We start from the raw sequence: 120,687 nt of genomic DNA on the forward strand, positions 1-120,687 counted from the left end.
GGAATTCAAAAGATGAATATGTTGACAATCTTCAGATAACCGTCACTTTAGAAAGTGTGAAATTCAAATATCATTCTTCCATAATGAAAGCTATCACTCTAGAAAGAGATAAAACTGCCAACCATTAATTGCCGACCTGAGCATTATGCCAAATCTTTTCTTCTTGATACAGGGAAATTATAAAACTGTAACTAGTTCGCAACCAGTTATTGTAGATCTTAACTTTACTGTAATTTCCATGCACTAAAACAGAATTGGATCCGTTGTGTTCATCAAGCATTCAGATATAAATCTTATACATGACCAGTTACATAACTAAACCCGAGTCTGAGGCGAGCATGCACTAGAGAAATATTGAACTGTAGAATGGGGTATTGATTATATTTCGAAAACTTACCGTTTTAATGTCTGTTAATTCGTTTAGGGTTCTGTTAGATAATAGAGTGACGCCTCTTGACTCGTTTTTAGTTATCTTACTACAAATAAATGTGAACGGTTCATATATGAATACAGTGTCAATATACTTCTTGTTCCAATAAGAGTGATGTTGGAAACACTATATACGACTCACTATGACAAATCCAATGACTATTTATCTATAAGTATTCTGGCAACTTCAACAATAGATCGTGTTATTTTGGAAACAAAACTACTTTGTTTTTAATTGAGAGAATATATAATTATGTGAACATAGTGAGAATTGCGTATGAACTCTTTGCTTTCAACGATGATAATATGAAAGGGGTGGGATTTTGTACAAGAACGCCACGAAACAAACGACAGTTGAAAGCAACAAACGCAGCATTAAAAACCTTTCATACTAGATTTATATGTGAAATTAAGCATTATTTCGCGGTCCATAACCAATTTAATTGCATTTCACACCGAAATATTAATTATTCATTATTTGTTAAGTCCACTTAGATTTGATGGTATACACTACTGCCTAGAAGTTCATTCCCCTTACACGCATGGGCAACGCGTTACGCAACCAGTGTGCATCGGGTTGGTCACGCGTGTGAGACCCGTGTGCAACGCGTTGCACACGGGAGTGCACCCCGTCCGCCACTCGTGTGCAACGCGTGACACACTCATTAGAGGGGGAACAAACTTTTGACCAAAGGAGGGCCCGTGTTAAGCTGAACCTGGAGGTGGTAACAAGGAGAGAAAATTTTGTTATCCTGACGAAAAATGATAATACACATGTATTTCCTAATGTCTCCTTTCTGTATGTGATTTTGTGGGAATAACATGAATACTGTTGCGATTAAATAGATCTGTTTTGTTTTATACGACCATTGCTTCTAAATCCGATGGTGTTAAGAGAATACATGGTCCTGGAACATGTTATTGCAATTGAAATGCTTTTATTGTGATTTGACATTAACCGTCTGTAGTACGACTTTCAGTGATAATATGTATGAGGTTTGGCGGCGCATTGTTTTTATTGGACCCTAATTACTTTATGATGACTTGGACTCTTTATCACAGCTCCATAGCCGTGAGGCTGGAAAAGAGCAGCATGTAATTAATGAGGGTGGGTTATATCATTGAGGATACACTTGAGGGAGAGAATACTAATTACCGTACTACAGGAAGAGACCTGTAGACGTAAGCGCGGGGTTTTAGCTGGCCGTTTGATAATGGCCGCCAGGAGAAGTGAGCTTTGCCTGCGTCATCTAAAATAAATAATAAGATACAGCAGTGTTATTTTCACGGTCTGTTGAATAAACTCCCAGCGCAACGGTCAATGTATCTTCTACTTGATCCTTGATACATCATTTTGGCATTCACAATATATAGTATTTCAACGTACAAAGGAGCACTGATCTAAAGCAATTCCGCTTTAAAACATACATTGAGTTAGATAACAATGAACAACCAGTCAGTGTATTATCGGTTACCCTTTGAACAAAGTATGTTGTTTTTACATCTGTACTTCACGCCATGATATGAGTATTCCCTAGGTTTAGTAAACCTACCTTCACATGTAAACACTTACTTTTGACATATCCACTGTGCAAGATAACAGTAATTAATCAATCAACGTATTTCCTGTTGATCCTTTGATGTCTGGGAATGATCAGTTGATCTACAAAAAAAGTAAAGCAACTGATCATACATCACTTGCTGGGCTGCGACGTGCATAACTCACATTCCACCTCACTTCAAACCTGGATTTAGATTAAATAATTACCCCAGGTACAAGAAAGACCAAATTTGAACCTTTATCGGGTAACCTGAGTGGTGCTACAACTAAGTATACATGTTATAAATTCATTAACTGAGCAGCAAGTGAATTACGACAAATACAGAAGTGTAGGGTTATACCAGAAAATGTGGATGACAACAAGGGAGTAGTAATTGTATCATCCACGCAATCCGAAATCCGCAAATGCTTTCACTCAGGGATACTTTTTTATTATCAAACTGTAACAATCAGGGGTATTTCCAAATGACGACATCCGATGAGCTTTCGCCGTTATTTGTCTGTTTAGGCTGAAGAAATTAATTACCATGCGCCCTTTGTTGAAATCTTCATAGATCACGGGTAACCAATCAGTTTTCAAAAATGCGTAAGTTTATTTAGCTGTCCTTGCAGACTGGTAGCCCAGTCTCTTGTCACGCTCGGTTGCGTTAACGAGCAAATTGACTCACGGCAGCTAGTAAGCCCAAGCGGAAATCCAAAGGTCGTGTTACCTGAAGAACCAACCTTCATTTGCAAAACATCTACTGCTCTCAAAATCAATAGTTCTCCCAATACTAAAAGTCAGAACTTTCTAACCAAGGAGTACCAGTTGAAACTGGTCGATGGCTGAACATTCCCAGGGAAGACAACCAGTGTCCACTCTGTGATTCTATCGCTGTGGGAGATGAATTGCATTATATATTCCGATGTGAAGCTTTTCACCAACGGCGATATGAACTCTTAAATAAGCAATATCTTAAGTTTCCAAACATTTAAGAAAATTATGACCACTAACAGTGTAAGAAATCTAAAAGGCCTATCTAAATTCCTTAACAATGTGTACAATACAATTGGTAAATTGTATTAGTATCCACGTATCCTATTTTTATTAAATTGTACATAATAAAAATTGTAGATAATTGTATGTCATGTTATTCTAAGAATAAATGAGTTTGAGTCCGACACCCGAGAAGAAGCCAGAGATTAGTGCCCCTTTTTGAATAGTTTACAATCATGTGTTTTACGGTTAGCTGTGTTGGCTTAAACGTATTTATATTTCAAAAGAAATCTGGATCGGTAAACAAGCAAAACTTGCTTATGTAATACCTCTCCAGGTAACAACTTAACAACAGCTGGATATATATAAGAGAGTGATGAACATAAACATACAAAATGCACAAATGAAATACACGAAGCCATACACTGAAGCAAGTGGTGTCTGTAAAATAAGGTAATGCAGTTTTCCTTTACTACATGCATAAAATTAAGCTACTCAAACATTTTGCTTTTGACAATGATGTCATGAACTGATTTAAGAAGAGTCATGTTTGTAGAACTGCTTAACTACTGCCATATAATATCATTTTTAGACCATACCCATGTGTGTAGAAATACACAGTGTTTCTGATATTATCGTATTTTTTAACAGTTATAGAAAAAGTGAATTGCATCTTCAAGGTGATATCCACAAGTGCAGTCTGTTATGTCTGATACATGTCGTCTAAACTTATCAGCGTTTAAGTCACTGCAGCCGAGCCTAAGGCGACAGTGGACAATTTGGCATGATCTATGAAAATATTTGAAGTCAAAATTATTAATAATTGCATCAGAACGATTAATTAAGGATTTGATTTCTTTTAATGAGCGAGCATTAGTTACTTCATCGGATAGAGGGTTCCGCAGGTTGATCATATCTAGAAGAAATGATAATAAGCATAGGACTGTGTTCTACATTTGATTGTTTGTATGTTGAATCTTTTTCTAAGGTTATATTTGCTGTTATCAGAGAGTTGAATATACACTTTTCAAATATTTTGGCTAAGCAACTTGTGAGTGCTACAAGTCTATAATTTGAGCATTCATGTTCATCGCTGACACTGACACTGACACCGCATCAGCCCGGCAGTGGACTTGACACAATTATTTGCGCACCGATTATATAACTCCTACAGACAGGTGGGGTGGTTGTTCAAAGCGAAACGGACGACCCCGTCTGTTATCTAATAAATGCTGTGCGGCGCCTTTGATCTTGGGGGGTTGCACTTCTTTATTTAATCATTACGCTTTTTTACCCTAATAGTACAAGTGCTTCCCCGTGTGCGAGATAGGCTTAAGTCGGAAAGCGCACGTTAAATCTCCGAGGTACCTATCTACCAGAACTCTATTTGCTGTTCTGGCCATACATAAATATATGTAAGTTACGTACATGGGGAGGCTAGATTATTTACAGCTTACAGCAATATAGTGCAAATATTATGTTCAAAAAAAGAAAACGTTGATAGATCTATAACACACTTTTTGTACTATTAAACCAACTGTGGACTTTTAAGACATTTTCGCTTATTGTAATAACATCTAGCTAACCAATCATGTCTATCTCTGAAATCCACAAGCATAGTTGCTGTCAAACCTAAAAAACATATTCAGGGAGGTCAGTTTTGACTTGCCAAGCACCTTAAGGTGAGTTTATTTTTAAACTGTCAAAAGCGATTGTCCCTTCAATACTAGTATATGTCTGGAAGCTGTCTCTCGGACTGTTATGAGTTATGATGTATTTTATGATATAACTGGGGAATGTTCAAATTAGTTACTGTCATTTAATCCAACGTTCTAACTGTCAACTGTCTCAACAGGATCATAGGTTTGGTTATATATCTCCTCCCTGTCTCTATGTCTTAAGTTGTTAATCGGTAACTGCGGTCCAAATGTATCAACTTATTCATCTATTGTTGCAAACTTGACTGATTTAAACATATCTTATTGATCATGAACTACTCAGTCAGTCAAGCACCTGTATCAGAAATGTAAAACCAGCCATGTTTCATGTAGTCCCAATATCACTGAAAAATGCCGATGTAACGTGACAAATAAATTTACTCACAGACAATATATTTTTCGTGAGAGTGAAGCACAATTTTATTAAAGTTTTATTAACAATTTCATAAACTATAATAATATTAATATTAAAATTCATCATCACTTGCCAAGTTTATGAAAATGTCAAAGAAGGATTAAAATCCTAAAGATATCCTATCTACGTGGTATAGGTACTCACAACCTCTAATAATAAACTGTTACGTTTGGTATCCCCAGCAATACTCACTATGGTCATTGGGCAAATGTAAAAATCACAAACCCTAACGAGATTCTGTCTACATGGTCACACCCGGTGATTGTGAAGATCTCAAATTTTATCAACTGTCAGACAGCATGGCTGTTCATATTCATTTACAACATCCTCTTATAATTAGTATAAAAGTGTCCCACACAAAACCTTCTTTTATTTATTTTTCAAAATACAACACAGAAAGTGGGGTGTGGGGAAATGGGACATATTCCTACGTGAAATAATGAGACATTAGTAGTGGTGACGGCTATGTCATAATTGAACTGTCTAAAGCATAAATTTGGCGAACGAAAAATGTTATATTTGCAATCAAATGGAATGACTCGTGTGGGCAAATGAATATGTTCGCAATCCACAAACAATTATTTTATTAATGGCGAACATTTACCAACCCGCGACAATCGTGTCAACACGGGGGTTCCCTTAGATATAAACTCGCATCTAAATTCACTACTGTTCTACTGTCGGCTAGCCACAATGGCTAGACTGGACCCTAGTGGAATGGTTCATGCCATAAAAGTCTAGCAACCGAACACTAATTAAGATGGGCCGACCTTGTATTTACGGTCTGGTGAACACAGCTCAATGGCCGCTCATTAACTCAAATTTCACATCTCACTGTTTTGTTTTATCTCACTATTCATTTGATAAATTTGTCAACTTCAACTGGAACCCGGTCCCGTGTTACACGCGTGGCACACGCGTGTGCAACGGGTTGCACACGCGATTCACACCCGTTGCACACCCGTGTCCAACGGGTGCTCACCCCGTGTGCAACCCGTTGAGCACCCGTGGCACATGCGTGTTACACGCGTTCTCAACGCGTGTTGGGGGAATGAACTTTTAGGCAGTAGTGTAAATGTTCGAAGTATTTTACCGACTGATGTTATATTGATACTTTCGTACGAGACAACTTACACTCCTTTGATACCTCTGATTCAGTTTGACTGACCACATCAGAATCCAGAACAGGCTAACATCATGGTAGAACCAATATGATTAACCTAAAAGTGTATGGATTCACGTTTTTATTGTTATCGTATAAGGACGTGACGAAGCTATGGCTTGAGCATTACATCAATTTTTATTTAATGAATTATTGCTTTTTGAAAGGCTGTATAAGTTTATCATTATATAACTGGCACAGAAACTCGATCTCTGTAAACACTATCACCATGAATACGTATTTGGTCGCAAGTGTTTATTGTATGGAATGACATTAAGATGTGGCATGTGACTTTACTGCATTTAAACCAAACCTTTCGTCCAGTTCTTCGTCAGTAAATTGTACCTGCATATTCTGCTATAGAAATAGTAAACCATAGAAATAGTGCTTACTAGTTTTTAACATGTATATTTAAGACAGTGGCATCCTTACACTGCAAACACGAAAACGTCGGTTTTTTCCGTATATGGTCATTGGACGGAAAAACGACGTTATTTGGACGTTTTCAAACCATCGTTTTTCCGTCCAAATAACGTCGTTATTTGACATCGGAATTTACTGGGAGAGAACGATAGCGTTAAGCTCCTCCCTTTCTTGATTGACATTGTCAATCAAGCAACAGCGTCTACCGGTATTTCTACTTCTCAGATTTCATTGGTCAGTCTCCGCGTGTTAGATTACAGGCCCGCGTTTGACGCTGCACTCGAAGCGCTTAGCGGAAGTACTGAAATCAATCGTTCTGCGCATGCGGATTACTTAATGCCTTGACCAAATTTTCCGTTCTGTGCATGCGCGACTTCGCGTATTGTTTCCTAGATTTAATGTCACCACTATTTGACAATGGTTCATAAACTCAGTCACGTGAAGGTTCGGAATCGTAACGAGTAACTCCATTTAAATTAAAGAGGAGCCCCAGTGATATGGGAGATTCCAAGATGAAACTATTCTATGGCTATCTAGGCTGCCGCCCAAACCGATCTAAACGGGACCCGATAGCTTATTGTATGCTATATAGTCATATGGAAGTGGACAAGAACTATACATTTTATTCCGGCCGATTGTTCTTGCATTTACTTATAAGTCAGGAAAATGGACTTAAAAGGGGAGTTGTTGAATGTAATTATTTTAATTATTAAATGTTGCCTATACACTAATCTGGACGAACTTCTCATTGTTCTGTTTATGTCATCCTATATACTATTAGTATGTTACCGTTCTAAAGTCAACCTCTCACATAACATTATATTGTTCACAGTATCAAAGTTTAATCAACAATATCAAGAGCAGCGATTTAAACCACTGAAACACCCAAACACAAGGCTGTTATCAAGCGCTAGTGCAGACGTGATGCATCAGAAAAACTGTATCGTAATGTCTTCAGAAATTCAATTATACTACGAGATAGTACGGCTAACGCTGACTCACCGGTGGAACAAAGACAATATCGCTAATACAGATACATATATAACGTATTTGAATGTTAATACTAAAGAAAAACAATCATTATTTTTGCAGTGACGATATAACACGTATACACGTTTATTGTTAACTTTCATCAGTTTTGCTCTTCATTTTAATAACTTTGTTTTCACATATATATGTAGCAATACCCGACAAGCATGTCATACATAATTATGGGGCAGTTTTCAATCTTGTACTGACTTACTCTGGTGTTAATGAGCGCAGTTTATTGGCTAGTGTGTAAAACCCCGTTTTTCTGGTAATCCTATTATTACTTAGTTTATTTCTATCTAATGACACCCTGTTCTCTGGATCATGGCTCCGTGACTATCCATAACAATTAAGATGAACATTCAGTTCAAGTAAATGAATGAGTTTGTTTTGACGCTACAGTCAGTCAAAAAACCAATGCTGTGAGGTTTGATAACACTTCTACCAGGTCGAACATCGTGGATCCTCATTTTCGGCCTAAAGAGAATCATAGTTCATATGCTAATCCATCTGCGAATACCCCCCCACTCAAGATGACCTTACTTGTTGCTAAATCTATCATCTATCCCCCCAATATCACCCCCCACGCCCCCGCCCCCACCCCCCACACGCACGCACGCACGTCCACACGCACGCACGCACGCACGCACACACACACACACACACACACACACACACACACACAAACAACTGACCTAAATAACCTGGATAGGAAATACTGCTGATAGCCTCTGGTCAACTCAGCCGCGCCACCGCAGAATGTTCGTCCAACTCTGCAGGGGGCATTCTCAGTGGCTTCAAACCCGCTGAAATGTTTTCGCCTTGCATCCAAGATGGTGGACAAGTGAAATCGTATGAAATTTGGCTATTTTAGGTCCTATCTCTTTTTTGATTACACAATAAAGTCAATTCATAGTTACACGGTTGTGAAGAAGCTTACAACTTTATAAGACTTATTCATCTCATTCCAAAAAAGCTACTCGCGCTCACATAAAGTTGTAGTTATTATGTCACTGTTTTATTTCTTTAAAAATATATTACATGTTCAACAATATCAATTAAGATGAACATTCAATTTCCGATATAAGTAAATGGAAAGTGTGTTTTACGCCACAATCAGTCAAAGACCAACGTTGTCCGGTCTGATGACACACAATCTACCAGGTAGCACATTGAGTACAACCTATCCCCATTGAAGTCTCCACTGTGGGTATTCCTGAGGACGAAAAGGCCCCATGTACCTAGGAATTTCATCAATACATTCATGCGCGGCATTCTCTGCCTAAAGATCATATTGTTAACATGCTAATCCAACTCGAACTACCATCCCGCTCAAGATAAATGTTTTATGTAACATCCAACAGGCCCACATTTACGCACGCACGCACGCACGCACGCACACACACATATTTGGATTTACCAATCCCTGAATTGAGAAGACGTGCGTTACGAAGCTCCTCCAAGTCATCATCAATATCCGTATATGTCTGTGATATCATTACCCTTCCAAAGCCGAATATACATTTATTGTGTTTTCTTGACAACAAATGTTATAATTGGGATAACACTTTCTGAGTAAAGTACAGATTCTCGTACTTTCTTGGGTTGAGTCCCGTCCGGGATTTGAACCCACACTGTGAGTGAGGCACCCAATCGCCAGAACACAAAGTTGGCGATCTAACCCAGCCACCGAACCAAAAATGTTAGTCCAGATGACGTATACTTTGTGTACTCCTCTGACAAGAGAAAAATGGCACGGCTTCTATGACCGAAAGCTTTGAACCAAAATGCCTTTAAGAAAGTGATCAACAGTAACACACATTATATTTGGATACCACTTTCTCAGTAAACTACATATTTTTAGGGTGGAGATAATAGACGTTGATGGTTGATTATCAATGGACTAATTAAAGCCAAAACTTAACTTATGAATGATTGGTAATGGGAAATGGACAATGGGCAAACGGGAGGCGGGGTAATCAGCGCCATGCCAGTTATCTGTTGGCTTCCCTTGTTGCGTTCCCTTCTTTGCTATCGTTTTACTTTTGTTGTTCTTACAGGTACAAATATATGTTCTCTGCCTCATAGCATTTAATAATATGCACCTGATGAAGGAGAATGTATATATTCCGAAACGCAGTGTTCCTCCGTTGACATCCATAAATATATTTCCTTGTGTGTATCAGTTCTTAATGCCCTTAAAAGACTCAATCTAGCTTTGTTTTTAAATGTGGTGATATGTGCGTACAATATAATATGGTCATGCCTATATACATTTGGGTCTTTGTCTACATAAGCATTTAGACATACAATTTAGAGCTAAGGACATTGCAAATTCTGCAGTCATGAAGTACACGTCATAGCAAGCTGTGATCTTTATTCATACTTTAGATATTCGTAATGGAGATCTGTAACTGAAGTTTACCGTAATCTTCCGCAACTCTCACCTCCTGACCAGTTGAACGTCTTAGTGCATTCAGATGCCATTGTAAAATTCCAGGCTGCCCCTCTTTCTGTGATGTTTTGACGGATGAAATCTATTGCGTTATAATCTCTGTTTGCTGATATATAATATGTACATGTTGTAAAATATTTACTATATTTTAAACGTGTAATTCGATGCATATGCAATGCAATGTGAACATAAGTGCGGATGCACGAAGGCGGTTATAGTCATAGTTATACTGCGATGGATGTAGGGGAATGGTAGCGGGATGTATGTATGTATGAAAGCACGAATACCGATACATGAGGGCGGATATAGTTATAGTTCGATGGATGTTGGGGAATGGTGGGAGGATGGATTATGTATGAAAGCATGTGCATGGATCCATGTTGGCTGACGTAGACATAATGGTGGGGAAAGAAGAATGTGATGTGGGTGGGGGTGTGTGCGAGTGTGCGTGCGTGCATGCGTGCATGCGTTGTGATACGAGGGTTGGCGAAAATGTTGTCAGATGATTGTGTGAGTAAGTTAAGTGATTGAGGATGTGGCAGGTATGAGTATTGATACATGCAGACTTGGGGTTGTGGGACTGGGTGTGCCTGTACTGAGGTATTTCGTTTCACTCACTTATAGTGTTTTCTTTCACTCAAATACTGTTTTACGCATTTTAATGACTGAAACTGTAGTGACTCAAAGGTCATACTGGCCGGGCATTCAACATATCTACCCCAACTACATACGTAGCCATTTTTATGGTGTACAATTCTTCTTCTACCTCACACACACACACACACACACACACACACACACACACACACACACACACACACACACACACACACACACACACATACACACACACACACAAAATACTAAAAGTATATTTAACAAAACGGATATTCCGTCACTTTAGAAATAGTTATCAATAAACATTTATCTGTTCATTGACCTCTTTATGCTGTAGGCATATAGGTACTTCCCACATGAACGGATGATGTGTATGTTTATTAATGTAACAGGTTTAGATGTATTGTCTATCTTATGTACAAACTACTAATTTGTTACTATCTTTTTCAGGAATCATGGCTCCTTTATGAAGAGAAAACGCTGTGAAGACTGTGGAAACTCTTTTTCCTCTTCTTCTAATTACAAGCGACACAAAGGCACTTGTCCGAGTACAGAACCTGAACCTGCATCTCAAGACAGCTCTGACGATGATGAAGAGGTATACTTTGATGAAGATGAGATTGACGATCTGCTTCAGAGTTTTCAACCGAGAAAACCTCAGCAAGCTGAATCCTCTCAACCTGCCTCACCGGAAGTGAAACCATTTTTTAAGGCACTCATCTTATGGACATGTTTCTTCGTCTGCATTTGGCAGTCTGTATTTTATATTTCCTCAAATGCCATCGCATTCCTTCTGAAATACCTTCATGCCCTTCTCGCCGTTGCCGCTCAGCATTACAAGTTCCTTGCTGTTGTAGTACCGATGTTCCCAAGTACTATTTTCCTGCTCAAGAAATTACTCAGAATTGACGACAATAACTTTTTCCACTATGTTGTATGCCCAGCATGCTGTAGCATATATAGATATTCTGACTGTATTTCTGTTTTCGAAGGAGAAGAAGTCAGTATGACTTGTTCAAACGTCTCCCAACCTAATCACCCAATGAGACATTATCGCCAGCCTTGTGGTGCACAACTGTTACAAAGTATGACCCTTTCCTCTGGCAAGAAGAAGCTTGTACCACATAAGAACTATTATTTTAAATCTCTGAAAGATTCACTTTTAACTTTTTGTCAAGACCAGGTTTTGAGGAGAAATGTGAACAATGGCGTGACAGGGTCGTTAGTGATGGTACTTTGCATGACGTGTATGATGGTCGTATCTGGAAGAGCTTCAGTGGGACATATTTGAAGAAGAAGAGAAACTATGGCCTTATGCTTAATTTAGACTGGTTTCAGCCATTCAAACACGTCAAATACTCTGTAGGTGTAATGTATTTAGTCATCCTCAATCTACCTCGAGAAGAACGTTACAAACGTGAGAATGTTATCATTGTTGGTATTATACCGCACATGAAGAAAGAACCCCCTACAAACAGTTTTGTACAACCTTTAGTTGATGAGCTTCTTGAAGCATGGACAGTAGGTTTTTCATTCAACTCTAAGATATTTCGCTTGGCCTTAATGTGCATTGGATGTGATATCCCTGCTTGCCGAAAGTTATGTGGCTTTCTGGGACATGCAGCCGTCAAAGGGTGTTCTCGGTGCAAGAAGTCTTTTCCTGGTGAATTCGGCAAAAGAGACTACAGTGGTTTTGACAGAACTCAGTGGATACCTCGCACCCATGAAAAGCATATACGAGAAATTAGACACATCACAAGTGCCAGAACCAAGACAGATAGAGAAGCACTTGCGAGTTCGTATGGAACAAGATACTCCGTCTTGTCTGAGCTGCCATACCTTGATCTGATCAAAATGTCTGTTGTGGACCCTATGCACAATTTGTTTCTGGGGACATCAAAACATATGTTGCATGTATGGAGAGACACTGGTGTACTAACTGACAAGAACTTAGACACTATCCAAGCAAAGGTGGATGCAGTTAACTGTCCAAGTGACATTGGTCGCATCCCACATAAGATTTCCTCCGGTTTTGCAGGGTTTAGTGCAGACCAGTTTAAAAACTGGACGTTACTGTTTTCTGTGTATGCACTGAAGGATGTTATTTCTGATGATCATTTAGAATGTTGGCGAAATTTTGTATTGGCCTGTAGATATTTGTGTTGCCGAGTATTAACTGAAAATGACATAAAAATGGCAGATTTATTACTGATGCGCTTCTGTGAGAATTTTGAGCGATTATATGGCCGTGACAGAGTTACCCCTAACATGCACTTGCATGGTCATCTGATTGAGTGTGTTCAGGACTTTGGACCCATTTACTCGTTTTGGCTGTTCAGTTTTGAACGGTTTAATGGTATGCTGGGCGACTACACAACTAACAAGAAAAGCGTAGAACTGCAGCTGATGAGACGTTTCGTAAGCCATTCTCATCTCCTTGGATTGGTCTTAGATGACGAGTTTCACTTTGGAGACACCCTTGAGCCGATCATCGCCACTGTTACAGCTAACATTAAAGTGGGTACTCTTGGCAAGATTAATTCAAGTGAATGCTTGCAGCTCCGACAGATGTCATCCCGACTTCATCACATTGAAAACCTTCAGTGGACTGACATTGACAGGTTCATTTTTTCAAAATATAAAGTCCGTGGCCTCACTGAAAATGATGAACACTCCCTTCAAGAAATGTACAGAGCCCTCTATGGCGAAACAGTCGAGACTTTGCCGGCCGTTAGGGAAATAAAAACTCTATACCTTGGATCAGAAGTCTTTGGATCTGCCAAGTCTCAAAGTGTGAGATCTTCTTACATCACTGCCTACTGGACAGACGGGGACGGGAAAATTGGTTGGGGGGTTTCTCCGAGACCTGGAAAGGTATTGAGATACCTTCAGCACTCAGCAAGAGTTGACGGCATAGAGAAGAGACACATCCTTGCAGAAGTTCAATGGTATCGGGAACTTGAAGATAAACTAAAAAACCATTGTGGCCGACCAGTGGAAGCCTGGCACTCTTCCATGTATGTTGACTCTGGTCCATCTTCGTTTATGCCCATTCAACGAATTAAGGGTAAATTCGTCAAAATTGAGGGACAAATAGGTACCAGGACAGTTACATTTGTGTCACCAAGGGACAGATTTGTGTGTGTGTAATTTATTGGTTTATTGTTGTTGTAAAGTTTTGCTTTAAATAGAAATTTTAATTGTACATTCTATATTTTAGTTCTTGTATGTGTATTATTGTAGATATAATTGTATACATGTATGATCATTACCCAGTGATGTGCCCAAGTGTTATTTATTGTACATATACCTTGAACTATGACATGATATCCTGAATATAAATTCACGTTCATCCTGTGTTTTGTATTTTTGTTATTTCTGCATGGCTTGGTGAAATGTAAGATTTGGAATGAACACCTCGACAGCAGTTTAGTTATAATGCTATCAATTTATGGATTAGTTCTGAGAAACAGAGAGGGAAACAGCCATATATAACAGGGTACCAATCCGGTGTTCAATCGCATCGCCATGTCTGATAAAGGTATATTCGATTTGTAAAATAGCACTAGTAAAACCACGATGCCTCTCTTGTGGTGGTGTACATCCTGTGATAAATTTCAAATCATTTATGGTGCTAAGTTCATATTACAAAATATTTGAACAAAGCGCAACAACAAACTGAGAACCAGAAGAAGCACCAGTAGAAACATAATTCTTAATTTATTGAGGCTTACATCTTTTATGTGAGCTTGTTAAACAACCAAGAGAAATTCACTGTACTACGCTATATACAAATTAAATAAAAAATCTACCCTCAGTGACCTTTATTTTGCATCTTTGAAATAAAATCATGATGTGTTGCGATATCTAAATATTGCCAAAATATATGATGGCCATAAGTATGATACACTTATGTAACGTATTACAGATGAAATGTTTTCATCGACAAATGAGCTTGGTGACATAAAATCAAATATGTAGACATATAAGTCCACCATGTTCCGTTATACAAGCCTACGAACTGAAAGAAGCGGCAATAAAACCATGAAAAGTATCTAATGGGGTATTTTATGAAAGCATTCGTTTGAAGCTTTAAGCCAAAGATGCACTTGAAAGAGTGCATTACCGACGTAATAATAATCTCAAGTTGAAGAAGCGGCAGTAAATTCTTGATGTGTTGCATCGTCAAATACATTTATAAACAGTATTATGTATTCAACTAAAGCGTTGGGATAGAATATTGCAGCAAATCCACTTTGGAAACGATCTGAACAGCTTAACCAGCAGACAGAAGAAGCAGACATAAAATCACCTATGTATTCAAACATTTCCAAACAAATCCAAACAAATCCAAACATTTCCAAACATTTCCAAACATTTCCAAGCTTGGAAATATGACCTTTCCAAATTTTGGAATGGTCATATTTCCAATTGGAATGACGGTATTTCCAAGTTTTGGAAATGTTGGAATGGATGATATTTTGTCCAGTGTATGTACATGGAATGAGGTGATAATGAAGTGATGTATACATTTGAGGAGGAGACATAAAGGTTATATGTACATGGAATGAGGTGATAAAGAAGTAGTGTATACATTTTAGGAGGAGACATAAAGGTTACATATACATGTAATGAGGTGATAATGAAGTGGTGTATACATTTTAGGAGGAGACATCAATGTTATATGTACATGGTGATAATGAAATAATGTATCCGTTTTAGGCGGAGACATAAAGGTTACATATACATGGAATGAGGTGATATTGAAATAATGTATCCATTTTAGGCGGAGACATAAAAGTTATATGTACATGGAATGAGGTGATATTGAAATAATGTATCCATTTTATGCGGAGACATACAGGTTATATGTACATGGAATGAGGTGATATTGAAGTAATGTATATATTTTAGGAGGAGACATAAATGTTATATGTACATGGAATGAGGTGATATTGAAATAATGTATCCATTTTATGCGGAGACATACAGGTTATATGTACATGGAATGAGGTGATATTGAAGTAATGTATACATTTTAGGATGATACATAAGGGTTATATGTACATGGAATGAGGTGAAAATGAAGTGGTGTATACATTTGAGGGGGAGACATAAAGGTTATATGTACATGGAATGAGGTGATAATGAAGTGATGTATACATTTTAGGAGGAGACATAAATGTTATATGTACATGGAATGATGTGATAATGAAGTGATGTATACATTTGACGAGGAGACATAAAGGTTATATATATATGGAATGAGGTGATAATGAAGTGATGTATACATTTTACGAGGAGACATAAAGGTTATATATACTTGGAATGAGGTGGTATTGAAGTAATGTATCCATTTAAGGCGAAGACATAAAGGTTATAAGTACATGGAATGAGGTGATATTGAAGTGATGTATACATTTTAAGAGGAGACATGAAGGTTGCATATACATTGAATGAGGCGATATACAAGTGATGTTTTGATTTTAAGGTTTGACATAAAGGTTATATGCGCACCCTTAGTTAACACCAGAAATAACACTTATTACGTCAATTGTACCAAACAGTGTCATTTAATAGCTGCTGTTCATGTACCCTAAAAAAGGTTGTGAACTTTTCCGTTTGTACATTTGGAATAGAGGTTAACACCACATTTGTTTTGAACCATATGCACGATACATTTCATAACATATTATAAACACATCAATTTAGCCCTCGCGTTGAAGGACTCCAACTTGAAACATCATTGACTCTCCCGAATCCACTCATAGCAACATCGTCAGTGCTATGCATTTCCTGGATGTTGCTATGACTACATAATGTCAGCTAGCCAGCACTCCTCCTCCTCCGAGTCACACTCAGTATCAGATGACGTAACCTAGTGGTCACTCAGTAACTCACTCACTCACGCTCGATGTTTGTGTGTCCATTTTATTGATAAAAAAGTGCCGATGTATTTTGTTCTGACAGTTTTATTCAGGGTACCTGTTTAAGTCCATTGGACTGCGACATAAAGAACGCTAGCTACGCATTCCCAGTCTAGACTACAACCTCGTTTCGGTAAGGAGATGGCCCGAACTTGTCAGAGTGCATAATGAGCAGGGTCTTCAGGGCCGTCAGGGCTCGGTCAGGAGAAGACATCTGGGGAATCAGATGACGCCAAGAACGTACGTCTTCAAGAACTAGCAAGGCCATCTTGGGCTATCGGGGGTAACAACGGCCATCTGGGGCTAGCAAGGGACATCTGGGTCAAGCAAGGGTCTTGTGGAGCTAGCAAGGGACATCTGGGTCAAACAAGGGTCTTGTTGGGCTATCGGGGCTAGCAAGGCGAGCAAGGGCCATAGGGGCAAGCAAGGGCCAGCAGGTTCTATCGTTGGCTATCGGGGCTAGCAAGGGACATCTGGGTCAAACAAGGGTCTTGTTGGGCTGTCGGGGCTAGCAAGGCGAGCAAGGGCCATAGGGGCAAGCAAGGCCCATCAGGCGCTATCGTGGGCTATCGGGGCTAGCAAGGGACATCTGGGTCAAACAAGGGTCTTGTGGGGCTAGCAAGGGACATGTGGGTCAAACAAGGGTCTTCGTTGGGCTGTCGGGGCCACCAGGCGCTATCGCGGGCTATGGGGGCTAACAAGGGACATCGAGAGCTATCGGGGTCTAGCGAGGGACATCAGGAGCTATCGGGGGCTAGAAGGGAACATCGGGGGCTATCAGAGACTAAGCAAATGCCATCAGGGACTATGTGTCGAGGGACATGACATTAGGAGAGTCTAGGGGGCATGGGGATATCAGGACCATCCTGGGGACCACATGCCGCCGTGGAGAACTGGTTCAGCTGATGATGAACATTGTCTTGTTTGTGCAGGGACCATCATTTTACGGTACTGGTTAATCTTGAGTTTCAACTTAGCGACCACCTCGGGCTCGTGCAGGGCTATGTTTTTCCGCTCTGTGGGGTCCTCTGAAACAACAGCACGATTCAAGAGAGAGTCAGTTTTCAAACTTGAACCAAATGTGGAACACAGTAGCTGGGTAGGCGCTCCCGGTGCTGGTGAAGGACGTGACAATGTATACGTCTGTTCAGGGATAAAGGACTTTATGTTAAAATCTGTCTGAAAAGTGTAAATATTTAACGGCTTTTTTAAGAAAATACATGTGTTAGATCGTCTTTTAAGACGTCTTCATTTTAGTTTATTTCTTATTCGCTATCAACACTATTTAGGCACATCACATATATACACTACTGCCTAAAAGTTCATTCCTCTAACACGCGTTGAGAACGCGTGTAACACGCATATGACACGGGTGTGCAACGGATGTGCAGCGCGTATGCAACCCGTTGAGCACGCGTGAGTCACTCGTTGCGCATGCGTGTGCCATGCGTGTAACACGGAACCGGGTTTCAGTTGAAGTTGGAAAATATATCAAATGAATAGTGAGATAAATCAGAGACCATATGGTCTCTGGATAAATCAAAACAGTGAGATGTGAATCTTGAGTTAACGAGCCGCCATTGACCTGTGTTCACCAGACCATGAACACAAAGTCGGCCCGTCTTAATTAGTGTTCCGTTGTTGGACTTTTATATTCCAGAAGGGTCCAGTCTAGCCATTGTGGCTACCCGACAGTAGAACAGTAGTGAGTTTAGAAGTGACTTTATTGCTAGGGGAATCTCCGAGTTGACACCCTTGTCGCGGGTTGGTAAATGCTCGCCTTTAGTGAAGCGACTGTACACCCAGGATGTCAGTATACAACGTAGCTATATATAGTGACACATGTACACACAGGAAGTCAGTATGCAACGTAGCTATATATAGTGACACATGTACACCCAGAATGTCAGTATACAACGTAGCTATATATAGTGACACATGCAGACCTAGGATGTCATTATACACTGTAGTTATAAATAGTGACACATGTGCACACAGGATGTCAGTATACAACATAGCTATATATAATTACACATGTATACCTACGATGTCAGTAGGAACGTAGCTGTATGTAGCGGTATATGTACACACAGGATGTCAGTATACATCGTAGATATATATATAGTGATAAATGTACACCTATGATGTAAGTGTACAACGTAGCAATAAATAGTGACACATGTACACACAGGATATCAGTGTACAACGTAGCTATATATAGTGGCACACGTACACGCAGGATATCAGTGTACAACGTAGCTATATATAGTGGCACATGTACACACAGGATATCAGTGTACAACGTATATATACATATAACTAATGTTATATTTGGGATACATAGTGATACATGTACACACATGATGTCAGTATTCAACGTAGCTATATATAGTGACACATGTAGACCCAGGATGTCATTATACACTGTAGTTATAAATAGTGACACATGTGCACACAGGATGTGAATATGCAACGTAGCTATATATAGTGAGACATGTACACCCCGGAATTCAATACACAGTAAGGCTATATATAGTGGTACATGTACCCACAGGTTATCAGTGTACAACGTAGCTATATATAGTGGCACATGTACACGCAGGATGTCAGTGTACAACGTAGCTATACATAGTGACACATGTACACACATGATGTCATTATTCAACGTAGCTATACATAGTGACACATTTACACCCAGGATGTCAGTATACAACGTAGCTATATATAGTGACACATGTACACACAGGATGTCAGTGTACAACGTATAAATACATAGTGATACATGTACACCCAGGATGTCAGTATTCAACGTAGCTATATATAGTGACACATGTACACCCAGGATGTCAGTATACAACGTAGCTATATAAAGTGACACATGTAGACCCAGGATGTCAGTATACAACGTAGCTATATATAGTGACACATGTAGACCCAGGATGTGAATATGCAATGAAGCTATATATAGTGAGACATGTACACCCCGGAATTCAATACACAATAAGGCTATATATAGTGACACATGTACACACAGGATGTCAGTATACAACATAGCTATATATAATGACACATGTATACCTACGATGTCAGTAGGAACGTAGCTGTATGCAGTGGTATATGTACACACAGGATATCAGTGTACAACGTAGCTATATATAGTGGCACATGTACACCCTGGATGTCAGTGTACAACGTAGCTTTACATACTGATACATGTACATGCATGATGTCATTATTCAACGTAGCTATACATAGTGACACATGTACACCCAGGATGTCAGTATACAACGTAGCAATATATAGTGACACATGTACACACAGCATATCAGTGTACAACGTAGCTATATATAGCGGCACATGTACACCCTGGATGTCAGTGTACAACGGATATATACATAGTGATACATGTACACACATGATGTAATTATACAACATAGTTATGCATAGTGACACATCTACACCAAAGATGTCAGTATACAACGTAGCTATATATAGTGACACATGTACGCATAGGATTTCAACATACAATGCATCTATATAAGGTGACACATGTACACCAAAGATGTCAGTATACATCATAGCTATGTAAAGTGTCACATCTACACCCAGAATATCAGTATACAACGTACCTATATATAGTGACACATGTACACCCTGGATGTCAGTATATAACGGAGCTATATATAGTGACACATGTACACCCAGGATGTCAGTATACAACGTAGCTATATAAACTGCTGCATGTGCACAGCCCGGTTGTCAACACAGAACATTATGTTTCAGACAATATGTATAATCAGTCAGCGTGTTAATGGACAATGAACAGATTTGTCACTTAATTTGTAAAATGACTAAAATATTTAGACATTTTAGAAATTGCCTAAATGAATCAGATTTAACCCATTGAGTGCAACATGTATATTGGTACGTATTCACATTGGGTGTTAGTGTAGATCATAGCAGGATGCGCATGCGCCTGAATAGCATGTCGCTGAACATTCGTCACCACTCGTCCCTTTCCGTAACCTGCAAGAAGACTCGTCCCCCTATCGATGAATGTTTTGTGCGAAAATACGACAAACCAATCAGAATGCGCGTATGATTTCAAGTTCTTCGTCAAAGAATCCCTCAGAAATAATTTCTGTTTTTACATATGTCTTGCATCTAAAAATATACCCAAGACACAGTTAAATGTGTTCAATCATACTGTATAATTTCGCATGTCCTGATGTGCTTTTATTGCATCTGAAATATAAATGATATATGGGGAAATATATGTGAACCATTGCGCAACGAGTTGACAATTATTTTATGTATGCCCGTTTGCGCTAAGACGGAACCCTGTTGCAAAAATGGCCACGAGAGGGGCACGAGTCGCTATTTGGCTTGTCCCGGAATAACACGAGTTGGTCACGATCGGTCGCTGAAAAGAATGCTCCGTCACAATCGCGTTAATTATGAGATGATGTTGTGCAAAACTAATGTAATGTGACCTAGAAACAACCCGGAATGGGTATATGCGAGTGAATCATGAACATTATTGAGCGCTTTGCTTAAAATCAAGTGTCCAAAATGTAAACAAATGTGAAGGCGAATTTACACAAGTATTGTCACTGCTGACTGACCCAGCGTCCAGGCAATCAACAAACAATGGGCAGCCCGAGCAGAGTCATTGAAGCACTGACCAGTTCTCACAGCAGGGAAGATGGCCTACGATATCCAAAGTGTGGAGGATACACGCACTGACATTTTCAAAGCAATACACAGACGGCTTGGACAACGTGATGGAATTTATTTTGAAAATGAACTGTTTGAAACATACACTGATGATAAAGAAAACGGAACGAAGAGAGGAAGAGTAGACAAGAATAGTCGACGTGATTCCCCAAAATGGACGTCCACCAAAACGTGTTCACAGAGAGCATTCCAGGAAGTCGGTGATTGAGAAATGTGCGTCTCGTGTATATTGCCTATATGACTTTTTTACAAACACAACCCCCTCCCACATATTGGAAAAAAACAAGCACTCAGCAATTGCAAGCCCGAACCCCGCCCGACCCACCTGGAGACAGTTCAATGGACAAACAACGAGGTAAAGATTTTTCTACCCTTATCTATACCACGTCCAATTATTCATTCTTTAAAAATCTGTTGTCCAGAAACTCTTAGCATTGTGGCCGGTTTTACACAGTTGATCGTGTTGTTTCCACGGAGACATCCTAAGGTGTGAAAAGCGCAGCAATATGCTGTCGACAAACCACATGGTGACCATTTTTTCTTTGCACAAGGCTGATATTTTTTGCAGTCAAGACATATAACTCAACTGATGTCTAATATAATTCAACGTTTAGCGCCATGTTAACATTTGTCCCATGAACCAGCGCGTGTTCCTTCACTCAAAAATCATTTCTTTGTTTTGAAGAAACACAACCGTGTAAATATAAATATCACCAAACGTAAGTTATGCTTTTATTAAAAATAATATAATAGACACTGTGATTTCACAAAAAAATACATGTTGTAACACAACCTTGTGATAAAACCTGCTCCCTTGTCAACACCTACTGTTGGATATTTATGATCAGTCAGATGTGGTGATTGGTAAAAACAATGAGGGTAGGGGTGGGATACTTGTGTTAGGGGGGTCACCTCACCTGTTAGTGACAGCTTGGTGTGTCACTTGTAACAGGACAGGCTTTGGGCACATTTAGACACCTAATATTTTCATGACTTTGCGTTGTGATTCTTTTATCAAGGAGATATTGATGCCGAAAATACTAAACGGTCTACGGTCCCTCCGTCCGTCCTTTACGACCTCAGTTCCTTGGATGTAGGGAGGCGATTCACTACAAAATATGATCAATTTTCAACAGTTTATTACAGAAAAAAAACCACAACAAAATATAAAAATGTTTTTTACAAATTAGTCAATACTATTCCTAACTAAAATTTACATCATTAAGCCAAAAATCATACATACTTGTACCTTAAGAATAAAACCCAGAAGCAGCCTAAAGCAGACGAACAAACCCCCAACTGAGCCACTTTAATAAATAATCACTACAGCATCCTTAACACAGTCTACGAGGACAAAAAAACCACCCTTCCAAACCTCCTGACACAATCACATAGCTTACATTATTTCCTAATTAAACGTAACCTCTGGGTCAACACGTCTAAACGGTCCAACCACTGGCTAATCCAGTCTGTCACCAACCAATCGGGGCGCTCCTACCATACGACCCACGATTGAAAACACTAAATCGGCATGCAACCGACAAACGCACGTGCCCGCACGTGGGGCAAGATCTGAAACGTGCTGTCCCAAAGCGAACTACATATCGGTAAGGGGCTATTAACCACGTGAATGCAACCATATATCCTACATAATCAGAGGAAATTTCAATATTTCTAAACCAGAATAAGGGTAGGGAGTTCGGACATTACCGCAACACCAGATGCACTTTACAACATGCGCCGCAATGTAACATGTCTGCAGTTTCTAAATACGATGTCTCTACAAATATTGAATGTTTACTGATAAAAGAAGCTGTCATTTTACGATTTCGCGACAGAAACCCTGTAAATTTATTTACAAGTCATTGCTGCAGTTTGTCAACATTCTTTGTTACTGACTAGTATATCACATAGATGTTTCTTTGACGATATTCATCTTTACTCACGTGCTTCCAAAAGCTTTACATTCTCAAGTTCGACTACTTCAAACGTGTAAACCTAATTAAATTGCATTAAACATTATTTTGAAATGAAATGGCATAGTTTTCATATTTACAGCTGTTACTTCCGTGTGTTTACCGATAAGCATACAACGCTTACAGAAAAACATAGCGAAACAGATGGTCATGAGCGCCTTTTGAAAATCTTTATTAACAAAGTATGTACGTAATTAAAGTTTTAATGCCAGAGTAACTTATACGTAATTTAAAGTCTTAATGCTGGAGATAAAAAGGCCTTGCCGTGACCTCGTGAACAGAAAGTAATGAACTATTACTCTGTGAACTCTATGACATAATCTCTGGTGTTCTCACGAGTAGTGTCGGATATGGTCGACACATTTCACTCACTACCCCGAACATAACTCGGTGTCCGTTTGTTGCATAACATTGGACTGAGATGAGTTGACTGTCAAGCCAGTATTCCTCTTTTAAACAGCAAGATACTACTTTGTATACACCGGTCTAATGCTCATTTAAGTTATGGGAACATGGTAAAATGATACATATCATAAACATATCGCATATCACATGAAACAAGACACATCACGCATAAAAGGTTAATCACATATCACATAACACATTACAGAACATATATCACAGGATACATGATATATATGGCACATTACTTAATACATGACGCACTATACAGGACACATATAAACGAACCCATGACAAACGTCACATGAAATATATCTCCTGATATATATCGCAAGACACAGGACACATTGCATATAACATCGCATTACACATATCTCACCTCACATATAAAATGACAAATGATATATGAAATGAAATATAGCACATATGATATGACGCATATGGCACGCATACATGACATATATGGCACATCACAAATATCACATCACATCACATATTACAACAAAAAAACATTGCATGCTACAGATCACATGATACATGACACATATGGCACATGGCACATCACACATATCCAATTACTCACATAACACAAAATATACATGACACATATCACAGAATACATGACAGATATGGCACATGCCACATCACACATATACAATGACTCATATGACATATCACAAACAACATTGCATGACAGATCACATGATGCATGACATATATAACACATCACATATATACAGTTACAAACATTACATGTCACAAAAAACAACATTACATGACATATATCACAGGATACATGACGCATATGGCATATCACACATATACAATTACTCCTATCATATATCATAAGCAACATTCCATGACACAGATCACTGGGCCAAACGTTAGATTACGCCTGTTTTATTCCTCAACACTCCCTGGCAGCCAGAAATGTTTGTACCAATCTGGTTAAAATAAGGAAATAAGCCCTACTTTCTGCAAGCTGCATTCACTTTAAACTCTAGCCGTGAAATAATTGAAATAAAAAGAAATATTCAAAGTTAAAAACATGTAAAGAATCATATCTTTTTCCGAAAATATGGATATCAAAATCAAACTTTGCAGCAACGTTGGACCAACTTAGGATCGCCGATCAAAATAACGTTGGCCCAACGTAGGACCGCCGATCAAAATAACGTTGGCCCAGCGTTGATAACCAACGTTGGCCCAACGTTAGATTACGCCTGTTTTATTACTAAATACCTCCCAGGCACCCTGAAATGTTTGTACCAATCTAGTTAACACATCAGGTAACAAACACTTCATTCTGCAAGATGAATTCACTTTGAACCCTGACCATGAAAGAGTTGAAATAAAAAGAAATATTCGAAGTTAAAAACATGTAAAGAATCATATCTTTTTCCGAAAATATGGATATCAAAATCAAACTTTGCACCAACGTTGGACCAACTTAGGATCGCCGATCAAAATAACGTTGGCCCAACGTAGGACCGCCGATCAAAATAACGTTGGACCAACGTTGATAGCCAACGTTGGCCCAACGTTAGATTACGCCTGTTTTATTTCTCAATACCGCCCAGTCAGCTTGAAATGTTTGTACCAATCTATTTGAGACATGATGTAACAAGCACTACATTCTGCAAGATGAATTCACTTTGAACTCTATCCGTGAAAGAGTTGAAATAAAAAGAAATATTCAAAGTGAAAAACATGTAAAGAATCACATTTTTTTCCGAAAATATACACATCATAATCAAACATTGCACCAACGTTGGCCCAACGTAGGATCGCCGATCAAAAAAAACGTTGGCCCAACGTTGATAGCCAACGTTGGTCCACTGTAAGATTACGCCTGTTTTATTCCTAAATACCTCCCACGCAGCCTGAAATGTTTGAACCAATCTAGTTAACACATCAGGTAACAAGCACTTCATTCTGCAAGATGAATTCACTTTGAACCCTGACCATGTAAGAGTTGAAATAAAAAGAAATATTCGAAGTTAAAAACATGTAAAAAATCATATTTATTTCCGAACATATACATATCAAAATCAAACATTGCACCAACGTCGGCCCAACGTAGGACCGCCGATCAAAATAACGTTGGCCCAGCGTTGATAGCCAACGTTGGCCCAACGTTAGATTACGCCTGTTTTATTACTAAATACCTCCGAGGCACCCTGAAATGTTTGTACCAATCTAGTTAACACATCAGGTAACAAGCACTTCATTCTGCAAGATGAATTCACTTTGAACCCTGACCATGAAAGAGTTGAAATAAAAAGAAATATTCGAAGTTAAAAACATGTAAGAAATCATATTTTTCTCCGAAAATAATCATAATCAAACATTGCACCAACGTTGGCCCAACGTAGGACCGCCGATCAAAATAACGTTGGCCCAACGTTGATCGCTAACGTTGGCCTAACGTTAGATTACGCCTGTTTTATTCCTAAATACCTCCCAGGCAGCCTGAAATGTTTGTACTAATCTAGTTAACACATCAGGTAACAAGCACTTCATTCTGCAAGATGAATTCACTTTGAACCCTGACCATGAAAGAGTTGAAATAAAAAGAAATATTCGAAGTTAAAAACATGTAAAAAATCATATTTATTTCCAAAAATATACATATCAAAATCAAATATTGCACCAACGTTGGCCCAACGTAGGACCGCCGATCAAAATAACGTTGGACCAACGTTGATAGCCAACGTTGGCCCAACGAAGGACCGCCGATCAAAATAACGTTGGACCAACGTTGATAGCCAACGTTGGCCCAACGTTAGATTACGCCTGTTTTATTTCTCAATACCGCCCAGTCAGCTTGAAATGTTTGTACCAATCTATTTGAGACATGATGTAACAAGCACTACATTCTGCAAGATGAATTCACTTTGAACTCTATCCGTGAAAGAGTTGAAATAAAAAGAAATATTCAAAGTGAAAAACATGTAAAGAATCACATTTTTTCCGAAAATATACACATCATAATCAAACATTGCACCAACGTTGGCCCAACGTAGGATCGCCGATCAAAAAAAACGTTGGCCCAACGTTGATAGCCAACGTTGGTCCACTGTAAGATTACGCCTGTTTTATTCCTAAATACCTCCCACGCAGCCTGAAATGTTTGAACCAATCTAGTTAACACATCAGGTAACAAACACTTCATTCTGCAAGATGAATTCACTTTGAACCCTGACCATGAAAGAGTTGAAATAAAAAGAAATATTCGAAGTTAAAAACATGTAAAAAATCATATTTATTTCCGAAAATATACATATCAAAATCAAACATTGCACCAACGTCGGCCCAACGTAGGACCGCCGATCAAAATAACGTTGGCCCAGCGTTGATAGCCAACGTTGGCCCAACGTTAGATTACGCCTGTTTTATTTCTCAATACCGCCCAGTCAGCTTGAAATGTTTGTACCAATCTATTTGAGACATGATGTAACAAGCACTACATTCTGCAAGCTGAATTCACTTTGAACTCTATCCGTGAAAGAGTTGAAATAAAAAAAAGAAATATTCAAAGTGAAAAACATGTAAAGAATCACATTTTTTCCGAAAATATACACATCATAATCAAACTTTGCACTGCACTCCCAGAAAAAAAAGACTTTGGAAGGAAGGACAGACGGATATCCTTGGTATGACTTTATAAACCCGCCTTTTAAGAAAAAACATCTACACATCTAACATTTTCTGTTACTGAAGATGCAGGGCAAATCACACATTAATCACATCACATATCGCAAAAAAAACCCATTATATGACACAGATCACAGGATACATACCACATATGTCACATGGCACATCACGCATGTACAAATAATCACATCACATATCACCTAACAAAAACATTACATGACACAGATCAATGGATGCATGACACATTTGGTGCACGGCACATGACACATCGCAAATATAAAATTAATCACATCGCATAAAGAAAAAAAACAACATTCCATGACACATATCACAGGATACATGACACATATATCACATGGCACATCACGCATATACAAATCATGACATTATATATCACCAAAAAAAACACATTACACGACAAAGATCACTGGATACATGAAACATATGGTACATGGCACATGACACATCATACATATAAAAGTAATCACGTCGCATAAAAAAAAACATTCCATGAAGCATATCACAGGATACATGACACATAGAACTCAGACGTTGGGCCGCAAGTGAAACCAACGTTGACCCAACGTGAGATTACGCCTGTTGTAGTCCTCAATACCTCCCAGGCAGCTTGAAATGTTTGTACCAATCTTATTAAAATATCAGGTAACAAGCAGTAAATTTTGCATGCTGAATTCACTCTGAACTCTATCCATGGAAGAGCATGTTAATGTTATGCGCTGTCTTCTGCCAGGGTACCTCGGCATACATAGTTTCAAATACAGCCAAGACAAAATTCAAAATGTTTTTGATTGCGTGCACAATTTCGTGATATAATATTTACTTTCCCAAACAATGTTCAAGACTATGTGCAAATTGTTCACAAATGTTTCAATACTATTAAAAGATATTTGACTTTCCCACGAGTTTGCAAATTGAAAAAACCCATCAGACAATAAGCCCGGCAAAAACTGCAACATTTAATTTTCCTTGGCCTAACCCCATACATTCAGCATTGAGAGTAGCACTGAGACAGGCAAAACAGTCCATGCATCGGATGTCCTATGATCCGTTGCCTTGATCCATTAAAAACTATGATGACAGCAACAAAATGTCAATAGAATTCTGGTTTAGGTGACCTTTATTTATTTGTTAAATGACAAGTCAGAACTTGGGCTGAGTGGTTGAGGAGCTTTTTCAGTCCTCAAATGAAGCATCAGACGAACTGATCACAGGGATGATCTTCAACCTTATCCATGGTCACTCCTTTTGCCTTGGTAACTCAGTAAAACAATGACACAAATATAATAAAATATTACAAGGTAAGGGACATATTTTTGACATAAAAATAGTTGCCTTCCCCCAAATAATAATTTGATGTCTCAGCAGTGCTACCTCCACCCGTCCAAGTCATTAAACTGTTCAAAACTGCTAAAACTGGGAAGGTGGCATGGACAGTTGTACCATGATGCTCATACATTTGGAGAAAAGCTTTTCACACTAAAATGAACAAGGGTAACCTCGACCCATTCAGTTCAAAACATTCTATGTTCAAGACATGTACAAAATCATATTGTTTCATAAAATACACATATCAAAAACAACCTTTGCACTACACCACTCTATTTGTATAGAAAGTGTTCCTCACATTTGGAAAGAATCAACAAAGTAGTTCTTAAGTTAAAGGTCGCACAATGTTGAATTAAACAACAAAAACATTCTTACTTCAAAACATGTAAAAAAATCATACTGTTTCATAACATACACATATCAAAAGCAACATTTGCACTGCATCTCTCCAATTAATATAAAAAGTGTTCCTTAAATTTGCAGAGAACCCATGTAGCAGTTCACACGTTAAAGGTCGCACAATGTTGAATTAAAAAAACAACATTCAAAACTTTTTTATTAGAATAGAATGTGTTTCTTACACTTGGAAAGAATCAATGTTGCAGCTCTCAATTAAAAGGTAGCACAAACATGGAATAAAAAAAATAACATTCTTGTTTTAAAATGTGAAAAGGAAACCTACAGGCGATATATCTCCTTTTTACTATCCCATCACTCCACGAAATCCAGTTGAAATGTAGTGATTTTGTAGCCATAATTTCTGTTGACTGTATACCCTGAATAAGTTTGCATTAGTTTCAAAAATATACGTTAATATTAGTATTATACTTGTTAATTTACAATCATTTTCCTATCAAAACATTACAATCAACTAAGCTATAATCAATTTCACTGTCCTATCAGAACCAAACACCCAGTTTGAGTTTTGCCAATTTGATTGCCCTCACTCAAGGATCACAGTCAGTCATAATCATAGAGTCATATCATGAAATTGATGATATGTTTTTTTACATGTTCTTCTCTCATTTACTACTGTTTGCAATATACATGTAAAAAGAAATAAAATTATATAGATCGATTGTTATATATTCATGGGTACAAAATCACGGAGCATTTTGGGTAGAAAATATTTTTACGGTACATCACAAACATCACGTGTATCTTGTTTCATCCGTTTTGAGAGAGGCTGTGGGATAGCATAGTGGTTAAAGCGTTCGCTCGTCACGCCGAAGACCCGGGGTAGATTCACGACATGGGTACAATGTGTGGAGCCAATTTCTGGTGTTCTCCACTGTGATTTTGCTTTAATATTGAATAAAGCGGCGTAAAACCATACTCACTCACCCACGGGAGATTCTCAGAAAAAGTTTGTAAAGACATTCTTAGTTGTCCTTCTTGCAATGATAGACCAATAACACCATTATTTGGCTACAATTATGTCACATCAATATATTATATGTATCTCTCCCCGCCGCCCTGTTTCAGAAAATATTTCGAAAATCATCGAGCGTAGAATCCATGACTATTTCCGATTTCGGCTTCAAAACTTAGATTTCGATATGTACGATGCTGTATGTGCATCCGATTTCAGCAAGGAGTCATACAATTGCAAATAGTTTGATAATTTTACATAATCTGCATTATGTTGCTATTAAACCGTTTTGTTACTATGTAAATATAAGTTCAGATTATGAATAAACTCATTAAAGTTTTGATACTTAGAAAGCTACAGGCAGAAAAGTTTCAAGAGGATAACTCGAGCCATTGATAGCCAAGAATATATTTAGTAGCACTTCTCTGGCACGAAGACACCCTGGAGGCAGAAGAATTCTAAGAGGACATTTAGAAGCATTGATTGCCAAGAGTATACCGAGTGACACTTCTCTGCCACGAAGACACCGTACAAGAGGCATTTCAAGGCAATGATTGCTAAGAATATGTTCAATGACACTTAACTGTTATGAAGACACTGGAGGCAGAAGATTTCTGAGAGGACATGTCTAGGCGTTGATTGCTTAGAAGAAATTCAGTGGTAATTCACTTTCACGAAGACAAACTGAAGGCAGAAGTGTGCTAAGAGGACATTTCGAGGCATTGATTGCTGAAAAGATATTCAGTGACACTTCACTGTCACGAAGACACCCTGGAGGCAGAAGCGTTCCATTAATACTGTTACGAAGACACCCTGGATACAGTAGAATTCCATGAGGATATCTCGAGACATTGATTGCTAAGAATATATTTAGTGGTAATTCACTTTCACGAAGACAAACTGAAGGCAGAAGTGTGCTAAGAGGACATTTCGAGCCATTGATTGCTGCAAAGATATTCAGTGACACTTCACTGTCACGAAGACACCCTGGAGGCAGGACAGGACCAATAAGTCATCTATGAGTTATGATTGCTAAGAAGATTTTCAGTGAAAATTCACTTTCACGACGATGTCCTGTAGCTCATGAAGCAATTATTTCTGGGAGATATTGGGTGACAATTCATTGTCAAGAAGACATCCTAGAAGTCACCAATGATTGCCAAGAGATATTCAGTGGCACTTCACTGTCACGACGACATGATTGAGGCTGAAAAGTGCCTTGATTTCTTCTGGAAACATTGACGAAGAAACACTGGAAGCATTAGAGTGCCAACAAGACTTCTGGGGGCAGCAAATGAACAAGAAGACCTCTATAGGAATATGTCTGCCAATAAGACATCCTTGAGGCAAAAGGCATCACAAGGAGACTCTCGGGGACCAGGTGGTTTCCCACCTCCCATGGTCACTGGTACCCAAATAAGACCTCTGGAGACCTCGATCTAAGGGTCGGGTATGCTTCTGAGGCACATTAGGTTCAGAGACTTAACACTGCACTAACCTGCACTAACCCGCACTAACAACCTGCACGTAGGCGCATTACTTTATAGAAAGACACTTCCAAATTCTTTAGATTTAGGTTCAAAATCGGGGATTGTTTGGTTGTCAGAGGCAGTGTCAGCCTCTTTGTATCCGCCTGAAGCATGCCTGACCACTGGATATCGATGGTCACACACTGGAGGCAAAAGGGGGTCAAGAAGATTTATGAATGCAGTGATGCTGCTAAAGACATTCAAAGGAAATTGACTGTCACGAAGGCACTATGGAGGTAGAAGTGCACATTTCGAGGCATTGATTGCCAAGAATTATTAATAAGTGGCACTTCTCTGGCACGAAGACACCCTGGAGGGAAAACAGTGACATGAAGCATCTTGAGGCAATGAATGCCAAGAAGATTTTCAGTGACACATCACAGTCATGAAGACTCCCTGGAGGCAGAAGAATTCCATGAGGACGTCTCGAGGCCATGATTGTCAAGAATATATTGAGTGACATTTCTCTGTCACGAAGACTCCCTGGAGGCAAAAGAGTTCCAAGAGTACATTTCGAGGCATTGATTGCTAAGAATATTTCCAATGACATTTCACTGTCACGAAGACACCCTTGGGTGAAAGATTTCAAGACGACATTTCGAGGTATTGATTGCCAAGAATATTTCAAGTGACATTTCATTGTCACGAAGACACCCTGGAGGCGGAAGAAATGAAAGTGCACATTTCAAGTCATTGATTGAGAGGACTGTATTTAGTGGCACTTCTCAGTCACGAAGACACCCTGGAGGCAGAGGATTTCTGAAAAAAAAATCCCAAGGCATTTATTGCCGAGAATATATCAAGTGACACTTTGCTGTCACGAAGACAACCCGGAGAAAGGGAAGTTCCAAGAGGACATTTCGAGGAATTGGTTGCAAAGAATGTATTAAGTGACACTTTACTGTCACAAAGACTTTCTGGGTGAAGAAAAGATCAAAGTGCTCATTTCGAGAAATTGATTGCCAAGAATGTATTAAGTCGTACTTCTCCTTCACGAAGGGCTGAGTGGTTGAGGAGCCTTTTCAGTCCTCAAATGACGCATCAGACGAACTGATCACATGGTCACTTCTTTTGCCTTGGTAACTGAGTAAAACAATGAGACAAATATAATAAAATTACAAGTTGAGGGACATATTTTTTACATAAAAATAGTTGCCTTCCCCCAAATAAAAATTGATGTCTGTAAAAAATCTCAGCTGTGCTACCTCCACCCGTCCAAGTCATTAAACTGTTCAAAACTGCTAAAACTGGGAAGGTAGCATGGACAGAAATATGATGCTCTTGGAGATCAAACATAGGCAGAAAAACTTTAAGCACCGAAATGAACCAGGGTAACATCGACTCATTCAGTTTGCAAAGTTCAAACCATGAAAAAGCCTAATGTTCTTAGAAAAAACACTTATCAAAATCAAACTTGGCAATGGACTTCTCCTATCTGTATAGAAACTATTCCAAATTGGAAAATAATTCATGTATTTGTTTTCAAAACATGTTTGGAAGGACAGACACAGAGATATCCTTGGTATGGCTTTATCAACCCGCCCTTTTAGATTGGGGTTTTATTAAATAAAAAACATCTAATTTTATATTAACAATATAAAGATGTTTGTACATATTATTGCAGGACACATCACACATGTAAAATTAATCGCATTGCATGTATAAAAAAAACCATTCTATGACACATATCTCAGGATGCATGGCACATATGGCACATGGCACATCACACATCACAAATATGCAATTAATCACATCATATATCACAAAAGAAGTCAGACGATGTGCCGTCGGTCAAAACAACGTTGGCCCAACGTTGATAGACAACGTTGGTCCAACGCTAGATTACGCCTTTTTATTCCTCAATACCTCCCAGGTAGCTTGAAATGTTTGTACCAATCTTATTAAAATATCAGGTAACAAGCAGTAAATTCTGCATGCTGAATTCACTCTGAACTCTATCCATGAAAGAGCATGTCAGTGTACCTCGGCATACATAGTTTCAAATACGACAAAATTCAAAATGTTTTTGATTGCGTGCACAATTTCGTGATATAATATTTACTTTCCCAAACAATGTTCAAGACTATGTGCAAACTGTTCACAAGTTTTTCAACATTGTTAAAAGATATTTGACTTTCCAACGAGTTTGCAAATTAAAAAACTATCAGACAATAAGCCCAGCACATATTGAAACATTTAATATTCCTTGGCCTTACAAGGTTTGCAAAGTTCAAACTATGAAAAAGCATAATTTTCTCAGAAAATACACTTATCAAAATCAAACTTGGCACTGCACTTCTCCTATCTGTATAGACACTGCTCCAAATTGAAAAATAATCCATGTATTTGTTTTCAAGTTATAGGTCACACAAATGTTGAATTTAAATAATTCCAAGTTCAAAACATGAAACAAATAATATTTGTTCCGAAAATATACTTTTCAAAATCAACATTTGCACTGCACCTCTTCTATTAGAATAGAAAGCATTTCTCACACTTGGAAAGAATCCATGAAGCAGCTCTTAAGTGAAAGGTAGCACAAACATAGAATAAAAAACCCCAAAACCTTCTATGTTCAAAATATGCAAAAAATGCATATTGTTTTATAAAATAAAGATATCAAACTCAACCTTTGCACTACATCTCTCCAATTAATATTTCAGGTTAGAGGTCGCACAATGTTGAATTAAAAGAAAAAAAAAAACATTCAAAGGTCAAAACATGTAAAAAATCATATTGTTTAAAAAATTATACATATCATAAGCCACCTTTGCACTGCACCTCTCCTATTTGTATAAAAAGTGTTCCTCAAATTTGGAAAGAATCCATGAAGCAGCTCTTAAGTGAAAGGTAGCACAAACATAGAATAAAAAAAACCAAAACCTTCTATGTTCAAAATATGCAAAAAATGCATATTGTTTTATAAAATAAACATATCAAACTCAACCTTTGCACGACATCTCTCCAATTAATATCTCAAGTTAGAGGTCGCACAATGTTGAATTAAAAGAAAAAAAACATTCAAAGGTCAAAACATGTAAAAATCATATTGTTTAAAAAGATATACATACCATAAGCCACCTTTCCACTACACCTCTCCTATTTGTATAAAAAGTGTTCCTCAAATTTGGAAATATTTCATGGACTAGTTCTTAAGTTAAAGGACGTCGATGATGAATTAAAAAAATAACACTCTCAGTTCAAAACATGTAAAAAAAATCATATTGTCTCATAAAATATACATTTCAAAATCCACCTTTGCACTACACCACTGCTATTTGTATAAAAAGAGTTCCTTCAATTTGGAAATAATCCATGAAGCAGCTCTTAAGTGAAAGGTAGCACAAACATAGAATTAAAAAAAACAAAAACCTTCTATGTTCAAAATATGCAAAAAATGCATATTGTTTCATAAAATAAACATATCAAACTCAACCTTTGCACGACATCTCTCCAATTAATATCTCAAGTTAGAGGTCGCACAATGTTGAATTAAAAGAAAAAAAACATTCAAAGGTCAAAACATGTAAAAATCATATTGTTTAAAAAGATATACATACCATAAGCCACCTTTCCACTACACCTCTCCTATTTGTATAAAAAGTGTTCCTTCAATTTGGAAAGAATCCATCGAGTAGTTTTGCAGTTAAAGGTCGCCGATGTTGAATAAAAAAATAACACTCAGTTCAAAGCATGTATAAAATCATATTGTTTCATAAAATATACATATCAAAATCAACCTTTCTAGTGCACTCACACAAAAAATGTGTTTGGAAGGACGGACAGAGGGATATCCTTGGTATGGCTTTATCAACCCGCCCTTTTAGATTGGGGTTTTATTAAATAAGAAACATCTAATTTTATATTAATAAAGATGTTTGTTCATATTATTGCAGGACACATCACAAATTAACACTTTATCACATCACATATCGCAAAAAATAATTACATAACACAGATCAAAGGGTACATGCCACATATGGCACATCACAAATATACAATAAATCATATATCGCAAAACAAAATTACATGACACAGGTCACAAGATGCATGACACATATAGCACATGGCACATCATAAATGTATAATTAATCACATATCACGAAAAAAACATTTCATGACACATATGGCACATGGCACATCACACATCACACACATGCAATTAATCACTTCGCATATAAAAAAACAAAACATAACATGACACAGATCACAGGATACATGACACATATGACACATGGCACATCATGCATATACAAATAATCACATCACATATCACAAAAACATTACATGACACAGATCACTGGACACATCACACATCGCATTGCATGTATAAAAAAACATTCTATGACACATATCACAGGATACATGACACATATGGTACATGGCACATCACACATCACAAATATGCAATTAATTATATCATATATCACCAAAATATAGTACACGACACCGATCACAGGGTACATGACACATCCCAGAAAAAAGTCAGACGATGCGCCGTCGGTCAAAACAACGTTGATAGACAACGTTGGTCCAACGCTAGATTACGCCTTTTTATTCCTCAATACCTCCCAGGCAGCTTGAAATGTTTGTACCAATCTTATTAAAATATCAGGTAACAAGGATTTAATTCTGCATGCTGAATTCACTCTGAACTCTATCCATGGAAGAGCATGTTAATGTTATGCGCTGTCTTCTGCCAGGGTACCTCGGCATACATAGTTTCAAATACGGCCATGACAATATTCAAAATGTTATTGATTGCGTGCACAATTTCGTGATATAATATTTACTTTCCCAAACAATGTTCAAGACTATGTGCAAATTGTTCACAAATGTTTCAATACTATTAAAATATATTTGACTTTCCCACGAGTTTGCAAATTAAAAAACCCATCAGACAATAAGCCCGGCAAAAATTGCAACATTTAATTTTCCTTGGCCTTACCCCATACATTCAGCATTGAGAGTAGCACTGAGACAGGCAAAACAGTCCATGCATCGGATGTCCTATGATCCGTTGCCTTGATCCATTAAAAACTATGATGACAGCAACAAAATGACAATAGAATTCTGGTTTAGGTGACCTTTATTTATTTGTTAAATGACAAGTCAGAACTTGGGCTGAGTGGTTGAGGAGCTTTTTCCGTCCTCAAATGAAGCATCAGACGAACTGATCACAGGGATGATCTTCAACCTTATCCATGGTCACTCCTTTTGCCTTGGTAACTCAGTAAAACAATGAGACAAATATAATAAAATTACAAGGTAAGGGACATATTTTTGACATAAAAATAGTTGCCTTCCCCCAAATAATAATTTGATGTCTGAAAAAAATCTCAGCAGTGCTACCTCCACCCGTCCAAGTCATTAAACTGTTCAAAACTGCTAAAACTGGGAAGGTGGCATGGACAGTTATACCATGATGCTCATACATTTGGAGAAAAGCTTTTCACACTAAAATGAACAAGGGTAACCTCGACCCATTCAGTTTTCAAAGTTCAAAACATGTACAAAATCATATTATTTCATAAAATACACATATCAAAAACAACCTTTGCACTACACCACTCTATTTGTAGTGAAAGTGTTCCTCACATTTTGAAAGAATCAATGAAGTAGTTCTTAAGTTAAAGGTCGCACAATGTTGAATTAAAACAACAAAAACATTCTTACTTCAAAACATGTAAAAAATCACATTGTTTCATAACATACACATATCAAAAGCAACATTTGCACTGCATCTCTCCAATTAATATAAAAAGTGTTCCTTAAATTTGAAGAGAACCCATGTAGCAGTTCACACGTTAAAGGTCGCACAATGTTGGATTTAAAAAAAAACATTCAAAACTTTTTTTATTAGAATAGAATGTGTTTCTTACACTTGGAAAGAACCCATGTTGCAACTCTCAATTAAAAGGTAGCACAAACATGGAATTAAAAAAATAACATTCTTGTTTTCAAATGTGAAAAGGAAACCTACAGGCGATATATCTCCTTTTTACTATCCCATCACTCCACGAAATCCAGTTGAAATGTAGTGATTTGGTAGCCATAATTTCTGTTGACTGTATACCCTGAATAAGTTTGCATTAGTTTCAAAGATATACGTTAATATTAGTATTATACTTGTTAATTTACAATCATTTTCCTATCAAAACATTACAATCAACTAAGCTATTATCAATTTCACTGTCCTATCAGAACCAAACGCCCAGTTTGAGTTTTGCCAATTTGATTGCCCTCACTCAAGGATCACAGTCAGTCATAATCATAGAGTCATATCATGAAATTGATGATATGTTTTTTTACATGTTCTTCTCTCATTTACTACTGTTTGCAATATACATGTAAAAAGAAATATAATTATATAGATCGATTGTTATATATTCATGGGTACAAAATCACGGAGCATTTTGGGTAGAAAATATTTTTACGGTACATCACAAACATCACGTGTAATTTGTTTCATCCGTTTTGAGAGAGGTTGTGGAATAGCATAGTGGTTAAAGCGTTCGCTCGTCACGCCAAAGACCCGGGGTAGATTCCCGACATGGGTACAATGTGTGGAGCCAATTTCTGGTGTTCTCCACCGTGATATTGCTTTAATATTGAATAAAGCGGCGTAAAACCATACTCACTCACCCACCCATCCGTTCTGAGAACGGGAGATTCTCAGAAAAAGTTTGTAAAGACATTCTTAGTTGTCCTTCTTGCAATGATAGATGTCCTGCAGCTCATGGAGCAATTATTTCTGGGAGATATTGGGTGACAATTCACTGTCAAGAAGACATCCTAGAACTCTTCAACCAATGATTGCCAAGAGATATTCAGTGGCACTTCACTGTCACGACGACACGATTGAGGCTGAAAGGTGCCTTGATTTCTTCTGGAAACATTGATGTCCAAGAGGATAGTCTGTAACAAATCACAGAAGAGACACAGACGAGTTGCAAGGAGACGTCTGGAGGCAATGTTTGCCAAGAAGCTGTTTAGTGGCAATTGACTGTCACGAAGAAACGCTGAAAGCATTAGAGTGCCAACAAGACTTCTGGGGCAGCAAATGACCAAGAAGACCTATATTGGAAAATGTCTGCCAATAAGACATCCATGAGGCAAAAGGCATCACAAGGAGACTCTTCGGGACCAGGTGGTTTCCCACCTCCCATGGTCACTGGTACCCAAATAAGACCTCTGGAGACCTCGATCTAAGGGTCGGGTATGCTTCTGAGGCACGTTAGGTTCAGAGAATTAACACTGCACTAACCTGCACTAACCCGCACTAACAACCTGCACGTAGGCGCATCACTTTATAGAAAGACACTTCCAAATTGTTTAGATTTAGGTTCAAAATCGGGGATTGTTTGGTTGTCAGAGGCAGTGTCAGCCTCTTTGTATCCGCCTGAAGCATGCCTGACCACTGGATAACGACGGTCACACTCTGGAGGCAAAAGGGGGTGAAAAAGATTTATTAATGCAGTGATGCTGCTAAAGTCATTCAAAGGAAATTGGCTGTAACGAAGGCACTATTGAGGTAAAAGTGCACATTTCGAGGCATTGATTGCCAAGAATTATTATTAAGTGGTACTTCTCTGGCACGAAGATACCCTGGAGGGAAAACAGTGACATGAAGCATCTTGAGGCAATGAATGCCAAGAAGATTTTCAGTGACACATCACAGTCACAAAGACTCCCTGGAGGCAGAAGAATTCCATGAGGACGTCTCGAGGCAATGATTGCCAAGAATATATTGAGTGGCATTTCTCTGTCACGAAGACTCCCTGGAGGCAAAAGAGTTCCAAGAGGACATTTCGAGGCATTGATTGCTAAGAATATATTCAATGTCATTTCACTGTCACGAAGACACCCTTGGGTGAAAGATTTCAAGACGACATTTCGAGTTATTGATTGCCAAGAATATTTCAAGTGACATTTCACTGTCACGAAGACACCCTGGAGGCGGAAGAAATGAAAGTGCACATTTCAAGTCATTGATTGAGAGGACTGTATTTAGTGGCACTTCTCAGTCACTGGAGGCAGAGGATTTCTGAAAAAAACATCCCAAGGCATTTATTGCCGAGAATATATCAAGTGACACTTTGCTGTCACGAAGACAACTCGGAGAAAGGTAAGTTCCAAGAGGACATTTCGAGGAATTGGTTGCAAAGAATGTATTAAGTGACACTTCACTGTCACAAAGACTTTCTGGGTGAAGAAAAGATGAAAGTGCTCATTTTGAGGAATTGATTGCCAAGAATGTATTAAGTCGTACTTCTCCTTCACGAAGACACCCTGGAGGCAGAAGATTTGTGCCGTCGGTCAAAACAACGTTGGCCCAACGTTAGATTACGCCTGTTTTATTCCTCAATACATCCCAGGCGTCTTGAAATGTTTGTACCAATCTGGTTAAGATATCAGGTAACAAGCAGTAACTTCTGCAAGCTGAATTCACTCTGAACTCTATCCGAGGAAGAGCATGTTAATGTTATGCGCTGTCTTCTGGCAGGGTACCTCGGCATACATAGTTTCAAAAACGGCCAAGACAAAATTCAAAATGTTTTAATTACGTGCACAATTTCGTGATACAATATTTACTTTCCAAAACAACTTTCAAGACTATGCACAAAGTGTTCACAAATGTTTCAACACTATTAAAGATATAGGATTTTCCCACGAGTTTGCAAATTAAAAACCATCAGACAATAAGACTAGCACAAACTGAAACAATTAATTTTCCTTAGCCTTACCCCATACATTCAGCATTGAGAGCAACACTGAGACAGGCAAAATAGTCCATGCATCGGATGTCCTATGATCCGTTGCCTTGATCTATTCACAAATATGATGACAGCAACAAAATGACAGTAGAATTCTGGTTTAGGTGACCTTTACTTATTTGTTAAATGACAAGTCAGAACTTGGGCTGAGTGGTTGAGGAGCCTTTTGAGTCCTCAAATGACACATCAGACGAACTGATTACATGGTCACTTCTTTTGCCTTGGTAACTGAGTAAAACAATGAGACAAATATAATAAAATTACAATGTAAGGGAGATATTTTTTTACATAAAAATAGTTGCCTTCCCCCAAATAAAAAATTGATGTCTGAAAAAAATCTCAGCAATGCTACGTCCACCCGTCCAAGTCATTAATTAAACTTTTCAAAACTGCTAAAACTGGGAAGGTGGCATGGACAGTAATACCATGATGCTCTTGGATCATAAAATACACATATCAAAAACCACCTTTGCACTACACCACTCTATTTGTATAGAAAGTGTTCCTCACATTTGGAAAGAATCAACAAAGTAGTTCTTAAGTTAAAGGTCGCACAATGTTGAATTAAAACAACAAAAACATTCTCACTTCAAAACATGTAAAAAAATCATACTGTTTCATAAATTACACATATCAAAAGCAACATTTGCACTGCATCTCTCTAATTAATATAAAACAGTGATGAATATGATGCTCTTGGATCAAACATAGGCAGAAAAACATAAAGCACCGAAATGAACAAGGGTAACCTCGACTCATTCAGTTTGCAAAGTTCAAACCATGAAAAAGCATAATTTTCTCAGAAAATACACTTATCAAAATCAAACTTTGCACTGCACTTCTCCTATCTGTACAGAAACTACTCCAAATGGAAAATAATCCATGTATTTGTTTTCAAGTTATAGGTCACACAAATGTTGAAGAAAATAATTCCAAGTTCCAAAAATGAAACAAATAATATTTGTTCCGAAAATATACATTTCAAAATCAACATTTGCACTGCACCTCTTCTATTAGTAGAAAAAGTGTTTCTCACATTTGGAAAGAATTCATGAAGCAGCTCTTAAGTGAAAGGTAGCACAAACATAGAATAAAACAAAAAAAACTTCTATGTTCAAAATATGCAAAAAATGCATATTGTTTCATAAAATAAACATATCAAACTCAACCTTTGCACTACATCTCTCCAATCAATCTCTCAAGTTAGAGGTCGCACAATGTTGAATTAAAAGAAAAAAAACATTCAAAGTTCAAAACATGTAAAAAATCATATTGTTTAAAAAAATATACATACCATAAGCCACCTTTGCACTACACCTTTCCTATTTGTATAAAAAGTGTTCCTCAAATTTGGAAAGATTCCATAGAGTAGTTCTTAAGTTAAATTAAAACAAATAACACTCTAGTTCAAAACATGTAAAAAATCATATTGTTTCATAAAATATACATATCAAAATCAACCTTTCTACTGCACTCACACAAAAAATGTGTTTGGAAGGATGGACAGAGGGATATCCTGGGTATGGCTTTATCAACCCGCCCTTTTAGATGGAGGGTATCATTAAATAAGAAGCATCTAAATTTATATTATTAAATATGTTTGTATGTATGTTTGCAGGTCACATCACACATTAACACTTAATCACATCACATATCGCAAAAAAAAAATCATTACATAACACAGATCAAAGGGTACATGCCACATATGGCACATGGCACATCACAAATATACAATTAATCATATATCGCAAAAAACATTACATTCCACAGATCACAAGATGCATGACACATATGGCACATGGCACATCATAAATGTATAATTAATCACATATCACGAAAAACATATTTCATGACACATATGGCACATGGCACATCATGCATATACAAATAATCACATCACATATCACAAAAAAACATTACATGACACAGATCACTGGACACATGACACACATGGTACATGGCACATCACACATCACAAATATGCAATTAATCACATCATATATCACAAAAAATAGTACACGACACAGATCACAGGGTACATGACACATCCCAGTATTTGTATCATCTGTTTATGGTAGCTAGTGGAATAACACTTTCTGTTTTGAAGTTGTCTTCTTTCCAAACGGGAAATGATGTCATTTAACTGGAAGTGCCAACAACTTTCTTAGTAATGTTGGTGCAGAACTGTTTTTAGGTTGTGATGCATTGGGCTTATGTTATGTTTGACCTTTACTACAATTAAGTCAGTTTGTCTGTTATCAAACCAAGAGTGCTTACATTGACAGCTTGAGGCACAGGACTAATTTCTACTGCATTTGGAAACATGAGGTATCCGTGATGAATATAAAACATGTATTGATGAGGTCATCTGTCACTTGAGTAGATGGAAGTTAAAATGGGTCATGATACACGTTTGTTGTGGTAAAGTTTTCGCTATTCAAGAAAAATTATGATGGGACTAGTTCTGTGTTGCATGTAATTTAATATATTTATTCATATATGTTTGACATGTTTATCCTTGCATCTGTAGGTAGTTGTAGAATAGCATTACTGTTGTTAATATGTAAGCTTAGTGCCATAAGGCAGAAATGGATCCCATACACCTGGGAATATTGTAACAATTAAAACCTTTAAAATTATGGTCGCGGTTGTTTGATCAACATCCATGGCTTCGATGCTGTCAGTGACATTCAAATTGATTAGCAGAGACAGATAGCATTAATTATGAGAAACAAAACGCGCTGATGGCTGAAAATCAATGTTACGACAATACTAATTCTACATGTCACCAATTTGTAAGTGCTTACTTGTAACGTTGTCTTTCTTTTTCATTTAGTGTGAATCACTTGATCCACCAAGACTTGAACGAGCTGTGGAGGACAAGTAGTTGGTACCTGACAAAGGCCACTGTGATGGATATTACTTGGACCGGGTACCACCTGGAAAACTCGCAGTTGTGCCTCGAACGTGATGCAACACTTACAACTACTGTGGGACTAGGTGGTTTCAATATCATACTTGTGAGGCTGACTTTCATGAACTAAAGTGTCACGCCATTTTTCTGTATCAAACCATGTATAATAAAAGTATGAAAAATCCACTAATTGGTTTTCATTGTAGCTAATCGGGCATTTGAAGCCATGAGAGTATGAAATGATTTGTTGAAAATCATGACATGATCCCCAAGTCTATCAGGCCAAATGATTTTCTCTCACTGCAAAATATATTGATTGACCACAGAGCCTAATGTTTCAACACCAACGTGTTGTTTACTACAAAAATGACTGCTGAGCGATATTTTGAAGTACATAACACAAAGTGGTAAATAATAAATGTCTGGCAGAAATTTCTGGAGGTATAAAAATGATTCTTCCAGAAATATCTGCAGAACAAAACAAATCAGTCAGAATTTTCTTCAGAAATGCATTTGAGCTCCTTCATGTAAGTTATATCCCAGCGTGTTACATGTAGGTTCGTGGGGAGGAAACGTTTAAAGCGGTACAGAACGTAGGAGAACCCAAATGGCAGTTAAATGATAAAATATAAATCCTAGCAAATTCGAAAATTAGGCTACAAAAAATACAGTGCTCTCGCTTTAAAAACAACTCTCGCAATGCAATTTAATTTTGATTTTCTAACAAAAATGATCACACATATCTTCACACTACGATTAAGTTGTAATCAAGATGAAATATTCACGTGAAACGTGTGACGCACCATCTGAGAAGGGATGTATCAGGGTGTTTCTGTCAAATAATGTTTTCCCATCAGCTGACCTGACATAAAGGATCAAACGTGCTCCATTCATTCAATATTTGGCAAGAAATGACATATGTTCTCTTCTTTGGAAACTCATTGAAACACGAAGAAAGTTGTTCCTGCAGCTTCGTTTTATTGAAAATGTTCCACTGACGCGTACAGCAAAACTCAGCGTTCTAAATGAGCGAACACCACAACATGGACAGATCAGAATATTTTAGCGAAGTGACTTATTCTTTAAGGATGCATCAACAGCCACTTTTTTATTCGACTATTTAACGTTACAAAAACATCAGTTGAAAAAAAGAGGAAGTAAGAAACATAAGGAAACAAAAAGTGAAACATAAAAAGGAGCCAGTTCCTGGGACTACATATCACTAATTCTGAGTCACTCGGGTGAATGAGAGAGCTCAGCATTATTCCGGACGTAAAATGTTAAAATTGCAGAATAATGTAGTTTAACTATGTGCTGCTTATTGGTCAGTTCGGGAATCATGCGTCTACGGGTAATTGATGGGTGGTGACACCAGAAACCCTGGATCTGCCTATGCCTCTGCTTGCTACACAATTATATAAAATATAATTTCCGTCGATAGCTTGTCAGTTTTTGCCGGACTGCACGTTCCACTCTTGCCTGTGAATAAATTACATTACCACTTTCACATGGCTGTCCAAATCGCTAGACATTAAAGCCACAGAACATTTGGGCTAGCTAGGACCTAAAGCCTTCTTCAATCCATGCCGGGACGATGCGGATCAGTTTTGGAGTCACGTAGTGGTCTCAATAGCTACCGAGAACAAGGCCCATTTGAACTGACATCATCACTGCTTGAACTTATTTACAATTACTAACATTCTCACATTCAGGCCATCATTTTCATATGAGACGTTGACTTGCCTTTACACGTGTTCGCAATGTGTGGGGCAGAAAAATCGCACCTTTTCGCAAACATCTGATGTCATCACTACTTTTCACAGTTATTCATGAACACTTGATATGATCGCACTCGTAGAATGTACACGGATGTCACTTTTTTTTCTAAGTTCTAATTTTAGCGGTTACACTGTGTGTAACACTCACGCATATTAATTAATTCATCAGGGAATGGTGTTGGCGTTTGCTGTATATTACAAGATACATGTGGAATGGAACAATGCCTTTGATCCCGTTTGTGACATGTGGTATTATAACAGTGATTGATTATTAATGAACTGTTATAAAAATATCGAGCAATTAAATTTGGAGAATCGACATCTGATGTGGACATGGCAAACGTTGAATTACGAATTGTTGTATAAGAGCACCAATTGCTGCATTTTTAAGATATCACATAATCCCCAAATCATTAACGATACATCCAACAATGGGTATATTTCCAATCAACAACATTAGTAATCTATGTTAAAATAGAAAGTATGTAAGTCTCCTAAAAGCAAGGCTTGACCAACTTACTGATACATTAGCATCAAATAGGATATCAATATGTACGTGGGGACAAGTATAGTGGCTATTAAACTTTTACTTAGTAGAACACACATATGGAAATTCACTCCACGCAGATCGGTCAAACCTCGTATACTGAGTGTCAACGATCTACGCTCCCTCAGTATGAATGAGCTATGTGCCAAAAAGGATCTACCTGGCCCTTGTCGCAATGTTGATATGGGAACCCTACCTCCCTGTCGATCAACACATAAGAAGGGTCAATTATCAGGTTAGCATGTGGAAGATAGCACACATTGCCGATCCACATATTCCAGCTCCTGTTGATGGTCATGGTTGGTTGGTGATTGGAGGGAAACTCCAACCACTGTGGTGTGAAGGAGACAGGGGATACATGTTGATAGTTCAGATAGTGACTAAAAGGAACGTTTAGTCTGCCTACAACTGTTGGAAATTTTGTTAATTGTTTTATTGTCATGAATTTACATCAATGCTTGTTTCTTATTTGTCCTGATGCAATCATGTATAGATAAATATGTATTTTCCAGATATGACTAAAAATCTGAAATCAGAGATACATGTTGACATGAACACTAGAAAGGTAAATTTGTCCGTTGTCATTTTAATGGAAAACTATACTTATGATATGTAGAACATGCACTGTAATACCTAATTTGATATCTACTTATGTGGCCAAGGATCTTTTTGAAATTTCATTTGTTTGACCCAAATGTAATTCCAGATATTCTATATTGCCAAACAAAAGCTATTCTAAGTGAAAAGTAATCTATAATGTAAATGGTAATTCTATGGATTTTACCATGTATAGTTGAATTCTCATGTGTCCAATTATCATGTTTATTCAAATGATATTTTTTTCAAGATAAAGTTATAAATCACTAGATTATTGCCTGTATTTGTTTTTGTGATTACCTTGTATTTATTTTTCCATATAATATAAAATTATGGAAAGTTTGAGCGATCTGCATGGAGTGAATTGCCATATGTGTGTTCTACTAAGTAAAAGTTTCATAGCCACTATACTTGTCGTTATATTTATATGACAATAACATAATCGTAACCATAATAACTTCAGCTTTATTTTGATATAATTGATTCGTTAGCAAATCTAAAGCGAGAGCGACATACAAGTTGAGTCAAGTTGAGCTATTTTCACCCCAATGTCGCTCTGGCGTGCATAAACCCTGAAAACAAGGGGTGAACCGTTACACAGTAACTCGGGGTAACGGTTTTCTGTGCTATAGAATCATGTGTATGGAGTACATATATCTCGCGATGATGTGTCATTCCTTAACCAGTACGATGTATGGCATAAGTATATACACTTAAAAGTAGACACATGTTAACGATAATAATGACAGAGAGATAAATAAACGCAGATCGGGTAAGTATTATTACCTTGGTTAATTATAAGTTGCCATTTTTTAAACAGTTTTTCATAAGATGAAAGAAATGATGGTGCAGAAAAAAGACTAGCAATTAACATTATAACCGTGATGCAAATGCGTTACTTAATACAGTCCACAAAGAACAATATATAGGGCGCCTTTTTACTATTTATTCGTTATATGATATCAATAATTCATTTATGGATACTAAAGAATGAATTTATATCACACATTTGATTGTGTTTTATCATGAAATGTTTATTAATATGGAAAATCGGTTTTTAGATATCAATAACTGAATTCATTATCAAATGATGTCTCCGTGAACTTTATGCCCATTTTTTAATAATTCGTGAAGATAGGTACAGTTACGTAACATTTGCATATATAGTCATATTCAGGTGATGTCTCTACATATATGTAAGGGCAAGCTTCTTCCCTTTGTTTAGTCAGTATGTAGCTGTCCCCCTGGCTATGAATGTGGAACACAGGCTTTAGGGTTACATATGAATCTTATTATCATTGTTTTTTAATGCGATTTGAATATTATTATTTACTATCGTACTTACTTATTGTTTTAAATGAGACGTTTAAATTTAGATGTCACCACAAATTACAATTATTGCTTGTGCGTTCAACACAATTGACAAATACTCTAAAATATATGAAATATAGTAAACCATTAATGTACGTTGAAAAATATTATAATGTAAATGCCAAAATGATGTATCCAGGATCAAGTAGAAGATATATGAACAGCAGCGCTGGGAATTTATTCAACAGGCCCGTGAAAACAACACTGCTTTAGCTCAATGTTTACCGCTCCTGGCGGCCATTATGTGACGGCCATCTTACACACAACCCCGTGCTCACGTCTGCAGATCTCTTCCTGTGGTACGGTAATTAGTATAGCCCTTTCCCTCCAGTGTATCCTCCAGGATATATATATTCTACTCTCATTAATTAAATGCTGCCCTTTCCCAGCGTCACGGCTATGGAGCTGAGACGAAGAGGCCCAACCATCATAAAGTAATTAGGGTCCAATAAAAATAATGCTCCACCAAACCTCATAAACATGATCACTGAAAGTCGTACTACAGACGTTCAATGTCAAATCACAAAAAAGCATTTGAATAGGAATAACATGTAACAGGATCGTGTATTCTCTTAACACCATCGCAAGACACCATGTAATCACATCTAAAAATGAAACACCAGCAAGTACAATAAAATGTGTATTAACTTTTTTCGTCAGCAAATCAAAAGGTTATCTCCTTGTTACCACCTCCAGGTTCAGCTGGACATGCCCATGGGTCCTCCTTTGGTCAAAAGTTTGTTCCCCCTCTAATGAGTGTGGCACGCGTTGCACACGGGTATCACACGCGTGGCGTACGGGTTCCACACGAGTGACCAAGGGGGTGCACACGGGTTGCGTAACGCGTTGCCCATGCGTGTAAGGGGAATGAACTTCTAGGCAGTAGTGTAGGACCTACCGGGATATGTGTCGATCGTAAACACTGTACAATGACTGAACTAGATATACAATACCTTCTTACCTCTCAGGTTATACTGCTGCTCCGTGTCAAGCCTTCTTACCTCTCAGGTTATACAGCTGTTGTGTCAAGCCTTCTTACCCGTCAGGTTATACATCTGTTGTGTCAAGCCTTCTTACCCCTCAGGTTATACATCTGTTCTGTGTTAGGCCACAACAACCACCCCACTCGACCCAGTCAACTGACCCGTCATAGTCTTCCTCCACAACAACCACCCCACTCGACCCCATCAACAGACCCGTCATAGTCTACCTCCCCAACAATCACCCCCATACACCCCATCAACAGACCCGTCATAGTCTTCCTCCACAACAACCACCCCACTCGACCCCATCAACAGACCCGTCATAGTCTACCTCCACAACAATCACCCCCATACACCCCATCAACAGACCCGTCATAGTCTTCCTCCACAACAACCAACCCGCTACACCCCATCAACAGACCCGTCATAGTCTTCCTCCCTAACAACCACCCCGCTACACCCCATCAACAGACCAGTCATAGTCTACCTCCCCAACAACTACGCCGCTACACCCCATCAACAGACCCGTCATAGTCTTCCTCCACAACAACCACCCCGCTACACCCCATCAACAGACCCGTCATAGTCTTCCTCCCCAACAACCACCCCGCTACACCCCATCAACAGACCCGTCATAGTCTACCTCCCCAACAACCACCCCGCTTCACCCCATCAACAGACCCGTCATAGTCTTCCTCCCCAACAACCACCCCGCTACACCCCATCAACAGACCCGTCATAGTCTACCTCCCCAACAACCGTCCCGCTACACCCCATCAACAGACCCGTCATAGTCTTCCTCCCCAACAACCACCCCGCTACACCCCATCAACAGACCTGTCATAGTCTACCTGAACAACAACCACCCCACTCCACCCCATCAACAGACCCGTCATAGTCTTCCTCCCCAACAACCACCCCGCTACACCCCATCAACAGACTCGTCATAGTCTTCCTCCCCAACAACCACCCCGCTACACCCCATCAACAGACCTGTCATAGTCTACCTCCCCAACAACCACCCCGCTTCACCCCATCAACAGACCCGTCATAGTCTTCCTCCCCAACAACCACCCCGCTACAACCCATCAACAGACCCGTCATAGTCTACCTCCCCAACAACCACCCCGCTACACCCCATCAACAGACCTGTCATAGTCTACCTCCACAACAACCACCCCGCTACACCCCATCAACAGACCCGTCATAGTCTTTCTCCCCAACAACCACCCCGCTACACCCCATCAACAGACCTGTCATAATCTACCTCCACAACAACCACCACACTCCACCCCATCAACAGACCAGATTGAGAGCTTTTACTCCCCTCAGAGGAAAACTATTGCCATGGAAACGCATGTCAGGTCCATTCTGTAAAAGCAAACAACACCTCCCATTTCAATTATGGAAACCCAATACTCCAGAAACTCTACAGTCTTTACCCAGTCTCGGTCAAAGGTATTTACAAAATTAAACGTGCATTTTCATGGGAACATACCAAGGAAGTAAAAATGAACTTTACACTATGTCGCCCATGTGCCTGCCTTTCCCCAAAACCTGTGTTTCAGTGTCGCAAATACATAATGATGTTCTTAGAGGTTTCATGTCATATAATTTAACTCATTTAGACTTAATTCAACTTTTTTATAGCATTATTGAAATATTTCTCCTGTGGGCGAGAATATTTCCTTTTGCTCAAAACTCGTGATTTTGTTTCGCAAATACATAAAGGTGTTCTTAGAAGTTTCATGAAATATAATTTGACTCATTTTAACTTGATTCAACTATTTTACGGCGTTCAAAAGCCCTGTGTCGGAGTGTGTATCCCCTTAGAGCCATGTATCGGAGTGTGTATCCCCCTGGAGCCCTGTGTCGGAGTGTATATTCCTTCCTAGAGCCCTGTGTCGGAGTGTATATCCCTTCCTATAGCCCTGTGTCGGAGTGTGCATCCCCCTGGAGCCCTGTGTCGGAGTGTATATCCCTTCCTAGAGCCCTGTGACGGAGTGTGCATCACCCTGGAGCCCTGTGTCGGAGTGTATATCCCTTCCTATAGCCCTGTGTCAGAGTGTGTATCCCCTGGAGTCCTGTGTCCTATACTCTTCTTCACAGTTGACCCGTGAAGATCCGGGGTAGAATAGGCCTTCAGCAACCCATGCTTGCCGTAAAAGGCGACTATGCTTGTTGTAAAAGGCGAAAAACGGGATCGGGTGGTCAGGCTTGCTGACTTGGTTGATGCATGTCATCGGTCCCAATTGCGTGGATCGATGCTCATAATGTCAGTCACTGGATTGTCTGGTCAAGACTCGATTATTTACAGACCGCCGTCATAAAGCTGGAATATTGCTGCGTGCGGCGTTAAACAACAAACAAACAAAACATTGGATAGAAACAGTTGATAATCGTATTTGGATGGCTTAACATCCCTGATAGGATATACGCCTTGTGGTAATTCTCGCCATTTGATAATTTGATCTCGGTACATAAATACAGATTTTCAAGTTCTTCTTTTGTTGATTTGTAATCGTTCATTGTTTTGCACTTTTATGAACATTTATCTGAATGGTTGTATTGAAGGAAAATCAGTATTAATAAATAACGGATAAAATTTACGACAACCCACGATGATATTGAAAGGTAAAGGGGCAATACAAAAACTAGCTCCAGCAGCTAAAGTATCTGAAGATGTTGCTAAGGATTGGTTAAAGAAACAAGCAATATGGCAAATATACTGGACTAGCTATTAGTTTCCTAAATCTTTCTTCCTCATTAGATCTGACCAATTTTAAATCAACGCGCTTCCGTAGATTCTCCATAGTTTTACCAATACTCAGTTATTCATGAGGTTCATAGGTTCTTTTTAGAAAACACTCGGAGCCTTCTTTCTTAAATCTGACTTCAGCCTTATATTGGGTTCCATCCAAGGGATTGAACCAAACTTAAGAACTCTGTGTATTCTCTTTAGCTTCATTCCCAATGATAGATATACAACTGGAGATTTCTATAGTGGACTATATATTTCGTCTTATCAATCAAATTTGGTTCGAGACTTTCTACATTAGCTAAGCTTGTCTTTCCCATCAAGTTGTGTTGATATTCTGACATCCATCTCTGTTAACCATTATTCTTTCAGGAACTAGCAGTAGTGTTTATGTAACTTTTGGGGGTATGCTAAGTCAACTTCTGGTATGTACCCTCATCAGAATCTTTGGGAATATAATTCACATCGTCATTGTCGACCTACTCAAAACCACCTGTGGGTAGAGGCTGACTCAGAGCAAATCCATACAAATTGTTAATATATGTGTGTATCAGGTTTACTCGGACCATATCCTTCCACTTAGTCATTATAGGCCTTTGGATACCTTTACGCTCCTATTGATATACCACCACTTAATCCTTTCTCAACAAACCAGTGCATATCATAATGAGTGAGTAGTTTAAGTTCTACATTAGTCTTTTTCAACAATGCATCCCACGAGAGTCCGGGACTGGAATAGTCCCATGCTGGATCCAAGCCATATTGATTTAAACAGGTCTTTCTAAATATCTCAAATATGTCGGTGAGATATTGAACATCAGTTTTTAAGTGTAGATCATGATAAATTCTTATAGCGTTTTTTTACCCAAACATAAAGAACATGTTTATAATCAGCATCAGTTATTTTAGATTCTGTTAAGTCACTATGTATCGGATATAACACGCCTCCTCAGCTTTGGCTTTTTCCTCGTTCGCGGTTTATATGTTCAACCCAAACTGAGGAACCGTGTTTTATCCAACTTATGAACCATCAAATAGGAAAAAAATACCAGAAAAAATACGAAAACATCGACATACCTTATAGTGAAAAATCTTCCCGTTTTATTACAATATAGATCTTGATTATCGATCAGATCGTCTTGACTGTGCGCCGCCATTTTGTTGGAATCTGATTGGTCAATAGGACGGACATAGAAGGGACATAACTCGTAATAGCCACTGGTGGTGCTAAGATTGAGCATGGAAATTCCAGCCTGGTGCGGCAAGGGTGGGAACTAGACTTTTATAGCCAGTTAAGTCCCGTGCCTCGGGATCATGGTGAGTGCGTGAGTGATTTAAATGCCTATTTGCACAACTTGTAAGGGAAATCGAACTAAGGACTCTCTCGTGACGAGACTGGGTTACCGTGTTGACCATAATTACTTCGGGGAACACAAGTATTTGTAATACTCATGAAACAAATACTGTTATTTAAGAGGCGGTGGGGTAGCCTAGTGTTAAAGAGTTCGCTCGTCACGCCGAAGACCCGGGTTCGATTCCCCACATGGGTACAATGTGTGAAGCCCACTTCTGGTGTCCCTTCCTGGAATATTGCTAAAAGCGGCGTAAAACTATACTCACTCAATCACTCACTCACTCAATATTAAAGGAATAAGTAAAACCAACAAAAAATGTTTTGTCATTATACAAATGTATTAAAAAGAATTCCCTTCCAATCACAATGACAAAAATGTTGTCGATTAATGTCTAAGACATGGAGAATCTCACCCGAGTGTCTTTTGATATCACAGATATGAACGAGAATTGATATATTTGATATCAAAAGATACTCGGGTGAGATTTTATTTATCATCCAACATCATTTGTCCAATTTTAACAGTGTGTAGACTGTAATAAGTAAAAAGTGTAAAAAATACTGCTTACAGTTTCAGTGGCAGAGCCGTGAGTGTTGTCATTTGAATCTGACGTCATGGTAACCAATGACGTAACAATGGTCTCCAAAGCATCGTGATGCAATTTCATTGCAGCGATATCTACAATGTGGATATCGCTTGATGTCACCCAAGCGATGTCTCTTGTGGGAGCCAGTTTTTAATGATAAATTCACAAATACCCACAACCTTGCAACGTATTAATCCAATAAAATCTTGGCTAAAAGGCAACACGAGACTATAGTACAGAGGTTGCGGTAGGTTATCTACATCTCATGATCAGTTGATGAAGACAAGGGTTGTAATGACACTTCAGTACATAAAGCATACTTCATTCACCATACTGTCTAATTGACAACTAATCATACGCATATTCTTGTGTAATATCATCAACGCATCACATACACATCTGCAAGTCTGAATGCACTTTACAAAAACATGAGAAACTGTCTGGTACCATTACTCAGACGAACATGAACAGACAAGAATACGCACACTCACACTCACACGCACCCGCATGAGAGAAACTAGTTTTAATTTGAAAGCAACATATATTGAGTACATGAAATACTATTTTGACACGCAGCAGACATATTACAAATAGAAGTATTCCACTTAATAAAAGGGATGCTATCAATTTTGTATTAACAGTTTATATATTGAAATTGTAATCCAGTTATTAGTCTAGATACAGTCCTACCTGTTTGTTAGGTCCCTGCTTACAATGCCATGTATTTTTCCAAGAACGGATATCCGCAGTGCAAAATGCCCTGATTGTAATGGCACCAAGGTTAGAATGCCAGTGCAAATGGGTTTTTATTAACAAACGTTACATGTCCCTGGTTATATTGCCATTTTATTTTTTTGTGACCAAAAACTTTCAATTTAGTTAATCTTTTGGAGATAATTCCCTCCTCTAAATCAACAAACAAAGTGCATTGATCTCGGGCGTTTTCATAACTTGAATTAATTCAATGTCAGAATTAAGTCTGACTATACTTGCAGTCGAACAAAATATTTTAATTTATGCTGATCTTTAGCGCCAAAGGCAAACTTCGACAAACTTTCAAACTACCAATCAGACTGTATCACTCCCATATCAAATGCATTTTATGCAGCAGAAGAATGTTCATTCTAAAAACAAGAAACAAATTCGCTTACATTGTATTGATGATTCTTTAGCAATGAAACAAGTCAAACGTCGTCGGTTTGGTTTACGACAATAGGGAGAGATGTAGCGTTCGATTTTGGATAAGATTCTTGAATCGAAGCCTCAATCAGGTGTCACGTGTAATCTTCATTTAAGAAACAGTGTTAAGACCAGGGACAGGTAGATAGTAAGTAGAATGCCGTCGCGACCGCAGCAACCAGACGCCTTGTCGTAGTCGTTACCGTTGTCCCAACTATACTTCCGTCCAAACAGAGTCGCAGACAACAACGGGAGATCCAGGGGATTCTTTGTGACGAGACTTCCGTTCTTGAAACTCAACTGCGTCTGCGCTAAGGCGAGACTTCCGTTGTCTGACATTAGCACTTTCGGGAAGATGAAGGGTGTGCTGAATGTGCCCCGGATGTCAATGTTGGAGAAGATGGAGCTGGCATCAAATGTTGGTGTACCACAGCTTGAATAGGATGAATTGGCACATTTAAGCATTGTACATATTTGAAGGTAATATTGTCCCTCGTATGTGTGAAGACCATCAAATGCGCCGAGAGCATACATGTCACCTTCATTAAGGTCGGCCGTGTACGTAGCGTGACAACAGAGAGCGTTGTGGCAGACCTTGATTTCGTCAGCGTGAGGATCTCGGAGGGATACAAAGTTAAACAGATCATTGAAAAGGTAGGACTTAAACTCAAACTGATCCGCGCTGAGCATCTTCGAGTCTGGTTTGGGTTGGTCCTCGACACGACGACGTGCAGCTTTATCCATAATATCGATGTCTTCAATAAGGAGTTTACCGCCTCCAGTCCCGATGGTGTCATTGTAGTAGTATACCGCAGCGCCATCTGGCGTGTAAATACCACTGCCGTGAAACCTGTCCCCGGGCCGATGGATGTTTGCGGCCAGGAAGTTCACGCCCATCCCCATGGCGAATCCTGAGTGGAATTGCACCGCGGCCAGGAGGGGAAGGGCGTCCATCCACGCTGTAGGGAACACGATGTTGCCCACACTGAGGTCTTCAATGAGAGATATTGCTGGCTTCTCAAACATAATGTCAAAGCAGGTGAAGACGCCAAATCTGCCAAACGGCGTCTCAAACACGACGTTCTCTGCTTCAGTAGGTTCGTCAAACTGGTATTCAAAGAAGAGATGCTTTTTGTGGTATCTCGCGATGAGTGTACCGTTCGGGTCGAACACAATGTCCGTGTTGTATTGGTAGTGGCCATCGGGAGGGCAGTTTGGGTCGTTTCGGACAGAGCAGGGTTGTATATCACCGTAGTTGGCTACCAGGTAGAGCGCGTTGTGACGGGCCATGCAGCTCAGACGTCGTTGGACGTCGACGTTGGGTATGTCTGCGGGGGCGGTACACGGGTTCCACGTCACGTGCCTTGGGTCTGGGATTGTTTCCATATACGGTCTTATTGTTGTTCTTTTATACCGCATGCCGTATATTCCATCTTCGGGTGTGACCAGAATATCAACACTCTGAAAGGAATAGAATATGGAACAATTTCACATTTATAGCGAACACAATCAAATGTCATTATTAAATAGAATATTAACAGGTATGGTATTTTTTCAATTTATTTGATTGACTCCGTCGTGCTTTGTTAGAATAACAACAGGATTGATCGCCACGAAAAGATAACGCTGCATATTACAGATGTGTATATTATTATCAGTGTATAGCTTCACAGTGACATTATCACATGTTGGGAAAGCTCTAGTGGTAGAGCGACCGTCCGGAAGGTCCGGGGTTTGATCCCCGGCCGCGTCATACCAAAAGACGTTAAAAGATGGTACTTGATGTTACCTTGTCTGGCGCTCGGGATTAAGGGGCTAAAACAAGGACTGGTCGGCTCGGAGTCAGTATACTGTGTCTGAGTGGGGTATTCATGTTCAACTGCGGCATGGTATCTCAGTGAGCTAGCACTATAAATCGGCATCAGTCCGGACTAGTACAAGCAGCCACACAAACACACACACGTACATGCACGTCGCTATATAAGTGCATTAACTAAGACTCGGTTGATATTTCCCATATTAAAAAAACACTCGTGATGAATCCTCTATGCAATTGTTGTGTTGGTGAGGGTTATGTTTGGAGTGGACAATATGTTTCATCTCACTCTTTATTTAGTAGATCTTTTACCCAAAGACTCAAACATGTAGATATGCAAAGGTCCCAATCTTTACCTCAAAAATGTATCTACAGTAAACTACGGTTATAACGAACGATTGGCCACGAATTTTAGTTCGTAATAACCGTTGTTCGTTATAAGCATTTTTACAGCATATATACAACAAAAGGCCGGGTCTAAATATAGGTTTGTTATATCGATCAGTTCGTTATAAGCGTGTTCGTTATAAACGAAGTTTACTGTGGTACAAATGAGGAAATCTCTGCCTGTAAACAACACTGTTTGTTTTTTATTAATGTAATTTAATTTCAAACTGAATTATCGAGCGTACGTGGCATGAGCGATTGATTGCATCTGGTATATACGCAGGCATCCGCAGAGGAGAACGAATCTGTGAGAATTAAATCAGATTAAAGATGAGTACCATTTTCTTCTCGATTTTTTATTACCGCTTAATACCACACGGTGTTTTATTCTGCTTGTCTGGGAATTGGTGTTAAAAAAATGATGTTGTTTCTCGGTACCCAGTCAATTGGAGGTCTTACAGTCAAGATTTTATAGAACCACTCTGGTTCTTTCAGAGGAGTACAGCTTTCTGAATGTCAATTACCAAATGATCGTTGATGATATGCTTTACCCACAAAAAACAGGGGAACATATGATCTGAATGCAACTATAGTTGAGGTGAACATTTAAAATACCGTGACGTTGCATCTGAACGCATCATCTGATCACAATGAATTTTCACATCCTGTGTGAACCACACGTGGTGCACGTGCACCCAGGAGGCAAAGTTTGTGGCCTTGCGGAGAGCTCACAATCATTATATCAGTTAAGTTCATATCGTAGGCAGTTTGGCAGGGTATAGGTTTTAACAGGGAGTTTATATATGTCTTTTATATTCCCTGAGTTAAATAAGTTAAATATTTATAGATAATTATTCACAGCGCTGCCCAATACAAATTTTTACAGCAGCTGGGCTATTTTTACTATGGTCAACAGCACGGAGGCATGTGCAAGTCAATGGCTTCTTATCAGCGCTAGAGAATGGCCGGTCGGCCACTGAAGCTTGACATTGTGGATGAGGTGCGGGATACTGCAGGCTGACCAGAGTTGTATCGTATTCGATACGTGGCAGCTGGTCAGTGATTTGACTGGTTAAAATTAGAAGACTTTGGGTTAGTCGGGACTTGACCTTCGGACAGCGGCTAGGCAGGTTGGCTCTCTGACGCGGTTATGATTATTTCCGCGTGTACGTCTTTGAGATTAACATTACATATGTCAGGTGAGGAGTGAGCGAGTGAGTGAATATGGTTTTACGCCGCTTTTAGCAATATTCCAGCAATATCACGGCGGGGGACACCAGAAATGGGCATCACACATTGTACCCATGTCGGGAATCGAACCCGGGTCTTCGGCGTGACAAGCGAACGCTCTAATCACCAGGCTACCCGACCACCCCTGTCAGGTGAGGTGAAATAGAATTAGTCACTAATTATGAGCGCGGCTGTTTGTACTAGTCCGGACTAATACAGGTTTTATAGTGCCAGCCCACTGAGATACCATGCCCCACTTTAACATGAATACCCTACTCAGACACAGTTTACTGACTCCGAGCCGAGCAGTTCTTGTTTTGTCAATTAATGCCGAGCGCCAGGCAGGGTAACAACAAGTACCATCTTTTAACGTCTTTTGGTATGACGCGGCCGGGGATCCAACTCCTGACCTTTGGCTCTCGTGGCAGGCGCTCTATCCATTTTACTACGGAGACACAAATATCACCACCCATGCTGTACATATACGTCTACATTATAAAGGAAATATTTCATAACATGTCATAAATACATCAATTTAGCCGCGAAGTGTCTTACCTGTGAACGAGCGATTGCAGCTTGGCGTTCGAATTCGGCCAGATTAGGCTCAACATAAGCCAGTGCTTGTTGCCTGGATACGACTGAAGTTGTGTTGGGAAGGTGCAGTGCATGTTCAAGAACTGCAGCTCGAAACGTCCTTGACTCTCCCGACTCCACACACAGCAACATCGTCAGCGTGATGTATATCCAGGTCGAAGCCATGACTACAGGTTGTCAAATGGACGTACTAATAACCGATTCCGAAATAAATTCTTGAAAATGATTTTCGTTGATGTCCAACTGTTGCTGAAGAAGCAGTTGGGCGGCAACGTCTTATCTTCACGGGAGCGTGGTAAATGCTGACAAGGTCACGTGTTATTACCTGACATGCGCGTGACGACACGTATTTTCGAGAACGCAAATATCGGCGTCTCGTTAAGGGAGGCGTTTTTCCTGGGTCAACAAGGAGAGAGCGCTGTGACCTGTCCTAGATAAAGTTGTGGTGGGGGCTGTGTCAGCCGAGAAACAACAGATCATGGGAACAATAATAAGATATGTTTCTTTGAATCCCTGTATCATCGGTTGATTCTGCAGACGCTTTACATTGGTAACCAATCGCAAATGTTTATGTCAGTGTTTAGACGATCCCTTGGTCGTTATAGAATATATATATATATATATATATATATATATATATATATATATATATGTGTGTGTGTGTGTGTGTGTGTGTGTGTGTGTGTGTGTGTGTGTGTGTGTGTGTATGTCAGTGAGTTTGTGTGTCTGTGAGTGTGAGTGTGTATGTGTAATTGTTAATTGTTCAACGCCGCACTCAGCAATATTCCAGCGAAATGACCAGACACTCCAGTGACTGACATCCTGTGCATCGATCTACGTGTGCATGTGTAGTGTGAGCGTGTGTACGTGTGTACGTGTGTGTGTTTAAGTTAATATATATATGTGTGTGTGTGTGTGTGTGTGAGTTTGTGTGTGTGTGTGTGTGAGTGTGTGTGTGTGTGTGTGTGTGAGTGAGTGAGTGAGTGAGTGAGTGAGTGAGTGAGTGAGTGAGTGTGTGTGAGTGTGTGTGTGTGTGTGTGTGTGTGTGTGTGTGTGTGTGTGTGTGTGTGTGTGTGTGTGTGTGTGTGTGTGTGTGTGTGTGTGTGTGTGTGCGTGCGGTGTGATATAATAATAACAGGAGCGATATACCGGTAAGTAGGCATCGTGAGAGTGATATATACATTGTAGGCGGTGATATGGAAATATATTTTATCCCACTGATATAAAGGTGATATTTTATATATATTAGGTGCTGATATACAGGTGTTATTAACCTTGCAAGAGGTGATCATGATATAGAATATATATAAGCATGTTTGGAGGTGACATATACATTTCAGGAGGAGACATAAAGGTTATATATACATGGAATGAGGTGATAATGAAGAGATGTATACATATGAGGAGACATAAAGGTTATATAGACATGGAACGAGGTGATATTGAAGTGATGTGTATATTTTAGGAGGAGACATAAAGGTTACATGCACATGGAATGAGGTGATATTGAAGTAATGTATGCATTTTAGGAGGAGACTTAAAGGTTATATATACATGGAATCAGGTGATATTGAAAAGATGTTTACATTTTAGGAGGAGACATAAAGGTTATATGCACATGGAATTAGGTGATATTGAAGTGATGTTTACATTTTAGGAGGAGACATAAAGGTTATATAGACATGGAACGAGGACCGGAGATGTTGAAAAGATGTTTACATATTAGGAGGAGACATAAAGGTTATATGCACATGGAATTAGGTGATATTGAAGTGATGTTTACATTTTAGGAGGAGACATAAAGGTTATATATACATGGAATGAGGTGATATTGAAGTGATGTTTACATTTGAGGAGGAGACATAAAGGTTACATATACATGGAATGAGGTGATAATGAAGTGGCGTATACATTTTAGGAGGAGACATAAAGGTTACATATACATGGAATGAGGTGATAATGAAGTAATTTATACATTTTAGGAGGAGACATAAAGGTTATATATACATGGAATGAGGTGATAATGAAGTGATGCATAAATTTTAGGAGGAGACATAAAGGTTATATATACATGGAATGGGGTGATATTGAAGTGATGTATACATTTTAGGAGGAGACATAAAGGTTATATATACTTGGAATGAGGTGATAATGAAGTGATGTATACATTTTAGGAGGAGACATAAAGGTTATATATACATGGAATGAGGTGATAATTAAGTGATATATACACTTAAAGGAAACAGAAAGGTTATATTTCCATGGAATGAGGCGATAAAGAAGTGATGTTTTCATTTTAAGGTGTGTCATAAAGGTTATATGCGCATCCTTAGTTAACACCAGAAATAAAACTTATTACGTCAACAGTGTCATTTAATAGCTGCTGTAATGTACTCTGACAAAGGTTGTGAACTTTTCCGTATGTACATTTGGAATAGAGGTTAGCACCACATTTGTTTTGAACCATATGAACGATACATTTCATAACCTATTATAAACACATCAAATTAGCCCGCGCGTTGAAGGACTGCAGCTTGAAACATCGTTGACTCTCCCGAATCCACACATAGCAACATCGTCAGCGCTATGCATTTCCATGGTGTTGCCATGACTACATATTGTCAGCTAGCCCCCACTCCTCCTCCTCCGAGTCACACTCAGTATCAGATGACGTAACCTACTGGTCACGCAGTTACTCACTCACTCACTCACTCACGCTCTATGTTGGTGTATCCTTTTTATTGATAAAAAAGTGCCAATGTATTTTATTCAGGGTATCTGTTTAAGTCCATTGGACTGCGACATAAAGAACGCTAGCTACGCATTCCCAGTCTAGAAATACAACTTCGTCTCGGTAAACAGATGGCCCACACTTGTCAGAGGGCATAATGAGCAGCATCTTCGGGGCCGCCAGGAGAAGACATCTGGGAAATCAGATGACGCCAAGAACGTACGTCTTCAAAAACTAGCAAGGGCCACCTTGGGCTAACGGGGGTAGCAACGGCCATCTCGGGCTAGCAAGGGACATCTGGGTCAAACAAGGGTCTTGTGGGGCTAGCATGGGTGATCTGGGGCAAGCATGAACCATCTGGGGCTATCGGGGCTGGCAAGACGAGCAAGGACCATCAGGGGCAAGCAAGGGCCATCAGGCGCTATCGTGGGCAATCGGGGCTAGCAAGGGACATCGAGAGCTATCGGGGCTAGCAAAGGACATCAGGGACTATATGTATCGAGGGACAGGACATAAGAAGAGTCTAGGGGGCATGGGGATATTAGCACCACCCTGGGGACCACACACCGCCGTGGAGAACTGGTTCAGCTGATGGTGAACATTGTCTTGTTTGTGCAGGGACCATCATTTTTCGGTACTGATTAATCTTGAGTTTCAGCTTAGCGACCACCTCGGGCTCCTGCAGCGCTATGTTCCTCCGCTCTGTGGGGTCCTCTGAAACAACAGCACGATTCAAGAGAGAGTCAGGTTTCAGACTTGAAAGAAATGTGGTACACAGTAGCTGGGTACTAATCAGATAGGCGCTCCTGGCGCTGGTGAAGGGCGTGACAATGTAAAAGTCTGTTCAGGGATCAAGGACTTTATGTTAAAATCTGTGTGAAAAGTGTAAAATATTAGACGGTATTTTTCAGAAAATACATGTGGTAAATCTTCTTTTAAGACGTCTTCACTTTAGTTTATTTCTTATTCGCTGTCAACACTATTTAGGCACATCACCTGAAGGGATATATGTCGAGCGTAAACACTGTACAATAAGTGAAATGGATATGCAATACAAAGGTATCTGTCACAAAAACATCTAGAATTGTTTGCGAAAGACAAAACGTCCAGAGTCTAATGACCCTCATTTACATGTATAGCACGTCACCCATAGGTCTTAAGCTCTCTCAGTTTACCCCTTCAAGAGTGGTGTGTAAGGGTGCTTAAGCCTACCTACCCTCTAGCTTCTACAGCTGTTCTGTGTTAAGCCTTCTTACTTCTCAGGCTAAACAGCTGCTCTGTTTTAAGCCTTCCCACCTGTCAGGCTATACAGCTGTTGTGTGCCAAGCCTTCTTACCTCTCCCTCTCAAGTTATACAGCTGTTGTGTGTTAGGCCTTCTTACCTCTCAGGTAAAGCCGCTGTGTCAAGTCTTCTTTCCTGTCAGGTTAAACAGCTGTTGTGTCAAGCATTCTCACCTGTCAGGTTATACAGCTGCTGTGTTAAGCCTTCTTACCTCTCAGGTTATACAGCTCCTGTATTAAGACTTCTTACCTCTCAGGTAATACAACTGCTCTGTGTCAAGCTTTCTTGCCTCCCATGTTATGTAGCTGCTGTGTCAAGCCTTCTTACCTGTCAGGTAGACAGCTGTTGTGTTAAGCCTTCTTACCTGTCAGGTTATACAGCTCCTGTATTAAGACTTCTTACCTCTAAGGTAATACAACTGCTCTGTGTCAAGCCTTCTTGCCTCCCAGGTTATGTAGCTGCTGTGTCAAGCCTTCTTACCTGTCAGGTTATACAGCTGTTGTGTTAAGCCTTCTTATCACTCAGGTTATACAGATACTGTGTCAAACCTTCTCACCTGTCAGGTTATACAGCTGATCTGTGTCAAGCCTTCTCACCTCTCACGTTATACAATTGCTGTGTCAAGCCTTCTCACCTGTCAGGCTATACAGCTGTTGTGTGCCAAGCCTTCTTACCTCTCTCTCTCAAGTTATAAAGCTGCTGTGTGTTAGGCCTTCTTACCTCTTAGGGAAAGCCGCTGTGTCAAGTCTTCTTACCTGTCAGGTTAAACAGCTGTTGTGTCAAGCATTCTCACCTGTCAGGTTAAACAGCTGTTGTGTAAAGCATTCTCACCTGTCAGGTTATACAGCTCCTGTATTAAGACTTCTTACCTCTCAGGTAATACAACTGCTCTGTGTCAAGCCTTCTTGCCTCCCATGTTATGTAGCTGCTGTGTCAAGGCTTCTTACCTGTCAGGTTATACAGCTGTTGTGTTAAGCCTTCTTATCTCTCAGGTTATACAGATGCTGTGTCAAACCTTCTCACCTGTCAGGTTATACAGCTGCTCTGTGTCAAGCCTTCTTACCTCTCACGTTATACAACTGCTGTGTCAAGCCTTCTCACCCGTCAGGTTATACAGCTGTTCTATCAAGCATTCTCACCTTTCAGGTTATACAGCTGTTGTGTTAAGCCTTCTTATCTCTCAGGTTATACAGATGCTGTGTCAAACCTTCTTACCTCTCAGGTTATACAGCTGCTCTGTGTCAAGCCTTTTTACCTCTCAGGTTATACAGCTGCTCTGTGTTAAGTCTTCATACCTCAGAGAGTCTCATTTTAATCATCTGCTCCGTGTCAAGCCTTTTTACCTCTCAGATTATACAGCTGCTCTGTGTCAAGCCTTCTTACCTCTCAGATTATACAGCTGCTCTGTGTTAAGTCTTCATACCTCTCAGGTCATACATCTGGTCCGTGTCAAGCCTTCTTACCTCTCAGATTATACAGCTGCTCTGTGTTAAGTCTTCATACCTCTCAGGTCATACATCTGATCCGTGTCAAGCCTTCTTACCTCTCAGGTTATACAGCTGTTCTGGGTGGTCCCCCGCAATATAACATCCCAAATGCAGTGGTTCGTCTTCTGTGTTATTTTGAGGCGTGTACCAATCATTATATGACCCCGAATAACCGAGGATGAGTTTGTAGTCGCCATCTCTAAAACAACAGAGATTTGTACGTGGTAGTTCCCATGGAAACAAAGGCGAGTTATTGTATTTCATAATGAAAATAGATAATGGTGAAGAAATATACAGTTAGATGGATTGTCGCTTGGGCTGGTTCATTCGTTCAGACCACAGATTATCACCAAGGTATTTATGGTTCGCCAGCATTCTGTCCGAGCTCATGGTTCGCAACTCTGTATTTGTATTGACTCAGTGACTCTCAGATAAACTCCCCTCACCTCAACGCCGCGTTACCAACATTAAAAAAGTCGTCCTGAACATCGTCCAGATTGTAGACAAACTCTGTTCTCGGGGAAAGTGATCCAGTCCGAATGTTTTCCCAGAGGTTCATCCCATCGATATCAGCTTCTGTAACAATATTGTTGTCATGGTGACCAATCATAATAGAACAAACAATCAGAAATACAAAAGTTGTTTTCCATTCTTGGAACAATAATAAACTCTCAAAAGGGAATGTCAAGTGAAAGTGTTCTTGCTGGTACGAGCCTTGTACATCAAAGAAACGCTGTGATATGGGTCTCCGTTCCTTTACGAAGAACAAATAAGCGGTACATTTATGTCACCTGCCGTTTGTAAAGTGTGTGAGATTGTCATGCCCTACCAAATATCTCCCATGGAACATTATACAGTCGTGCAAGACATCGTATATCTGAATATCGTGTTGAGTCTCTGTGTATACACTCAGTCTGCCTCACCTGGCGCCACTTTACCTCCTCCCGCCGCCGCCATCAGAGTCGGCCGCCAGTCCACGACGTGCACCAACCTGCAACAGAGACGTCTCCAGTAACGACATCGACCTCCTTCAACAGATCTTACTCTACGACTATAGTAAGTAGATCTTAAAGTACGTGCACCAAGCTGCAATACTGACGTCTTCAGAAACGACCCCGCGCTCCTTCAAACTGACGTGTCATAGTCTACTTCCACAACAACCACCCCATTCCACCCCATCAACAGAGCCGTCATAGTCTCCCTCCACAACAACCAACCCACTCCACCCTATCAACAGACCCGTCATAGTCTTCCTCAACAACAACCAACCCACTCCACCCCACTCCACCCCATCAACAGAGCCGCCATAGTCTCCCTCCACAACAACCACCCCTCTCCACCCCATCAACAGAGCCGTCATAGTCTTTCTCTACAACAACCACCCCACTCCACCCCATCAACAGAGCCGTCATAGTCTCCCTCCACAACAACCACCCCACTCCACCCCATCAACAGAGCCGTCATAGTCTCCCTCCACAACAACCACCCCACTCCACCCCATCAACAGAGCCGTCATAGTCTCCCTCCACAACAACTACCCCACTCCACCCCATCAACAGAGCCGTCATAGTCTCCCTCCACAAAAACCACCCCTCTCCACCCCATCAACAGACCTGTCATAGTCTTTCTCTACAACAACCACCCCACTCCGCCCCATCAACAGACCCGTCATAGTCTTCCTCCACAACAAGCACCCCACTCCACCCCATTCCACCCCATCAACAGACCCGTCATAGTCTCCCTCCACAACAACTACCCCACTCCACCCCATCAACAGACCCGTCATAGTCTTCCTCCACAACAACCACCCCACTCCACCCCATCAACAGACCCGTCATAGTCTTCCTCCACAACAACCACCCCACTCCACCCCATCAACAGACCCGTCATAGTCTTCCTCCACAACAACCACCCCACTCCACCCCATCAACAGACCCGTCATAGTCTTCCTCCACAACAACCACCCCACTCCGCCCCATCAACAGACCCGTCATAGTCTTCCTCCACAACAACCACCCCACTCCACCCCTTCAACTGACCCGTCATAGTCTTCCTCCACAACAACCACCCCACTCCGCCCCATCAACAGACCCGTCATAGTCTTCCTCCACAACAACCACCCCACTCCACCCCTTCAACTGACCCGTCATATGTGACTCCCGTCTTCTGCAGCCCCGCGCCGTGCAGAAAACCGACCGATCGGTGACCACCCTCCCAGATTGAGAACTTTGCTCCCCTCAGAGGAAAACTATTGCCATGGAAACCCATGTCAGGTCCATTCTGTAAAAGCAAACGTAAAAATGAAAAGAAATTAACGACTGGTATTTTTGTATCTTTAAATCTCTGGAAAAAACAGGCAATTCCTCCAGATGTTCGTCCACATACACATATATCTTGTTACCCATCTCCAACTTACCCTCACAACCACCCTCGCCCAAAACTGTTATTATTTTCTCTGCATACTAATTCTATTCCGATTGTGCATTTTTGAGGCATTTCAATTTTTAAGTTGTTCGTTTTGTTAATTGCTGTCAGCACCATACCCGTGCTCGTGGGTTTCACCTAAGTGGTAAACGTCTGAGACCGGCATCACTTCGGGCTTTCCTCCCACATTAAGCTGACACGCCGTGATATAACTGGAATACTGTTAAAAGCGTTAAACCCAACTCACTCACTTACACGTTGTGTTGCAATCTGTCCTGGCGATCAGCAACGCCGTTCGTGAATTTGCAAAACCAAAAAAGACCGCGAGGTTTTGAAGACTTGGGGCGCTGTTTTGTTTTCATTAAGGATAACTGTCAATTTAAGTTGGAGTGGTTAGGAAATCGAGAAATAAAAATACGGTTGTAATTTGACGTTTTTATCATGTTTTAAACAGTGATGAATTTTTTTTTAAATGTTTTTGCTGGGAGATAATTAGAGTAGCATACACAAATATGTTCAAATCATGGGACCCATGAAAGTCTCCAACATCAAACTATCAATTTTTTATGCAATGCTACATCTTCAACCCAGCGTCTTCAACTTACATCAGATAAGAACAGTATGAGAGTGTTGTCCATCATGCCTCGCTCCTCCAACGCCGCCGTGACGTTCCCAATGCCTTCATCCAGCGCCGACACCATTCCTACACAAGGGAAATGTATCACTGTTGAGGAAATAGCCTTACTGTGTGTACCTAAGTGTTGTGTGTGTACACGTCCTACCACAATAGGTCCGTCTTCTAACGTTCACAACAGAATATCTGTGTTTGTGATGTGTATATACGTCCTACCACAATAGGTCCGTCTTGTCTCGTTCACTACAGTATATCCGTGTGTGTGGTGTGTATATACGTCCTACCACAATAGGTCCGTCTTGTCTCGTTCACTACAGTATATCCGTGTGTGTGGTGTGTATGTACGTCCTACCACAATAGGTCCGTCTTCTAACGTTCACTACAGTGTATCTGTGTGTGTGATGTGTGTACAGAATATCTGTGTGTGATGTGTATATACGTCCTACCACAATACGTCCGTCTACTCTCGTTAACTACAGTATATATGTGTGTGTGGTGTGTATATACGTCCTACCACAATACGTCCGTCTACTCTCGTTAACTACAGTATATCTGTGTGTGTGGTGTGTATATACGTCCTACCACAATACGTCCGTCTTCTCTCGTTCACAACAGTATATCTCTATATGGGTGGTGTGTATGCACGTCCTACCACAATATGTCCGTCTTCTCTCGTTCACAACAGTATATCTCTTTATGGGTGGTGTGTATGCACGTCCTACCACAATACGTCCGTCTTCTCTCGTTCACAACAGTATATCTCTATATGGGTGGTGTGTATGCACGTCATACCACAATATGTCCGTCTTCTCTCGTTCACAACAGTATATCTCTTTATGGGTGGTGTGTATGCACGTCCTACCACAATATGTCCGTCTTCTCTCGTTCACAACAGTATATCTCTTTGTGGGTGGTGTGTATGCACGTCCTACCACAATATGTCCGTCTTCTCTCGTTCACAACAGTATATCTCTTTATGGGTGGTGTGTATGCACGTCCTACCACAATATGTCCGTCTTCTCTCGTTCACAACAGTATATCTCTTTATGGGTGGTGTGTATGCACGTCCTACCACAATATGTCCGTCTTCTCTCGTTCACAACAGTATATCTGTGTGTGTGTGGTGTATATATACGTCCTACTACAATATGTTCGTCTTCTCTTGTTCACAACAGTATATCTGTTTGTGTGTGTGTGTGTGTGTGTGTGTGTGTGTGTGTGTGTGTGTGTGTGTGTGTGTGTGTGTGTGTGTGTGTGTGTGTGTGTGTGTTTGGGGTGTGTACGTCCTACCACAATAGGTCCGTCTTCTCTCGTTCACTACATCCGGGTACATATTCGTGTACTTCTCCGGCACCTGTACGGAAAATACAGAATCAAGTGAGTAAGTGATGTTTGTTAAACGCTGTTTTGAACAGCATAAAACATACACGCACACAAACACAAACACATACACACACTTGCACACACGCACAAACACACGCACAGACACATACCTTATCCACACACGCACTTGCACACAGACACACAAACACACACACAAACACTCACGCATATGCACACTTACTCACATGCACATACACACACTTGCACACACACAGACACAGACATGCATACACACACGCGCACACACACACACACACACACACACACACACACACACACACACACACACACACACACACACACACACACACACACACTCACTCACACACCAATCAGAATCAAGTTGCAAATGCACAGAACAAAGTGCACATGTGATGATATCAAGCTGACAGTGAAAATTGTAAATACAAGATTACTTCTGAACATACAATGGTGCACCTCCTAGGTGTATTCGCTGTTCGTATGATCTCTTGGCTTTTGTATACATGAACAGAAAACACATGAAGGGAAACGATCTGAATGTCTTTTCCGTATTTAGGGCTTCGTGTCCCATTACCATTGACCATTTTACATTTACAGTTCAACTGCATATTTCTAGGTGTGACACACTCCTACCTGCAGGGGGAAATGCGGGTTTTGAAGAGAGAGATACAGGAATAGAGGTGTTGAAGTATTGTGTTGATTAATCACATCAGTGGCCCGACCTGTGAACATGTGCTGAAAGAGAAGTTCAAATATGTGTCATCCTTTTAAATCTGAGTCAAGTCATTTTTAATAAGTGAATGCATTAGAACTGGTTTCCATCAAACATTAAATTAAACATTACATTCATTCGATTAATCAGCGAATATTTTCGAATAATTCAAATATTAAAATTAATTTAAACAACAGTGAAATATAATATAATCGGCCTTGTCGGATTAAAGTATCTAAAGAGTGCAGCTACTGTGGAGTAGGAGGTGTTATAGGAATACGTCCAGGCAGGGTAGATGTCGTCACGCAGATCCAGGTAGGGGTGCCCGGTGTAGTCGGATGCATCTGCAGCAAACACGTTTTGCATCATTTAAGAAACAATCCCCTTTTAAATTGGCGCGTCAAAATGATTCTTCAATAAAATATTTCCTTCTCAGTGGGCCAATCTGTTGTGTCGTAACAATCAGGCAGTAACTACACTTACGAATGTTAAATCTGTTGTGTCGTCACAATCAGGAAGTAACTACACTTACGAATGTTAAATCTGTTGTGTCGTCACAATCAGGCATTCACTACACTTACGAATGTTAAATCTGTTGTGTCGTCACAATCAGGCAGTAACTACACTTACGAATGTTAAATCTGTTGTGTCGTCACAATCAGGCAGTAACTACACTTACGAATGTTAAATCTGTTGTGTCGTCACAATCAGGCAGTAACTACACTTACGAATGTTAAATCTGTTGTGTCGTCACAATCAGGCAGGACACTGCACCTACGAATGTTAAAGCTGTTGTGTCGTCACAGTCAGGCAGTACACTGTACCAATACATGATAAATATGTTGTGTCGTCGCAATCAGGCAGTCAACTACACTTACGAATGATAAATCTGTTGTGTCGTCGCGATCAGGCAGTTAACTACACTTACGAATGATAAATCTGTTGTGTCGTCACAATCAGGCAGTTAACTTCACTTACAATGATAAATCACCTGTGTCGTCACAATCAGGCAGTTAACTACAATTACAATGATTAATCTGTTGTGTCGTCACAATCAGGCAGTTAACTTCACTTACGAATGATAAATCTGTTGTGTCGTCACAATCAAGCAGTTAACTTCACTTACAATGATAAATCTCCTGTGTCGTCACAATCAGGCAGTTAACTACACTTACAATGATAAATCTGTTGTGTCGTCACAATCAGGCAGTTAACTACACTTACGAATGTTAAATCTGTTGTGTCGTCACAATCAGGCATTCACTACACTTACGAAGGTTAAATATGTTATGTCGTCACAATCAGGCATTAACTACACTTACGAAGGTTAAATATGTTGTGTCGTCACAATCAGGCATTCACTACACTTACGAAGGTTAAATATGTTATGTCGTCACAATCAGGCATTAACTACACTTACGAAGGTTAAATATGTTGTGTCGTCACAATCAGGCATTCACTACACTTACGAAGGTTAAATATGTTGTGTCGTCACAGTCAGGCAGTACACTGTACCAATACATGATAAATCTGTTGTGTCGTCGCAATCAGGCAGTTAACTACACTTACGAATGTTAAATCTGTTGTGTCGTCACAGTCAGGCAGTACACTGTACCAATACATGATAAATCTGTTGTGTCGTCGCAATCAGGCAGTAACTACACTTACGAATGTTAAATCTGTTGTGTCGTCACAATCAGGAAGTAACTACACTTACGAATGTTAAATCTGTTGTGTCGTCACAATCAGGCAGGACACTGCACCTACGAATGTTAAAGCTGTTGTGTCGTCACAGTCAGGCAGTACACTGTACCAATAAATGATAAATCTGTTGTGTCGTCACAATCAGGCAGTTAACTAAAATTACAATGATTAATCTGTTGTGTCGACACAATCAGGCAGTTAACTTCACTTACAATGATTAATCTGTTGTGTCGTCACAATCAGGCAGTTAACTACACTTACAATGATAAATATGTTGTGTCGTCACAATCAGGCAGTTAACTTCACTTACGAATGATAAATCACCTGTGTCGTCACAATCAGGCAGTTAACTACACTTACGAATGATAAATCTGTTGTGTCGTCGCGATCAGGCAGTTAACTACACTTACGAATGATAAATCTGTTGTGTCGTCACAATCCGGCAGTTAACTTCACTTACGAATGATAAATCTGTTGTGTCGTCACAATCAGGCAGTTAACTACACTTACGAATGATAAATCTGTTGTGTCGTCACAATAAGGCAGTTAACTTCACTTACGAATGATAAATCTGCAACTCACATATAAGTCACATGGTGCAACTCACATATGAGTCTGATTGTGGAACTCACATACATGTATAACAACTCACATGGTGCAACTCGCATATAACTCACATAGAGCAACTCACATATAAGTCACATGGTGCAACTCACATATAAGTCACATGGTGCAACTCATACATAAGTCTGATTGTGGACTCACATACATATATAACAACTCACATGGTGCAACTCACATATAAGTCACATGATGCAACTCACATATAAGTCACATGGTGCAACTCACATATTACTCACATGGTGCAACTCACATATAAGTCACATTGTGGAACTCACATACATGCATAATAACTCACATGGTGCAACTCACATATAAGTCACATTGTTGAACTCACATACATGTATAAGAACTCACATGGTGGGACTCACATATAAGTCACATTGTGGAACTCACATACATGTATAATTACTGACATGATGCAACTCACATGTTTTGGTGTAGTAGTCGAGGGCCCCTGAGTAGTACCCGAAGAAGGTGTCAAACCCACGGTAGGTGGGAGTACACGCCCACTTGCAGAACCCCAGGTGCCATCTGAGGAAAGAGCGAGTTCCGTGATAGAGGACGAGCGTGCAGTAATCGTGTCAGACCTCAACATGTTGCGCCGAAACGAAACATTGCAAGACGAAACGAAAATTATTTTGAACATTTACGAAACTGACGAAACCTAGATTGTAGACCAGAAGGCTCTTTACTGCTCAGAGGTTCTTTGTGGAACTGATAAATAATGGCTTAGAATGGATTTTGATCAGATTACCAGTAAGGGGCACTTGTTAGTCACGTGTCTTACTTGCCGACCAGGTGAGTGGAGTAGCCATGGTGTCGGAGATCCTCGCTCAGCAGCTGGTGTTGTGTGGGGAGACAGGCATTGTCATTCGACAGCAGCACGCCGTGCTGCAAGACAGCATAATTTTACAGTAGTGAAACATACGGAGCTGTCATTAGTTTACAGTGGGGGAGCTGTCATTATTTTACAGTGATGAAATACAAGGGGCTGTCATCATTTTACAGTGGTGAAACACAAGGAGCTGTCATTACATTACAGTGGAGAAACACTGCGAGCTGTCATTATTTTGCAGTAGTGAAACACAGGGAGCTGACATCATTTTACATTGCGAAAGACAAGGAGCTGTCATTATTTAACATTGGTGAAACACGTCGAGCTGTCACTATTTTATACATTGGCGAAACACATGGAGCTGTCACTATTTTACAGTAGCGAAACACATGGAGCTGTCACTATTTTACAGTGGCGAAACACAGAGAGCTGTCAATATTTTACAGTGGGGAAACACAGGCAGCGGTCATTATTTTACAGTGACGAAACACAGGGAGATGTCCACGGTGAAACTCAGGGAGCTGTCATTACTTTGCAGTGGTGAAACACAGGCAGCTGTCATTATTTTACAGTGGTGATCAAGTAGTTATGATTAAGCTGTACATGGCAACGAACTACAGAGGTATAAATATCTTCAGTCTGCGATACAGAACCTGAAAGAAACATATCCAATACTAGCTCATGCAAATCTCTTGGCTTCCTTTTGTTTTTTAAGATAATTTAACAACTGTTTCTTTTCTGTAAAATATGTTGATTTCAGAAACTAGATGTTAGATATTATACGTTATAATTTTCCTGTTCCTCGAAATGATATTTTGTTTATAATAATCGTGTTTGTGAATAAAACTGACTATAAAATGTATCGTACTTGCATTCCCGTCTTAAAAGGGTATCTGCCTGTCATCAGAGCTGATCTTGTGCTGGAAACAGAGTATGTCTTGTAATCAGTGTCAGATCACCAGTTAATCAGAATTTTGAGACAAGTGATTCACAAACACATGCTCATGACTTAGCCAGCATCGTACAATCGACTCTTCTATTTACATAGATTTCTCAGAATATAAAACGGGATTTGTCGCTTTTACTTATTCTACGGTACGCTTTTTAACTCGGAGTTTGCTCACCCACAAATGAGAAGCATAATGTATTCATTAAAAAACATACATAGGGTTCTCCCCCTTATCGATCCACATTAAAATGAACAAACAATACACAGTTTTCACGTTGCTCGACACGTCGAGGACAAGGGTTCGAATCCACAAACCCACTGTGAACTTTGGTTACTTCTGGTTTTTCCACCGCTATGGTATGGCCTGAATAATGTTAAAAGTGGCGTTAAACCCAGATCACTATGTCACTGTACTCACGGTGTGCATATAGACTGTGTGTAGGACTGGTTCAACTTGATACCTTGCGCTGCCAGGCGGTCGATGTTGGGGGTCTTCATGTCGGGATTGTGGTAGCCAACGTCGTTCCAGCCTACAGGATATAATATAGTGGAAATATATTCAGTTGTGTGTCTGGCCTACAGGAGATAATATGGCTATAATATATTCACTTGTGTGTCGGCCTACATGAGATAATATAGTAGCAATATATTCAGTTGTGTGTCAGCCTACAGGAGATAATATAGTGGTAATATATTCACTTGTGTCAGCCTACAGGAGATAATATAGTGGTGATATATTCACTTGTGTGTCGGCCTACAGGAGATAATATAGTGGTAATATGTTCAGTTCTGTGTTAGCCTACAGGAGATAATATAGTGGTAATATATTCAGTTGTATGTTAGCCTACAGGAGAGAATATAGTGGTAATATATTCAGTTGTGTGTCAGCCTACATGAGATAATATAGTGGTAATATATTCAGTTGTGTGTCAGTCTACATGATATAATATAGTGGTAATATATTCAGTTGTGTGTTAGCCTACAGAGAATATAGTGGTAATATATTCAGTTGTGTGTTAGCCTACAGGAGAAAATATATTTTGTTGTGTGTCAGCCTACATGAGATACTATATTTAGTTGTGTGTCAGCCTACATGAGACAATATAGTGGTAACATATTCAGTTGTGTGTCAGCCTACATGAGATAATAGAGTGGTAATATATTCAGTTGTGCGTCAGCCTACATGAGATAATATAGTGGTAATATATTCAGCTGTGTTTCAGCCTACGGGAGATAATATAGTGGTAATATATTCAGTTGTGTTTCAGCCTACATGAAACAAAATAGTGGTAATATATTCAGCTGTGTTTCAGCCTACATGAGATAATATAATTGTGATATATTCACTTGTGTTTCAGCCTACATGAGACAATATAGTGGTAATATATTCAGTTGTGTGTCGGCCTACATGAGATAATATAGTGGTAATATATTCAGTTGTGTGTCAGCCTACAGGAGATAATATAGTGATAATATATTCACTTGTGTGTCAGCCTACAGGAGATAATATAGTTGTAATATATTCAGTTGTGTGTCAGCATACAGGAGATAATATAGTGGTAATATATTCAGTTGTGTGTCAGCCTACAGGAGATAACATAGTGATGATATATTCAGTTGTGTGTCGGCCTACATGAGATAATATAGTGGTAATATATTCAGTTGTGTGTCAGCCTACAGGAGATAATATAGTGATAATATATTCACTTGTGTGTCAGCCTACAGGAGATAATATAGTTGTAATATATTCAGTTGTGTGTCAGCATACAGGAGATAATATAGTGGTAATATATTCAGTTGTGTGTCAGCCTACATGAGATAATATAGTGGTGATGTATTCACTTGTGTGTCAGCCTACAGGAGATAATATGGTGATAATATATTCAGTTGCGTGTCGGCCTACAGGAGATAATATAGTGATAATATATTCAGTGTGTGTCGGCCTACAGGAGATAATATAGTGGTGATATTTTCAGTTGTGTGTCAGCCTACATGAGATAATATAGTGGCAATATATTCAGTTGTGTTTCAGCCTACAGGAGATAATATAGTGGTAATATATTCACGTATGTGTCAGCCTACATGAGACAATATAGTGGTAATATATTCAGTTGTGTGTCAGCCTACAGGAGATAATATAGTGGTAATGTATTCACTTGTGTGTCAGCCTACAGGAGATAACATAGTGATGATATATTCAGTTGTGTGTCGGCCTACATGAGATAATATAGTGGTAATATATTCAGTTGTGTGTCAGCCTACAGGAGATAATATAGTGATAATATATTCACTTGTGTGTCAGCCTACAGGAGATAATATAGTTGTAATATATTCAGTTGTGTGTCAGCCTACAGGAGATAATATAGTGGTAATATATTCAGTTGTGTGTCAGCCTACATGAGATAATATAGTGGTGATGTATTCACTTGCGTGTCAGCCTACAGGAGATAATATGGTGATAATATATTCAGTTGCGTGTCGGCCTACAGGAGATAATATAGTGATAATATATTCAGTGTGTGTCGGCCTACAGGAGATAATATAGTGGTGATATTTTCAGTTGTGTGTCAGCCTACATGAGATAATATAGTGGCAATATATTCAGTTGTGTTTCAGCCTACGGGAGATATTATAGTGGTAATGTATTCAGTTGTGTGTCAGCCTACATGAGACAAAATAGTGGTATGATATTCACTTGTGTTTCAGCCTACATGAGATAATATAGTGGTGATATATTCAGTTGTGTGTCAGCCTACATGAGATAATATAGTGGTAATATATTCAGTTGTGCGTCAGCCTAAAGGAGATAATATAGTGGTAATATTTTCAGTTGTGTGTCAGCCTACAGGAGTTAAAATAGTGGTAATATATTCAGTTGTGTGTCAGCCTACAGGACATAATATAGTGGTAATATATTTACTTGTGTGTCAGCCTACATGAGATAATATAGTGGTAATATATTCAGTTGTGTGTCAGCCTACATGAGATAATATATTTAGTTGTGTGTCAGCCTACATGAGATAATATAGTGGTTATATATTCAGTTGTGTGTCAGCCTACAAAAGATAATGTATTTATGCCATATCTGTAACCGTTCTTGTGTTGGCCGATTGCATTGTAGGCGTTATACGAGCCCAAATAATCACAAACAGCTGTCGGGGGTGAGGCTGATGACGTTTTATTATGAATTGTATTGACACATGTGTACGTCAGCCTGAAACAATAAAATAACAACATAAGCGAATATAACATAGAATTTAATCAATATAAACAATCTGTTACAGGTACTCTTTGAATATTTTAAATATACATATCACTTTTATTAAATGAATAGCTCTTACTTTACATCATCTAGTACTGAGCGTATCTGTACTACATCAATACAGATACAAAATATATTAATATAATAATATAGTGATAATGAACATGCTGTATGCAACTTTAGGAAGTATCACAAATCATGGAGGATAAAATATTTCTAAATTATCTAAGTTGACATTACATTACATACCAGATAGGTGAAATCTGTACTGGTAATAACTGTGAACAATGCGCACACGGCGAACATTGGCACTGACAAATATGCATAATAAGGAAATATATATGCAGAATACTATATATACAGAGATATCCTTTGGGGAAAAAAATGTAAATAAAAATATATGGTACAACAACCACTCATATCAGACATACAACACTCATACACCTGCACTTACCAAGATATATCAATCAGTCATACATACATACAGACATACATTTACGTTCCATTACTGTACAGAGGGGTTTAACATATATTACTTAGCTTATATATATTTAGGTTTTGAATTTAATATGTTTTTATACAGATAATAATGACTTATTGAACTGTGAGTTCATCAAGAACTATAAATATTTTCAAGATGCATTATGTTTCTAATCAAATCAAGAAAGCATCCCACAATATATATTATTTCTAATTGCAATAATTAGAAATCATCCATATATACAACGTCATAAAATAAAAGATCAACCAACCTTAGTGTGAATAAATGTCTTCACGTCCAAATCCAAAACCGCGGTGGAAATAGTTTTCTGTTTATTCAATTTTAGTTTTTGACATTTTCGCTTTTGTTTTTGACATTTTCGTGGGTTTTTTTTATATTTTCATTTTAGTTTTTGACCTTTTCGTTTTTGTTTTTGACATTTTCATTGTAGTTTGTGACATTTTCGCTTCACTTTTCAGCGATTCTATAGCTACTTGAAAGTACATTTTCCATGTTTTCGGTTGTTTTTATACATGATTTATCACATATTTGTATGACAAATTGTGTTAATCTGCAAAAGGTTACCATAAAAGTAAGTGAAATATCAAAATATTGAAAAACAGACCCCATGTCCCTTATGGGCCACCGTAGAGAATAAATTTTGTTTTTCCTTGTGAGGTGAAAGTAGCAACTGATGTATAAAATGTAATATATAAACGTTGAGGTTGTAACTTTGGTCAGCTTGGCCTATAAACGGGACAATAGACTGGGCCAGGGCGCGCTAGAGCAAGGAGTGCTGTCAGTCAAAAGCATGCAGTGTGACAATAAGCGGAGGTTAAACTGAGAGAAAGCAAACTTAATGTTACAGACCTATGGTGAGTGAGTGGGTATGTTTTTACGCCGCTTTTAGCAATATTCCAGCAATATCACGGCGGGGGACACAAGAAATGGGCTTCACACATGTCGGGAATCGAACCCGGGTCTTGGGGGTGACGAGCGAACGTTTTAAACCACTAGGCTACCCGACCGCCCCTTCAGACCTACGGAATGAATTGTTAAGGTGTAAAACACTAAAGTATAAAGCATTAATAATATTCCAACATATAATATATTATGTAAATATCGTAATAAGCGAATTAGTTAAAATCGCAACAAGGTCATATAACCTTTCTACTAACTAATAAATCTTAACTAAAGAATGGGTCTTCAGCAACTCATACTTGACGTAAAAGGCGACTATGCTTGTCGAAAGGCGACTAATGGAAAAGGGTGGTCAGGCTCGCTGACTTGGTTGATGCATGTCATCGATCCAAATTGCGTGGATCGATGCTCATGATGTCAATCACTGGATTGTCTGGTCCAGACTCGATTATTTTACAGACCGCCGTCATATTGCTGGAATATTGCTGAGTGCAGCGCTAAACAACAAACAAAACAAATTCAACTAAAAGTTACGGACATATGTATATTGACTTGAGCCTGCCACTAATTCAATTGTATCTACAGGAGACAGTGTATTGATAACATCGTCAAATGTGTTTGTTGTTTGCATAATGCCAACACAATGGGTCTCGTGGGCTAGTTACCTATACACATGCAGTCACTTGAGCATGTTTCCTAAACACGAGGTAACGTGGGCATGTTACCTGCACACAGGTCACGTGGGCGTGCTACCAACACACGGGGTCACGTGGCCATGTTACCTAATCACGCGGTCACGTTTCCATTTTACCTACACACGGGTCACGCGGGCGTGTTACCAACACACGGGGTCACGTGGCCATGTTACCTAATCACGCGGTCACGTTTGCATTTTACCTACACACGGGTCACGCAGGCGTGTTACCAACACACGGGTTCATGTGGCCATGTTACCTGATCACGCGGTGACATTTGCATTTTAACTACACACGGGTCACGAAGGCGTGTTACCAACACACGGGGTCATGTGGACATGTTACCTGATCACGTTTGCATTTTAACTACACACGGGTCACGCGGGCGTGTTACCAACACACGGGGTCACATGGCCATGTTACCTGATCAAGCAGTCACGTTTGCATGTTACCCACACGCGGTGTCACGTGAGCACATTGTCTGCACACGAGGTAACGTGGACATAGTACTCAGACACGGGGTTAACGTCGGTAGACACATACTCACCTAAATCATCAGCAAGAATGAGGACAATGTTGGGTCTGCCGTTATTCTCTCTCCCAGCTGCAGCTGATAGTGACACCTGGCTGAACACCCACATACAGGTGTAGATCTCACTTAGCCACATCGCCATGTCCGCCAGACAAACCCTTCACACACACTGGCTCTTCCTGGCACTGTCGATGCGGTGATTGTGAACACGCTGATGACACGTTGCCACAGGCACACTGTTAACAAGGTGAAGCTCTCTCAGATACACTGTTGAGAAGATGAAACTATCACAGACACTGTTAACAAGACGAAACTGTCGCAGACACTGTTGAGACCGTAAAACTAACACAGGCGCACTGTTCAGGCAGTGAATATCACTATTGACAAGAACTAGCAGTGTCAAACACAACAGTCTACACGATAAAGTACAGTACGTATATACCTCAATGTACGCAGGCTTCGTTGATCATATCCAACAAATGATAGTTGCACCACCTGTGACTTTCATTATTAGTCCGTGTAAAATTAAATGTCATGCGCTGTAGATCTACACAGAGCGTAATGCTATTCATGCATCTTCCTTTTGTGAATATCAGTGAGGTTTTTTTTTATGAATTACAATAAATATTGCCATTTCTCTTGAAAACCACAATGGTGAAACATGCAGAGTGAACGCATCTGAATATCGGTGATCACAAATTTTGAGGTTCAATCGACCTAAGAAGATCCCAAAGAGCGCCATGCGACTCTCGCTCAAAGGTTGTTCGATCAAGGCTACACAACGCATGTGAAGCTTTCAAAATGTTAAATTGTAGACATAAAATATTTTCTGAGATTACAAATTTCAAGCAAATCCTTGCATTTTTTTAGAATCCATGTGGTATTAATTCTGCTTGTCTCAAGTTCTTTCTGTGAATATTAGCTTGAGAAAGTCATTCCTTGATTGCACTAGGGATTGTGGTTAGTCTTTATGATAGGGATTTGGTGGTACATTTGCTGGAATCAATAAAATATCCCCCTTTGTATGGAATGTATGGAGCTTTGGAATCGAGTACAAAAGAGGAATGAACATGTTTTCATGAGTCAAGTCGATAGCACTGACACATCGTTCTTCCCCAGTTACCATTCAGACCTTGTACATGTACGTAGCATTATTTGAAATGTCACATATACCAAGTTCATTGAGCAAACAATTAATGACGTGATACTTACAGATAATGGTTATGTCTTTTGGCACCTTGTCAGTGGGAACAATTACACATCTTGGCCACAGGCACACTGTTAACAAGGTGAAGCTCTCTCAGATACACTGTTGAGAAGATGAAACTATCACAGACACTGTTAACAAGACGAAACTGTCGCAGACACTGTTGAGACCGTGAAACTAACACAGGCGCACTGTTCAGGCAGTGAATATCACTATTGACAATAACTAGCAGTGTCAAACACAACAGTCTACACGATAAAGTACAGTACGTATATACCTCAATGTACGCAGGCTTCGCTGATCATATCCAACAAATGATAGTTGCACCACCTGTGACTTTCATTATTAGTCCGTGTAAAATTAAATGTCATGCGCTGTAGATCTACACAGAGCGTAATGCTATTCATGCATCTTCCCTTTGTGAATATCGGTAATATATTTTATGAATTTCCATAAATGTTGCCATTTCTCTTGAAAACCACAATGGTGAAACATGCAGAGTGAACGCATAGAGATCTCTGGACTTTCACCAGTTTGGTTTGTTTGTCTGTTGTTTGACGCCGCATTCAGCAACATTCCAGCTGTATGTGGTTTATTCCGTGTCACTCAAAGAACTGGCGGGTGGTTGTTGTTGCTACCTTTCACTTCCATGAGTACCTTCAGTACCCAACAATGCATGTTTCACATTAAAAACGTGCATGTTGATCTAAGCACGTCCTCAGAAAGACCCTTTCTGTCCATTTTGTCTCATGCATATGAACAGTCTCTGTGTTCCAACCTAAACACGATGTATGGCACGTTTCTAGACATGTTATTCCAGCACTGGGTGTCTCTTTTCGTGCAAATAGACCAACGTTTTGGGATATCAATGAGCTTGGAAGTAACAAAATGAGAAGTGCCTTTCTTTTGGGACGCATGAAACCAACTACTTTCACTTTCTTTTCTTTTCTTTTTATTATTTATTTATTTTTATTATAATTTTTTTTTTTTTTTTTTTTGGGTGGGGGATGGGTGGGGGTGGGGGGTGGTGGTTAAGTACAGGCACTGGACCCATCGGTACAGATTCTTCCCCAATTGAAGGCAGCTCTGGGAATGGAGGGATGAGACGAAGGCTTAAAGCTGTCATCCAGGTACGTGGCGGGGTAAAATTGTTGATGACATGTGTCATGAATGTCATATTTGGACTGTAAATGACATTCCTCACTCATGATGTGGAATTGTATGAATTGTAACAAATGCAGTGCCTGTAAGTAATTGTTAGAATCGTGAATAACATTTTTATACATGATAAAGTTTTTATGTTTTTTTCGAAGGACGAGTCATTGTGAAAGACACAGGGGATGTCTGACCCTATAAGTGTGTGTGTGTGTGTGTGTGTGTGTGTGTGTGTGTGTGTGTGTGTGTGTGTGTGTGTGTGTGTGTGTGTGTGTGTGTGTGTGTGTGTGTGTGTTGTCTCCCCTTTCTTTATGCATATGAGTCGGAAATTGTGCTCGAATTGGCAAAATCAAAACAAGGAAATTTGGCCAAGAAGTTTAAGATTCAGGTATATAGTTCATCTGATATCCTTCAATCCTGGGGTAAAAAGCGACTATGCTTGTCGTAAGAGGCGACGAACCGGATCGGGTGGTCAGGCTTGCTGATTTGGTTGATGCATGTAATCGTATCCCAATTGCGTGGATCAATGCTCATGATGTCAATCACTGGATTGTCATGTCCAGACTCGATTATTTACATACCACCGTCATACAGCTGGAATATTTCTGAGTGCGGCGTTAAACAACAAACACACAAACAATGACCATCAAATAGTCAACTTCCTGATATACCCACCTGAATTGGAAATAGAGGAAACAGTGAGATCCCTTTGTCCGTTTCATCTATATATGTATGCACAACCATTCACAGTGATAAAACACTTTCCACAAAACTGTATGAGGGATGACTTCAAGTTTCCAATAGTCAACTTTCTTTTTATGTCGAGTAATATTTCAACAACGTCAGCCTTTGGTGTTACATTTCACAAATTTTGAGGTTCAATCGACCTGAGAAGATCCCAAAGAGCGCCATGCGACTCTCGCTCAAATGTTGTTCGATCAAGGCTACACAACGCATGTGAAGCTTTCAAAATGTTAAATTGTAGACATAAAATATTTTCTGAGATTACAAATTTCAAGCAAATCCTTGCATTTTTTTAGAATCCATGTGGTATTAATTCTGCTTGTCTCAAGTTCTTTCTGTGAATATTAGCTTGAGAAAGTCATTCCTTGATTGCACTAGGGATTGTGGTTAGTCTTTATGATAGGGATTTGGTGGTACATTTGCTGGAATCAATAAAATATCCCCCTTTGTATGGAATGTATGGAGCTTTGGAATCGAGTACAAAAGAGGAATGAACATGTTTTCATGAGTCAAGTCGATAGCACTGACACATCGTTCTTCCCCAGTTACCATTCAGACCTTGTACATGTACGTAGCATTATTTGAAATGTCACATATACCAAGTTCATTGAGCAAACAATTAATGACGTGATACTTACAGATAATGGTTATGTCTTTTGGCACCTTGTCGGTGGGAACAACTACACATCTTTCATGTAGGACAGCCAGACAGCTAAGGGTGACAGACAACCTGGACGGAATGGGTTTACAACAATTCTGTTTGCTCTTGTTCAGCTTGTGCATTCTACCAGTGACATAACGCACGGACTTAAACCCTTTGAAAGACATTCAACAGGTTCATCTTCTCTTTCTGGCCAATTTTTTGGCAAATGCTTTCACAGCATCCATCATTATTTATAGCTTGCGATCGCATTTGGTAGGCGACTGCTCACGATATTTTGGTTACATTTGAATAACTGACGACAATTGTCAATAATACAATAGACACCTGTGATTGTGGGGCCTACAGGTCGGTAGCAGAATTATGAGTCTTGGCATCCACAAGTGGTGGAATTTACATCATGAGCTGCCAAGTCCACGTTCTCTAACACGTTCCCATAATTGAACAATCAAGATGAAATAGAGTTCGTATAGGAAAATAACATTGCTGGTGGTGCCTGAAAATTGAAACATTGTGGGACATTCTGGGAGACTGATTTTTGTTTGAGAAAGGTGCTTACATTTAAGGCTTCAATTCTCTTGTTTGCAAATTTCAAATTCAAGAACTTGCGGTCTATGTCTGATTTAATGGAGTCTGTTTCCGGCACCTCATTTCTGGCGATACTGTGGTCAGCTCACGGTCGCCATGTAGTGGATAGTGGTGTAAAGACCACAAATCGCTGTAAAACATGTTGTGGTTCTTTTTGTGATTCCGGAAAAGAACTGCTGTCAGAAAGATGACTATCAAATTTCTTGATCCTGGTATCATCAATGCGTCTGAAATGACTCTTGGCTTCTATTGGTATGTATCATTAATAGTCTACCATTTAATTTGTTTGAGCTCGGGTACTGACACAACAATATATCTCTCTTTGTACGACTTTTCATAAAGCTATGCAAGTACATATAACCATAATATAAAAAAGACTAAAAACAGTCAAAGTAGGTCTTATTCTTCATCTTAAAGTGATTTAAGTGTGGTTAATAATCTATATGAAATGGATATATTTCAGGCTAAGTTGAATGTCGGGATAAAGTGGGTGTATGTCAAGATGATTTATCCTTTCATACAGTAGGCGACATGGTTGTCTGTCTATATATTCCCTCGGTTAAGCCCGACATACCAGTTTTACCCATGAAGTACTTGGGGAAACAAATATGGGAACTCTCACTATTCAGTATATATTTCAATAAAAGTAAAATTGACCGTACAGTAATGCAGTGATATGATGTCTAGTGGTTGGAACACTGCAGAGGTAAGGTGAGCAGGCATGCAATTGAAACCCCATAGGAATCCATATTGGTTGCGTTTTGGCGACAATCAAAATGACAGAAGACGTGTCCATTGTCACGTGATGGTGTATGCCACCCAAATCAAACCATCCACGTGCGCTACATGATTCTCGTGCAGTCACTGCACACACAAGTTTAAAAGTTGAGGAAGCAGAAATTTGTCAATGTTAAGTTATGGAGACATCATGTTACGAAGTCGCCTCAGTGCTGTTGAATTTGGGCGGACGGTTGCATGGTTTCAGGATGGTGCAGCCATGAGAGAGGTCGAAAGACGCCGTCAGAGGTCACCATCAGTGATTCATCGTCTATGGGAACGTTTTTTGGGCGACAGGACGAGTACAGGACCGACCACGTTGAGGCAGACCCACATGGAATTCAAGGGCTGATGATCGTGACATCGTTGTGACAGCCTGACATCAGAGAGTCATCACCGCCAATGATGCGACGGTCCGTAAATGTAATAGGTTTAGCGGAAGGTCAGTCATTGTGTGTGTGTGTGGGGAGGGGGGGGGGGGGGGGGGGACATCAGTTTTCATCACAATAGTCATGGCAATCTGACGGGTATCAGATACAGGAACTGGGTGTAATGGCATGGGTGTAATGGCATGTGACTTTTCAAAGAGGCCCATCCCATTTTCCATTCAACAAACGGTTATTATTTGATTTATTTACTGGTGGCAATCAGATTCACCAATTAAATGCCACAGTATCTGAAATTACCCAATGTGTTCTGGTTGTCTTTGTAGTCATTGAGATATGATGCAAATTGTCGGTGTTCCCAATCTTGTATGACGTACATTACATATGGGCTGAAGCGTGATTATATATAGACAGACAAATATATTACATAGCACACATAATCAAATAGGGTGTTAATAATATATATACTCTGCAAAACATTGGGGATACTCGGAAATAACTTAAACTTATAGGTGATATTAGTTTCTAGTAATAATTGTATGAAAATAATGAACGAATTGGGAATATATTACAACCGGTCGACCGCCAGGACGACAGGGGTAAGATGAGAAATTTCAAAGTTGACGTTTTTGGATCATTAGTGCATTACTACCGCCATGATTTATCAAACATTCATTCGCTCGACGAGGCATAATCCGTGTGTATCCCAATGGCGATATTTAGGGATGTCTGTCCCACTCCTCTTGCATCCATCCCCTGGCCAACTTCAGCCAACGTGGTCGGCGGCCTATAAAGCCTCTCACTAGCTGGACGTTTTCAATTGAGAAAATGTCTGCGCCATTGCTGACCTTGGCATTCAATGGATGTTGTGCTGCTGGAGGTGAGAATTGACGACTCGTGCACGGTGAGCACGAGTGTTGGTATCCCGAAAGACAAAACGTCGACCCACACGCCTTGCAAACGGGACAACAAAGGGTGTCAGTATGTTGTCACGATAGTACTGTCCAGTGACCCTTCCTTGCACAATATGGAGTGGGGTTCGGTCGGCCATAGTGATGCCACCCTACACCATAACCGATCCACCGCCAAATCATGAGGTTTCAGGTTCATTTCAGACCGCCTCCGTGGTCTAGTGGTAGAGCGTCCGCCCGGAGAGCGGAAGGTCCGGGGTTCGATCACCGGCCGCGTCATACCAAAATACGTTAAAAGATGGTACTTGTTGTTACCCTGTCTGGCGCTCGGCATTAAAGGGCTAAAAGGACTGGTCGGCTCGGAGTCAGTATACTGTGTCTGAGTGGGGTATTCATGTTAAACTGCGGCACGGTATCTAAGTGGGCTAGCACTATAAATCGGCATCAGTCCGGACTAGTACAAGCAGCCACACAAACACACACACGTACATGCACGTCGCTATATAAGTGCAATAATCTCGGACGCGACGTTAAACCCAATTAAACCTCACCTCAGGTTCATTTCAACGTTGCGAGACATGACCACGCCTATCAAGGAAGTGCAAAGTGAATCGGAACTCGTCTGAAAACATGACCCGTGACTAGCGACCATTAACCCAGTGTCGACGTTGCGTACACAATTGACGTCTGTTGGTACTGTGACGATTAGTAAGGGGCGGCACAACACGTGGCCGTCGAGCATGGTGATGAGCTGCATGAAGAGATGATTTCTAATCGTCTGATCCGTGACTCGTACTCCAGTATCCTGAATAAAGTTTGCAGCAGTTTGATTCGCTGTTTGAGCTCGATTTCGTGGAGCCTGGTTTCGGATTTATCCTGTGCTCTTGTCGTTGAACTTGGAGGCCCTTCATGGGGTCGATCGTCAATATTTTGGATTTGTTGGTACCAACACTCGACACTCTGCTAATCGATAGTTCATACACACACATCGAATGAAATCAAGTAAATTACACCTCAATGATCTGATGAACAGAATCTATAAGATTGACAGAAATAATGATCAACAGAGATGAAAGTGTCAAAATCAGGAATGACACCCAGCGCATGTATTGCGCCTCTGCGTGAGACACGTGCAAACTATCATATGTATTCTGGTCTTAGGTTTTACAGACATAAACGTTCTCGCATAGGATGTTTATCGTCAGCACTTATCTTTTTTCTAATACTTGGTAGTAACATTTTTATTTCATGATCCCCTATTTTTTTACAAGATATAATGCCCTGTGTTCATGATATTCCTTGGACAAGAAACCTCATACTTTATACCTCGTATTAATAGCATGCATAGCTGTTGTACCATGCACATAGTCATAGGTATAAATGCAATTAGTTCATGTATGTGTCTATTGTTGGGAAATCCAGCTTATAATAAAATATAGGAACATTACCTTCTCAGTTATTCTTCCCCGCCCTTGTAGCGGGGAAGTGTTTGGTCAGTTTGTTTTTCACTGATGGGTAGCGCCATTTTGGTTTGTCTAAAACGTGGAGTGTGTAAAATGAAGTGGGAGTGATTTCATCTGGATGCCTTTAAACAAAGTGTCTGTCACGTTATGGGAGTGACGCATGTTCCATTATAAGATTTAGACATGTTTCGTAATGCCATTTCATTTTTAAATGATTTCATATTTTGAAGTTTACACTGTTTCTTTCATGCTGATTGGCGGAAGGGGTAGTCACGTCATCTGATATTTGTGAACGGACAAAAAACAGTTCACACGATGTGAACAATGTTTTGTGAAATTGATCGTGTGAACTTTTGCCGGAATTACTTTCCGGGGTTTCCCCAAACTCTCGATCGGTGTTTACGATTAACTCGTTTTTCTATTTCCTTTTTAATACCTGCATTTATCAGCAATATAATTAATTTAGTATTTTTGCCTGGTCTTGTAACATTTCATCTGACTTATAAATAAATAAATGCTTTGGTTCTGGTGATTGATGTCGTCTAGCTGCTACATGATCATGAAACAAAATGGATTGTCCTTGTGGTGATTTGGATATGGAATGGCTATCTTTCAATACTAATAACGCATGTGAAGAAAATTAATTCTGTAAAATAACTGAGGTGAACGAAATTGATTTATTGAGCGATATTGACCTTGATGCCTTGTTTTCGGAAATGAGAGGAATCTAGCCACAATGAAAACAACGTGGTACCCTGCTCAGATGTGGCCGCTGACACAGAGCACTGATCAATCCCAAACTAAAACCCGATTTACTATCGTATCGGGAAAAAAATCTAAGATTTTGAGAAACCATAACACATAAAAAGATAAGGAAAGAAACTTAAATTTTTTAAAAACACACCAACAACTTGCTTACCTGTTTTATCGATTGGTCATCGGAGACGATAAAAAATATCCGCGTAGACGGAATTAGAAATCTACTATTCCGGTTTCTGAGTTGGCCGACTTTCTCTGTGCATTCTAGGCCGAGAAGCAGCAAGCTCGGAGGTTCACACAGTTTAACCAGCGCTTTTAAATCGTTCACACTTCAATGAACCCATCCAAACTGACGTTCAATTCTTAAACATTCAAATGTTATTGGGAAATATATCTGCTTTCGTTAAATTTACTGGGTCATATTTTGTATGAATTAAGTATTGGGCATCGACAGATTATCTCCATTAGCTACGTCTCTATACCTTTATAACGTTGGGCCTTGCAAGGCTGTGCGTCGTGTCTTATTCAAGCTGTAAGGTACCACGAGTAAATGATTATTTCCCTTCCTCAAATAGCTCTTAATTGTGCACTGACTTTGCAATGCATCGTATGTTATTCAGGCAGTCAGCGGCGTATTTAGGTCAAGCCTGCGACTCGCACAAAGACCCCGTGTGCGACATACGCTCGCAGTCGGAAAGCGCACGTACAATACCCAACCTCAGTCAGTCGCCCTGAAGTGAGGTGAGGTGAAATGGGGTTTAACGTCGCGTCCATGTATGTGTGTGTTTGTGTGGCTGCTTGTACTAGTCCGGACTGATGCCGATTAATAGTGCTAGCTCACTGAGATACCATGCCGCAGTTTAACATGAATACCCCACTCAGACACAGTATACTGACTCCGAGCCGACCAGTCCTTGTTTTAGCCCCTCAATACCGAGCGCCAGACAGGGTAACAACAATCGTTTAACGTCTTTTGGTATGAGCGCCGGGGATCGAACCCCGGACCTTCCGCTCTCCGGGCGGACGCTCTACCACTAGACCACGGAGGCGGTCATTGAAGGCAGGAAGTGTGAGGGTTTGTTTGTTTTTGATTGAAGAACAGCGCCATTTTGGTTTCACTATACTCGTTATGTAGCTAATCCATGCCATTTGTTCATGTTCTTTAAGGGGAAATATATCTCCTTTCGCTGATGTTAACCGGTCTATATTTTTTGTAAGAATATGAGCGATTATCTCCTTTAGCTAGAGGCGTAGTAACAAATGTTATATTTGGGATAACACTTTCTTAGTAAAGTACCGATTCTCGTACTTTTTGGGGTTGAGTCCCACCCGGGATTCGAACCCACACTGCCAGAGTGAGCCACCTGGCCAGCACACAAAGTCAACGATCTAAGTTCATCTGACCCACCCAGCCACCAAGGCTTCAATAAAAAATGGAAGTCCGACAACTGGTAGTCAAGACAACGTACTTCCTATATTCCTCCGACAAGTGTAGATGGCCAGCTACAGGGTCACAGCGAATATGCAGAACTACAAAATAGTGGGAAATAAATATAAAATTTCATTTGGTTGCACAAAAGATAAGTAAAGAGTGTTGATGTAATTAATTAAACTAAGTTTTGATGGTTTGTAAATTTTAAAAGCGTTATTAAATAAAATATATATTTTAAGATTATAGTGTGTGAGTGAGTATGGTTTTACGCCGCTATTAGCAGTATTCCAGCAATATCACGGCGGTTAAGATTATAGAAGTTCAAACGTATACAAAGCTGGCACGCGCACAATGTTGGCCCAGGATCAGCGTGTTGGCTGGGTTGCATGTGCTAATGTGTGCAAACAAACTGAGCCAATGCACTGGCAGAGGTATTAATACCAAGAACATTGGTTCCTTGTCGGGCTGGGACGGGTAACTCGGGTCCCCTGGTCTGGTGTGTGCCGAGAAAGACCCGGGTACCCACAGAACAAACCGGACCCGTGGTAGGTTATGTGATATCTTGTCTAATGACAAAAATGATCTTGAACTATATGGTTGCACTACAAGTCACTGAAGTTAGCGTTTCTTTCTGACTGTGCACCCAGTGAGTGAGTGAGTATGGTTTTACACTGCTTTTAGCAATATTCTAGCAATATCATGGCGGGGGACACTAGAAAAGGGCTTCACACATTGTACCCATGTCAGGAATCGAACCCAGGTCTTCGGCGTGACGAGCGAACGCTTTAACCACTGGGCTACCCGACCGCCCCGACTGTGCACCCAGATATGTTTGAATAAAGATAAAACTTCAGTCAACGTCAGTGTATGCATGACCAGATCGATTTATACGTGTATCTAAATACATTTTGTCCAGGGCTACAGTCAAACTATTCCCAATCGGACATTTTGTACCTCTTTCTTGAGACCAACAGTGGGTACCAGGGTAGGGTCGGATGATAGGTGGGTGGGTACCCGGGTAGTAAATTTGGACTCGTCCCAGCCCATGTTCATTGCTTTTGTTTTATGATCAGCCTAAGATGAAACTATGCCAATGATAATGCAATATGAAGGCGTGTCCTCCGAGCCCAACATGGGGTCTTCCTTAACCACTGGGATCGGGCGGTCAGACTCGCTGACGTGGTTGATGCATGTCATCAATCCCTATTGCGTGGATTGATGCTCATGATATTAATCACTGGATTGTCTCGTCCATACTCGATTATTTACAAACTGCCGTCATATAGCTTGAATATTGCTGAGTGCGGCGTTAAACAACCAACCAACCAACCAACCTTCAACACTCTGTCAACAGTGACAACATGCAATGGTCAACGTGTGTCTTTATATTTTGTTTTATTCCTGTTTAAGCTTCAAAAGTTCGCTCGCAATGTCTGCGCGCCTTTCCTTCCTGCACGCTTTAACAAGTTTGTCTAGGATGGGTTGGTCGGCATTGTTTCTATAAGCCCGCAACATCTGATGTGCCTTCTCCCTCTGTCCCTTGTGATCACTGTCTATGTTATCCAGTTCATCGTCTGTCATTCCAAGGCGTCTTCCCAAATTTTTCCATTTATTTGAAATTCTGCTCACGATAATTTCAACTGCAGCATCTGGATGAGAAAACAGACATTGCAGGTTGTGAATAACTCATAAAGATTGACTGAAAACAATATCTCATGACCCCTGGGCAACTTAAACTTGTATTTGGAATAGTTGACGTGACGATTTCAGCTTCCGTCCTGTAGCCTGGTTTGATAGTATGTCAGGTCTGCATCGTTTACCACCTGTTCTGCGTTACTGCTAGGGGCAACAGTTACGTAACTATAATTCTAACTATAGTGAACCTATGTCTTCCATAACCAAACACGAACTTGTTTGTTACCTAAAGTGAAATTTGTGGGGTTTACGTTTTCGATTTAGAATCCTTATTCAAAATTCACTATCGTGGAAATAAGGTCAGTTGTTGAATAAACGTCCAAACATTTGATGAGACACGAACATGCACTAATGTACTATACTAAATAGGTAATAGATTGTATGGATGCATATTGATCATGATGTTAATCTCTCAGACAACTGACAGTATTACCATCGGAGAGGGGCGGTCCAACTGGCTCGTCTGGTGGCCGATTGTCTGTGCCCAGCGGCCCCCTGTCTGTGTCCAGTGGCCTACTGTCTGTGTCCAGTGGCCTACTGTCTGTGTCCAGTGGCCTACTGTCTGTGGCCAGTGGCCCACTGTCTGTGTTTAGGGAGGTTTGTTGTCTCCCTCGCTGCCGGGGACCCCAGATTTTATTCCCTGAAAGAAAAAGTATAGATTCACTACCTCTACGTTAGTTGGTGAGTGAAATTAGTTTAACACTGCTTTGTATTTTTGGTACGTTTTAGGCATGTCATCTTTGGGCTATAGAGGCTTTGATTTTGATTTTTATCTCTTGTTTACTAAAGGGAATAGGCTGTATCTCCGCATTGTCTAGGGCTAGGCATGAAGGAAGTTCAGACGCAATAAAATTATCGAACCAACAAGTTCACTGATTGGTGTGCGGAGAAGGTGTCAACAAGCAGAGATAACTATCACCGGATGCCCATTGTATAATTCCTGTTCTTTGAATGACATTGTTATATACTTGTTACAACTGCTGCTCAAAAACCGTGTTTGTGTTTATATTCTAGTTGGTATTTCCGCCATCCAATGTGTCCTGTCTGGCCCTCTTATTGTTCATAGTATTTTGGAGACATAAATGCGAAGTCAGTTAATACGAGCAAAGACCAAACGCATTAAATTCACGCTTGCGCTAATTTCAAGATTTACAGTATACATTTTGTAATGTGACGTTTACACGACATTCAGCTTTTCTATTGGACGAGAGGTCAGTCACAAACTCAGAAACTGATAGTCATAAGCGTATAAACGACACAATTTGATGTTCTTACATTTTTCACGATACTGTATTCTTAAAATGACGTAAACACTGACTGACTATTTCCACATTCTGGGGTAAAGCACTGGGAATACCCTTGCACGAATAAATACAGAAGTGTTGTTGCTGGTCATTTAGACCCTTTAATCTTGAACTCAGCGTTTTAGCATACATGAGAAAAGTCAGAGAGTTAGACTGCATGATCGTTTACATATATCCTCGCTACGACCCATCCTAACGAAGAAAAACACATCCATACTATCGTTGTATCGACTCGATCCCTATCTAGGCTGAGAATGCAGTCTATAACACAGGAAATACTGTCATGCATAGAGATGTGTATCACAGATATGTCTCGTCAAAGGATAGACTCCCATGCATACGGGTGTATCCAAGCAAGGTATACTCACAGATATCCTCGACAGCTTTGGATACTGTGTAATAATCTGAAAGAGAGCAAAACGTGAGGAAAAAAGAAGACAGCATCAGGAACATCAGACAGATAGGAAGATGTGTAGACATCAGTCAAGTGCCTTGTCCAGGCATTTGTAACATCAGGACTTGACTATTGTAATAGTCTTCTGTATGGTATCCAGCAACATCATCTGGATAGACTACAGCGTGTGCAAAACACTGCTGCCAGACTCATCACACGGAAGTCAATGCGTGAACACATTACACCCGTCCTGAAAGAGCTGCACTGGCTACCTGTGAGACTCTGGATCGTGTTCAAGCTGATCATGTTTGTCTACAAATCAATCCATGGGTTATCCCCAGTATACCTCCAGGAACTCACTGCCCTTTACCAACCTGGACAAACACTGAGATCTGCAAACCAACTACAGCTTGCTTTTCCACCAACCAGCAGAACAACATATGACGACAGAACCTTCCGAAAAGCAGGTGCAACTCTATGGAATGCACTGTCCATTGATGTCAGGGGATCTGAAGATGGCAACACCTTCAGATCAAACCCAAGACCACCCTCTTCAAAAAAAACATACGACTGAGCGCTCTTGAGCAGGCAGTATATCTGGATAAGTAGCGTTATATACATGCTTAATTTGAATTGAATTTGAATGTCTTACTGCTGCAAAATGGTTGACACTGCATGGGCGTCAAACATGACCTTAATCAATGGTCATCAGTTAACAAAATACACAAAGGCAATGTTATTTGTACAGCATATCGTCGCTATATGGCTGAAATAATGCTGATGCGAGGTTAAAATTTATCTCACTCACTGTAATAGCATATCATTCAACGTAGCTTTAAACAATTTACACATTAGAAACCTACCTTTGAGGCGAGCCACAAGAGACGGATAATACCATCCTGGAAAAGAACAAAACAAAAGGAAATGAGAAGACAGTTTGTTTGATTGCTGTCTCGTGGCGAGCGCTTCATTGGTTTCAAACGTAGCCTTAATCAATGGTCAGTCATCAGTTCAAATTTAATACACGTTTTACAAAACACACGAAGGCAGTGTTATCTGTAATTTTATATACTTCCATATAGTTTTTACAAGCGTTTACAATATTACTGTAGAAACCTACCTGCCAAGAATATGCAGATTACCGGTACAAGCCCCACTGTCAAGGGCAGAATAAAGAGGCAGAGGGCAGCAATCCATTCAAACAACTTCATAGCACGTTGGAGATAATGGTGGGTTACTAGGAGACGAATACGGCACGGGCGCTGAAACAGAGTGGGGTTGCCTGTCATCGGATCCAGTCATGTAATTCATCGGATTCAGTTATTTTATTCATCAGGTTCGGTTATTTGATTCATTGTATTCACTCATTGGAATCTTCGGATTCAGTCCTTTGCTTCATCTGATTCAATCTTTTGATTCATCGGGTCGATTAATTCTGAATGAGTATGTGTTTTGTTTTCGCCGCTTTCAGATATATTCTAGTAACATCACGCGTTGGTGGGGAAAAAAGAACTGGCTTTCCACATTTTACACATTTGGGGAATCGAACCCGGATTTTCCGAGTGACGAGCGAACAACTTTGCCTTGCTTCTAAATATAATACCTTTTATTTTATTTGTTCTGAAATTTTCTTCTTATTTGTTGTTTAAGTTTATTGTTTCAGCATCGTGTGCGATATATTTTGTTTCAAGATCATTTACATCTCTTTCCAGTTCTTTTTCTTTCTTTCTTTTTTCCTTCTTTTCATTTAAAAAAGCTAAATGGTCATTAATTGAGGATTCCATCCTAGCTAACTCGTTCCTATCGCCGGATTGACTAAATCTTTTCATGTTTGTAATCAAGGTGCCTACGTGATTTGATGAACTTTGCGATGTATTACTCGTTTTATCACAATATAGATCTTGTTTATCGATCAGATCGTCCTGACAGGGCGCCGCCATTTTGTTTGAAGCAAATGCAAGTGATACGAGAGGTGGAATTAGATTGGTCCATAGGAGAGGCTTGTAAGGGATATAACTCGTAATAACCACTGGTGGCGCTACGATCGAGCCCAGGAATTCCAGTCTAGTTCGGCCAGGGATGGAAACTGGACTTATAGTCAGTTAACTCCCTTGCCTCGGGAAAGTGCTCAATAGGCTGCAGTGACAACTCAAGTGATATATATGAATTATCAGATTTATAAGTAATACCTCTTGATGAGGATTGAACCAATGACGTTATATCTTCTGTTGTCAACGAGATGTTCTGCCGGGATAGGGAGAAACGTACTTGCTACGACTGTGTACAGTTGTAACATAGCTGACCCTATTGTTTTAGTCATGGTAGCTCCCAGTCTAGACTCGTAACGCGCGTACAGTTTTTTAATTTCTTCGTCGGTCATGTTATCAATTTTTTCGATGGTATAATTTTCCCCAAAATATTCGGAACATTTTCCACCGGCTGCCAAAGCGACGAGTCTTTCTCTATGTTTATCTAAAGATTTATCTGTCATATGTTCTGGCTCATCTTTGAGCATTTGTTCGATGAGTTCATCGCATTCCATAATGTTATACCTAAGGAGATATTTAAGTCTAACATAATAAAATAGGGCATATCCAATACAGCCCGTAATAATAAACTGTTGCAAAAGAATGATGATTTCAAGCCACATTATTACATCATAATAACCGCTAATGTTCAATTTATCGTATTTTTGCTGTATTTGCTATCTTTTTGCTCTATATTTGCTATTTTTTTACATATTTTTGCTATAACTTTGCTATCTTTTTGCTATATTTGACATAATTTGAGTTTACAGTGCTTCATTGAAGCTAACAGTTTTCTGACTTTATCTCGTTCGGACTTGGTATAAATAACATCATTTTCGTGTAAACATTCCTCGAATGAATGGCGGTCTTTGCGATGAAACAGGGCTACCCATTTGGTCTGCTCTCTGAGATCTTTCAGGACAGAGTTGTATTTTTGAGTAAGTACCCAAATGCTATGTTGAGTATGCCGTTCGGAGAATGCTAAATACGAAAGCATATCTTTCTTTTTGGTTAGTTCTTTACTCCCGCTGCAGTCGTCTATTATAAAAAGGGTTGATTCTCCTTTGTATTTTTCGTGACATACTCGTAAACATTCTTGTAAACGATCGCCCGGATCAACTCTGTACACCCCATCGTCATTCATTACCCAATCTCTCGATAGGTATGTTTTATTAACGCTTATAGTCGGGCACAGAATAATAACATGATCGAAAACGTCCCGATAATGACTTTGTAAAATATCTAGAATAAAAGCTGTTTTTCCACAACCCGTTTGCCCGCAGATGATAGCGCAGTGGGTTCTTTACGTAAAAGATTATTAATAGATTGCTTGCACGAATCTTCCATTCTGTATTTTAAGTTGCGCATCCATAATCACATACAAATATATGTTTAATTTACCAGCCGATTCCTGGAACTTCGTTATCTGTATAGTGACACCCTCGCTGGCATTTTCTATTCTCTTCCCACTGCCGTGTAGTTGGTCATCGTCCGTGGTTCGCATGTCGAGCCATAGCGCATACTTCATGGTGTATTCACCCATCGATACATCCCCGAGAGACAGATCTTTCACGACCGCGTTAACTTCTGGGCTTCGTTTTATAGAAGGAAGTTTTTTTAATCTCATCTCACTGTTGATACGCTAGCATTCCTTGACTATATAGTTGATTAGGAACGCCCTCAATGGTCAATTCTTCTTTTGTAATCTTGGGATTGTAGAACTTCTCGGTATTTCTTTTATATGCATCGGAGGGGTCCTCGAACAACATTAAAATACCCTTAAATGGTCTCGTGGGGACTTTTAGATTGATATTCCACGTCGTATCTTTTTTGTTCCTCGTGATCTTTCGGTGTCGAAGAACGCGATCGTACAAAATAGCTAAACTTCCGGTATACTGGTTACGAATTTGTCTGGCAAATTCGGGATCTGTTATCATATCATACTCCATCGAGATATTTTCAATGGAATAGCTAGCATCTTCAGCAGCTCTGATTACTCTACCGTAGTCATTAAAGGTGAGTTCGTATTCTAACCTATCGCCTAGGGATGCTTGATAAAAGGGCATTTGGGAATCTAGTAATTCAAAGTCTAGCGGAATATAGAATCGGTTACCTAATGCGTCGGCAACAGCGAGATCTTTTACGACGGTATTATCACCATTTTCAGCACCCACACGCAGTCTCAATGAGTTCCGATTACAAATACCTTGGTATTGTAAGTTTTCCCTCTCTTTATCCGTTCTCCAGAGATCCATGTAACAATAGTATACATCGCTATCATCGATACTCAAAACCTCATTACCGCTAATTTTAATCGCGATTTTCTTAACGATAGCACGACCTATGTTCTGAACAGGCTCCCTGTTAACGTCGGTAGAAGTCAAACTAATCGTAAATGCTAGTCGGACAGTTCCCGAAACTAACACATCGTGTGCGCCGAGATTAGGAAAGCGAACCAGAAGCGTTTGATTCTGATCAATGGTACTCGGGTTATTAGTTATAGTTACAGACTGACGAATTGCTTTGACCCCTAATGGATCTCGAAGTCTACGTTGTCGGTTTAACTTGCGTCCGTACTGCGAAGACATTGTTATATTGAAATTATGTAACCTTATGTTTAATATAAAAATGGATGATTTTAATTTAGATGATTTCGATAACCCTAGTACAATCGAAGAGGGTCTGATGAAACCAGCTTTACGAATCTTAACGATGAACTTTTACAATCAACCGTGAATGATAATTACGATACCTTTAAAGAAACCCCAATTGGTCGTGACTATTCAAAGTTTGACATAGATAGTAAAGGAATATTGCGACTGCGTGGCTCTCCGGATATTGACCTTCTGCATTATCGTACTCGTAAGCCCCTAGCCTTGTCTACGATAGCCGCTAAACATGGCATCAACTTTGTTCGTAATGAATTAGGTTTTCTAGACTACTCACGACGAGAAAAACTTTCCGCGAAGACTACTAAGGTTCTTCGGACTGTGCGTGATGAACTCGGTAACATAGATAATTTGGAAGAAGCTCGAAGCTTGCCTCGGACGGGCTCGGAGAAATCTTGGATACCTATTACAGGCAATGCAAACAATGCGGGGTGTTACGACGTAAATTGTAATAAAAAGGTAAATTGTAATAATATTTGACGTAAATTGTAATACGCAAATTTTAATAAAAATTGACGTAAATTGTAATAATCTCTACTTGCGGTAAAATGTAATAAATTCTTACGTAAATTGTAATAACCTTACTACCGTAGTGTCCAAGACGCCAATTGACTAGAAATGATCTTTGTCAGTTGAGCTTTTGTTTCACATGTACAATTCGAGTGTATGATGACAAACGTATAAAACTGTAAAGTTAGGGATGGTTGGTATAGGCTTTATCGTACAATCGTCATTAAAGGGTGGTATCAAAATAGTGAAAGACATTTATTGGAAGTGATGTGATGTTTGTGGCATGCTATCATCTACGTAGAAGATACTACCATCTGCGTAGAAAATACTATCATCTACGTAGAAGATACTACCATCTGCGTAGAAAATACTATCATCTACGTAGAAGATACTATCATCTAAGTAGAAGATACTCTCATCTACGTAGAAGATACTTTCATCTACGTATATGATAGTATCTTCTACGTAGATGATAGTATGCCATCTAGATACTATCGTCCACTTACATACTTTCATCCACGTACCTGATACTGTCATCTAGAGTATGTAGAAGTGCAGTAATATATGTGATACCAATGACATAGAGCTCACATCTACTGTCATTACATACACACCTACATGCGCGCATACACATACATACATACATACATACATACATACATACATACGTACATACACACATATAGTGTTTGTGTGGGGGTGTTTTTTTATGGGTATGTAGTGTGTGCAACACGTGTTTGTGTCTGTATCTCTGTGTGTGTGTGTGAATGTATGTGTGTGCGTGTGCGTGCGTGCGTGCGTGCGTGCGTGTGTGTGTGTGTGTGTGTGCTGATGAGGCCCAATCTGAGGTTTCTTAGATAGTTACTAGTCTTTTCATCAGCATTTTAACAAAGTAGGTTGTAATTTCATTACAGTGCTTGTTGTTTGTTGGAATTACTTTAACCCTCTTAAACCCCTAGAGGAGGTTATGCTTTTAGGGTTTATTGTCCGTCTCAAATTAGTGATAAAAAATGAAAAAGGTATTATCTACGAAGAATATACTTATGTCTTCGTTGGACATACTTTTATCTACGTAGAAGATACGTTTATCTAATGTATTTGCTACATTCTAATTCATATATCTACAGGTTTGTGTTTCTATTTTATCTTTTAAAATATCTTACTTTGTTCATTTGTTACATTTTGCATAACCTTTAATTGCTCATATCAGCATTTTTGTGGGACCTCTCACAAAGTGGTGTCACTCATCTTTCACTTGGAACTGTATGTAGAAGTGCAGTCCTAGATCTGATACCAATGAAATATAGAGGTCGTATTTACTGGCATACATACATACATACATACATACATACATACATACATACATACATACATACATACATACATACATACATACATACATACATACATACATAAACACATAAACACATACACAAACACACACATACATACATACCTATGTGTGTATGTGTGTGTGTGTGTGTGTGTGTGTGTGTGTGTGTGTGTGTGTGTGTGTGTGTGTGTGTGTGTGTACTGATGAGGGCATAGTATCGGAGATAAATATAATTTGGTTTCTTAGTTAGTCACTATTCTTTTCATTGGAATGTTAAGATGGTATGCTATAATTTCAATATTTTATTACAGTGCTTGATGTTAGCTGGAATTATTTTAATCCTCTTAAACCCCCAGAAAAGATAATCCTCTGAGGTAATTTTTGTCCGTATATATGTCACAAATTAGTGATAACTTATGAAAAACGTAATTATCTGTTTCGAAAATTATGTACCGCATTATACGTGAGGTACCAAATTTGGTATCAAGGTTGCTTGGCGCAATCAATCAACGATTGTCGAGTTTAAGGATCTTAGAATACTCTTCGTATAAGGTCAAAGAGAATATTTACGTTAGTGACAAAACCCTTTTCATTATAGATTTTCCATCCTTTCAATTTTGATCAAAACAGATATATTTCAGCAATAATTGATTGCAACAAATTTATTATACATTCTGTCAACAAGACATGCCCGAAGATACCGGATATTATTTGTGTATGCTTTGAATTATGATTTCGTGCCGTTATCATGATGGATTCTGTTTTTGTTGTTGGGACAAGGAGTTATTATCCCAGCAAAAGTTGTCAGTAAGTTGTTGTTAGTTCTTCATGACATATGAAAGGAATCCAGACAGTAACATTTATTAAATATACTTCTTGTTATGAAAGGAAATATTTTATGTTATATTAATTATCCATATGTTAATCATACATTGCTACAAATATTGCATAAGTTAACATGGTTTGCATTTATTTATTATTATTTCTTTATCTGTGAGAAGTTCACAGAGATCGAGAATGCACAATATCTAATAGTTAAGCAATGTAGGTAAAAAATATCCACGCCCCTCTTTTGATATGAATAAAAACATTGTATATAATGTTATGTATTAAGTATTCTCCTTTCCCATGCATGGGAAATCTATGCTGCATTTGCTGACGACTGTTTTTTTTAATTGACATTGCACAAGAGATTTGTCACTCATTTGATGTATTTGAATTCTTCGTCAAAATATAATACAAAACACACAGAGTATTTCTCAAATAAATAAGAAAACTAAGTTCATTCTAGTAATTAATCCTCTTCTGGACAACCATAGAAATGAAATTCCAATGCGTTTATATATACATATAATTATACAACAATGCACGATAACGACCTCAATCCTCCCCCACACCCATACTTTAATGACAATAGTACGATAAACCCTGTACCAACCCTGACAAGGATAGGTTCTAGTCATTTAACGCCTTTGACACTAAACTTATAAGGTTATTAAAATTTACGTAAAAAGTTATTACATTTTACCGCAAGTTAAGATTATTACAATTTACGTCAATTTTTATTACAATTTGCGTATTACAATTTACGTCAAATTTTATTTCAAGTTACGTTGTTATTACAATAACGAAGATCGGTAGCTTACCGGAAGTGGTCTCAGATCACGTGTATTTGTGATAACATTATGTCTCATAAAGTGACTGCTGATTAAAAATTGAATATCTGCTTGTTGCCTTTTTGTTGTCCTTCAGAATTATTTTATGGAAATGTTGTGCACATTATTCGATATCTGATTCAATAACACCATATCAGATTGTTGTTGATAATCTGACAAGTAAACAACGATTAAACTCAATGTTCGTACATTCAAGAAACTCCATACTGAATTAGACCTTTGTAATGAAGAAACAGACGTAAATGTTTGGGTGGCTCTATCATTCTCGTCAGATTCGCCTTCAGGAACGGTTTTCTAGTCTGACAAATACATACGTTTGTTGCGACTGAAAGACACTTTTGTCGTGGGGGGAGTGGACCTGGTGCATATCACTGCTACACGTTGGGCGTCCTGAACATGTGTAATGTGAGCTCCATTTGTTGCGCGATCAATGACACGGCAGATACTAGCCTCCTCCGTGTTCACTGGTGCAGAACAAATGGCAGGTAGACACGAAATAAGTCATAGTTCTGTAGATAACATTTTGTCTCTTAAAGTGTGACTGCTGTGAGGAAGTATTTTCAACACTAATGGAATCACTGACACATTATTATTAACATTAAAGTGCGATAATCCGCGTGACTTGCTACTTACCTCTCACTTCCAATGTAGCGACCGCAGTTATCGCTAGGGGGCGCTTCTGTAGCAATGTTTAGAACACTTTAGGTTTTGCTTCACAATTAGTACATTCGTTACCACTCGCCCCTTTCCGTAACCTGCAAGAACGCTATTCGGCTTGTCCGGGAAAAACACGAGTTGGTCACGAATGCAATTAGTAGTGACGTTCGAGGGCAATTTACGCTAATTGTGATGACTTTGCGCGTCTTCTTGGTTGTTATGACAACAACACACTTCCTGGTCACTGTATCCCGCGCTTCAGGAGTTCAGAGAGAAGGAAAAAGCATTTTTTCAGGTAAGTAAAAGTTAAATGTATTCTATTTTACCTAAAAACTGGTAATTTCATCGTTATATGGATGTATTTATATAGCTGCATGATAAAACTATTTAAAAACTATTTTTCTGTATTTTTCAAACATCGACAAAGTATTTTAATTTGACCAACAAATAATTTCAGGGGAGGTAAGTGCGATTATCCGCCTGCCCTTGAAGGGAAGATAATTAGTTTCATAATATGTTTTACATTTTGTACGTTGTCAAGAAAAGGCTTCTTAACAGTTTTGATGAGGATATGGTTGGTGACACTTGTCCTGTTCAGCCAGCTGATACGTGGCCATTACGATGGCTAGTTCTGTATACATGTCTTCCAGTCAATAGACTGGATAGTTGAAGCATACCCCCCATTGGCTCATTCGCTCATGATGCTTGACTGTAAATACTAGGAGCATGAAAACTCACATGACTGTATTAAGATTATTCATGACAGACATTTGGATGTGATTGTTATATATGAAGTTTACAATGACTTTTCCCATTTTCATGGATATTTATTTTGCTATTATTTATTTTAGACTTAAGCATCTTTCTTGTTTGGTGAGTGCAACGTATTTTCAAAAGTGTAAATATGTTTTGCTGGGACAGTTTGAGCATAACAAACTTCTGAACTATTGTCTTGAGCTATTATAGTTTTTTTCCAGTTCATGTTCCTTCAAGTGATGTCTATGAATATCCTTTAGAACTGTGTTTAATATTCAAAAGACCAAAGATGTAGTTGTGTATTTTAGTTAAAAATGGTGTAAAACTAAGTTAGAGGTAATAAAATACAATATGTATTACCACAGAATTTCCAAAAGATATCATTGTGCATTATATTTGTATATTTAGTTTGGCCTTCTACATCATTTTGCAAAGAAATGTTTTAAGTCATTAAATAAAAATAAAGGATCTTGATACTGATAAACAGACATATCATCATAATGATGATAAGAGCATTTTAAAGTATTAAAAATGTTGTTTCACTAACTTTAACCACATGTCACTTAAAAGCGGTTTTCTTTACATAATTTTGGACATAAATATTCAGATAGAAACTAGTTTAAAAATCTTTCTGAACTTCATGCTGTGGATTTTAGCTCACATGTATCTTATATTTTGAAATACTTTCGATAACTGAGATTTTACACATTCACATATCATATTGGGATATAAAAGTTAATGATCTTCATTTTTTTCGAATTAGCCTAGATATGCATTATTGCATATCTTGAAAAAACATTAATCTGCCTTAAGATACTGTGCATAAATAATATCCCTGAATTAAAAAATACCTAGTTCTGTGTGTGTTTTTGTCGTTTTTGAGCTGGGTCAGACCCACCCCAGGCATGTTTGAGTTGCAAGTAGTTGTAGTAAACATTCATATTTTTCTTCAAACTTTTAGAAGTGCAACATGAATAATGTATCTAAATATCTCTAAAGATTAAATGTAAATTATTTTTTAAATTCTGGACTTTTTGGCACAAGTGGGCGAAAACGGCACTTAGAATATCCATTGCTGACAAATGGGAGTGCTGAAGTATGGTGCTGGTGTGACCTTATTTTGCTTCAGATGGATAACCCATTCATGTTCCATCAATCAGAACAACCATCTGAATAAATCTAAAGGCAAAAAGAATTTTTAAAATTTATAATAACATAATAAGACTTGACAGTTTACACTTTGCATAATGAAACAGGACAGTTTACATCTGACATAATGAGACTGAAGAGTTTAGACCTGACATAATGAGACTGAAAGTTTACACCTGACATAATGAGACTGGAAGTTTACACCTGACATATTAATGCTATGGATCAATATTTCTAATTTTAAGAGATTTTTGACTATATTATTACTCATGTCCCCTCGACCAGAAATGGGATAACGCCTATAAACTCGACAAATAATGGAATCTTAAGATTTTGTTTTGGCTACTGATAGTAAATCCCATTTCTAACTTGTGAGCAGAATTAGTTAGTCACATGATATATTGTTTAATAACAAAATTTATCTAGAACTCTATGGTTACACTACAAGTCACTAATGTTCGAATTTCTTTTCACATGGTTGAATAAAGATATATAACTTAAGTCAGCTTCAGTGTATGCATGACCAGATTGTTTAATTCATGTTTCTAAATACGTTTTGCAAGTACTGTGGTAAAAGAAATCCCAATCGACATTTTGTCTGAGTTCTGCTCATGATAGTAGATCATGAAGACTGCACCAACTCTATGCATGGGAAGCGTGGGAAACTGTTGCTTTCTGCCACAACTCAGAAAGTTGTTGATGTGTAATTGTTATATATGCACCGAATGTCTGATGTGTGACATTATGCATGCACAATGTCTGATGTGTGACATTATGCTGTACATTTTCATATTGTTATGTGTCAGTTTAGTTGCCTAAAAGTAACCCTCATCATCAGTTGGTGTGTCTGTGAGCTGTAATAATAATGTCTCACATTTTTACATATTTTGTTTCTTTGGACCATTTTCTGAAACAATTACTTACTGGTAAATAACATGGACACTTAATACGAACATGGAAGGTAATACACGTGGTTGTATGAAAGTAACTATTAAACTATTACACAAAGATTAATTACTTGGGGGATTATTCTTCACAGGATTTTTTCAAAATGTTCCTGGGGAGTTGTTTTGGTAAAATGTCCATGTCGCAAGACAAACACATTTGTGGTTACGCTTTCCAAGTAGGGGGTATTCATGCATTTATCAAAATTGTATATGCCTTCTTTAATATGGGTACTTGCCATAAAAAGTATCAAAAATATATGATCATGTAGTATGCATATGTTGTTGTTAGCTAACAATTTCTTATATGTTTGTTTGTTTGTTTCTTATGTGCCTCAGATTTGTCATCAATAATATACATAGGTTGTTTTGTATTTTTGTAATAAAACATCTTCAATGAACTTCATTTCTTTTGTCATGTGAAGTGAATACACCAACAACTAACCCCAGGAGGTGATGGATGTCTACAATCTGACTTCTCACACAATGTCCACCTTGACAAATGTACCTTGAACAGCTTATCTATGTTCAGCTACATACACTTCTTTCATGTATTAAGTTATCATTGCATGAATGTCCAATCGTGTGTCACAAACTAAAAGCCAATGTGAAGCTTACATCATCTCTAATTACACAAACATTATTTAGTTCCTACATAGGAGTATCCTCTTCTTTCTTCAGATTTGAACACACAATTCAACCTCAGACAAAATACATGTATAATTTGATGTAAAGAACGTGTTCTATTCAAGGTAATACATTTGCTTCACATCCTATGTATAGATGTGAGTGTAAAACTAATAATATACACAGATGTAGGGCACAGGTCCTGCTGACTGGTACTAGCATTTGCACGTGACACCACCCCACCCACATGCAAATATGTACACTTGGTGCCATCTACAATGATGTGACTGGCATTATGCTTATAGCAGCACTAAAACCAACTACCTCACTGCTGCCACACTTTAATTTATTTATGTTTTCACGGGATGTCCCAAACACTTACATATACTAATGATGTCTTATAAACCAACTGAGACATTTGTACTGTTTAATTTGCCTAACCTGTAAAATGGGTAGCCTGTTAGATTTGCACAAGTCTCGAAGGCAAAACTTATTAGTTTTTAATAAAAAATTCTAGATTATGTAAAGAGTAAGAATATTTTGACGTTGGATTCATCTAGAATTGCCCACAATGAGTATAGAATTACAAGGAGCCATACTAGTAGCCTGTATACAATATTTCTAATGCATACCAAAAATGCAAAACTAAATTCCAGTTTATTGATTAATTTTTTTTATACTTTATCTGACCCTAACATGAACACCAAAATAAATACCAGTTCCAACTGGTAAGACCTGCAAACAAAACAAAAACGAATTCAATATACTTTTTATGGATATACAATACTGATATTGATCAATCTTCTTGTGTGGGGGTGACACATCACTTTCTCGTCCTCTTTCAAACTATCTGATGGGGAATGAAAACCACTGACATTTAAACATATTTAATGTAATGAATATGAACATTACTAGCCTGGATTAGAATTTGAATTTTGAATTTAATGTTATACTGGATATTTGGAAAGTTATCGTGTCCATATTTAGCCCATCAAAAGACACCTCAACTGAAAACACTGAAGGAAACAGGGAGTGCACGAGAAGTAGTTGGTATGGAACTTGATATATACGTTGCTATACGGGAGTTATGACACACTGCTAACGAGAAGGAATATTTCCTATTTTAATGCCCAATTCCCAGTGTTTTTTTTCCATGAGACAATGGCAAATTGGAAGCTAGGTGATACAGAGAATAAAATTCCTTAAAATACCACACTTGCTGACAAAATACACGAACGTTTTACAAACATTTTGATTTATTTCCTCTTAGCTTTGCATAAAATAATGATAGTTTACAGATTGATAAAGAAGGAAAGTTTCTTCAGGTTATGCTGTACCGCAAACAATGCAGTCTCACTGCACGCTGTGTGCTGTCACAACACGGCAGAAGTACGATGCACTTCCGGGTTCAGTTGAGAAGCAGTGCGTACGAAATAAGTGTCACGTGCATACACAAGCCACGGCCACTCATAAATATTGTAGACTTAAGACCATTGTAGGTTTAAGGGCACAACATACGTTTGTTGCGACTGAAAGACACTTTTGTCGTGGGGAGAGTGGACCTGGTGCATTTCACTGCTACACGTTGGGCGTCCTGAACATGTGTAATGTGAGCTCCATTTGTTGCGCGATCAATGACAAGGCAGATACTAGCCTCCTCCGTGTTCACTGTTGCAGAACAAATGGCAGGTAGACACGAACTAAGTCATAGTTCTGTAGATAACATTTTGTCTCTTAAAGTGTGACTGCTGTGAGGAAGTATTTTCAACACTAATGGAATCACTGACACATTATTATTAACATTAAAGTGCGATAATCCACGTGACTTGCTACTTACCCCTCACTTCCACAGTAGCGACCGCAGTTATTGCTAGGGGGCGCTTCTGTAGCAATGTTTAGAACACTTTAGGTTTTGCTTCACAATTAGTACATTCGTCACCACTCGCCCCTTTCCGTAACCTCCAAGAACACTATTTGGCTTGTCCGGGAATAACATGAGTTGGTCACGAATGCAATTAGCAGTGACGTTCGAGGGCAATTTACGCTAATTGTGATGACGATTTTGCGCGTCTTCTTGGTTGTTATGACAACAACACACTTCCTGGTCACTGTATCCCGCGCTTCAGGAGTTCAGAGAGAAGGAAAAAGCATTTTTTCAGGTAAGTAAAAGTTAAATGTATTCTATTTTACCTAAAAACTGGTAATTTCATCGTTATATGGATGTATTTATATAGCTGCATGATAAAACTATTTAAAAACTATTTTTCTGTATTTTTCAAACATCGACAAAGTATTTTGATTTGACCTACAAATAATTTCAGGGGAGGTAAGTGCGATTCTCCGCCTGCCCTTGAAGGGGAGACAATTAGTTTCATAATATGTTTTACATTTGTACGTTGTCGAAAAAAGGCTTCTTAACAGTTTTGATGAGGATATGGTTGGTGACACTTGTCCTGTTCAGCCAGCTGATACGTGGCCATTACGATGGCTAGTTCTGTATACATGTCTTCCAGTCAATAGACTGGATAGTTGAAGCATACCCCCCATTGGCTCATTCGCTCATGATGCTTGACTGTAAATACTAGGAGCATGAAAACTCACATGACTGTATTAAGATTATTCATGACAGACATTTGGATGTGATTGTTATATATAAAGTTTACAATGACTTTTCCCATTTTCATGGATATTTATTTTGCTATTATTTATTTTAGACTTATGCATCTTTCTTGTTTGGTGAGTGCAACGTATTTTTAAAAGTGTAAATATGTTTTGCTGGGACAGTTTGAGCATAACAAACTTCTGAACTATTGTCTTGAGCTATTATAGTTTTTTCCAGTTCATGTTCCTTCAAGTGATGTCTATGAATATCCTTTAGAACTGTGTTTAATATTCAAAAGACCAAAGATGTAGTTGTGTATTTTAGTTAAAAATGGTGTAAAACTCACTTAGAGGTAGTAAAATACAATATGTATTACCACAGAATTTCCAAAAAATAACATTGTGCATTATATTTGTATAATTAGTTTGGCCTTCTACATCATTTTGCAAAGACATTTTTAAGTCATTAAATTAACATAAAGGATGTTGATACTGATAAACAGACATATCATCATAATGATGATAAAAGCATTTTAAAGTATTAAAAATGTTGTTTCACTAACTTTAACCACATGTCACTTAAAAGCGGTTTTCTTTACATAATTTTGGACATAAATATTCAGATAGAAACTAGTTTAAAAATCTTTCTGAACTTCATGCAGTAGTTTTTAGCCCACATGTATCTTATATTTTGAAATACTTTCGATAATTGAGATTTTACACATTCACATATCATGTTGGGATATAAAAGTTAATGGTTTTCATTTTTTTCGAATTAGCCTAGATATGCATTATTGCACATTAATCTGCCTTAAGATACTGTGCATAAATAATATCCCTGAATTAAAACATACCTAGTTCTGTGTGTGTTTTTGTCGTTTTTGAGCTGGGTCAGACCCACCCCAGGCATGTATGAGTTGCAAGTAGTTGTAGTAAACATTCATATTTTTCTTCAAACTTTTAGAAGTGCAACATGAATAATGTATCTAAATATCTCTAAAGATTAAATGTAAATTATTTTTTAAATTCTGGACTTTTTGGCACAAGTGGGCGAAAACGGCACTTAGAATATCCATTGCTGACAAATGGGAGTGCTGAAGTATGGTGCTGGTGTGACCTTATTTTGCTTCAGATGGATAACCCATTCATGTTCCATCAATCAGAACAACCATCTGAATAAATCTAAAGGAAAAAGGAAATTTTTCAATTTATAATAACATAATAAGACTTGACGGTTTACACTTTGCATAATGAAACAGGACAGTTTACACCTGGCATAATGAAACAGAATAGTTTACATCTGACATAATGAGACTGAAGAGTTTATACCTGACATAATAAGACTGAAAGTTTACACCTGACATAATGAGACTGGAAGTTTACACCTGACATAAAGAGACTGGACGTTTACACCTGACATAATGAGACTGGAAGTTTACACCTGCCATAATGAGACAGGACCGTTTACACCTGACATAATGAAACAGGAGAGTTTACACCTGACATAATGAGACTGGACAGTTTACACCTGACATAATGAGTCTGGAGAGTTTACTCCTGACATAATGAGATTGGACAGTTTACACCTGACATAATGAGACTGGACAGTTTACACCTGACATAATGAGACTGGACAGTTAACACCTGACATAATGAAACAGGAGAGTTTACACCTGACATAATGAGACTGGAAGTTTACACCTGCCATAATGAGACAGGACAGTTTACACCTGACATAATGAAACAGGACAGTTTACACCTGACATAATGAGACTGGACAGTTTACTCCGGACATAATGAGACTGTAAGTCTACACCGGACATAATGAAACAGGACAGTTTACACCTGACATAATGAGACAGGACAGTTTACACCTGACATAATGAGACTGGACAGTTTACACCTGACATAATGAGACTGGACAGTTTACACCTGACATAATGAAACAGGAGAGTTTACACCTGACATAATGAGACAGGACAGTTTACAACTGACATAATGAGACTGGACAGTTTACACCTGACATAATGAGACTGGACAGTTTACACCTGGCATAATGAAACAGGACAGTTTACACCTGACATAATGAAACAGGAGAGTTTACACCTGACATAATGAGACAGGACAGTTTACACCTGACATAATGAGACTGGACAGTTTACACCTGACATAATGAGACAGGACAGTTTACACCTGACATAATGAGACTGGACAGTTTACACCTGACATAATTAGACCGGATGCTTTACACCTGACATAATGAGACTTGAAGTTTCCACCTGGCATAATTAGACAGGACAGTTTACACCTGACATAATGAGACTGGACAGTTTACACCTGACATAATTAGACAGAATAGTTTACACCTGGCATAATGAGACTGGAAGTTTACACCTGACATAATGAGACTGGACAGTTTACACCTGACATAATAAGACTGTACAGTTTACACCTCACATAATGAGACTTGAATGTTACACCTGACATAATGCAACCGGAGAGTTTACATCTGACATAATGGGGCTGGAGAGTTTACATCTGACATAATGGGACTGGAGAGTTTACATCTGACATAATGAGACTGGAAGTTTACACCTGACATAATGAGACTGGAAGTTTACATCTGACATAATGGGACTGGAAGTTTAAACCTGCCATAATGAAACAAGATAGTTTACACCTGACATAATGGTACTGTGAGTCTACATCGTACATAATGAAACAGAAGAGTTTACACCTGACATAATAAGAATGGACGTTACACCTGACATAATGAGACTGGAAGTTTACACCTGACATAATGAGACTGGAATTTTACACCTGACATAATGCAACCGGAGAGTTTACACCTGACATAATGAGACAGGAGAGTTTACACCTGACATAATGAGACTGGACAGTTTACACCTGACATAATGAGACTGGAAGTTTACACCTGACATTATGAAAGTGGACAGTTTACACCTGACATAATGAGACAGGACAGTTGTCATCTGACATAATGAGACTGGACAGTTTACACCTGACATTATGAGACAGGACAGTTTACACCTGACATAATGAAACAGAAGAGTTTACACCTGACATAATAAGAATGGACGTTTACACCTGACATAATGAGACAGGACAGTTTACACCTGACATAATGAAACAGGAGAGTTTACACCTGACATAATTAGACTGTAAGTCTACACCGGACATAATAAAACAGAAGAGTTTACACCTGACATAATGAGACTGGAAGTTTACACCTGGCATCATGAGACAGGACAGTTTACACCTGACATAATGAGACTGTACAGTTTACACCTGACATAATGAGACTGGACAGTTTACACCTGACATAATGAGACAGGACAGTTTACACCTGACATAATGAGACTGGAAGTTTACACCTGGCATAATGAGACAGGACAGTTTACACCTCACATAATGAGACAGGAAAGTTTCCACCTGACATAATAAGAATGGACGTTTACACCTGACATAATGAGACAGGACAGTTTACACCTGACAACTTGAAACAGGAGAGTTTTTCACCTAACATAATGAGACTCGAAGTTTACACCTGACATAATGAGACTCGACGTTTACACCTGGCATAATGAAACAGGAGAGTTTACACCTGACATAATGAGACTGGACAGTTTACACGTGACATAATGAGACTGGAGAGTTTACACCTGACATAATGAGACAGGACAGTTTACACCTGACATAATGAAACAGAAGAGTTTACACCTGACATAATAAGAATGGACGTTTACACCTGACATAATGAGACAGGACAGTTTACACCTGACATAATGAAACAGGAGAGTTTACACCTGACATAATTAGACTGTAAGTCTACACCGGACATAATAAAACAGAAGAGTTTACACCTGACATAATGAGACTGGAAGTTTACACCTGGCATCATGAGACAGGACAGTTTACACCTGACATAATGAGACTGTACAGTTTACACCTGACATAATGAGACTGGACAGTTTACACCTGACATAATGAGACAGGACAGTTTACACCTGACATAATGAGACTGGAAGTTTACACCTGGCATAATGAGACAGGACAGTTTACACCTCACATAATGAGACAGGAAAGTTTCCACCTGACATAATAAGAATGGACGTTTACACCTGACATAATGAGACAGGACAGTTTACACCTGACAACTTGAAACAGGAGAGTTTTTCACCTAACATAATGAGACTCGAAGTTTACACCTGACATAATGAGACTCGACGTTTACACCTGGCATAATGAAACAGGAGAGTTTACACCTGACATAATGAGACTGGACAGTTTACACGTGACATAATGAGACTGGAGAGTTTACACCTGACATAATGAGACTGGACAGTTTACACCTGACATAATGAAACAGGAGAGTTTACACCTGACATAATGCAACAGGTGAGTTTACACCTGACATAATGAGACAGCACAGTTTACAACTGACATAATGAGACAAGACACTTTACACCTGACATAATGAGACTGGACAGTTTACACCTGACATAATGAGACTGGACAGTTTACACCTGGCATCATGAGACAGGACAGTTTACACCTGACATAATGAGACTGTACAGTTTACACCTGACATAATGAGACTGGACAGTTTACACCTGACATAATGAGACAGGACAGTTTACACCTGACATAATGAGACTGGAAGTTTACACCTGGCATAATGAGACAGGACAGTTTACACCTCACATAATGAGACAGGAAAGTTTCCACCTGACATAATAAGAATGGACGTTTACACCTGACATAATGAGACAGGACAGTTTACACCTGACAACTTGAAACAGGAGAGTTTTTCACCTAACATAATGAGACTCGAAGTTTACACCTGACATAATGAGACTCGACGTTTACACCTGGCATAATGAAACAGGAGAGTTTACACCTGACATAATGAGACTGGACAGTTTACACGTGACATAATGAGACTGGAGAGTTTACACCTGACATAATGAGACTGGACAGTTTACACCTGACATAATGAAACAGGAGAGTTTACACCTGACATAATGCAACAGGTGAGTTTACACCTGACATAATGAGACAGCACAGTTTACAACTGACATAATGAGACAAGACACTTTACACCTGACATAATGAGACTGGACAGTTTACACCTGACATAATGAGACTGGACAGTTTACACCTGGCATAATGATACTGGACAGTTTACACCTGACATAATGAAACAGGAGAGTTTACACCTGACATAATGAGACAGGACAGTTTACACCTGACATAATGAGACTGGACAGTTTACACCTGACATAATGAGACAGGAAAGTTTACACCTGACATAATGAGACTGGACAGTTTACACCTGACATAATTAGACCGGTTGGTTTACACCTGACATAATGAGACTTGATGTTTACACCTGGCATAATAAGACAGGACAGTTTACACCTGACATAATGAGACTGGACAGTTTACACCTGACATAATTAGACAGAATAGTTTACACCTGGCATAATGAGACTGGACAGTTTACACCTGACATAATAAGACTGTACAGTTTACACCTCACATAATAAGACTGGAATGTTACACCTGACATAATGCAACCGGAGAGTTTACATCTGACATAATGGGACTGGAGAGTTTACATCTGACATAATGAGACTGGAAGTTTACACCTGACATAATGAGACTGGAAGTTTACACCTGACATAATGGTACTGTGAGTATACATCGTACATAATAAAACAGAAGAGTTTACACCTGACATAATAAGAATGGACGTTACACCTGACATAATGAGACTGGAAGTTTACACCTGACATAATGAGACTGGAATTTTACACCTGACATAATGCAACCGGAGAGTTTACACCTGACATAATGAGACAGGACAGTTTACACCTGACATAATGAGACTGGACAGTTTACACCTGACATAATGAGACTGGAAGTTTACACCTGACATTATGAGACAGGACAGTTTACACCTGACATAATGAGACAGGACAGTTTTCATCTGACATAATGAGACTGGACAGTTTACACCTGACATTATGAGACAGGACAGTTTACACCTGACATAATGAAACAGAAGAGTTTACACCTGACATAATAAGAATGGACGTTTACACCTGACATAATGAGACAGGACAGTTTACACCTGACATAATGAAACAGGAGAGTTTACACCTGACATAATGACACTATAAGTCTACACCGGACAAATTGAAACAGAAGAGTTTACACCTGACATATTGAGACTTTCCAGTTTACACCTGACATAATGAGACTGGACAGTTTACACCTGACATAATTAGACAGAATAGTTTACACCTGGCATAATGAGACTGGAAGTTTACACCTGACATAATGAGACTGGACAGTTTACACCTGACATAATAAGACTGTACAGTTTACACCTCACATAATCAGACTGGAATGTTACACCTGACATAATGCAACCGGAGAGTTTACATCTGACATAATGGGACTGGAGAGTTTACATCTGACATAATGGGACTGGAGAGTTTACATCTGACATAATGAGACTGGAAGTTTACACCTTGCATGAGACAGGACAGTTTACACCTGACATAATGAGACTGTACAGTTTACACCTGACATAATGAGACTGGACAGTTTACACTTCACATAATGAGACAGGACAGTTTACACCTGACATTATAAGAATGGACGTTTACACCTGACATAATGAGACAGGACAGTTTACACCTGACAACTTGAAACAGGAGAGTTTTTCACCTAACATAATGAGACTCGAAGTTTACACCTGACATAATGAGACTGGACAGTTTACTCCTGACATAATGAAACAGTAGAGTTTACGCCTGACATAATGAGACTGGAAGTTTACACCTGACATAATGAGACTGGAATTTTACACCTGACATAATGCAACCGGAGAGTTTACACCTGACATAATGAGACAGGAGAGTTTACACCTGACATAATGAGACTGGACAGTTTACACCTGACATAATGAGACTGGAAGTTTACACCTGACATTATGAGACAGGACAGTTTACACCTGACATAATGAGACAGGACAGTTTTCATCTGACATAATGAGACTGGACAGTTTACACCTGACATTATGAGACAGGACAGTTTACACCTGACATAATGAAACAGAAGAGTTTACACCTGACATAATAAGAATGGACGTTTACACCTGACATAATGAGACAGGACAGTTTACACCTGACATAATGAAACAGGAGAGTTTACACCTGACATAATGACACTATAAGTCTTCACCGGACAAAATGAAACAGAAGAGTTTACATCTGACATATTGAGACTTTCCAGTTTACACCTGACATAATGAGACTGGACAGTTTACACCTGACATAATTAGACAGAATAGTTTACACCTGGCATAATGAGACTGGAAGTTTACACCTGACATAATGAGACTGGACAGTTTACACCTGACATAATAAGACTGTACAGTTTACACCTCACATAATAAGACTGGAATGTTACACCTGACATAATGCAACCGGAGAGTTTACATCTGACATAATGGGACTGGAGAGTTTACATCTGACATAATGGGACTGGAGAGTTTACATCTGACATAATGAGACTGGAAGTTTACACCTTGCGTAATGAGACAGGACAGTTTACACCTGACATAATGAGACTGTACAGTTTACACCTGACATAATGAGACTGGACAGTTTACACTTCACATAATGAGACAGGACAGTTTACACCTGACATAATAAGAATGGACGTTTACACCTGACATAATGAGACAGGACAGTTTACACCTGACATAATGAAACAGGAGAGTTTTTCACCTGACATATTGAGACTTTCCAGTTTACACCTGACATAATGAGACTGGACAGTTTACACCTGACATAATTAGACAGAATAGTTTACACCTGGCATAATGAGACTGGAAGTTTACACCTGACATAATGAGACTGGACAGTTTACACCTGACATAATAAGACTGTACAGTTTACACCTCACATAATCAGACTGGAATGTTACACCTGACATAATGCAACCGGAGAGTTTACATCTGACATAATGGGACTGGAGAGTTTACATCTGACATAATGGGACTGGAGAGTTTACATCTGACATAATGAGACTGGAAGTTTACACCTTGCATGAGACAGGACAGTTTACACCTGACATAATGAGACTGTACAGTTTACACCTGACATAATGAGACTGGACAGTTTACACTTCACATAATGAGACAGGACAGTTTACACCTGACATTATAAGAATGGACGTTTACACCTGACATAATGAGACAGGACAGTTTACACCTGACAACTTGAAACAGGAGAGTTTTTCACCTAACATAATGAGACTCGAAGTTTACACCTGACATAATGAGACTGGACAGTTTACTCCTGACATAATGAAACAGTAGAGTTTACGCCTGACATAATGAGACTGGAAGTTTACACCTGACATAATGAGACTGGAATTTTACACCTGACATAATGCAACCGGAGAGTTTACACCTGACATAATGAGACAGGAGAGTTTACACCTGACATAATGAGACTGGACAGTTTACACCTGACATAATGAGACTGGAAGTTTACACCTGACATTATGAGACAGGACAGTTTACACCTGACATAATGAGACAGGACAGTTTTCATCTGACATAATGAGACTGGACAGTTTACACCTGACATTATGAGACAGGACAGTTTACACCTGACATAATGAAACAGAAGAGTTTACACCTGACATAATAAGAATGGACGTTTACACCTGACATAATGAGACAGGACAGTTTACACCTGACATAATGAAACAGGAGAGTTTACACCTGACATAATGACACTATAAGTCTTCACCGGACAAAATGAAACAGAAGAGTTTACATCTGACATATTGAGACTTTCCAGTTTACACCTGACATAATGAGACTGGACAGTTTACACCTGACATAATTAGACAGAATAGTTTACACCTGGCATAATGAGACTGGAAGTTTACACCTGACATAATGAGACTGGACAGTTTACACCTGACATAATAAGACTGTACAGTTTACACCTCACATAATAAGACTGGAATGTTACACCTGACATAATGCAACCGGAGAGTTTACATCTGACATAATGGGACTGGAGAGTTTACATCTGACATAATGGGACTGGAGAGTTTACATCTGACATAATGAGACTGGAAGTTTACACCTTGCGTAATGAGACAGGACAGTTTACACCTGACATAATGAGACTGTACAGTTTACACCTGACATAATGAGACTGGACAGTTTACACTTCACATAATGAGACAGGACAGTTTACACCTGACATAATAAGAATGGACGTTTACACCTGACATAATGAGACAGGACAGTTTACACCTGACAACTTGAAACAGGAGAGTTTTTCACCTAACATAATGAGACTCGAAGTTTACACCTGACATAATGAGACTGGACGTTTACACCTGGCATAATTAGACAGGACAGTTTACACCTGACATAATGAAACAGGAGAGTTTACACCTGACATAATGAGACTGGACAGTTTACACCTGACATAATAAGACTGGAGAGTTTACACCTGACATAATGAAACAGGACAGTTTACACCTGACATAATGAGACTGGACAGTTTACTCCTGACATTATGAAAGAGGACAGTTTACACCTGACATAATGAGACTGGAAGTTTACACCTGACATAATGAGACTGGAAGTTTACACCTGACATAATGAGACTGGAAGTTTACACCTGACATAATGAGACTGGAATTTCACACCTGACATAATGCAACCGGAGAGTTTACACCTGACATAATGGAACAGGACAGTTTACACCTGACATCATCAGACTTGAAGTTTACACCTGACATAATGAGACTGGAATTTTACATAATGCAACATGAGAGTTTACACCTGACATAATGAGACTGGAAGTTTACACCTGACATAATGAGACTGGACAGTTTACTCCTGACAATATGAAAGAGGAGAGTTTACACCTGACATAATGAAATAGGACAGTTTACACCTGACATAATGAGACTGGACAGTTTACTCCTGACATTACGAAAGAGGACAGTTTACACCTGACATAATGAAACAGGAGAGTTTACACCTGACATAATGAGACTGGAAGTTTACACCTGACATAATGAGACTGGAATTTTACACCTGACATAATGCAACCGGAGAGCTTACACCTGACATAATGAGACTGGAAGTTTACACCTGACATAATGAGACTGGACAGTTTACTCCTGACATTATGAAAGAGGACAGTTTACACCTGACATAATGAAACAGGAGAGTTTACACCTGACATAATGAGACTGGAAGTTTACACCTGACATAATGAGACTGGAAGTTTACACCTGACATAATGAGACTGGAAGTTTACACCTGACATAATGAGACTGGAATTTCACACCTGACATAATGCAACCGGAGAGTTGACACCTGACATAATGGAACAGGACAGTTTACACCTGACATCATCAGACTTGAAGTTTACACCTGACATAATGAGACTGGAATTTTACATAATGCAACATGAGAGTTTACACCTGACATAATGAGACTGGAAGTTTACACCTGACATAATGAGACTGGACAGTTTACTCCTGACAATATGAAAGAGGAGAGTTTACACCTGACATAATGAAATAGGACAGTTTACACCTGACATAATGAGACTGGACAGTTTACTCCTGACATTACGAAAGAGGACAGTTTACACCTGACATAATGAAACAGGAGAGTTTACACCTGACATAATGAGACTGGAAGTTTACACCTGACATAATGAGACTGGAATTTTACACCTGACATAATGCAACCGGAGAGCTTACACCTGACATAATGAGACTGGAAGTTTACACCTGACATAATGAGACTGGACAGTTTACTCCTGACATTATGAAAGAGGACAGTTTACACCTGACATAATGAAACAGGAGAGTTTACACCTGACATAATGAGACTGGAAGTTTACACCTGACATAATGAGACTGGAATTTTACACCTAAAATAATCCGACCGGAGAGTTTACATCTGACATAATGGGACTGGAGAGTTTACATCTGATATAAAGGGACTGCAGAGTTTACATCTGACATAATGAGACTGTAAGTTTACATCGACATAATGAGACTGGAATTTACATCTGACATAATGGGACTGGAAGTTTACACCTGGCATAATGAAACAGGAGAGTTTACACCTGACATAATCAGACTGGAAGTTTACACCTGACATAATGAGACTGGAATTTTACACCTGACATAATTCAACCGGAGAGTTTACATCTGACATAATGGAACTGGAAGGCTTACACCTGACATAATGAGACTGGACAGTTTACACCTGACATAATGAGACTGGACAGTTTACACCTGGCATAATGAGACAGGACAGTTTACACCTGACATAATGAGACTGTGAGTCTACACCGGACATAATGAAACAGAAGAGTTTACACCTGACATAATAAGAATGGACGTTTACACCTGACATAATGAGACAGGACAGTTTACACCTGACATAATGAAACATGAGACTTTACACCTGACATAATGAGACTGGAAGTTTACACCTGGCATAATGAGACAGGACAGTTTGCACCTGACAAAATGAAACAGGAGAGTTTTTCACCTGACATAATGAGACTGGAAGTTTACACCTGACATAATGAGACAGGACAGTTTACACCTGACATAATGAGACAGGACAGTTTACACCTGACATAATGAGACTGGACAGTTTACACCTGGCATAATGAGACAGGACAGTTTACACCTGACATAATGAAACCGGAGAGTTTTTCACCTGACATAATGAGACTGGAAGTTTACACCTGGCATAATGAGACAGGACAGTTTGCACCTGACATAATGAAACAGGAGAGTTTTTCACCTGACATAATGAGACTGGAAGTTTACACCTGACATAATGAAACAGGAGAGTTTACACCTGACATAATGAGACTGGACAGTTTACACCTGACATAATGAGACTGGACGTTTACACCTGCCATAATGAGACAGGACAGTTTACACCTGACATAATTAGACAGGATGGTTTACACCTGACATAATTAGACAGGATGGTTTACACCTGACATAATGAGACTGGAAGTTTACACCTGGCATAATTAGACAGGACAGTTTACACCTGACATAATGAGACTGGAAGTTTACACCTGACATAATGAGACAGGACAGTTTACACCTGACATAATGAGACTGGAGAGTTTACACCTGACATAATGAGACAGGACAGTGTACACCTGACATAATGAGACAGGAAAGTTTACGCCTGACATAATGAAACAGCATAGTTTAGACCTGGCATAATGAGACTGGATGTTTAAATCGGTGATAATAAGACTGGAAGTTTACACCTGGCATAATGAGTCAGGATGGTTTACACCTGACATAATGAGACAGGATGGTTTACACCTGACATAATGAGACAGGATGGTTTACACCTGACATAATGAGACTGGAAGTTTACACCTGACATAATAAGACTGGAAGTTTACACCTGGCGTAATGAGTCTGGATGGTTTACACCTGGCATAATTAGACTGGAAGTTTACACCTGGCATAAGTAGACAGGACAGTTTACACCTGGTATAATGAGACAGGATGGTTTACACCTGACATAATGAGACAGGATGGTTTACACCTGGCATAATTAGACTGGATGTTTACACCTGGCATAATTAGGCAGGACAGTTTACACCTGGCATAATAAGACTGGACAGTTTACACCTGACAGAATGAGACAGGACAGTTTACACCTGACATTATGAGACAGGACAGTTTACACCTGGCATAATGAGACTGTACAGTTTACACCTGGCATAATTAGACAGTACAGTTAACACCTGACATAATGAGACTGTACAGTTTACACCTGGCATTATTAGACAGGACAGTTTACACCTGACATAATGAGACTGGAAGTTTACACCTGACATAATGACACTGTCCAGTTTACACCTGACATAATGAAACAGAAT

The 120,687-nt window shown here is 39.2% G+C and overlaps 3 protein-coding genes across 11 annotated transcripts; all 3 read right to left on the reverse strand.

Annotated features, from left to right (window-relative positions):
- Positions 1-53,139: 53,139 nt before the first annotated feature.
- LOC124116396 (pantetheinase-like) lies at positions 53,140-58,904 on the reverse strand. Its single transcript, XM_046477716.2, has 2 exons — positions 58,567-58,904; positions 53,140-56,039 (listed from the first exon to the last, which is right to left on the reverse strand). The coding sequence occupies exons 1-2, from the start codon at positions 58,768-58,770 to the stop codon at positions 54,687-54,689; spliced, it is 1,557 nt and encodes a 518-aa protein (XP_046333672.2). The 5' UTR covers positions 58,771-58,904; the 3' UTR covers positions 53,140-54,686.
- Positions 58,905-61,278: 2,374 nt separating this feature from the next.
- LOC124116385 (arylsulfatase J-like) lies at positions 61,279-88,238 on the reverse strand. Of its 7 annotated transcripts, none has more exons than XM_048394233.1 (16): positions 88,055-88,238; positions 80,456-80,552; positions 79,259-79,479; positions 73,771-73,882; positions 73,272-73,323; positions 72,356-72,459; positions 71,996-72,099; positions 69,493-69,584; positions 69,162-69,263; positions 68,454-68,517; positions 67,135-67,232; positions 66,249-66,385; positions 65,029-65,096; positions 64,552-64,681; positions 64,162-64,304; positions 61,279-62,050 (listed from the first exon to the last, which is right to left on the reverse strand). In XM_048394233.1, exons 3-16 carry the CDS (start codon positions 79,383-79,385, stop codon positions 61,878-61,880), a joined length of 1,506 nt encoding a protein of 501 aa, XP_048250190.1. In that variant the 5' UTR covers positions 79,386-79,479; positions 80,456-80,552; positions 88,055-88,238; the 3' UTR covers positions 61,279-61,877. The 7 variants fall into 7 exon arrangements, with proteins under 7 accessions (XP_048250190.1, XP_048250186.1, XP_048250187.1 ...); XM_048394229.1 differs by having other exon boundaries at positions 79,259-79,510; XM_048394230.1 differs by lacking the exon at positions 88,055-88,238 and adding an exon at positions 87,121-87,208 and having other exon boundaries at positions 79,259-79,510.
- A 2,464-nt stretch (positions 88,239-90,702) lies between these two features.
- Positions 90,703-107,268, reverse strand: LOC124126533. Of its 3 annotated transcripts, none has more exons than XM_046489992.2 (6): positions 106,905-107,268; positions 93,840-93,981; positions 93,583-93,618; positions 92,694-92,729; positions 91,455-91,661; positions 90,703-90,975 (listed from the first exon to the last, which is right to left on the reverse strand). In XM_046489992.2, exons 2-6 carry the CDS (start codon positions 93,928-93,930, stop codon positions 90,722-90,724), a joined length of 624 nt encoding a protein of 207 aa, XP_046345948.2. In that variant the 5' UTR covers positions 93,931-93,981; positions 106,905-107,268; the 3' UTR covers positions 90,703-90,721. The 3 variants fall into 3 exon arrangements, with proteins under 3 accessions (XP_046345948.2, XP_046345947.2, XP_046345949.2); XM_046489991.2 differs by lacking the exon at positions 106,905-107,268 and adding an exon at positions 101,568-101,949; XM_046489993.2 differs by lacking the exon at positions 106,905-107,268 and adding an exon at positions 101,249-101,529.
- Between the last annotated feature and the right edge of the window lie 13,419 nt (positions 107,269-120,687).

This window comes from Haliotis rufescens, unplaced genomic scaffold (genome assembly GCF_023055435.1).
Source record: "Haliotis rufescens isolate VD_foot unplaced genomic scaffold, xgHalRufe1.0.p SCAF_13, whole genome shotgun sequence".
NCBI lineage: Eukaryota > Metazoa > Mollusca > Gastropoda > Lepetellida > Haliotidae > Haliotis > Haliotis rufescens.

Excerpts from the sequence above, each read along its gene's own strand:
- LOC124116396 (XM_046477716.2), bottom strand. The coding sequence starts at position 58,770 with ATGGCTTCGACCTGGATATACATCACGCTGACGATGTTGCTGTGTGTG. Across the intron at positions 56,040-58,566 it reads CTGCAATCGCTCGTTCACAG|AGTGTTGATATTCTGGTCAC; the intron begins GTAAGACACTTC and ends TATTCCTTTCAG.
- LOC124116385 (XM_048394233.1), bottom strand. The coding sequence starts at position 79,385 with ATGGCGATGTGGCTAAGTGAGATCTACACCTGTATGTGGGTGTTCAGC. Across the intron at positions 69,585-71,995 it reads CGACTACTACACCAAAACAT|ATGCATCCGACTACACCGGG; the intron begins GTGAGTTGCATC and ends TGTTTGCTGCAG. Across the intron at positions 67,233-68,453 it reads GAGAAGACGGACCTATTGTG|GAATGGTGTCGGCGCTGGAT; the intron begins GTAGGACGTACA and ends TCCCTTGTGTAG.
- LOC124126533 (XM_046489992.2), bottom strand. The coding sequence starts at position 93,930 with ATGAAGTTGTTTGAATGGATTGCTGCCCTCTGCCTCTTTATTCTGCCC. Across the intron at positions 92,730-93,582 it reads TCTTGTGGCTCGCCTCAAAG|ATTATTACACAGTATCCAAA; the intron begins GTAGGTTTCTAA and ends GCTCTCTTTCAG. Across the intron at positions 90,976-91,454 it reads TGGACCGCCCCTCTCCGATG|ATGCTGCAGTTGAAATTATC; the intron begins GTAATACTGTCA and ends TTTCTCATCCAG.